The sequence below is a fragment of the Stegodyphus dumicola genome, chromosome X2, assembly GCF_044657685.1.
Source record: "Stegodyphus dumicola isolate Sdum_Otavi_A_Nest chromosome X2, ASM4465768v1".
In the NCBI taxonomy this organism is placed as follows: Eukaryota; Metazoa; Arthropoda; class Arachnida; order Araneae; family Eresidae; genus Stegodyphus; species Stegodyphus dumicola.
In genome coordinates this window covers 126,628,296-126,748,062 of record NC_140781.1, presented here as the reverse complement: position 1 = coordinate 126,748,062, position 119,767 = coordinate 126,628,296, and the positions used below count along the sequence as shown (strand labels likewise).

The following is a 119,767-nucleotide window of genomic DNA, read 5'->3' as shown; positions in this document are numbered from 1 at the left end:
TGTTATTTTTGGTTTTATATGACTTAATTCTGAGTACCAACCTTCCACGATGAACACAATAATCGATTAATATGAATGACATACGATACAGCACTTGGGACCTTGTAACCAAAGCACAACGCTCATCAGGGTATCCAAATATTGCACCGCTGGAACCACAGAAGATTAGAGAACAACACCATGTAAGTTTTTAATCACCGGAAACACATAAAACACCAAAACAGAACACTATATTCACGATTAGCATTGTAGCACATTGCATCCGATATATTCTAAATGATGTATCCAAAATTTTGGTGTCTTCTGGTAGGGCAGAAATTCACAAACAAAATAAGCACAAATTCCGCTTTCTCACAATTTGATTTTCCTCAGTTCAGAGGCTTCTAAACAGGAGCTAACAGCAATGCATCTTCACTCGCTGAAGGCAGTTGAAGTACGTAGATAGGGTCAGAACAAAGAGAAGATTCACAGTGCGTTCTTTGACTGACACTGCATCACATTTACTTTCAATATAAGCAATATTATTTATATCAGTCATTGCTTGATTCAATTTCAAACATGAAGTCAGTCTTTTCAAATGCCTTCCAGATGGCATCTTTACCAAATTATTTGACAGAACTGCTGGAATCTCAAGTAATTACGCATTTAACAACTTGGAATTTGGCAGCTAGCCAAAGCGCGCAAAACCCTGAGATGTTCGTTTATATAAGCATGCAGTAAATAGCGTACATGGAATGTCATCGGTTGAAGAGCAATGCAGTGTAACTTTCAGCGATTTATACGATTGCATTAAACTTTTCGACAGTTCTTCTGATAATTTAACAGAATCTTTCTTAAATGGCCTAGAAGAATTATTTCAACTGAATAGAATTACGAACAATGTTCACAAGATTATAGTATAAAAATATTTATCGGGCTCGCTAAAACATTTGCGATGTCAATGTCGCCAAATCCCGAGTATACCGTATAAGATTAAACCAAGCATTTTTGAATGCATGGAGATGGACAAAAACGTAAAAACATAACAAATAGTTCATCGGAATTTTTATAGGTAATAAAGTTTGTATTTTGTTTCCAATTTCTCTAATTTTTATGTCAACATTTATTAGTAATTTATTAAATCCATTAATTTTGTCGTTTTCCATGAAAAGTGTTAATATTTCTTTGTCTTTTTCCATTAATTTTTCCATTCTGCTTCTCCTGACTGTCGGTGAGTTTTCCGTCATATAAATTGGACAGCCGTTAAATATGCATGGATATGCATCGTCTTTTAACATTGAACGTTTTCTCGGGATTCTTAAAATCGCCTCATTTTTATCCGTGAAAAATCTTCACGCACAATCATATCTTCGCGAAAATTGTACTTTTTGCACTGTATGCGGTAAAATGTTTCAGATTATGTCACCATATTAATTCAAATAAATTCGTCCTTACTTTAAAAATAATAAATAAAGTCATATTTCAGTAGTGAAATAATTTCTAACATGTGATTTGCATTGATTTCGGAAATATTATTTTTTTAAATATATAAAATGCATAACTTAATAACTTACTTTATAGATTAGTTTCATTTTTAAATATTTTGCTATAATATTTATAAAAAAATATTTTAAGTATTAATTATTTTAAACAATAATTTACCACGTATTTTTAATACTAATTAAATTTAATAAATCAAAAGTCTTTATATTAAATTTATATTTCATTAGATGAATCTTCCTTAGATTCATCATTTAGATGAAATAAAGTAATGAAACATTGCAAAGTAAATTTTATGCAGAATTCAGATTCTTGAAAGGGCAAATTTAGTCTCTTTTCATTCTAAAAGTAACGCTGATGAACTCTGAAAAAAATGCTAAAACGACGACGTATAAAAGCGGTCATATCATGACGTTTCAGCGACGTCGACAAATTGCCAAGATGCAACGGCAAATATTTTGCGTCTTTGCAATGTTGTAAAGACGTCGTAAAAGTACCACGACTACTTTGCAACCTCTCGGACCAGTTTGTAACGTCGTCTGTTACTTGGGAAAGTGAGTCTCTCGGACTAAAAAACACGTCACGATCGTGCTCTGCTATAAAATCCCGTACTTTATGGATTTTATTGTACAAGCCTTCCATTGCATGCCATGTACAAGTGGATAAAGATCTTTTGGCAATATAAATTTTGTGAGTTGAATTTTAGGCCGTTGATGATAGGTTCTGCAATGATAACAGGAGACATAGGCAGAAAGATTAGCCGAATTAGTCTGAAAGCTCAATATAACTTTCATAAAGGTAAAAAGCTCTCGTTAAGGTATTTGCTTGCCTAAGCTTAGGCATAGCCTTTTTGAAAGCCAGTAGCAGAATATGCTTGTCTACCGCAGGGTTGCGGGAGATGTCAAGCAACCATTTTAGAGGAGAAAATATTTTCCGAGCCTGCACTCTCTGCTGAGGTGACTGCCGGGATTACAGTTTTTTTTTTTTTTTTTTTTTCTGTGACAGGCAATGTTGGATGTCTGGAATCACATCCGAGCACCTTAGTTTCGTTCCCTACCGCCCTTGCATAATTCAGCGGGTTAACACCACTTAAGGAGAACATGTGTGGGATGCCTTGGAACAGCGTTTGCCGAGGGAGTTAAAGTGACCTGAGTTGGAACTGCAGAGACAGCGGCCCTATCCTTAGATGTGGTTTTCTTGCCCGAGTCCGTTTATTTCCTGGGAAACGAGGACAAGATCTATAGTTGGCTGGATGATCGCCTCCGCAATTGCAGCAAGTAGCAGGAATCTGCTCCTTTTTACCACGTGACACCCAACGCATCTGCAGACATACGGATAGAAGTTGAATATTATTGAACTCCATCCGTACGTCATCCGTCACCGCACATCGACCAGATTGCAGATGTCAATCAAAGTGAATTCGCTCGCTGATTGGAGAAACGCACTGACACCGCAACGCATACGCAGCAGTGGATACGCGCCTCGTTTCTCCTTTGTTTACCTTCTGGTTGCCAGGGGAAACCGAAACTCCAGCGTTGGAATTTGACTCTTTGTCAGAGTTTAACAAAGACTTTTATTGCCTCGAACTTGTTTCTACTAAGGTTTCACCTTTGAACTTTGGCCAGTAGCAGGATTCACCTTTGACCTTTCACTAAATACTTTTGAAGGAGTAGATTTAGCGGCCGTACTGGATACATTTATATTACTAGTATTTGAAGTTACATTTTCACAATCATTTACAAGTTCAATATCTTTACTTAGGTCTATAATCAGAGTTTTACCTAGCTTCCTCGAAGCTGGGGTAATAAATCCCTCATTATCAATTTGCTGGCCTTTGCGCTTTCGCGCGGAATTTGGCTTACCAACAGAAATGCTCTGTTTAAGTCTCTCAAGGCTCGCTGCTTCTTTCTCTTTCAACTGAAGCTCTTTAGTTAATCTTTCTTTCTCGATAACATTTAGAAAATCATCTCTGGTTGGGGGAATGTGAAATATCTGAACATCAAGATCATTTGCAATTTCGTTTATTTTAAAGAAAAGAGTTTTACCAGAACGGTCGAGTTGCTCGTAGCCGGCAGCGTCCAGTGGCGTTGAGGCCCGATTCATCCATCGCTTTTGTCGTTGTATCTCCTCATATCGTTGTTTCAGTTCCTAGAACGTCGCAATTAATCCAGATCTGTCGTCACATTGCACAGCGGGGAACTTCGTCCTGTTTTTGATCATTAATAACATCAATTTTGACCGAAATATCTATTGAAGTTTCGTTCAAATCACAAAATTCCGTCGAATTTGCCTAAGCCGGCAGAAGCGTGTCTGTGACACGTCCGAACTCATTAGTGTCCATCCTCGGAATCCTGAAAAAAAAAAAAAAAAAAACCCTGAAAAACCCCTTTATACTAGCAGAACTATGAGCCCAATAAACGCGCGTGGATTTGACGGTTCCGTTCAACAGCTCAATAACGGATTTTGCTTCATATGCTTCCAAAATATGCAGGAAATGTAGATAAATGCAGGAAATGTAGATATATTCAACATTATCTCAAAAAAGCCTTTAGCGAAGAGTCAAGTTCGCGTACACTTCTTAGGTTCAAAGTTCTCATAGTGTAAATGGGCTTTAAAGGATCTCAAACCGGTTCAAGAGTCCTAAGGCTGGACGCCGTCCAGACGAAAAAAACGGATCATTTTTCCGATCTATTCAACAAAGAGCGAGTCTCGGGTCATCGTTTCGATGATTACAGAGATTGACGCTTCGGGAAATTTCCGTCAGCCGTGTAGCTGAGGCTTAACTTTCTGATTGTCGCTTTTAGAGCTAAATTGAAGGTGGTGGTGGGGGGTCATGCATACTTTTTGGCAAGTTTACTTAATGGATTTTAATATCTCACGATCAATGAATTAAGGCCATACTTTACCGAAGCATCCATATCAAACACAGCAATAACTTCTGAATTAAAGGTAAGGAATAATTCGTTTGTTTTCATATTTGCATGATGTAGACTTCTGGCTATTCATTTATCAGATAAGCAAATCCTTGATTTAATTTTAGTGAAAATAATCTATTTGGGGTTTTCCTCTTTCACATATGAAGTAGGAGTTCATATTTTTAATTTTAAACTAATACCTATATTAATGTTTAATTTCATGGTTTGATGAGTAATTTTTAAATTTTATGTTTTAAATTAAAATGTATTCTTTGCTACTTTTATTTTAATTTATTGTGTATGAAAATGTAATACATTAACAAATGAATTAAAGAATATACAGTATATATACAAATTATTTACATCTTAAATTCAACGTTCATATTAAACTGCTTTGAGTTAAAAAATTATTTAAGTAGTTTAATTTTAGAAAAAAATTATTTAAGTATCGATATAAATGTCAATATCCAGTTGTTTTCAGAATCTACCGTGTAATTCAAGTTAAATTTCTGTATCCTGTATAATATTCAGTTAAATTAAGTTCTTGTAAATTTTTTAAGCATTACTTATAATTAGTTACCAGATTTTTTATATACTTTAAGATAGTACATAGGTTCTGTGTATTTTTTATTCAGATTTAAAAAGCGCATAAATAGGAAAATGTACTGCAATTTCCTTCACTCCATATGCTTATATATTCATATTGCTGTTACAGATATATGATATTTGTTCTGGTCATTTCACCAAATGAATAAAATTTCCAGAAAATAGTTTTCAACAACAGAAAAAAAAATCAATTTAGGATTCAATCGAAAGTTTGAATTTCCTGCTGTCATCGGTGCTGTAGATGGTTAGTTCATTCGGTTATGGCAAAGCGCTCGAGGGGTACCTGCCTAAAGGAAGGAATACCTTCGTGGAGGACTCTCTAAGGGAAACTGACTTGTATACACTTTAATACGAGTAAAACCACGAAAACGTTCATGCAGCCAGCCCGTTCACGGGATTCGAACCTCGGACCGAACTACGAGTGTTCAGCGATTTAACCGTTCGGCCTCGCTGTAGGTGGTACCCACGTGTCTATAATTGCACCTAATGACACGGAAGAATGCCAAAGGTTCATTTATATAAACAGAAAATCCTTTTATTCGCTTAATGTGCAGTTGGTATATGACTTTTCTTTCATATATACGTATATATATATATAGAGAGAGAGAGAGAGATGCGGGTGTGTGTGCGCGCGTGTGCATTTACATGCAAGATGATATGTTTTATGGTTTAACCAACAGTTACAAATTTTTTTAAAATTTTCCTTTCTATTAATTTTGTTAACAATTTGTTACATTTTTACTCACTAGTAAATCTTTTTTAATATATCATTTCAAAAGTTTGCTGCTTAATGATATCTACAATATATAATTTACCTGTAGTTACGTGATAGGGACAATTCATGAATAAATAAAATTATTGATACAATCATCAGTTGCTAAAAATTTAAAAAAATCTTTTTGATTTACATTCATAAGGAATATTAAACACGCTTACACGATGCTATACTTCAATTATTTGATTTATGACATTATTGCATAATCTTTTAAGACCAAAAACTATATTTAATATAAAATTCCTGTTAGCGAATAGTTTAAAAACATGTAACCTGTTAGAAAATTTCCATTTTACAAAAGATCATACGTAAAATTATACAGTACAAAGTCTTTAATCCGGACTCGTCGGGACTTCGGCGATTCCAGATTGGGTTTTTTTCTGGATTATAGATCATCAATTTAAATCTGGTAAGATGGCATTTAGAAATTATAAAATTAAAAATATGAAACCGTAATTTATGAAATAAAGAGCAATTATGATCTAAAGGGTATCAAAATTTACAGAAAGGAAAAAAAAAAAAGCTTGATATATTTATTTGTTTACTTTATTAAACATTTCTTTCAATGTAAGTTGTTTAAGTTGCTTCATTTTATGTGCTAATACTTTCTCTTTAATTCTATAAACAGACATAATTTCTTGTTCACTTACAAAGTTCCGCTGTTCAAGTCCAGTAATTGCTGTGCCGAGAATACCGATAACTTATCAAATGAAATTTTTTCGTTTTCACTAACCTCTCTGTTACCTTCTTCATGCCTTTATCCATTTTTTGCAGCAATTCCACTTTTGTTTGATGGACATCGAAACATGCTTTCGCTTTGTAGATCCTTTGGCAGCTCCAGTATCGGAAACTATTTTTGACATAATCGAAAGTTCAAGCTTACTTTTTATGAAATTGCTCTAACAGTCTGCAAAAAATACTGAGCCGGATCCAACTAGAAGATTAAGGAACGACGCAATCTCCAACATTAACTGAAATAGATAATTAGATAATTTTAGCCTAGCTTATACCATCTGTTATACATTAAACGCGCATGCGTAAACGTATTATGCGCATGCGTAAACGCATATGCGCATATGTAAAGTTATTATGCGCATGCGTAAAAGCTATGCATGCGCAGAAAGTTTATAACTTTGAAGTCCGGTTTATAGATCATTCCGGATTATGGACGTCCGGATTAAAAACTTTGTACTGTATTTACGTTTCTTCACATAGCTGCAGTTTTCCAAAGGATAGTTCTGCCTTTTTAAATATCCATTAACTGTTCCCATTTCTTTTTTCTGTTCTCTTTATTAAATGTGCTGCCGATTTTACCGCTTAACAGGTGCTGGTATTTTTCGGAAAAATTTACCATTAACTAGAAGTGGTTGCTAATTTTTCCGGCTACCGCTATCCTAAGTGATAAGCACGTGCGAAACAGTACTTTGACAACAAACTACCCCCTTCCCCCTTTCCACTTCATTTTCCGCTGACGGAATTTGAAGGGGTCAAACCAACACCTCTCATGTTAGGAGGTGTTGGTCAAACTCGCTCACCCGTCTTCTATTGAGTGGAAAGAGAGTCCCGACTGATTTTCCGACATTGAACTCGACCGGTGTTCAGACTATATTCCCAAATTTGCAGAGAAAGCTGGTAAATCCGTTCGGAATGATATCTTCTGTTTCCTAGTATTCAGATACCAGAAAGGTTCGATGGGAACGGGCCTTGTCATCTCTCGGAAATAAATATCTTAGCTAATAGCACTCCAAATTAGCCTTAGGAATTTAAAGCCTTGTTCACATATCTGTAACTGTTACAGAACCTTCATCAATGCTACATAGTTCCTTGTAACTGCGTGTAGCCATTTATGGCGATTCTATTCCAAACTTTCAACCGTTTCAATGAAATCGGTATCTTTCATGACTAATGGAAAGCAAGCTGCGTGTTCTTCGCTCCTTTCTGATCCAAGCATTTGTAGAATAACACTTTAGGTTATATCTGCCCTGTTCAGTAAATAGCAGACGGTTCCATTCTTCTTGCTCCACTGAAAATGACAAAGTTTCTTGCAGTAAAAGGAGATATCCACTGGAGTTTATCTGGATGTTTCTGAATAATATAATGGGTTGGGTACACGTCATATACAAACACAGTATATAATCAATATCCATTTGTAAGGTATATCCTAATTTTATAACAGTTACTTTTAAGTTAAAGCTCCTTTCCTGTCTCTTCTAGCTTCAGCTTACAATTCCTTACTAGAATGAGGTTTTAGAATAGCTGTTCCGATTTGACTAGAAACTTTCACTATGCCGAAGTTCCGGTTTGATTAGAAACAAACTTTTCTCTGCTTCAGAATGGCAACAATGAGAACTTGACTTTCGATTTGTTATAACGCAGCTAGAACGCTGCTCCTGAGATGTAACATTAGATTCGATTCTAGATTCTAGATTAGATTAATTTTAGTATTTTAATAAATCTCTTAAAACTAGATTGAGTATTTGATCATAGAATTATAGCTGAACCACCGCTTGCAGAAATTTAGATGTGGCATTTAGATACGTCGTTAGATAGTTAGATGCCTAGGCAGCGACATTCGTGATTCGAATAGTGTACATTAGTGCGTACATAAAAATGTTTTGGTGCGTCGGCCGGGAGGCCGGCTAATATTCGTAGTATGGATTGCACGGTGTGAAATGTGCGAAGCCTGCAAACAGGTAGGATAAGTTTTCTATTTTGAAGTTGTAGTTGTTGTATTATATTTATTTTAACTAACATTTATTTTAAGTTTAAACTACCTTTCCTGTCAAGCCTTACTTTCCCCTGGAACTGCCAATGCCAGAGTATGTAAATTTTAGTAGAACGCGCAAGGATTCAAATTATCAGCGGAAGTATTCTGAGTTAAATAGAAAGGAAACGAGTTCGAGGTGTGCTGTTCTTACTTCACGAGCGCAGAGGTAGTTATCCAGAAATTGAAGAACCCCGCGTTTCGGCCTGTGTGCTTGCCTGGAAGAATTGTTAATCGTTCAAGTGATCTTCAAGTTTGCTGAATTAGCAGTGGTATTGTAAAACGCGGTGAGGTTAGTTACTTTTAGAGAGCCTCGAAGTTAGAGTCTTGTCTTTAGTTTCTTTTCAGGTTATTATTTTTATTTTACCGCCGAGTTGGCGTAGTTTGTGAGCGTCAAGAGCATGCACTTATAATTTATTACGTTGAATATAAAGGGAATTAAACCCTTAACAAGACTCAGTCATTTATCCAGTTTCAACAGTCACCTCTTGGTTGCGTGCAAGTTGGAGGCGCGCAACGCTACATTGGCGCCCGAACACTTATCGAACTGAAATGGCCGAAAATCGGATGGAAGCCGCTGGACAACACCAAGAAATGACAAGCCAATTGGAAGAATTTGGATACCTGGTCCAGACTTTGAGAGCTTCAATCAAGCCAAACGTCAATTTCGACGGAAAACATTCGGTGGCGATATTTCTAGAAGGCCTAGAAAATCACTTTCAGCTCTACCCTGTGCCTGAAAGACAAATCGTTGCCATCGCCACATCCGCACTAAGAGGACAGGCCGCGCTATGGTGGAAGAATATAGGCAAATTTTTATTAGGGGAATTTGGAAGCCAGACATATACATTTGAAAATTTCAAAAAATCGTTAGTAAAGGCCTTCCCCATAGCGAAAGATCGAGCAAGGCTGGAAGCCGAACTATATAGTTTTTATCAACGGGATATTGAAGAATTGACGGAGTTTATTCTACGAAAAATTAAGCTGACGGATATGCTGTATGGGAAGAAACCCGATGCGGAGATTATTGAAATAATCTTACCAAGATTGTTACCCGCTGTTCAAGACTACTTCGAAATTAGAAACCCTAGCACATTGCAGGAGCTCTTCAAATTGGCGGTGAAGTTTCAAAATCGCAGAATAGCGGAAAAAGCTAGAGGGGCAACGTATTCCCAAAGTACCCGAAGGAAATCTTCAAATGAGAAAACCAGAAATGGAAATCGCTCTTAGTTTCCTTGGGAAAGAGCTATCAAGCTAACTCATCGAAACTCGAAGGTCAAGACCCAAAAAGAAAATTCGAAAATAAACATCCGCGTACCCAGAAGGCACAAATTGAAAGGAAAGCTTTAAACGAGTAGAGGGGCCTGTGAAAGGGAGGGTCCAGACCCCGGAAGTTTTAAAAAAACCCTCAACAAGACATTTACATACGGTCATCGTAAAAAACTCACATCTACCAATTATACAAGTCCTGGTTGGCGATGTACCAGTAGAAGCCCTCATCGATACAGGAGCAGAAGGAAATTTTATGAGCGAAAATTTCTTCAAAAAGAATTTTTATAGGGTACGATTATTTAAAACCAAAAATACGGAAATTATAGCGGCGCAAGGAAAAACATGTCACTGCATCGGGAAATTATCATTAAACATACAGGTAAAAGAGGAGAGCCTCAAAGTATTAATTTTTGTAGTGAAGAATCCGCAAAATCCTCTTATTTTAGGTATAAAGTTTTTAAGGGCCGCGAGGGCCAAATTCAATTTTCAAGACAGTTCCGTGGTGCTGGAGATGGACCAAAGGGTGGTGGAACCAGTGGAGACACCGCAAGTGGACCTTAGCCATCTGGATGACCATGAAAGGCAAGCAATACAGCAAGTGGTGAGTAATTTTTCTAAATTGTTTTCAGAAAAGCCGGGAAATTGTCAAATAGTTACGCATAAGATGCAATTAACTGCCGAAAAACCGTGTAGGACTAAACCTTATCGGTACGACAAACAAAAAGACGTAATCATCGAAGAACATATTCAGGAGATGTTAAAGAATAAAATAATAACGCCCATAAATAGTGAGTACGCGAGTCCAGTCGTACTATGTAGGAAAAAAACGAGTTTCCTCCTTCGGATAAAAGAGCTTGGAGGTTTGCTATCGATTACAGAAAACTAAATAGTATTACTAAATTTCCAGTTTACCCTTTGCCGGTTATAGAGGAAATTATTAGACAGATCATATCGACAAGATACATGTCTACTTTGGACTTAACGTCTGGCTACTATCAAATAGCTATGAGACCCGAAGACGTACATAAAACCGCGTTTATAACAAAATCGGGCACTTATGCATTTTTACGCATGCCCTTTGGGTTGTGTGGGGCCCCATCAACATTCCAGAGAGCTATGGACATTGTTCTAAAGCCTGTCCTAGGAAAATCAACTTTAATTTATCTAGATGATATAATTATAACGAGTAGTACGTTGGAACAACACATTAATGATCTAGAACAAGATTTTAAATTATTAAAAGAGGCCGGTCTTACAATTAACGCCTCAAAATGCAAGTTCGCAACTAAAGAACTTAAATATCTCGGTTATAAAATTTCGCAAAAGGGTATAGAAACGCAAGATTCAAAAATAAAAGCAATCAAGGATTTCTCACCTCCCAACACCGCCAAGAAACTTTCTTCTTTTCTTGGGTTATGTTCTTACTATCGGTCTTTCATAAAAGATTTCGCTAATATTGTTGAACCACTCTTAGTAATAAAAAAAAGAGATTTAAATTTACGTGGACAGCGGAAGCAAATACAGCTTTTGAAAGATTAAAAGAAGCGCTCATCAATGCCCCTGTTTTAAAATTCCCGGAGGGGGACGAAAACCTGGAAATTGCAGCAGATGCGTCAGACTATGCGGTGGGTGCGATTCTTATGCAAAATAGAAATCCTCTGACATTTTTTAGTAAAACGTTGAATCAGACACAAAGGAATTATACAGCTACAGAAAGAGAAACATTAGCCGTATTAATGGCTGTACACAAATTTCGAGTTTATTTCGGCAAAGCGCCAGTAACAGTCTTTTCGGATCATGCGGTTGTTGGTAGACTTTACTCGGGGAAAAACCTAACGCCCAGGTTAATAAGATGGGCTTTAAAACTCCAAGAATATATTATCAGAATAAAATATAAACCGGGTAAGGAAAACAATGTAGCTGACGCACTTTCTCGTATAAAACTGGACGATGAAGGAAATGAACTTAAATGCGCTGTGTTGACTTCAAAAATTTTAGATTCTAGAGATACGATTATCATTGAACTGAAAGCTGATCCTGAATTTGGAAATATCTATGCATATTTGAAAGACCCCGAAAGCTTTGAGCACACAGATATCGATGCGATAAGAAATAGAGCAGAAAACTATGAAATAATAGATAATTTATTTTTTTATACGAAAACAACAAACGAAAATCTTGAGTACAAACCAGTCATCCCAGCCTCGCTTCGATTAAGCATTTTGAAGGAATTACACGACGCGAAAACAGCGGGTCATTTAGGGGTCAGAAAGACTTTAAGAAGGGTACGCGAGGCGGTATATTTCCCGCAATTATACAAAATAGTAACGGCGTATGTCAGGTCCTGCAATCAATGTCAGTTAATAAATGATATTAATTACAGCCCGGCCGGGTACTTAAATAGCATTCGCGCTACATTTCCGAATGAAATTTTAGGCATAGATCTTCTTGGTCCCTTCTCCTAGAGCGAGTTAAATAAAAATCGTTTTCTTTTAGTAATAGTAGATCATTTTTCAAAATGGACAGAAATTGTTCCACTTAAACGCGCGTCAGCCAAAACAGTGGCAGATGCATTCTTACACAGATACATTTTAAAATACGGTGCACCGATAAAAGTCATTAGCGATAACGGAAAACAATTCATTAGTCAAATATTTGAAAACATATGCAATGGACTTAGCATACGCCATATCAAAATGGTTCCGTATAGACCACAGGCAAACATAGCAGAAAGAGTGAATAAAAACATAGTAAAAATAATTCGCAGTTACGTGAGCACACATCACAAGCGCTGGGATGGCTACATAAATGGATTAGCTTATGCTTTAAGAACGGCAAATCACGATACTACGGGAAAAACCCCAGCAGAATTATTTTTAGGCAGAAAGTTAATTACGCCTTTAGATAAATTATTCTTTGTGCAACAAAGAGAGCAAGAGTTTAAACAGAAAGATGTGCAAAAACTTATTGATCAGGCGCTTAAAAGCTCGGATACTGCAAGAAATAAGCAAAAAGCATATTATGATAGAAAACGCCGTGAAGCAGATTTTAAAGTTGGGGATAAAGTATTGAAGCGGAAATTTTCTTTATCAAGTGCGCCAGACAATTTTACGGCAAAGCTAGCGCCAAAATTTGAAGGCCCCTATGTAATTCAGGAAATCAAAGGAGTCATATTATATCTTAAGAACGAGAGAGGGGAGATCTGTAAAGCAAGTCCCGACCAGGTGAAAAAATACTCTAATCCAAATGATTTTGAAATCCTTAAAAGTTTCTTGCAGGACTCAAGTCTAAACGAAGTAGAAGGTCCAGAAATAACAACAACTGTTCCACCACCCAAGAAGCAGAGAACTGAAGAGAGACCTAGCCCTTCTACAACCCGGACGACGGTACCAAAAAGAAATAATAAAAACTTTCAAACTCCAGCATTTAAGAAAAACAAGAATACAAATGCACCGCGTAAAGAAACCGTGGTAAAGAGCAAAACACCACCTACAACGGAACGCAGGAGAAATTATACATCAAGGAGAACGCGCCCAGGGCCAGAGAGTCAGGTGCCAGCAAGGCCGCCGTTCCGGAAACTGAAACAGCAACAGGAGGAACAAAAATACCAGGAACAACAGAAGAAATTCAAGAAGGACTCCAGGCCGGAGGACGTCAAGACCAGCCGTCCCATGGAAAAACGGAAACGACAACAGCCCGACGATTACTCCGCCAAGAGGCCAGCATGCAGAGGACGCAAAAGAAAAACTAATGTGGACGACACTCGGAGGTCAGTAAGAAGAAGATTGACGTCCATGAAACCTATAACTTTCTGGAACAATATTGCCAGAAAAGAATGACGGAGTTTCAATCATCGAAAACTCAAAGATAAGTTAAAATCTTCTATATATTTTTTTTTCTCTTTTGTTCCGAAATGTTATGCATAAGTACGAAGTTCTATGTTTTGACGAAAGTCAGTATGTCTCGGTTGAGACTTAGTTTTGTTTTACTTTATTTAGCTAAGGCAAAAGTATCATTTTCTTTAAGTATAAAATCTAAGAACAAGCAGTTTCTGTTTGGTCGAAAGACTAATTCTGTTATGTTAAAGCCAAAATTTGGCCGAAGATAAAAATAACTTCGTATTCTTGTATTAATAAGAACTTTAGTTTCAGTGCCGCCAGCTTGGCGAAGAATGAGTAAAGTAAAAATTTATTTTTCTCTTATTCATTTTATGGTAAATTGTAAAAATCATATGTATTAAAATTTTGTAAATGTACGTAAATACTTGAATGTTATGTAAAAGTAGAATTTAGTCTAGAAGCATAAAATTTTAGATGCTAAAAGTAAAATGCTCAAAAGCAATGAATTCAAAATTTAAGTATTAAACTGTAGATAAAGTCATGCTTTAGAGCGAAAGCCTGCATGTTTAAAGATGAATGAGGGGGAAGTTAGAATGAATGTGTTTTGTAGGGTTCTCCACCTACACTTGAAATTTAAGAATGTTAAAGTAGCTCATCGAGTTGTAGAATGTCGAGTAAGGTGTGTCTATTTGGTCGTTGAATTCTAACAAATCATGGTGGTTAGGGGAAGTGTTGTAAGACTAAAACACGAATATTCCCGTTTGACACCACACATGGTGGAGAGCCAGGGTAAAGTTAAATTAATGCTTGAAAAATTGAATGAATGTGAATTAAGCAATAACTAAGGAAAACGAATCGTTTAAAAACAAAAATTTATTGTGTCAAGAAAGTGTAAATTATAATGTATTTAGAAAGATACTGATACTTATTCCTTCCAGATGCTGGAAGGAAAAGACCAAGATTGATTGATGAAGTCCAGGAAAAGTTGCTGTAAGAAGAGAGAGTTATAAGTATACACAGAAATTTAGTATACAATTTGTTACATAAGATTTTTTTTTTGTGTAAACGAGGTTCTCGAGAGTTAGTTCAGAATTATAGAAACTTACAACAGGTCGTTTGTAGGACCTGCTTCCAAGTTTTCCAAATTCTGGCAGCGGCAAATGTAGGGTTTATATTTATTTTAACTAACATTTATTTTAAGTTTAAACTACCTTTCCTGTCAAGCCTTACTTTCCCCTGGAACTGCCAATGCCAGAGTATGTAAATTTTAGTAGAACGCGCAAGGATTCAAATTATCAGCGGAAGTATTCTGAGTTAAATAGAAAGGAAACGAGTTCGAGGTGTGCTGTTCTTACTTCACGAGCGCGGAGGTAGTTATCCAGAAATTGAAGAACCCTGCGTTTCGGCCTGTGTGCTTGCCTGGAAGAATTGTTAATCGTTCAAGTGATCTTCAAGTTTGCTGAATTAGCAGTGGTATTGTAAAACGCGGTGAGGTTAGTTACTTTTAGAGAGCATCGTATTTAGAGTCTTGTCTTTAGTTTCTTTTCAGGTTATTATTTTTATTTTACCGCCGAGTTGGCGTAGTTTGTGAGCGTCAAGAGCACGCACTTATAATTTATTACTTTGAATAAAAAGGGACTTAAACCATTAACAAGACTCTGCCATTTATCCAGTTTCAACAGTCACCTCTTGGTTGCGTGCAAGTTGGAGGCGCGCAACGCTACAAAGTAATTATGGAAGATCCTGTCGCTAAGCTTAAATCGAAACGCAAAGTATTAAGGACCGCAGTGTCCAAGGTACTAAAGAAAATTGAGACAGAATAAAGCAAAGATGACGTTAGTATAAGTGTAATAGAAGAAATTTTAGACATATTAAACGAAAAGGCAAAAGCCTCTGAGTGATTTAAACACTCAAATAGAACAGGATTTGAAGATCCCAGAGGATGAATTTGAACTTGAAGTTTCATCCGCTCTAGAATATGAAGAAAAAATCCAACTGTGGCAATTTAGAGCAAGAAAAAAATTGAGGGAATTACACAAACTCGAAAATTCGGATAAGGAAAGTATGAACATTCCTAATGAAACCGCTATAGATTCCAAACCTGAAAATAATAAAATTATTCGCCTTCCAAAATTGACTATCGCTAAATTTTTTGGTGGTTCTAGCAATTGGCAGGAATTTTGGAGTCAATTCGAGGCAGCTATCCATAAGAATGACTCATTATCGAAAGTAAATAAGTTCAGTTACTTAAAGTCATTACTAGGTGGGGTAGCTTATAATGCCGTTTCCGGACTCTCGCTTACAAATGAGAACTACGATTCAGCTATGGAACTGTTAATTAACAGGTTTGGGAGAAAGGATTTGGTAATAAATGCTCACATGAATAAAGTGTTAAATCTTTCTCCTGTTAGAAATGTAAGGGATATAGAAAATCTTAGGAATTTATATGATCAGTGTGAAACTCAAATTATATGCTTAAAGTCAATGAACGTCGTATCAGAAACGTACGGTAGTTTACTTTCCCCGATATTGCTAAAATTAATTCCATCAGAGCTAACATTAGAATACAGTCGCAGTAGGAACAGTGACCAAACATGGAACGTTAACGAATTAATGGCATTTATTCGTAAAGAAATAGAAAGCCGCGAAAGAGCTACGCAGTTAAATGAGAGTAGAGAAACAAAAACAAAACACCGAGCGGGAATGATTCATAACTGGAGGCATAAATCAAACGATCGTCTCCACTCCGCTCACGATAATGTAAACAACAAGCGCAGTAAACAGTTTGAGAGAAGTTCGCCTAAAACGTATGAATATTAAGACACAATAACACGCCGAATAAATACTAATTCAGAAGTCAAACAACAAAAATCAGCGTTATATTTACAAAAGTTTTCACAGGACTAGTTTCGATGGTTAACCGAACCACCATCCTCAGCTGCAAAACCGCAAATGAACAAGATAGGAAATAATGATTAGATAAGATAAGAAAGCCTGGACAAGAATAAGCAAGTGGCGCAATCTGTTGGTGAAACCAGAACTAAAACATAATTTCTTTAAAGGCCGAAGGCAAATTTGGATTGGAATTAGGATCGTTAACTAGAACAGAAAGATTTTTATGAATGTGAAATGCCTTTAGAAAATCCAGTTCTCCAATGGAAGATGTTTTTTGAATAATTTTGGCAGCAGAAAAACTGAAAGTGTGGTTTTCGGACCAACAATGTTGAGCAACAGAAGACTTCTGTGTTTCCTTTTTTCTAACATATGCCTCATGTTCCTTGACGCGAAACTTCAAGGCTCTCTTAGTTTGGCTAATGTAAATTAAACCACACTGGCGAGGAATCCTATAAATACCCCAGGAATTCATATCCGGAATGGGGTCCTTGAGTATAGAAGTTGGAATTTTATTGATGGGAGAATAAACAACCCAAAAGTTAAATTTCTGCAAAATATGTGCAACTTTGTAGCTAATTGATGGAAAGAAGGAAATGACAACAGAAATTTTATAATCTCCTAAAACAAGAGTGTGCCTTTTAGTGTATTGAGATGAGAATTTTTTAACTGCTTGATTAATAATGTTGGGTGAAAAGCCCCTGTCAATAGCTATTGCTTTTAAATAATTTAGTTCTTCATCAAGGGCTAATTTGGAGGAGAAAACTTGAAGAGCACGGAAAACATAGGAATAAAATGAAGCTAACTTTTGTTTAGTTGGATGACATGATTTAAAATGTGGTGGAAGGCAAACCGATGAAGGTTTACGGTAAACCGTAGTACTGAAGTTGGATGTGTTACGTGTGACCAGAACGTCGAGAAACGGAAGAGAATTGCAAGTCTCAAGTTCAAAAGTGAACTGAATAGCAGGATCAATAGAATTCATTGTTGAAAGAACTTTATTTAAATCATCTTTATTGCCTTCAAACAGGGTAAAAGTATCGTCTACGTAGCGGAACCATTCCGGGAATTTTAAAGTTTCAAACAATTTTGATTCATAATAATGCATGTAGATATCAGCCAGGATGGGACTGAGGGGGCTTCCCATGGCTAATCCCTCAGTTTGCTTGTAATATTTATTTTGGAAAACAAAATGTGTTTGTTTCAAACAGAGTTGAGTGAGAGAAATTAGCTCATCAATTTCGATGCAAGAGAAATGAAATTCGCGAAGTCTGGTTTCTAGACATCTTAATGCACCCTCCACTGGGACATCGGTGAATAATGATTCTACATCAAAAGAAACCATGTGTAAATTACTAGAAGAAATGTTTTTGACCTTTTTAACAAACTCTATTAAATTTTTTATGGTGTAAATGTTATTGTCTAATAGAGTTGAAGATCTAGAAACTAAATATTTAGCTAATGGATACGAGGCAGTACCTAAATTTGATACAATAGGGCGGAAAGGAATACCACTTTTATGAATTTTGGGAAGAGCATATAATCTGGCACAATTCGCAACAGATGGGATAAGCGAATGTTTTAAGTTGCTTGAAATGATTTGCGAAGATTTGATCTCAGTTTTTATTTTTGACAAGTCCGAAGGTGTAGTATCTTTAGGGATCGGATTATATGGTCCTTCGTTTAAGAGTTTAGTGACACCATCGATGTAAGTGTTCTTATCCATGACGACTATCAGGCCACCTTTGTCGGCCTTTGAAATGATAATATCCGGGTTAGAATGAATTTTGCGCATTGTAGCTCTTTCTGTCGCAGTTAGATTTGGTTTCAAAGGTTTGTTATTGAATTTCACATTATGAGCGATAAGATGCCTAATAATTTCTTTCTGTGAATCTGAAACTTTACTGAACTTGAAAGCTTTTTCGATAGGAGCCAAAATCTTTGAAATCGAGGGTTTACAGGTTTGTGAGAAGTTAAAATTATATTTTAGAATTCTCTCTTGTTCTTCTGAAAGACTAACATTAGAACTATTAACTATTGGCTTGATGTTTACAATGGGGAGATTTTTTGAACTACTTAAACTGGAAGACTGTAAAAGAAGTTTTTCGAATTTAACTGCAAGGGTGTTTTTATGACGGTTAACTACATTCTCCGTTCTAGACCAAGACTTTTGTTCAAGGTCAGTGAATTTTGGATATGATTTAGCGAGTTCCAGATGAAGCTTATAGAGTTCATGTTCAATTTTGGACAATTGTTGACGTGTATCCCTTATGACGGACCGAAGTAAGGCAAGCTTGCAATTTAACAGAATTCTTGAAACGCGACTCGAAGGTTTTTGATTTGATTTGATTTGAATAAAATTGGGGATCAATTTTTTACATTTACATTTAAGTAAAAAGTCAAGATGATTCAGGAATTTTTGTCGTTTCAGGCGTAATTTAGTGAAACGATTAACGAATAAAGGCATGATATACAAACTAAATTAACTAAGCAATAATAAAGCACACACAAAACATCAGAAAAAACTGAATAGAAAACAAAACGTTTTGAATGAATAGAAAATTAAATGAATAGAAAACAAAATGTATGTAAGCAAAATGCATGAAAGCAGACAAGCAAAGCACAATATCCAAATATACAAAACATAAATATAACTTGAAAATTGCAAAAAAGTACTTACCGAAACTCATGCAATCACAAAATGGCGGCCACACCACGTGCGAAAAAGAAAGCAAAAAATAAACCTGTTTGGGGCTTCTATAATTAAGACACAATAACTCGCCGAATAAATACTAATTTAGAAGTCAAACAACAAAAATCAGCGTTATATTTACAAAATTTTTAACAGGACTAGTTTCGATGGTTTTACCGAAACACCATCCTCAGCTGCAAAACCGCAAATGAACAAGATAGGAAATAATGATTAGATAAGATAAGAAAGCCTGGACAAGAATAAGCAAGTGGCGCCATCTGTTGGTGAAACCAGAACTAAAACATAATTTCTTTAAAGGCCGAAGGCAAATTTGGATTGGAATTAGGATCGTTAACTAGAACAGAAAGATTTTTATGAATGTGAAATGCCTCTAGAAAATGCAGTTCTCCAATGGAAGATGTATTTTGAATAATATTGGCAGCAGAAAAATTGAAAGTGTGATTTTCGGACCAACAATGTTGAGGAACAGAAGACTTCTGCGTTTCCTTTTTTCTAACATATGCCTCATGTTCCTTGATGCGAAATTTTATGCTCTTCCCAAAATTATTATGCTCTTCCCAAAATTCATAAAAGTGGTATTCCTTTCCGCCCTATTGTATCAAATTTAGGTACTGCCTCGTATCCATTAGCTAAATATTTAGTTTCTAGATCTTCAACTCTATTAGACAATAACATTTACACCATAAAAAATTTAATAGAGTTTGTTAAAAAGGTCAAAAACATTTCTTCTAGTAATTTACACATGGTTTCTTTTGATGTAGAATCATTATTCACCGATGTCCCAGTGGAGGGTGCATTAAGATGTCTAGAAACCAGACTTCGCGAATTTCATTTCTCTTGCATCGAAATTGATGAGCTAATTTCTCTCACTCAACTCTGTTTGAAACAAACACATTTTGTTTTCCAAAATAAATATTACAAGCAAACTGAGGGATTAGCCATGGGAAGCCCCCTCAGTCCCATCCTGGCTGATATCTACATGCATTATTATGAATCAAAATTGTTTGAAACTTTAAAAATCCCGGAATGGTTCCGCTACGTAGACGATACTTTTACCCTGTTTGACGGTAATAAAGATGATTTAAATAAAGTTCTTTCAACAATGAATTCTATTGATCCTGCTATTCAGTTCACTTTTGAACTTGAGACTTGCAATTCTCTTCCGTTTCTCGACGTTCTGGTCACACGTAACACATTCAACTTCAGTACTACGGTTTACCGTAAACCTTCATCGGTTTGCCTTCCACCACACTTTAAATCATGTCATCCAACTAAACAAAAGTTAGCTTCATTTTATTCCTATGTTTTCCGTGCTCTTCAAGTTTTCTCCTCCAAACTAGCCCTTGATGAAGAACTAAAGTATTTAAAAGCGATAGCTATTGACAGGGGCTTTCCACCCAACATTATTAATCAAGCAGTTAAAAAATTCTCATCTCAACACACTAAAAGGCACACTCTTGTTTTAGGAGATTATAAAAATTCTGTTGTCATTCCCTTCTTTCCATCAATTAGCTACAAAGTTGCACATATTTTGCAGAAATTTAACTTTCGGTTTGGTTATTCTCCCATCAATAAAATTCCGAGTTCCATACTCAAGGACCCCATTCCGGATATGAATTCCTGGGGTATTTATAGGATTCCTTGCCAGTGCGGTTTAATTTACATTGGCCAAACTAAGAGAGCCTTAAAATTTCGCGTCAAGGAACATGAGGCATATGTTAAAAAAAGGAAACACAGAAGTCTTCTGTTGCTCAACATTGTTGGTCCGAAAATCACACTTTCAAATTTTCTGCTGCCAAAATTATTCAAAAGCACCTTCCATTGGAGAACTGGATTTTCTAGAGGCATTTCACATTCATAAAAATCTTTCTGTTCTAGTTAACGATCCTAATTCCAATCCAAATTTGCCTTCGGCCTTTAAAGAAATTATGTTTTAGTTCTGGTTTAACCAACAGATGGCGCCACTTGCTTATTCTTGTCCAGGCTTTCTTATCTTATCTAATCATTATTTCCTATCTTGTTCATTTGCGGTTTTGCAGCTGAGGATGGTGGTTCGGTAAAACCATCGAAACTAGTCCTGTGAAAAATTTTGTAAATATAACGCTGATTTTTGTTGTTTGACTTCTGAATTAGTACGTATGAATATGTTGCTCCAGTCGCTAGCAGTAAATGCATATATTGCGACGAACTACACGATTCGGAGCGCTGCGAAATTAAAACCGTGGAGGAGAAAAGAAATATTTTAAAATCTCAAGCCCGATGTTTTTTGTGTCTAAAATCTCAGCATAAAATTAAGCAGTGTAAGGAAAGAAAAATGTGAGAAATATGTAATAAAAAACACAATAGGTCTTTTTGTTTCCAACTCGAAACCAAATCGGAGAAAAACAAGGTCGTCTCGACAATTCCATCGAATAAAGAAGATGTTCAGATTAGTCAATTAAAAACCGAAACTTTCCGCAGTGCATTGCTATAAACGTGTGCTGTGATGATACGTCCATTTTCTGAGAAGGATAATTTAGAACCAATTCGTATTCTATTAGACAATGGATTGATGAAAAGTTTTATAATTCGGGACATTTCAGACAAGTGTAAATTACCTGTTATTCGAAAGGAGACTTTGTCCGTATTTGTCTTTGGGGTTAACCAGGCAACAGAACAAACTTACAATGTTGTTAAAGTTAAACTAGAAAACAGAAGTAATCCATCCCTAAATATAGAAATTGAAGCTTTAGAAACTAACCAAATATGTGCAAGTAATTTGCCTTTCCCTGATATCCCAGTTTCCAAAATTAACAAAGAGTTAATAGGATTAAATTAGCTGATTCTTGTCAATTCAGTGATAAAAATATTGCTGTTTTGATCGGAGCAGATTACTATCATGAAGTATAACTGGTAGACTTAAACGTTTTAAAAATAAACTTATAGCCTCCGAAATAATATTTGGATGGTGCCTTCAAGGCCGTACTGATTCTAACGGTAAATTGTTAAACATGGACATTATCGTTGACGACAAATTGGTCTCAACACAGTTAAAGCAGTTTTGGGAATTAGAAACAATGGGAATAGAACAAGTGAAGGAAATTAGTAAAACAGATAATGACATTTTAGAGAATTTTAACAGAACTATCAAATTTAAAGAAAAGCGATATGAGGTTAAACTCCCTTGGAATGAATATTCGTCTGAATTAAAAACGAATTACGTAAATGCAGAAGTTCGCTTTAATAAACTGGTTAAAAGGTTGAGAAATGATCCATTGCTTCATCAGCAGTATCAGTCAGTTATAGAACAACATTTAAAAATGGGTATAGCTGAGGAAATTGATCCAAGTTCTGAAGAAACAGGAAGAATTTATTACATGCCTCACCAGCCAGTTATTCGACCTGATAAACCCGTGAGAGTTGTATTTGGTGCATCCAGCCATTCGAAAAATGAATATTCTTTAAACGATTGTCTCTATTCCGGTCCTAATTTAAATCCACCATTGTTAGAGATATTAATACAATTTCGTACACATAGCATAGCATTTACTGCCGATATTGAACAAGCCTTTCTCCAGATTTCTCTGTCACCTGAAGATAGGGATGCTGTAAGATTTTTGTGGGCAAATAACCTTACAGATAAGGATGGGAAACCTAACGCAGAAATACTTAGGATGACTCGCGTTTTGTTTGGAGCTACATCCAGCCCATTTTTGCTTGCCGCTACTATCAAACATCACATAAATACCTTTAAAGAAACAAATCAGAAAGCAGTTAAGCTATTGAACGAATGTTTATACGTAGACGATTTAATAGGTGGGGATGAAGACGGAAATGAAGCTAAACTCATATATGAAGATATTAGATATATATTGAAGGCTGCTGGTTTCAACATGCGAAAATGGAAAACAAATTGTGGGAATCTGCAGGAAGTTTTTGACGAATACGAAAATGGTGAAATCCAGAAAGTTCTGGAACAAGAGGTATTGGGATATAAATGGAATTACAAGGAAGACCTTCTGAAGATAGAATCACAAAATCTAACTAATCAAGCTCAAGGGGAAACAAATCTAATGACAAAAAGAGAAGTTCTTAAAACCATTGGAAAGCTTTACGATCCCATTGGATTTAAAAGTCCATTCACTATTAGGGCAACAATACTAATGCAGGAAATTTGGCAATTTGGGGTAGATTGGGATGATCCGTTACCATTGGACTTTGAAAACAGAATGAAAAAAATGGATTAATGAACTGTCAGCGATTCAGGATCTAAAAATTCCGCGACATTACTTCCGAAAGACTAACAAGTCTGAATTCAGAGATATTCAAATGCATTGCTTTACCGACGCAAGTCAGAAGGCATATGGAGCTGTGATATACCTGCGATACGTCACGACGGACAGTGAAATAGGAAGTAGTTTTGTCATTTCCTAAACCAGAGTAACTCCACTGAAGAAGATGTCCCTTCCAAGATTAGAGCTGATGGGGGCGCTCATCGGAGCAAGATTAGCCTCGAATGTCAAAGAACAGTTAGAGAAAAGACTCCAGATGAATGTATATTTTTGGTCAGACTCTTCTGTTACGTTACATTGGATAAAGGGCGATTTAAATAAATGGAAACCATTCATCCAACATCGAGTAATGGAAATACGAGAGAAAACATCACCTGAGTCCTGGAATTATTGCCCTGGAGATGAAAATCCGGCTGATATGCTGACCAGAGGAACAAAGACAAATTCCACGAAAGGAATGACGTTGTCTGAACTACAAAATAGTGACATGTGGTGGCATGGACCTAAGTGGATATTACAGAGCATCCATTCGTGGCCTAAACTTGCAGAATCAGTAAGAGATTTCAAGGATCATGAAGAGCTTGAACTTCGAAGGGGAGCTGTAGTGAACTCAACAGTTACAGGTGAAAATTCCATTGAGAACGAATTCATTAAAAGGTATTCGTCATTTAGCAAATTGATTAGAACTACTGCGTGGTGTTTAAGGTTTGCGAACAACTGTAGAACCAATACACCATTAAGAAAAGAAAGTTTTTTGAGTGCTTCTGAACTACAAAATGCAACAAAGGTGCTAGTCAAATGTGTACAACATTCTGAATTTCAACCTGAAATTAAGTGCCTGCAGTCGAAACGATCAGTTCCAAGTAATAGTAAGGTTTTATCCTTAAATGTATTTCTGGATGAAGATGAAATTTCACGAGTTGGTGGGAGACTACGTTACTCCAATCTTTCAGAAGACCACAAACATCAACTTCTTTTACCCAAAAGACATCATTTCTCTGGATTACTCATAGATTATTATCACAAAAAATCTCTTCATTCGGGCGTTCAAACAACACTTTCTCTTATTAGACAATTATACTGGATACCTTCCGGACAAGATAGAGTTAGACGTGTTATAAGTAAGTGCATGACGTGCTTTCGAACAAGGAACCAAACCATAAACCAAATGATGGGAGACTTACCTAGAGATAGAGTTGTAATAACTAGACCATTCGAAAAATAGGACTGGACTTTGCAGGTCCAGTTATCATCAAGCCTAATTTGAAAAGATCTAGAGTTACGTTTAAATCATACATCGCGATATTTATTTGCTTTAGTACAAAGGCTATTCATCTAGAAGTAGTATCGAATTTGTCTACTGAAGCATTTCTAGCATGTCTTAGAAAGTTTATTGCCAGACGATCTAAACCATCCATTGTTTGGAGTGATAACGCTACTAACTTCAAGGGAACGAAGAATATTCTTGATAAACTCTTTAAAATTTGTAGATCGGATCCTATTCAGCGCTTTAGTTCCGAAGAAGGTATAACATGGAGATTTATTCCTCCTTCTTTCCCCGCATTTTGGCAGGTTATGGGAGGTTAATATAAAATCAATGAAGAGAATTTTGACAAAGGTAGGGAAAACGACAATTTTAAACTTTGAACAGCTGTATACATTAATTACACAAATAGAAGCCTGCTTGAACTCTCGACCTCTGTCACCTATTTCGGCTGATCCAACAGATCTTCAGCCTTTGACTCCAGGTCATTTCCTAATAGGAGCTCCACTTTTGTCGATACCAGAACCGAATGATTCTGTAGATTCTTTGACCCTGTCTTCTAGATGAACTTTAATTCAAAAACTTAGAGCTAATTTCTGGAACCGTTGGAGCGTAAAATATCTTAATCATTTGCAGAACCGCTCAAAATGGAATCAAGTGAGATCCAATCTCAAGGCAGGACAATTAGTCTTGTTAACTTTCTAAAACCGGGCCGAAATTCTCATAATATAGCCTTCAGACCGGCGCGATCCGAAACAGTTTTGTCCCCTCTTTGACATTTTCCTAATGAGAAAAGTCGTTAGTCCCCCTCCATGGATGACGTAAAATTTACATGTTTGTCGGACGCTTACGTCCCACAGTAGAGGGGTTGCTAGATTTGCAATTTTTTCGATGATTATTTTGCTTTCATTTAAATAAAGTTCTAAATAAATAGTGCATAAATAAATATGCAGTACTGGATGCATATCTAGTGCACAATTTATTTAGAACAAAATGTATGCAATGTTTATATTTCACTCACTATTTCTAATCAATCTCGTAAATAATTTGTGAATTTTTTAACTTTTTTTTCACTCTCCATTTATATTCGCGTATTTTCGTATTAGAAATTAGAAAGCGAGAACAAAATTTAACAAAATATAGTAAATACGAACTAGATTTGTAAGTCTGCAGGCTGGAATGCGATTTTTAATAACATATTTTCATTAATAAAATAATGGTAATGACTAATTTAATGAAATAATAATAATAATATTTATTACCATTAGATGATTAGAATGAGATTCAATACAATTTGATTTTGAGATGAACTTACAGCAATAATAAAGCTTTACATAACAATAACAGAGATTTAAATCTGCTTTTTTCGATAATTTTGTTATTATAATATAAAAATCAAAATCCGAGATACATTGGTTGCGTTTAATCATTTAACTTTAACAAATATTACATTGGACTATCAGGCAAAGAAGGTATAGCTTTAACGAGAATTTTTCTTTGTAAAATTGGCTTTTGTTTATGTTAGCAGAGAAAAAAATCCGGGACCTATACATGCAATCATCAAAGGAATTTTGACAACAGTTTTAAACGTTCATGAAGAATTAATTATACGTCAATTTCTTTTCATAGGTAGAAATTTCATCTAAAACCATCGTTATATCCAAAGGTTGAAGTCTATTTCATTTTCAACGAATATTCTATCTGCACATAATATATTTTCTAATTTATTTTAGAAAGAGTAATCTTTCACGTTTTCAAAAGAATAAGGACATACTGGGTGTTGACACAATGTAGTAAATCTGTTTTTCATATTTCTTCCAGTAGTGAAAACGATTACCCTAGAATATTTTCAAAGCAAAATTAAGAAAACCGTTTACGTCAAATTTTGCATAAAGTATCTTCTCGTGTATTTTTTTATTTAAAGTGTGGAATTTTCTCTTTGAAAATATCAAAAATCATGACCGGAGCAAAATTTATTCATGGAAAATAACTTTGGAATGCAATAATTCCATCGTAATATGAAATAGTGGAGAAAAGTGCAATACAGTTTATTTATTCACAAATAATCTCCCTCATATGCGTAATTAATGTACCGGGTGATCAAAAAGTCAGTATAAATTTGAAAACTTAATAAATCACGGAATAATGTAGATAGAGAGGTAAAAATTGACACCCATACTTAGAATAACATGGGGTTTTATTAGAAAAGCAATAATCTGATCAGAAAAGCAATAATTAGCATAACAAATTAAGACAAAGCAAAGATGATGTTCTTTAAAGGAAATGCTCAATATGTTCACCATCATTCCTCAACAATAGCTGTAGTCGAGGAATAATGTTGTGAACAGCACTGTAAAGCATGTCCGGAGTTATGGTGAGGCATTGGCGTCGGATGTTGTCTTTCAGCATCCCTAGACATGTCGGTCGATCACGATACACTTGCGCCTTCAGGTAACCCCAAAGCCAATAATCGCACGGACTGAGGTCTGGGGACCTGGGAGGCCAAGCATGACGAAAGTGGAGGCTGAGCACACGATCATCTCCAAACGACGCGCGCAAGAGATCTTTCACGCGTCTAGCAATATGGGTGGAGCGCCATCCTGCATAAATATCGTACGTTCCACCAGGTGTTTATCAGCCACGCTGGGGACGATGCGATTCTGTAACATATCGGCATACCTCTCACCCGTCACGGTAGCAGTTACAAAACCAGAATCACGCATTTCCTCGACGAAAAAAGGCCCGATAACAACTTTTTTTTTTTTGGTTCTAATAAAAAACCATGTCATTCTAAGTATGTGTGTCAATTTTTACCTCTCTATCTACATTATTCCGTGATTTATTAAGTTTTCAAATTTATACTGACTTTTTGATCACCCGGTACTGTCGATTGAGAAATATAGGTTATTAAATTAAACCGGTTATTTCAATACTTTTCCTTTATCAATATTTTTACGGGCTCTTCAGTAGAGCGGTAAAGGTGGCTGAACACTTGTAGCTCGCTTGGGTTTGAATCCCGGCTAAATAGTTGGATTCACAGTTTTTGTGTAACGTAAATGCAAGCCAGCTTCTCTTAGAAAGTCCTCCGCGAAGGCATAACTCCCCTTATAGAGGTAGTTGTTGTGTGCTTTGATGCAATTCAGTAAGCGAACAAAATTAATCCAATCAAACCCGAAGAACGGGTTGGTTACATGTGGAGTTTTCCACCAGGAACGTAAATGCGAGCAATTTTCTCTTTAAAAGGTTTATACGAAAGCATCCATCCCCTTAAGTAGATAGCGTTCGCGTGCTTTTTCGTAATCCAATCCTAATTTTCATACATTTAATAGTAAGTTGACATTCACCTTATTACAGACAAAATAACAACCTTTTTTAAAGATATTTTTTTTATTAACTTGTCTGAATTACCTTTATCTCTTGAGGAGTATAAGAATTTCAGCAAATAAAACTGGCCGAAATTTTATACAATGTAACTGAAGTTCTGATTCAATTTAGAAGTAACGTGAGCTTTACTGATATTTAAATACTTTTTGGCAGATCTCATCCTAAAAGAGGGTCTAAAGATAAATTGATTTTATTTAATTTACAATCAATGGAAATCATTGAAAGCAATCACTGAATGAATGAAAATCACAAAAACTATTATGCATACAATTGTCTCTTATTTATCTCCTGATAAATCAGACAAAATTGCCTACATAATAGAAGCACTTTGAAAGAGTTAACAGTTCTTAAGGGTTTTATGCACTCTACAAAAAAAATGTCAAAATAAAATCTTATTATTCATAAGTATGAAAAGGAAGTAAACGATAAAAGCGGTTTTACCTATTTTCTAGAAGGGCATTAAATCTAAAATATTAATCTATTCTTATTTGTTATGATTAAAAAACATTGAATATGGTAATGTGGCGTTCCGACAGATACTTCAACTTCTATTCATGAGATGGCGCCACGTGTAAAATCCAGTTCTTAATCGGAGCAGCAAAGCGACATCTTTACTCACTCAGACTTCTCGTGACACAACGGTACGCGAAGGTAGCACGAACTGTGTTCCGAGCTCTGTGTTGATCTCTGCAATGTAATTTAAATTGTAATTTAGTACTTAATATATTCTTTTGTTATAGGAGATTGTCTACTCTTATTTTCTTTAATTATATCATGCATTAAGCACACACGACCACCAAAAGTGGTGACCTTTTGACTGAGCACGCTACTGACAATGGATTTTCAACGACCCTAAGCCACGTGCATCCAAGGCATTCTGAAGAACTGACTAAAAATAACAACGAATATGGACATTAAACGTATGCTACAACGTACCCCTTCAATTATTTCTAGATGTATTGATATATATTGCTTATGTTTTTTCAAAGTCGTGCATATCATCGCAAGGAGCTTCAGCAAATCATCAGTGTGATCTGTTCCGTTCCGCTGACTTCGCCAGTCGTGCAATAATTCTTCGATCATTCAACGACAAATGTGCTACAACAGTGATTTTCGCTAAATGTGCCACATCAGTAACTTTTGTGCAACGTGCTACGGCAAAATTCTTTTCTCAGTGTTCGAAAGTAGTGAAGTGTTTTCCCATGTGCTACAGGAGTGATTTCCTTTTTCCTTCGAAAGTGCCTTAGCAGTGTGAAGTGGTGATTTTGTGCGTGCTCAATACAAAATTAACGCATCATTTTTTTTCTCAAATAAGGGTTTCTTTTCAAATGCATTTCGGTAAAATATTATTTGTGTGTGTAATTGCTGACCCTGTCTTATTTGTGTGTGTATCGTTACGTAAATTTTTTCTGCATGGTTAAAATATTTATTGTTATCATGGTAAAATATCAATAGTGTATCCTCATGCTACAATATTTGTGCTGATAAGTGTTTATTAATTAAAGTGAAAATTATCTATCAGTATGCCCGACGATATTCCACCAGAGCCACAAATCACACGCGTTGCGGTGAAGCCACCGCCTATCTGGAAAAATAATCCTTCATTGTTGTTCGCTCAGATCGAAGCACAATTTTCTATCGCTCGCATTAGTGACGATTCTACAAAATTCAACTACGTAGTTGCAGCAATTGAGTCTGATATTCTGAATTCAGTGCATGACTTAATTCTCAAACCACCTGATTGTGATAAATACTCCAAACTGAAACAGCGGCTCATTGAAATCTATTCAGAAAGTGAATCTTCAAAAATACGTACTTTACTACAAGGACTTGAACTTGGAGATCAGCGACCTTCATACTTGCTGTCACGAATGCGTGATCTGGCAGGAAGCCATTTTAGTGACGACTTGTTGAAGTCACTATGGCTTTCGCGTCTCCCTAATAACATACAAATAATTCTCGCTGCTTCCAATGAAGATCTAACCCGTTTAGCAGCAATGGCTGACAAAATTAATGAACTTGTTACTCCAGCTTATGTCAGTGCTGCTAATGCTGCACCTTCCAGTTCATCCCTCGAACAAAAAGTGGCTGAATTGACCAAAAAAGTATCTGAACTCTCTACAAGTCTTCATGCTTCACGGAGATACAATCGATCAAATCAGGGCCCACGTAATAAATTTCGTGCCCGAAGCAGGTGTCAATCTCGTCACAATACTCGAACGCAGTACAAAGAACCCACAAGTGGCATATGTTTTTATCATGTAAATTTTGGCGCGCAAGCTCGCAAGTGTGCCCCTCCATGCACTTTTGTACAAGCGGGAAACTAAATGGGCGGTCTTCTGCTGGCCAACAGAATGTCCGCCACATCGACAGAATAGTACTGGCTGATCGTTCAACTCAGTTATGTTTTCTAGTAGATACTGGAGCTGACATATCAGTGCTCCCGAGAACTAAAACAAATGCTCACCAACTTAATAAACTTGTACTGTATGCAGCCAATGGTACCCAAATTGCAACCTACGGCATAAAACTATTGACACTTGATTTAAACTTGCGCCGGACTTTCAACTGGCCTTTTATTATTGCGGATGTAACTCAAGCAATTATTGGTGTCGACTTCTTGACACATTTCCACCTTCTAGTAGATGTCAAGAATAATTGCTTAATTGATGCTACAACTCAGCTGACATCACAGGGCCAAGCTGCTCACATATCAAACGTACCTACCAACATAAGTGTTTTATCGGGCAGCACACGGTTTCATCGGTTATTAGCAGAATTCCCTGACATTTTAAACCCATCCAAATCAGGGCAGCATACTCATCAGCCAGAAGTGTATCATCACATTGAAACACATGGCCCACCTGTATTTTCCAAGCCTCGTCGTCTTTCTCCAGAGATGCTAAAAGCTGCTCGCAAAGAATTTGAATTCATGCTAGCACAGGGAACCATTCGCCCATCTAAAAGTCCATGGGCCAGTCCACTTCACATGGTTAAAAAGTCTAATGGTGACTGGCAGCCTTGTGGAGATTATCGTCGACTTAATGCCGTCACAGTCCCTGACAGATATCCAGTCCCACATATCCAAGACTGTACCCATCTTTTTCATGGAACAAACATATTTTCTACCCTCGATCTTGCCAGAGCATATCATCAGATCCCAGTGCATGCTGAAGATGTGCCCAAGACCGCAGTGACTACACCATTTGGTCTCTTTGAGTACTTATATATGCCATTTGGCCTTCGCAATGCTGGCCAAACATTTCAGCGTTTCTTACACCAAGTACTGTCTGGCCTCGATTTCTGCATTCCATATTTTGATGATATCCTGGTTGCATCTACAGATGCGGAAGAACATTTTCAACATCTGCGTCAGATTTTCACTCGCCTTAAAGATCATGGATTAAAACTAAATCCATCCAAATGTGTACTTGGTCAACCCTCAGTTTCCTTTCTTGGATGTCTTATCACCCAGAACGGAGTTAAACCTTTACCGGAAAGAGTCAAAGCAATTAACAACCTACCTCAGCCCAAAACCATCTCTGAACTGAAGCGTTTTCTAGCAATGTTAAATTTCTACCGACTCTTTCTGCCAAATGCCGCAAAAACACAAGCCTGCCTACATGAGTTTCTGAAGAATAGCAAAAAAACGATCAACGAGCTGTCCCTTGGACTGAATCTGCATCTGCAGCATTCGTGCAATGCAAACACAATCTGGCAAATGCAGCCACACTTTCTTATCACTCACCTAGTGATCAGCTCTCTATAATGGTAGATGCATCTGACACGGCCATAGGAGCAGTGCTTCAAACCCATACCACTAAAGGACTTTCGCCAATGGCATTCTTTTCCAGAAAACTTACTACTGCAGAAAGGAAATACAGCACATATGACAGAGAGCTACTTGCTGTGTACTGTGCTGTTAAATACTTCCGGCACAACTTGGAAGGACACGACTTCATCATCTTCACCGATCATCGACCATTAACCTTCGCTTTTAGAAAAAAACTCTGACTCATGTTCTCCTCGTCAGCTTCGACATCTGGATTTCATTGCCCAGTTTAGTACAGATATCAGATATGTCTCTGGTACTGATAATTGTGTCGCTGATGCCTTGTCTCGAGTAAACAATATCAACCTCACTACCCCAGATTTCTCTGAAATTGCAAAAGCTCAATTGCATGATGAGGAACTCAAGAACCTAATCTCAAATCCACAAACCTCCCTTCAGTTACAACCGCTGCACATTGATCCAACGCTTAAAATTTACTGTGACATAGAGAACAATAGAATACGTCCCTATATTCCTGTCAATTTTAGACGTGAAGTGTTTAATGCCTTGCACAATTTGGCACATCCTGGAATCCGTGCCATCAAAAAGCTGATCGCAGACAGATTTGTCTGGCCAGCAATGAATCAAGACATCACAGAATGGACTCGTTCATGTATTAGATGTCAACGGTGTAAAGTATCCCGTCACACTCACAGCCCCATTCAATAATTTAACCTTCCAGCAAGACGCTTTGATCATGTGCACTTAGACTTGGTTGGCCCATTGCCTCCTTCAAATGGTTACACTTACCTCCTCACTTGTATTGATCGGTACACAAGATGGCCTGAAGCCATTCCTATTGAAAATATATCCGCTGAAACTGTAGCTCGAGCATTCATCTCCCAGTGGCTTTCAAGATTTGGCATGCCTACCACCATCACTACTGACCAAGGCCGACAATTTCAATGTCACTTGTTCGCATCCCTCACTTCTCTTCTTGGCATTCGCCATATTCGCACAACACCATACCATCCATCTGGAAATGGGATGGTGGAACGCTTTCACCGATCTCTCAAACAAGGTCTGAAGTGCCACAGTAGCACACACTGGACAGAAGCCTTACCCCTAGTCTTGCTTGGTCTTCGCGCAGCATTCAAAGAAGACATTGGTAGCACTTGTGCTGAAATGTTATATGGTGCAACCCTCCGTCTGCCAGGTGAAATCTTTCACCCGGAATCTACTCCAGTAATCGACCCTCCAACATTCCTTCAACGTTTACGTGAGACCATGAGCAATATCTCGCCAACCCCAGCATCTTCGCATAACCAGCCAAGCTATTTTGTACATCCTGCGCTTGAGACATCTTCGCACGTATTTGTGCGCAGCGATGCAATCAAGCCAACTTTAACACCTTCATACGATGGTCCATTCAAAGTTGTCAAACGAACACCGAAACATTTCACCATCATCTGCAATGGCAAACAATCAGTGATTGGAATCGATCGTCTCAAACCAGCATTTCTAATGCAAGATCCAACAACTTCCTCATCAACATCACTCCCGGAAGAAATCTTACATCCCGTTAAAGAGCAACCTAAAACTACCAGATCTGGAAGAAAGGTTAAATTTAACCCAAAGTACTTATAACGTACCGATGGTACTTGGGGGGGAGTACTGTGGCGTTCCGACAGATACTTCAACTTCTATTCATGAGATGGCGCCACGTGTAAAATCCAGTTCTTAATCGGAGCAGCAAAGCGACATCTTTACTCACTCAGACTTCTCGTGACACAACGGTACGCGAAGGTAGCACGAACTGTGTTCCGAGCTCTGTGTTGATCTCTGCAATGTAATTTAAATTGTAATTTAGTACTTAATATATTCTTTTGTTATAGGAGATTGTCTACTCTTATTTTCTTTAATTATATCATGCATTAAGCACACACGACCACCAAAGTAAGCTTATAGAGCGTGCAAAATCGCTGACGTTTTAATCATAGCTGAGACAGATTGAGAAAGAGATGGCCTCTATTTGATTTTCAAATATATTGGCGCGAGACGAAACCTGTGGTTTTTGCCAAAATGTAGCCAAACTGATAAGAATAGGGAAATAATGCGTAGCCAGCGGCTACTCTGAGCAGCGACAATGGACCACCCAGACATCTACAGATAGGCAATTCTCTAAAATGGGGAGGGCAGGGATGGTACGACAGTTGTACCAATGCCGGCGTCTGAGAAAGTCATTCTTCTGGTACAACTGCTGTACCAGCCGGCTTCAGAAAGTTAAAGGATAAAAACAAGACACTCATGAAGTGGACACTAGCTCGCATCGATGAGATATTTCCTGGTCCAGATGGACCAGTACGAGTCGTAGAGGCCGATGCTATTCGCACCGGTGGTGCGATTAGCCGCACTAACATCAATCACGCATGCGCATTGAGTTGTCGGATCCTTCATTTGAACCCATTCGAAGAGAACAGACAATACGTTTTAGAGTGAATCTTTTTTTTTTAAAGGCGGGTTACTACCTTGGCGTAGTTTATCATTCTTTAAGTGTTGGCGACTTTCAAAAGATTGGAAAGGAAAATAGGTAACTTTTCTTATATATATATATATATATATACAGAAGAAACACATTTCCTTTTATTAAAATATATATATAAAAATAAAAAGGCACATTTTTATGTTCGCAATCTTTATCGTTTTTCTGAACGGTTGGAATAGTGTATATGACTGATTTGGGGGGAAAGGAAAGCTTGTTTACATTTTTTGTACTTCTTAGAATAAATTTAGCTTCAAAGATGCGTTTTGCACAATGAAAACTTCATTCATTCCTCTTTGAAAATTTTCGTCTGAGAAAAGATAATAAAAATTACACAGAGGATTTCTATGTAGAAAATTTAGACATGAAATAAGTTAAAAGCGTTTAAACCAACTATTAAATGAATAATTAATCATATAATACTGGTTATTAACAATATTTTATGCCTGTTTATTTTTTTATGGAAATACTTGGCATTTTCAGGACACAAAAGTATTTCAAAGAACTTTGAAATATTAGTACAAACACATTAATAAATTACATTTAAATAAATAATGGGATGTAATTTAAAAAACAAAAATAATTTAATGAAAGAGATTTAGATTTAAAAATATGCACACACAAATGATTTATCAGATTTTATAAGGTTTTATTTCATAAATAACTTTGATTTTGAAATATGGCATTTGAACCTATAAACATGTGTGGATACTGAAAAAGTGATGAATATATAAGAATATTATAATGTTCAGTAAATTTTCTTACTGAATAATAAATTCTGACACTCCTATGCTATAAGACTAGGGTTTAAGTTTGCATAAAAATTCCTCTCTTAAATACAAGAATTTAAGTAATTTCTGTAGCCTTTTTGTCAATACATTAAAGATTTTTTAACTAATTACACGTCCTCGCTTGCAATTAGAACCATCATTAATTCCTATTTTATCTAATCATTTTCTGAACTTTATTATATATATAGATTGACCTCGTCTATGTAACTGATAATTATTACTTGCAAATTATCCTCATGCTAGTGAACTATTAACAACCCTTTCTATTGCTGAGTTAGGGTTACCAACCTTCGCTCTCGCTACCCGCTGCCTTACGGAAATCGGCGTAAAATGCTAGTACCTGGGCTGATTGTGCGCATGCGCGAACGTAGGTGGTGCGAATAGCCTCTTAGCTCTTGCACTGACGGTGCGATTGGCCACTGCGAGTCGTAGACGTCAGAACTTCAGATGGAATCTGTCGCCGAGCCGTCTCTAATATCAGTCCACTCCCATACCCAAATGATGTTGGACAATTGTCCAAGGGGGGCCGGGATGTTCCGGTTTGACTAGAAACTTTCACTATGCCGAAGTTCCGGTTTGATTAGAAACAAACTTTTCTCTGCCTCAGAATGGCAACAGTGAGAACTTGACTTTCGATTTGTTATGACGCAGCTAGAACGCTGCTCCTGAGATCTAACATTAGATTCGATTCTAGATTCTAGATTAGATTAATTTTAGTATTTTCATAAATCTCTTAAAACTAGATTGAGTATTTGATCATAGAATTATAGCTGAACCACCGCTTGCAGAAATTTAGATGTGGCATTTAGATACGTCGTTAGATAGTTAGATGCGTAGGCAGCGACATTCGTGATTCGAATAGTGTACATTAGTGCGTACATAAACAATAGCGTTAAATGTAAATGAGTAGTAGAAAGTATTTAAGTTGACATTCCACTAACTTCGAGAGAGAGAATTAGGTTTCTTGGATAGGGAGCGTTTGCCTTTTGGCTACGTCTTTCTAAGCTGTTACTACGCTCGGCCGTATTACGTGCCCTTGATAGCTTCGCTGGCTATTTTAATATTAGGTGCCAACTAGTTTAGAAATCGAAATTGTGTTAGCTTCTTCTAAATCTCTTTAGTTATTCATTAGTTAAGTTATTATTTCTTACATTTTTGAGTTTAAGCGCAAGTGGAGGCTTTGTTGTACGTTCTGAGAAAGGGACCATCTGTCAACTTTATTTTGATCAATACAGGGTAATTCTTGAGTTTATGTTTCTATTTTTGGACTTAAGCGATTATTCGCTTAGTAGTTCATTAGGTTCGTCAACATTTAGTTAATAGATAAAAGTGAGGATCCCTAAACATTGAATAACTCCTGTGCATATAATCTTTTAAAGAAAGATTTCACAAAACAATATTTTTGCATGAAATAGGTTGCAATTTTTTTTTTTTTTGTTTCATTATAAAACATGCATTTTCTTTTGAGCAATGAGAAACCAAAAATGTTGATTCAAGAAAAAATGGAGATGTCTGGCAGCTTTACTGATTCATTATTGGTTCTAACCCCAAATCCAGTTTAATCAAAGTAAGCTAAGTTCGGCTATGTGCCCCTAAAGAAGCATTTTTATAGAAGCTGACAGAGCTGTATAGAAATTCCTGTAGCATTTTGTAGAAAAACTTCTCGTAAGGGTTTTCAGCGAAGGCTTTCTGTGGTGAGTGAAACTCTACAGTATTATTGAAAATGACTGTGATGAAGAAGCGAACTGCAGATTTCCTGTCATGATCTTGCGGCTGCTTCTGTGGAGGCTTTTTGTGATATACATGCGATTTTCTTTATTGCTCACTTTATTACTTGCATTTTTTCAGTTATGGTTCTTGAAAGACTCTTCTCTTAGCAGCTTTATTTGCGCTACCAGTGGCCGTACGGTAAATTTGCTGAAGAGTGGTAATTTCATCCCGGTTAGTATCCTGGCAAATGGGCTGGCTGCATAAGAGTTCTTGTGTATTTTCTAATGTGTAACGTGCAGACAAGCCTGCTGGCTTTACAATGTCCTCCACTAAGGCATCTGTACCCTAGGCAGACGGCCCTCGAGTTGCTTAATCAATTAACCGAACTTAGCACCTCCTCCCCTCCTTATGCCCACACAATGCACTTTGGTTATTTGCATATGATTTTGCACTTTGGTATGTATGAATTCTTGCATGCCGCCCAGATGGCGTAGTGGTTAGGGGAGCCAACTACGATACCGAAAGGCCCGGGTTCGAATCCTGGAGAAGGCATGGTTGTAACTGTCTGTTCCTTCTTAGCAGGTAACGGTGTCCGCCTATTAGGTGCCTCCACAATAAAATGGCCACAACTTTTGTCCTTAGGAGTGGCCAATGCCGAAAAAAGGCAAAACAGTGCCTGCTGTTCAGGGAGAAAAATTATTTCTTGCATGCCCGGAAAGTATGTAAGTTTGGTAACTTTGTTTTCTTGGAATAAGATTACACTTTTTCAACTTATAGTAACAAAACTTTTTTTTTTGTTACATCCTTTTTTTTTTTCGCTGTTTCACTGATTTGGACGTTCGACCAGAAAGTCACGTTTTTCGTCGAGTGATGGCGGCCACCTGACTTTAACTTTCCTCTTTTTGTTTTACTGATGTTCTTCACGTGATACAGAGTAAAAGGAGGGACTGCTTTCTGAAAGTCAAATTCACTATATGTTCTTAGTAGTAGTTTTTCGCTGAATATTTAATCGCTAAATATATTTAATCGTAATCATCGCATTTCAACAAATGGCGGTTATCAGACGTTTGACTTTCGTTAAGAATTCGTGGAATAATTTCGTCTCATCGCAGTTTTCCACCTCAGCATTTAGGTGTGGTTTCACGGGTTTTAAAATTTCAGACAAATTACATTCACGGCAACAAGTTCAGGATTTCATATTTAGACTTGGACAAAGGGAAAGAACAATTCTTTTAGAAGAACTACTTAGATTTCGAATGCAAGCAAACGCAATTCAAGGTGTTTGTTTACGTCATAAATTATCAGAGTTTCTAATGTTGCTAGGAAAATGTTTCATTAATGCACAGATATAAAATCTGCTTTTCGTGTCTTGAAGGCGACTATTTAACTACCGAAATGTAGTTTTGTATGGCAATTTACAAGCAGCTTTCTTGTCATGGTACATTTACTTTAGACATTAAAATAAGCTTTTAAGGGTAAAATGACCCCTGTTAGTTATCTGCGAATGTATTTCCTACAATATAAAGGGGAAATGGTTAAAGGGAACTTTTATATAAAAACGATGCCGGGAAGGCTGAAGGGGGGATGGAATCAGAAGTAGTGAGAGAATTTTTAGACTGAAAGCTATGTCTGAAAATTTGAGATAAAAAAAAAAGAAGAAGAAGGAATGTTTATAAGAATTAAATTTATAAGCCGTAATCATTTTGAAGTGGAAACAATATTCCATTGATTTAATAATTATTAGTGCACTTTGAGAATTGGAAACTGATGGTCTTTGGTGTGCATATTATTTTAACGTTAAAAAAAATGTTTTGTTTTAGTTATCATTCAGCTGAAAAATACTTTATTGAAAATAAGTTCTTGTACCTGCTATGAAAAAAAAAAAAAAAAAAAAAAAAAAGGATGGGTTAAATATGCATAAAATATTGTTGCAGTCTTTACAGGACTTTGGGCAAAACATTTTTTATGAGAACACATTCATTAGTTGCTTCTTAAAGGCAGAAAAGAATTTGTAATAATATCTGATATTAGTATAATTATATCTTCTTATTTTATGTTAGTGGTGGGATTTATCAAAGTTATTATGACTAGAACTGGATTGTTACATTAGCTAAAAAGAATATGAACTTGATCAATTATAGTTACATGGGTATTGTTTTCTGTTTTGCAAATGATTATGGAGTGTTAACTTTTAACAGGTTTTTGAGAAAATGGTCTAGAAGAATCTTGTCGCAATAGTTTTAAGTTAGTGGTCTGTAAGTAGGTGTAAATAAAATAGATGTTATTTAACAGGGTAAACAGCAATTATTTTCAGATTTATGCATAAATTCAAAATATCAGTTAAAGCTTTTCAGGTATATGCAAAAGTAATTAGCATCATTAATGGGATATAACATACATATCAACATATTATTTTTAAGTCAAAGAGATTAGACATCAGTATCACTTTCATTGTTGGAATCGCAGCAGTGCTGGTAAAGACAAAAATCAAGGCAGTAAATTTTTGGGTAAAATCCGAGAATATGGTGCAGCCTCGGCACGATTTTGAAAATTATTGTTAACACCAAAAATGACCCAAAGAACGTCTTACTATACACTATATACATAGTACACGCTATGTATAACTATATATATTCTTTGAATGACCCGTTTACTACTTCATCGTATATGTTCTGTTTTTACTGCTCATCATAAAGTAGCCAAATCCCGTGTGCACCGGATACTAGGATTAAACCAATTTTTTTAATTAAAAGGCCAAGATTTTGTTAAATGTCGGAGAACGTAAGTATGGTATACCTAGGCAGAATTCTACTTTATTCAGAAGAAGGTTAATTTAAAAATAATATTTAATTATAGTCTAATGTGTTACAACCAACAAAAGGTTAATAAATGAGAAAAGTAATACAGGTGAAAAGTGGAATTAAAGATGTATAAAATATTTTTTTCTCATTTGGAATTATCTTTACTTCAGATTTTGTAAGACTTTTTTTTTTCAGATCATTTGGCAGATTTTCCTGTAACATGTTTTTTATTTGTAGTTTTTAATGTTTTCCATTTCTTTAAAAAATTAATAATCTATTTAACACTTAACTGTTTTAATTTCCACTTCTGTCATTTCCCCTTCCTGTTTCTACTTCATAATTTTTGTATTATTTCTTGGTTACATGACTATCTATTTTCTTCTTATTACTCTCTGTATTGCATCTCATCCCAAAGCTCAGCTATTCTACCCCCTAAAAAAAGATATAAACTTTTTTTATTAATAAAATAATGGTATTTTTTTATTTTTTATTTTTATTAAAGGTATATCACATAGGGGCGTAGCTAGAGTTTCCAGCGCCCGGGGACAGCTGAAGAATTTGTGCCCCTTTCTGTGTGCCAAGAATGGAAAACATTTCATTAAAACGTTTATTAAAAAGCATCAATTTGTTTGGCGCCCCTTGGATGCTGCGCCCGAGAACAGATGTCTCTCCTTTCCCCATCCTAGCTACGCCATTGATATCACACATTTCCTTTAATGGCCAATTTTAGTTTATTTCTTTCCTTGTGCCTTTTCCTGACTACTAGGTAAAAAAGAATGATCAAGAATAGCAACAAGAAAACATTTTGTAATTTCACAACAGAATTTTCCAAAAATCTAATGTGTGAGAGAGAGCAGGCCTGTGTTATTTTTTATTTATTTATTTTTGTGAATAAGCTTTCAACAGTTCTGTAGCATTTATCAGTTTTACTGTTAAGACAAGATAAAAAGGATTTGGCACATACCTCTTCATTGTAATTTTTTCAAACAACTGTTTTGTTGTAGCTTTAATTTACAAAACTCAACACTTAACTCCTGTTACCATAAGTAAATGAATGATCTGAGAAACCAGGTTTGTGTCTGGATATTCCAGCATAAAGGCTACATAGATATTTTGCTTTTGAATCGCATTTTAATTTCATGAGGTAGTAATTTGAACAAAGACTTTCTTTTTAAAGAATATGTCTTTCTTGAAGAACAGGGTAACTGCTTGTATTAATCACTTGACATATCCCTAGTCGGAGAAAAGATAAAAAATATTAGATGAAAAGCATAGTTGTGTGAGTGATGGTTGAATACATTTATTGCCAGGAAAGAAGCCTACCAAAACTAGTGCTTAAGACATATCCCAATCTTAAGGGGGGGGGGAAATCCTTATTAGAAAAGTATGAAAGAAAGATGACGGTTTTAATGGGCAGTGTCAATTTACATGTTATAACTGCTCATTAGCCATATTCTGCTTTTGCAATTAAGTTCAATTTCAGAATTTTTCCTTTCAGTTTTTACGTAAAAAATTGACCATCTTAACCAGTGATGTTAAATTAGCTTCTTCTGGTAAATATTGTATGTGTTCAAATGTTTATAATTTTTATTACTTCCAGATTTTTTAAGTTGAAAGTTGTAAGTTTTTTGTTCCTTCACCGAGGTAGATTTTTTGTTGCTATCTCGCTATTTCTGCTCAGGAGACTGGATTGCTTTCAGAAAACTATTAACGAATACTCCACATGATTAATAAAATTCTGCTGTAAGTATGGAAGCATTTGGTCTTTGATTTAAAAAATTTGGACAATATTGCATTGTGCTTTATAGGGCAGTCATGTTGATCCCTCTTCTTTTATTTTGAATTCCATCATGCTTTGAATAATATTTCATTATATATTGGAGCTCTTAAATACTGCAACTTTTTAATAGATTTTGCTTTCTAATTGCAAATCAAGAATTTATGCAACTGTCTCACTCTGTATGCTTTCTTGAAGCAGATAAAGTAGCAAAACATTGAAATGATATAAATTCCAAAAAAAACTTTAAGAATTCAAGAAGATTGTTTTTTAGATGTTGCTTATAGTTTAATGCAAAATGATTTCACACAGTTTCGGTTTCCTCTTCTTTATTGGCTCAACAGCCCAGTGTGGGCCCTGGCCTTCTCCATGCATTTCTGTTTTTAGCAATTGTTTTCCATTTTTTAACCTTAAGTATGTTTAGGTCATTTTCAACACAATCCATCCGTCTCACTGGAGGTCTTCCCTGAGATCTGGTTCCCATGGGTATTGCTATACAAATTTTCTTACAACATCATTTCTTTATGCATTCTGTCCAGATGACCAGCCCATTCAAGTCTCTGTTGTTTGAAGAATTTTACTATAGGTTGTCTACATATCATGTATAGCTCTAAATTAGGTCTTGTTCTCCACGATCCATTCACATGGACTCTACAAAGTATGCATCACAATATCCTCTCAAAAATCCCCAAACCTTCCTCATCACATAAAGTCAGCAACCAAGCTTCCGATGTATCAAGAACAGATTTTATAAACTCCACAAGTAATTTATTTCTTATCTTGCGAAAGCTGGATTTTAAATAGCTCTTCGGGCCATGAAAACATCTATTTACAGGAGAGATTCTTTTAAGTATTTCAGAAATTTTTTCATTTTTACAATTCATCTCCACTCCCAGACAGAGGCGTAGCTAGGGTTTTCAGAACTAGAGATCTTGCGCCCCTTTCTATGTGCCAAGAATGAAAACAATTTCATTCTAAAATTTCATAGCATCAATTCGGCACCCCTGCATGCTGCGCCCAGAGACACATGCCCCCCTTGCCCCTCTCTAGCTATGCCACTGCTCCCAGATAAGTAAAACTGTAGACTATTTCGAATCTATAGAGAACTAATTTCTAAATGACTAAGTGGTAAGTCAGATTTTAAACAAGGCATATATTTAGTTTTATTTTCACTAACAGAAATAGTTTCAGTTTAATGCTTGGATTTTTTTTTTTTTTTTTGTTATTTTTGGAAATTAAAAATATCTAGTCGTTTTTATGAAACACTTGCATCTGACATGCACCTATACCTTTAGTGTGCTTTCTCAAATGTTTTTGCAATATTTTGTTTACAAAAGCTGTATGAATAATAAAAGTAATTATGTAATTGATATCTCTTCTTCTTTTGTTTTTGTGGTTTTTCCACTTGTAGCGCGAATATGATTCAGTTTCTCTTAAAATGTCCTCCATGAAAGCACCCCTTCCATTAGATAGTAGACCTTGCCTGCTTTGCCATAATCCGAATATGCCAATCTAATTTTTTTCCCGTGGCTGCTTTGGGAAGGATGGCCTTGTTAGTTAAATACGTCACGAGCACTTAAAATTTTTTTCCATGTTGTATAGTAGCTTTTCAGCAATTATTTTAAATTTTATTTACTGTTTTATGAGTTTTTGCTGGGAAATAATGCATCTCTTTCTAATTGTGAAAAGTAAAATGTTCAGTCTTATAAATAAATATAGTAGAGAGCCGTTAATCTTCTTTTTCACATTGGTTAATATCAAAATACAAGAGTAAGCAAAAAGTAACATTTATAATGTAGTTTATTCATTTCTAATGATGTTTATAATGTTGTGTGTTCTTTTTGTTTTGAGTGTTAATTTAATTCATATAACTGAATTTATTCTCCAGATTAAACTGCTTGAAATTACAGATAAATTGTTGATACTATTTTCGTGTTAATATTAATCTCTGTTATTCCTCTTTCCTGTATTTTTTTAATTGACATTAGTTTAATTATGATTTTTGAGTTAAATGTAGACACCATCCCTTTATTAGCCTGATTAATTAGTTCACTGCTTTTTGTCTTTAAATATGTTATTGGATACTTTTCTTTCATAAGGATTTTATTGACTAGTGCTTGTTTATCATAATGACAAAACTGGAGAACAGGAATATCTTTTGCTCATTTTTCCTGTCCCTTTCCCTATCTAATTTGATTTGTCATTTGCTGTTTTCATTCCTTCTTTTAAATTTATTAAAAAATAATGCATATATTTTCTATATTATTTACTCTCAAATTTAAAAGTGTGAATGGTCAAATATGTCGCTAGCTAAGCCTGCATATCACTAATAAGGTTCAGAGTTGGAAAATACTGCATCAATGAACACGGCTGGTCATTAAAATTGCAGCATCAGGAAGGAATGATCTGACGAACGTCAAAATCACAGCAAAGGAAGAAGAAGTTGGGATATGGAAATGATTAGTATGTGTGCATTTACACGACGCAGGAGGGAGAAACGACATCTGAAGCACTGCATAAAAGAAAAGTTGTGTAGTGGATTTCTCATTCGGAAAGTGCTTTGTAAGATTGGAGTTTGCTCAGAATACCGTGTCTCGAATAATCGTGTATTGAATATCATGTCTCGAATAATAATCATTTGCCTCAAATAAGAAGAGAACATGCTTACCAGCAAGTTTTAAAATTCGATAGAGGCAGTATCGTTACCTATTGAAAGTGTAGATTATCATTCCATGATATTGCTGGTCGCACTGTCATGTGAATGTAGAATAAATGGATTGTTGAGGGTCATACCGAATGGCATGCAGGATCTCAGCGCTGTCCCATGACTAAAGCCAGAGAGAATAGATATATTGTGAGGTCATGCGGGTGACCATTACTTCGGCTTCCATTGACAATACAGCATAGAGAGAAGTGGCAACTCTGTTGTGCCAAGTGACAATGCTGGGTACAGGAGTGGCACAATGTCACCTTTTCAAACAAGTCCTGGTTCTATGTACAGTATTCGGATGGCTGACATCTTACATCCAGTGGTTGTGCTCTATCTTTGAGGTCCCAAACACCATGTTCCAACAAGATAATGCAAGACCACATGTTGCACTTCGTGTTCTGACCTTCCTCGAAGTGCAGGATATTCAATTGCTGCCCTGGCCTGCAGTCTCCAGAACTGTCACCCATTGAAAACATCTGGTCATGAGTTGCTGAGAGTTTGGCCCGCCATATCTTTCCAGCTAATACAGTTGATGAAGTGTGGCATAGATTTGAAGAAGTGTGGAATGAGTTGCCCATTTCTGTCATCCAAGCCCAGTTTGACTCCATGCCTAATGGGGTAAGGGCCGTTGTAGCTGCCAGGGGTTACAGCTGTTTCTACTAATTTTGCACCCCTGTAAACCTCCAAAATGCTTGCAAATTTAATCACTTTGTCTTCGTGCCATACTGTATTCATGCTGTAAATATCTTTTTTGTATTTCCTTCATGGTGTTGCAATTTTAATGGCCATCAGTGTATCTGTATCAGAAATCAATTTTGCCATTAATAATTGTTTTAAAATCATATTTAATTTTTTTTTAATTTTCAGCACATGTACTTCTTTATTAACAGAATGTGTGGTATCAAACTCATTAAATATTTACAAGGTACTTTCTGATTATTTTCATCCTCAGTTTCAACTGCTGGGACAATTGCCTAATTTTTGGCATATTTTCAAGTATGTGCACAACATCCATACATCTGCATTATTTATATTTAACAGTCATTTCACTTAACAGTATAAATATAAAAAATATAAAAATGTAAATATTGACTGTATAGAAATACAATAGGATAGAAAGAATGTTTTAGTCTATGCAAGACACATACTCTTTCATTTAACGGCATTTTATATCAAGCAGTAAAGATAAACCTCGACTTTGTACATTGAGGAAGGCAGACTTAAAAAAAAAATAGGCAGTTGGACCCGATGAATACAATCTATAATTAAATACTGGTCTTCATATTCAGTTTTTAGCACCACAGTTTCTTTTATCTTCCACTAACTAATCTGTGACAGTTCAGCTGAAGTACTATATCCTGCCTCCACCTGTAAGCTTTCTATAGTATTCCTGCTATTGTTTTAGTTTTTTAAGGTGAAATTGTTTTTAGTTCTAGTCATATTGGTCTCATGCCTTTAATATTATAGATTTCATATGGTTTTTGATATGAGTTGATTTTTTGGGGGGGGATGACAAAGAGAAGACTAAGGCAACAGAATATTCTCTGGTGTAAATTTAAGGAAATTTTGTCTTCACCTTTATATAATATCACCTTATGAAAGATTCCAAAGGGAAGCTACTTTTACATAGTAAAAGAAACCCACAAATATGCTGCTCATCAAAACTAAAGATTAATTAGAAAAATGTGCTAATTAAAATATTCAGTTAATCCAGTTGATCCCCAATTTTATTCAAATCAAATCTAATCAAAAACCTTCGAGTCACTTTTCAAGAATTCTGTTAAATTGCAAGCTTGCCTTACTTCGGTCCGTGATAAGGGATACACGTCAACAATTGTCCAAAATTGAACATGAACTCTATAAGCTTCATCTGGAACTCGCTAAATCATATCCAAAATTCACTGCCCTTGAACAAAAGTCTTGGTCTAGAATGGAGAATGCAGTTAACCGTCATAAAAACACCCTTGCAGTTAAATTCGAAAAACTTCTTTTACAGTCTTCCAGTTCAAGTAGTTCAAAAAATCTTCCCATTGTAAACATCAAGCCAATAGTTAATATTTCTAATGTTAGTCTTTCAGAAGAACAAGAGAGAATTCTAAAATATAATTTTAACTTCTCACAAACCTGTAAACCCTCAATTCCAAAGATTTTGGCTCCTATCGAAAAAGCTTTCAAGTTCAGTAAAGTTTCAGATTCACAGAAAGAAATGATTAGGCATCTTATCGCTCATAATGTGAAATTCAATAATAAACCTTTGAAACCAAATCTAACTGCGAGAGAAAGAGCTACAATGCGCGAAATTCATTCTAACCCAGATATTATCATTTCAAAGGCCGACAAAGGTGGCCAGATAGTCGTCATGTATAAGAACACTTACATCGATGGTGTCACTAAATTCTTAAACGAAGGACCATATAATCCGATCCCTAAAGATCCTTCACCTTCGGACTTGTCCAAAATAAAAACTGCGATCAAATCTTCGCATATCATTTCAAGCAACTTAAAACATTCGCTTATCCCATCTGTTGCGAATTGTGCCAGATTATATGCTCTTCCCAAAATTCATAAAAGTGGTATTCCTTTCCGCCCTATTGTATCAAATTTAGGTACTGCCTCGTATCCATTAGCTAAATATTTAGTTTCTAGATCTTCAACTCTATTAGACAATAACATTTACACCATAAAAAATTTAATAGAGTTTGTTAAAAAGGTCAAAAACATTTCTTCTAGTAATTTACACATGGTTTCTTTTGATGTAGAATCATTATTCACCGATGTCCCAGTGGAGGGTGCATTAAGATGTCTAGAAACCAGACTTCGCGAATTTCATTTCTCTTGCATCGAAATTGATGAGCTAATTTCTCTCACTCAACTCTGTTTGAAACAAACACATTTTGTTTTCCAAAATAAATATTACAAGCAAACTGAGGGATTAGCCATGGGAAGCCCCCTCAGTCCCATCCTGGCTGATATCTACATGCATTATTATGAATCAAAATTGTTTGAAACTTTAAAATTCCCGGCATGGTTCCGCTACGTAGACGATACTTTTACCCTGTTTGAAGGTAATAAAGATGATTTAAATAAAGTTCTTTCAACAATGAATTCTATTGATCCTGCTATTCAGTTCACTTTTGAACTTGAGATTTGCAATTCTCTTCCGTTTCTCGACATTCTGGTCACAAGTAACACATCCAACTTCAGTACTACAGTTTACCGTAAACCTTCATCGGTTTGCCTTCCGCCACACTTTAAATCATGTCATCCGACTAAACAAAAGTTAGCTTCATTTTATTCCTATGTTTTCCGTGCTCTTCAAGTTTGCTCCTCCAAACTAGCCCTTGATGAAGAACTAAATTATTTAAAAGCAATAGCTATTGACAAGGGCTTTTCACCCAACATTATTAATCAAGCAGTTAAAAAATTCTCATCTCAACGCACTAAAAGGCACACTCTTGTTTTAGGAGATTATAAAAATTCTGTTGTCATTCCCTTCTTTCCCTCAATTAGCTATAATGTTGCACATATTTTGCAGAACTTTAACTTTCGGGTTGTTTATTCTCCCATCAATAAAATTCGGACTTCTATACTCGAGGACCCCATTCCGGATATGAATTCCTGGGGTATTTATAGGATTCCTTGCCAGTGTGGTTTAATTTACATTGGCCAAACTAAGAGAGCCTTAAAATTTTGCGTCAAAGAACATGAGGCATATGTTAGAAAAAAGGAAACACAGAAGTCTTCTGTTGCTCAACATTGTTGGTCCGAAAATCACACTTTCAATTTTTCTGCTGCTAAAATTATTCAAAAAACATCTTCCATTGGATACCTGGATTTTCTAGAGGCATTTCACATTCATAAAAATCTTTCTGTTCTAGTTAACGATCCTAATTCCAATCCAAATTTGCCTTCGGCTTTTAGAGAAATTATGTTTTAGTTCTGGTTTCACCAACAGATGGCGCCACTTGCTTATTCTTGTCCAGGCTTTCTTATCTTATCTAATCATTATTTCCTATCTTGTTCATTTGCGGTTTTGCAGCTGAAGATGGTGGTTCGAAAAAACCATCGAAACTAGTCCTGTAAAAATTTTGTAAATATAACGCTGATTTTTGTTGTTTGACTTCTGAATTAGTATTCAGTTAATGTCGAGTTGTATAATTATTTATGTTAATTATCTGTTAGTTATTAGACATCTGTGTATAAGTTAGCTGATGAAATATGCAGATTAGGGTTGTCCAAAGGATGGATGTTAGAATTTGAGTAAATATTGTTGTTTAAAGTTAATGTGTTTTCCAAGAGTCATCAGTATTCATTAGTTATGATTTGGAGCACCATTATTTAAATGTAGGGCAAATGTGATGGTCAGTTGATATGCTCAAGGGAAGCGGAAGAAGCAAATGAAAGTTGCACAAGATCTAAATATCTCCTAAAATGGAATATAAAAAACTTGAGCCTGTTTTTGAAACAGTGAATCAGTAAACGCATGGTGAAGGACAGCTAAGAGCAACAGCTGCGTCTGAAGACCAGTTTCTGTCTTTGTCATCTCAAGGAATCCATAAAGTGATGACAAGAGAGTTCGTTTTATACTTTCAGGCTGCTACAGGCACGTGAATTAGCTACCTACTGCTGCACAAAGACTAATTTGAACTATGCAAAGCAGTCGTTGTTTTGTTCCTCACTGTCTCCATCTTCTAAAGGGGTTTGTTTAATATGGTGTCACCATAATGTTCACGTGGGTCCAAGAGGAATGGGATCTTACACATGAGTTCTGATATGTCCTGAACTGTGATTCAAGACATGTTTTGATATGGGGGGTTGAAAAACATGTACATGCTTTCCCTTGTTCATGAAAGACCCCATTTCCAGGGAATCAGTTTCAGGTTTTATGATGGCATCATCAAAAATGGCCACATCATGGTATATGTCTTTGGTGAAGTTTCTACATAGATGAATTGTTGATGCTATTGGCTCAGAGTTTTTGCTCATCAATTAAGTGCTCATTTGCATCAAGAATCTCTGTCAGAATACTTTGGGAACTGAAGATGTCACTCGAATGGATTGGCCAGCTTACTCACTGAATTCAGTTGAGCTTGTGTGGAGTGCCCTAGGCTGATGAATTGCTGCTCATTAAACGCCTCACTTGACACATCATTATCTGAAAAGTGCAATTTTTAAAGAATGGCATGTAATTCTGCAAGACTTGATGAACAGTTTGATGTATTCTATTAAACTGTGATCTAAGATTTCCATTTTTGTCAGAGGCAACTGTATACCATGTTCAAAAAGATTTGTAGCAAAATCGTGATAATTTTGCCATCATGTTTAAATTTCCACAGATCCAAATATTTCGAAATTATTCAAATAGAAAGTATAGCATTTAGTGTTTAATAAAACTCTGTAAAATTATTTGTAATCATTTTTTAGTAACATTTAAGTTTTATGCTGATATCCTTTAATTTTGAGGTTTCCACCAGTGGCCAAGTGGTTAAGACCACTAAGTACTGATAGCTGAAACCTAGGGAAAGGGGCTGGCTGCTTGGTTTGGTTCATGGTTTTTTCCATGTATAACATGAATACAACACCAAAACAAAGAAGGGCAATGGCATAAATAATTTGAATATATAAATATGGTAAAGCTCACAAGGGTCATCTGCGTAAGAAGATGGATGCCTCCAGAAATATTCAAATGATCTTCAGTTTTGATGAGCAGTGTATTTTTAAAGTCATTAGCAGTATGCAGAGTGTTTCATTACTCTGTTAATTCTAATAAATTAATTATTATGAAAATGCAGTTTATAACTTGATTAAACTAGAGCAATATACTAAAAAATGTCACCTAGTGGCATGTTGTTATCTTCCCAGATGGATGACATGATGTCTGATGCATTCAAGAAATGTGGTTCATTCCACTTCCTGAATCTCTCTTTACTTTGGGGAATCCACTTCCTATTTTTTTATGGAAAATACTGAAGGAGACAACATATGCAAACAATCTGCACATACTAGTTGAAGTTCAACAATATAGATCTGTGTTAGTCTTATTGTATTTGCTATACATGCTATGGTCTGTGTCCATGGAAAAGATATTTAGCATTATGTATGGAGCAGAAAGTAATGTATTTACAGTCATTAATGCTAATGCTAGTTACTGAAGTGCAGTTGAATCTTCCTTCAGTACATAGTATAGTAGAATACCAATTATTCGAGTTTTGATTAACTAAGGCTGTGTATTATCTGAGGCCATTGCAATAAACAAACAAAAAAAATTATTAAAATAACCTCGTTGAAAAGGTAAACGATCTGTAGACTTGGGTTAAGCAATAATTTAAACCGCAATTATAAGGGCCCAATCGTTACCACATTTGAGTTTGGTAGCCTTGATTCTTGTGTACTTTGAGTGAAAAATTCATTGGTTTTTAGTTTTCACAGTTACAGAGGCAATGGCAAATGAAGATATGAATGACTGGATGTAAGGTGATGAACAATTCAACTTCTGATGAAGACGTAAATTTAGTCATACGCAATGAAAGTTCTGATGATGTTTGAGAACGTATGTGGGAATTGCTCAAAACAAATGGTCACTCAGATGGCTTGAACATGATTGAAGCGGCAGCATTTTAGGCTAAACAGTGAGATGATGTAATCATGAGTTGACAATATAATGTTGCTATGTCTATACAATATAATGGCAAGAAAATGAGGCAGCATAATGAAACGGGTTATTACTGTTTTTTGTTTAATTTGTGGTATGTTATGTATGCTGTACAGCACCTCATTTATATTGTAGATACATGTTTTCAAGTTTATAGTATGCATCATATTTAGTACTACATGTATATCTGTACATTTGAACATACATGTGTCTTGTATGTGTACGTACTGATATGAATCTTGTGCATTAGCAAATTCTGTATATTATGCATAGTAAGACTGTATTAAAATTTTCTTTGTATCTGTGTTATCTGAGTTTTTGCTTATCCAAGTTAGCCCCAGTCCACATTAGCTCGTATAATTAAGGTTTTACTGGACTTGCATTATAATTAATGTGCTGCATCTATCTTATGGAAAATTTTGGCAAATTTTAAGAAAGCTTATTATTATTACTACATGATATTTTTATTCATATATTGCAATCATATTTTAAAAGTTTATTGAAGAGTTTGTGCTATAACTTTTGCCTTTGTCAAGAGGAAAGAAGCAGCCTTGAGGTTGCCTTTTAACTTGGTTATATAAACATTTATTTAATGCATGCAATTTGTTTCATACAGATGTTAAGCCTGATCCTCCAACTGCTGCTCAGTTACGAGGTCTTGCTGCCCATAGTGCTATGCCATTCATTGGATTTGGATTTCTTGATAACTTGATAATGATTCTTGCGGTAGGTTATTTTAAACATTTATCTGATGTGATTTAATGAGTTTTATAAGCTGGATCTCAAATAAAAATTTCTTTATTAATCAAACTTGATAAATAAGGCTTACAGAATTTGTGCAATTTCATCGTAACTATTTGAAATCAGTATTGTTTAATGTTACACAGGAGAATGCCAGTTATTCAGAACTTTGGTTATCTGGATCACTCCCCCCCCCCCAAGTACTAATTTTGATGTAATTTAAGTCGTCCATTTATTTATTTTATGTTTTAACATTTTTTTTAAAGTTCTACAAAAGAGTATAATATTATTTTATTTTTTATGATGCTTTTGAATTAATTTAGATATATGTGTATGGCATATATATTACCCCACAATAAAAAGTAATTGATTGTAAGCTAATAAATGTGCTTGCACATACATTTCATTTAATTCAATAACATGTCATTGTGTATCATTGGCAACTCGTAATCATTTCTTGAAAAGCAATTATATACTATATATATATATATAGGTTTACTCTTCATTCTGTACTGTATGGATCCTATCTGAAGCATAAATAAATGCTTACTTCCTAAAATCAGACTAAATTAACATGAACAACATTCAGTTGAATTTTTTTTAATTTTATGCAAATGAGATCTCATATCTGTTTAATTTTCATATAAGAATAAAAGCAAAATTTTATATTTAGTTTTAGGACATAAGTAAATAAAAATTCATTTTCTCTTTGCTCAGTCTTACCATAATAAGTAAATTTTTCATTTTGTTCGATGGAAATATATATATATATATATATATATATATATATATATATATATATATATATATATATACGCACATTTTAACTGTGTCATCTTTTTTAAAATAAAAAGGAATGAATGGAAGAATGTAATTCTCGTACTTATTTGAGATTAACTACATATATTGGTACTATAGTAGAATTCCAGAAATCCGCAAAGCTTGGGACCAGAGGTTGTGCGGATTTTAGGATTTTGCGCATTTCAGGACAGAAAAGATAAAGCATAATATTCGGACTAAAAGTGAAAAATGAATAAGCCGTATTATATACATTTAATTTAATTATTATATACATTATTGCAATAATTTATTATATGCATTAAATTACTATTACATATATAAATTGATTATATTATTCATTGTATTATATATGTACACAGCATTGAGGTTTGCCGATTTCGCCCCATGCAAAGATTTCCGGTTTCGGTTTCTGGTGTTAGAATCATTGTTGCTGTAAAATTTCAACGGCTTTTCTTTATTTTTCCATATATCATACACAATCATGTTGCAATTCCATACCATTCTGCTATAATGGCATGGAATTGCGACATGATTGTAGTATGATCGAGGAGTAGCACCTGCTTCCATCTTTTGTAGAATTTGCAGGTTTTGCGTTACCGTCAATGCAACGTGTTTACGTTTTTCAATGTTGCAAGCAGTAAAATCACGAGTGTGTTTCTTATCTGTCATTGTATTAAAAAAAAGCTGAAATTTAAAATATTCTTAATTTATCCACAAAATATCCAGATAAAAAAAAGGGAGCACTAAACAATCTCTTGAAATGAAATAACAAAGCTCAGTAAATACAACAACGGGAATCGTGAACTTGAACAAAGAGTTGAGTGAATCGTCTGCTTTTTTACCTCAATGCAGAAAAAAAACCCTCATTATTATTTGGTAATTATGATATCATTATTCAGTAAGTATTTTTTTCTTCGATATTTCGTACTCAGTGTTGCGGTTTCCGGAACCTATAAACTGATGGTTTATATTCTGAGAGGCAACGCGGATTTCAGGTCGGCGGATTTTCGGTATTTGACTGTATTCGGTTTTGAGGGCCATAAAAATTCGCCAAACTATTGTTGATGCCAGTGATGCCAAAAATAATTGCGGCAACCCTAATGCAAGAAAGGAAGTATAATAGTAAATAACTATTTAAGATTGATGTTTTAATTTAGATGAAAGGTTAATTTCATATAATACTTTTTTATTATTATAATTTGCATAAAAAAGACTAAACATGACTGAATAGAAAGATAAGAGTAAATAACTATTTTAGATCATTATTATAATTTATATAAAAATTTCTAAACATAACTGAATGGATGCCTGCATCGCTATTTCGCTATCGAGTTATCGCTAAAGCATAGTTTCATCTCGTTGGTTGTTCAAACATAATTTTCTATAATGAATAATGCTTTTTCTTTGAAAAAAATTCTCGGTTTAAAGTGCAGAAGTGCCCACTTATTTGTTTGCCGCTTTTTACAAGGGTAAAAACAATTGGATTTTTGTCAATTTTCTTTTACTTTTTTAAGTGAAAATAGGTCGATAAAGTCAAGGGTGTGCGCAGTGCCATTTTTGTGCAGTTCTGGGATTTTTTTTAAAGTGAAAATAGGTCGATGTGTACATGGATACCGAGTATGTGCAATTCTTAAAAATGCGTCAAGCAGTGGTTGATTCTGCACTTTCCCCAAAATTCTATTGCAGACTTTTTGTCATGGGCAATTCCCAAATTGTTTAAATCCATAGGATATCAAAAAAGGATTTAAAAATTGAACTAGTATTTCAGTGGCGTCTTAAGAAATATAGAACTGTATAAACTTACACAATCTGAAATCAGCGCGTACGCTAGATTTGGTGCACTGTTTAAATGGGCGCATTTGCTAGATTTAGCGCTTTTGCACATACATTTTCGCTGCAATTTTTTTACGGTCTTCAAAACGGAATAGTACTCATATATTTGATCTACAAGAAAAAGATGGGTCAATTATCTGGATTTTCCATTTGTACATATGAGCTGTAGCCCCAGTTAATCCAGTTATTTAGTGTCCTGTTGAAGTAACAATTTGTTGTCAGATGTTGTAGCCTGTTTATATCATGTCAGCAATAGCTGTGCAATGATGTCATTGAGAACAAGCGGGAAGAATGAACATAATCTAAGAACTACCGTAGATTTTCAGTTGTTTGTGTTGAAGTGCAGATAGCCATTTGCCACTGAATTTAGACCTTATGCAAAATTTATGAAATTCTCTGATGCTTCTTAAGCGAAAGCAGGTCGCTGTGTATATTGGGATAATTACAATTTATATATATATACAGCATTATGGGTTTCACAGATATTTGGAGTCTTTGCTTAACTAATCATTTTGTGATTTTGTTCATGTTTTTACTGGTTACCTTTTTAACTATCGATTTCTTTGCTTAACTAATCATTATGTGATTTTGTTCATGTTTTTACTGGTTACCTTTTTAACTATCGATTTCTTTGCTTTCTGAAGCTCTTGCTTTTTGTAAGATGTCATTGAAATGTTTTCAAGTTATCATGAATAGTTGAGTTCGGGCAACACAATGCTTTGACACAGAAGGCCAGACAAAACAAGAAAGAAACAGTCTTTTGGTGGGAAATATGCCTGGATGAGAAAGTCCATGGAGTGAATCAAATACTGCTCTCCAGAGTTGGCTGATGTAACAGAGGGGAATATCTTGTCACCACTTATGTCACTATATTTAGCCTAGGAGACAATTCCATCTTTTGTAGTTTTAATCAGCTACTTTCAGTGGACAACAGATGATTCAGTTTGGGATCATTACGTTAAAATTCAGCAGTCTGTGCAAAACTTAATACATACATCTTGTTAATAGCAGTAATTCATGACAATGTATCTGCCACAATATTTTCTGGTCCAGGAAAATACTGCATGTTGGTACTGAATTGGCCAAGGTAATTCATATGCCCAGTGTGCCTGGGTGATGCAGAATCTGATTTTTTTCTAAACAAAATTTTAGACATGAATTTATTAAAAAAAAGTTATCCCTCAAGATTATTTTGAAAATGCATTACTGTGCAGTAGATAGTGAGTAGTTCTCTATCGTATGTGCTATACTTAGTTTCAGCTGAAGTCAATTTTTGGGAAAAAAAAGCCAGTGGTTGAAGGCCATTATTGGGTTGTGAGTGCAAAAGGGTTCCAACAGCCACATCTGAGGCATCAACCATCAATGACAACTGCTGATCATGGGCATGGTAACAAAGTGTCACTGAATTTGTTAGGCAAGTTTTACATTTTTCAAAGGCTGCAGTTGTTTATGCTGTCCAAAAAACAGGATGCTTATCATTCTTCTTAGAATCTTTTAAAAGAGAATGAGTTGGAGCTTGAATAGTAACTGCCTTAGGCAAAAATCATTAATGAAACTTCAACATTGCTAAAAACCTCTTTAATTCAGACATTATTACAGGTTTTGGGAAGTTGATAATTATTGCTGTTTTTTTCAAGAAGAGGCCGGCCCCGGAAGATGTAATTAAACAGCCAAGAAATAATACCAATGGCTTTCCCAGAATATATTTAGAAGTTTTCAGTTTTAACCTCTATTTTTGCAGTCTATAAAAAATCAAACAGAGGTGGCTGTTGTGCTTGTCTTTATTTGCTGAAAGCATGAGCAAATCACTAAAGTAAGGAACACAAAAGTCGAAGCCAGAAAATGCTTGATGAATAAATCTTTGGAATGGTTGGCCTACATTTCACAAACCAGACAGGGTTTTAAGGAACTAGTATAATCCAAAGGGAAAAGTCATAGCTGTTTTAGGCACATCCTCTGGGTTAACAGGAATTTTATGATATGCCGTAGCTAAATCAAGTGTTGAAAAATATTTTTTTCCCCAAAAATATATGGTACGGGATACGGGTCAGGAATAGTCACAGCATTCAAGTTTCAATATTCATCATAAAGATGGCAGTCATCATTAGACTTACAGACCATGTGAAGAAGGGTTGGCCCAAACACTTTTGGACGGCAGAATGATTCCTTGCAACATGAGGTACTCAAACTCCTGTCATACTGCTTAAAGGAGATCCAGCAACAAACGAGAAAGTTTAGGAAGCACAAAGAAGTTTTAGTAGCAATATATAATGGAAAATTATTGAAGACTGATTATTGTTGGTTACATAAGAAGAGATAGTGCACTCAGGATACTCAGCTAGTAATTTATCAAATTGAGTTACCAAGAGGTACCGATATGCCTAAATCAAATTAATTCTTAAAAGTTTGCCACACGATGACAAACTAGTCCTGGAAGTGATAAGGCAATTATTATCAACATCAACAAACAATCCATATTTCTTAAGGAAATCAACACTCAAAATTGGCTGATTTACGGCAACAACAAACAACCAAGTAAAAGGGCAATGTAAATTTAAATCCAAACTAAGACATTTAGTGCCATACATGGGAATCTTAGTTCCATTCAAAGTGAACAAAACCAAATCCTGAAAAAGCCTAGACTACTGGACATGCTTTTTTGTAGTACTGACACATTCCTTCCGGTAGCAGTTAAATATTTGAACTTTGAGAAGAGGTGGTCCAAAAATATTCAGTTCAGCTGGTGATTGCCACCTGGTCAGCAAGCAATTTGACATTACCCATTTTCCAAAAAAATCACGGAGACTGCTCTTTCCTTGCATACTCGCCAAAATTTACATGATAGAAGAAACAAAGGTCATCTGTTTGCTGTTTATAGTGATTAGTGCGTTTGTGTGACCTACTGCAGCGGAATGAATGCTGAAAATTGCACTTAGGACTGTGAGAATTATGTCCCAAGGTAGGGGTTAGCTCACCACCTTGCTTTATCAGTTGCAATACCTGAACTTCCAAGCGAGTTGAAGGAGCTTCATTTGGCTCATAGGTCACGATAGCCATATTCACATAAGAGTGAGACCTGAACTCGGTAATCTTATCAGCAATCGTATCGAATTTATTCAAGTCATCTTCACCAAGAGCAGCCAAAATAGATTGTGTATTATTCGGGAGCCTTGCAAGCAACAAAGATCTTAGCAAGGGTTCATGTGCAATATCACTTGCTAAAGCCCGCATATGAGTCAATAACTGAGAAGGGCACTGGTTGCCAAGCTGAACACCTTGCAACAGAGTGCAAATTTTTGATGCTTTGATGAATGTTTTACAATGAATCTTTGTTTTAGGATATCATATTTTCTGGTAGCAGGAGGTTTTGAAATGATATCGCTAACAGAATTTATATTAGAATCCACAGCAGCAATAATGTGGTTGCAGAGCTTGTTTTCCAAAAAGGCAGTAATTTTACTGAAACATGTGATACCTGCGTAGCTGCTGTACTTTCATATATATTACATGACATGATTGTTAAATTTAGAAAAGGTATATGATTTTAATTGCACACACGAGAAAAATGTCGATACTAAATCATGGATTAAAAGGATAAAAGACCTTACCACACATCTATAACCGTTAGGGATGCATACGAGAATGGGGGGAAAACATGAATATTAACAAAATGTAAAATATTCACAGCATAAAAATTTACATTACACATTATCAGTAAGAAAACACGAACTCCACTGAATGCCAAGAATATACGATAAAAAATATTATCTTTAAAAAATATTTTAGAAAACTTTCAAAAGCCCAGTAAAATCAGTTAAAAATCTTTGAAAAAAAACATTTACTCTTAAATTCAAAAAAAAAAAAAAAAATTTACAAAAAAATTTAATCCTGCCTGCATTTAAAAAACCGATAATTTAAAAACGTAACCCTGTTTCAGCATTGACATACAAATTAATGAAAATCCTTGAACAAAATATTCTTGAGAATCATTTGTACTGACGTAATATCACAGTGAAATCACAAAATCCATTCAGGTTGCTCAGAAACTTCCTCCAGCAGCACATAAAACTGAAGCATCCTTCATTCGGATAACTTCTGGACCACAAGATTTGATAACTGGAGAAGTGTCTTCCGTACAAAGTACATGGGCGAAATGATGACTACTTTCCAAGGCAGGCATAACTGCTATGTATGGTGCACTAATGCAGTTCTTAATTTAGGTTACCAAATATGGCGATGTTTAATTGCCAGTAGACTCCATCAGAAGGCTATTAGAAAGGCCCTAAAATCACAAACTTCAGCTAACGGTTAAAACCAACTTTATTTTACATTTAATAAAGGAAAACATATCTTGTAAGAGGCTAAATATTTAAACATTAATACACACAAGTTGATGCCAGATATAGGTGATGAACAGGCAAAGAAGGTGAGAAGTAAGTAGTAAGTCTCTGTGATAAAGTTCCAAGTTTTTATTCTCCTGTTGTGGTGAGCACATATGCAAATTGTGCAGCAAAGATGAATGTTGCCACTCGCTGCAGTAAGAATTTCTGCCATAAATATCTTGCATTTAGATGAAAAAACAAGTTAGTAGTAAATAATATGCCTTGAAATAGCAGTGTAATCTATTGAAGTCTATTTTTAGTTTGGTATGTTGTCTTACCACTGGCCGAGTAATTAAAAACCTGAGTACTCGTCGTTTAACCCTGGTTCAAAATCTGGCAAACAGGATGTCTGCTTGGTTAGTTTTTATTGTTTTCCCATATGTAAATATGAATATGAGTCAGTTTCCCTTACAAAGTCTAAAGGCAGCCCTTCACTTAGGCAAATAGTCCTTACGAACCTTGTCCTATTCAAATGACCTAACCTGATTTGATATGTTGAAGTAAGTTTATGTTGTAACACTAGAATATTTTATGGGGAAGGCACAGATTTTTTTTAAAGCATCCTTTTTTTTTTTTTTTTTCCCCCGGTATGTGAATTTTAATGAACTTTTAGGTGGCATTAATGATGCCAACATATTATAATTTGAAACTTCTGTAGAATTATGAAGCACATATACAGATAATTCCTTATTCAGAGTTATTTTTTCCCTGTCTAGAAAAATTTCATAATATTGTTAATAGTTCCCAAATGATTCCTTTGTTGTATTTAAAATTTTGAATGTTTGAATGGTTTTCTTCCTGTCTAGAAAATTTTCAAAGTATTGTTACAGTACTTGAATAAATCCTTTTTTGGATTTAAAATTTTGAATGTTTAGAGTAATAGACTAGCAGTTGCTGATGACTTATTCAAATCTGTTTGCAGTCGTAATGCAGGTATAAGATTTTCAAGAAATCAGTCTTGGTGGGGTTTAAATGTTAACATGTATTTTTGTTGTTTTGGATTCATTAGGTAAATTAATTAAGTGTAACTTCCCTAGCTAACTAATTATTCAACATTTGAAATTTGAGTTATAATAAAAAAATACATTCATTCTTCTTTTTCATTAACATTCTTGTGAATTTTATGTGTTACAAGCAATATAGCACTTAATAGTGGAAACTCGTTTTAAGATGCCTTATTACATTCAAAGACAAATTAAAAGTTGACATGCATCAATAAAACTACTTTCTGTATATGAACTTAAAAAAATCGTACATTTTGCTGCTAGGTCTGAAATAAAAGTTTGTGGAATAAAAATAGATGTGAATGGTAAGCTTTCCCTGAAGAAGTATCTTGTCATTTGGAATTTGCAAAAACAAACATTTTTTCAAATTAATTGGACTGAATGTTCGATATTTTAGTTGCGCTCTAAAGTTCCATCTGTTCTAAAAAATTATAATCCTTAAAATTTGTTATGTATTTTTTAAGCTATATCATAGTCATTTTAAGATTTAGGTATAATTTTAATTATTACAGTTTTCATTCAAAATGCTTTTTTCATTTTCCTGCTGCTTAGATGATTTTTCCTAATAAGGCTTTTCTGTTGCCAAGCCTTTATTGTTTTGAAGAGGGGGGGGGTCATAGGTAAGATAATATTTTAATTCATAATGGTCTGTAAAATCTTTTTTAATTTGGTTATTTTTTCTTGCTGTTCTAAAAATTCTAAAATGCTTGTAATAACTCTTTTTGAAATATATCAAAATTAATCTTATGGTATGATTCATATGTAACATTAAGTAATATACATACTTACATAACAGTTAAAGTGAATCATGTCTTTTATCTAGCAGCATTTGAAAAGTTTTGTAAACTTTGAAACTATATCCTTCTTCTGAAAATCACTTGCTAGTTTGTGTTTAAGAAAATCTCAAAGATGTATTAGTTACCTGCTAATATGTACATAGTGCACCTTTTTTTTTTTTTTTTTTTTTTTTTTTTGTCCTTGCAGAATTTTGTAATTGATCATGGCATCTTCTAGAGCAGCATTTTTCAAGTGAGGACCACTTTCATAAATTAGGATGCTCTAAAGAACTACCTTACTCTTGCCCTCTTGGAAAATAATTTTTTACCATAGTTTATTGTCAATATACTTGGCTCTTTTAAATATAATAAATTAAAATTTATTAAATATTATACTTTTATATTAAAATTTATTTAATATTATACTTTTATATTAAAAATTCATTCAGTATTATACTTTTATAGTAAAATTCATTCAATGTTATAAAGTGGCCTCCAAAAGTTAAGGAACAGCATGTTTTTTCTGTTTAATTTGAGAATGAAGCAACATAGAAACAAGAAATTTACTGGACATGCTCACTAAACAGTTCTTTAATTGTGACATAGAATATATCTAAAGTTCAACGCAAACATGAATTACAACAAAAAATTGCACTCTTGGCAGAGAAATCCAGTCTTGGAGAAACAGTATATCACAGTTTTTTGAGGAAAAATGGGGTGGTAACACTACAAAAATGGGTTGTAATACTCAGATCTGAATCCGAAAGAGCATCTTTGGGACTACCTTGAGAGACAGGTTGCTGCTTTAAGTCCTCCTCCAAGGTCATTAGAAGAGCCTGAACAAGGATTTCTCCATGTCTGGTCAATGCTTCCCATTTCACTGACCGGCAACTTAACTGACAACATGGAATGTCACTGCAACCTGTCTCTCAAATCCCAAAGATGCTCTTTCGGATTCAGATTTGATTGAGCTGGCCATTCCAACCGCTCTATACCGTGACCCTCAAAATATTCTTCAGCAACCCGAGCTCAATGCAGTCGCACATTGTGTCCATCAGAAGAAATCCAGGGCCAATAGCAACATCATATGGAAGGACATATTGATCGAGGATTTCGTCTCGATATCTCACACTGGCAAAGTTCCTCAATGGAGCACATGCAGGTCAGTGTGACCACCGAGAGAGATCCCGGCCCAAACCATTATTCCATGACTTCTGTAACTGTGTCTTTCCACAATGTGGGATTGGTTGTATTTGGTGCGTTGTTCCCTCCAGATCAGCTGACAATCTGAATGACTCTCCAGTGTGAACCTGGACTCGTCTGTTAAGAGAACAGACACCTGTTGTTTACTGATCCAGGAGAGGTGTTCACTTGCCTAATTTAAATGGCTATCTCTGTGTCTTTGAGTCAAGGGGGGACAAGCAGCTGGTTGTCTTGCATACAGACCTGTAGTGTGCAGGTATCTGTGCATTTTAGTAGCTGATATTCTTGTTCCTGTTGCCAATAAATGATCTGTCATGACCTGAGGCACAGTAATGTTACTCCTCCTTCGGGGCAAAAGAGCTAAATAATGGTCTTCCACAGGTATTGTAACTCTAGGTCTGCCTGGAACATGTCTTCTGGATGCAGAACCCTCGGATTCAAACTGATTCCATACTTGGTGGACCACACTACGAGAGACATTGAGATATTTAGCAGCATCAGCTTGTGACATCCCCATTTCCATCCATCTTATCGCCCACCACCTCAATAAATTAGGCAAATGACTTCTCTTGGATATTGTCCACTAAACTTGTAATAACAGCTAAAAATCAACTCGGGAACAAAAATCGCAAATTTTGCATTTTTGCTCCAACTCCTATATAAGTATTCATTTCTGTAAAATGAAAGTGGTACCTATTGTTTTTGTATAAATTTTCTTAAACTTCATTACTGTTTTAAGCGTTACTGACATTTTTGTAATGGTGAGCTTTGAAAAACATGCTGTTCCTTAACTTTTGGAGGGCAATTAAAATTCATTATTCTGAACAATATATTTGTTGATTCATTATTATGAACAATTTATTTGTTTTTAATACTTCAAGGCTATTAGAATTTAGATAATCTTTATCTGATTAACTAAAAATTAAATAAATGTAGGTATTCACATTTATGGCATGGATGAATCTGCCAGTTCTCTCACAGTTGTTCCATGTCTGGATATGCTGGTAAACTTGAGTCTGAAATCTGTTCACATATCAAGTTGATTTCAGTACCTTTTTTTTTTTTTTTAGTTAACCTTCTAAAGCCGGGCTTAAATTCTCATAATATAACCTTTAGGACGGCGCGATCCAAAAAACTGTTTCCCCCTCCTTTACTGTTCCCTAATGAGAAAAGTCATTAGGGTGGTCATTTGTCCCCTCCATAGATGCAGTAAAATTTACATGTTTGTCGCACGCTGGACAATAGTCTGGAATAGGTTACTATATTTGCGACTTTTTTGAGGTTTATTTTGATTTAATTTAAACTAAACTGCATTTATTTATTAAGAACAAAATGTGTACAATGTTTATATAGCATTTACTAATTCTGATCAATCTCGGTAATAATTTGTGAATTTTATGTTAATTCTTTGTTTTTACTAGAAATTAAGAAAAGAGAACAGAACATGACAAAATATAACAAATATGAACTAGCTTTGTATGCCTGCAGGTCGGAATGCAATATTTGATAATTTATTTTCATTAATAAAATAACAGTAATGAATAATTTAATGAAATAATAATAATGAATTCATTAATAATATTCATTACTGTTAGATGTTTAGAATATGATTCATTACTATTAGATTTTGAGATGAACTTATACCAATAATAAAGCATTAAAACTTTTTTTTCATAATTACGTTATTGTAATATAAAAAAGAAAATCAGAGATATATTAGTTGCGTTTGATTATATAATTTTAACAAATATTACTTCGGACTATCGGGCAAAAGAGATCTGTACAGAGAATTTTCTTTATAAAACTGGATTTTGTTTACGTTAGCAGTTAAAAAGTTCTCCGAATACCCATATATGCAATCCATTTTATAGCTGCAATGTGAAGTCTGATGAGATAATTTCTTAAATCTTTGCATTTTCGTGGTATCCATAGAAAGAGAGAGAGAAAGCACTTTTAGGCTTCTTTTTAATACTTGTTAAGTAGAATTTTAATGTATAATTTAAAATTTTAGAAAATATAAATTTATCAAAAATATTTTTCAGAACAGTTTTAAATGTCTATAAAGAATTCTACGTCAATTTTCTTTAGTAGGCGGATTTCGTTCAAAACCATCGTTATATCCAAAGCTTGATTTTTCCTTGATTTTAAATGAAATGGATATACATATACATAATAAAATAATAAATACAAAATAAATAAACATAATAAATTTTCTAATTTATTTTAAAAAGATTAATCTTTCATATTGTTAAAAGAATAAGGGCATGCAGGGTATTGACATTTACAGTGTAGGAAATATGTTTTTCATATTTCTTTCAATGATCGAAATGATTACCCATGAATATTTTCAAAGCAAAATTAAGAAAGTTGTTTCCGACAAATTTTTCATAAAGTATCCTCTTGTGTGTCTTTTAGTTGAAATGCGAAATCTTCTCTTTGGCCGAATAAAGAATCGGAATGATGAACGGAGCGAAATAAATGCATGAGAAATAATTCCATAGTGCTGCAATTCCATGTAAAATCGTAAAATGAAACATTGAAAAATCCATGTAAAACTGAAATATGAAACATTGGAGAAAACTGCTATATAGTTTATGCACAATCACCTAAAATTTTTAATTTATGTATTGCCGAATGATAAACATAGGTTAGAAAATTAAATCGGTTATTTCGATCATTTTTCTTGGTCTATTTTTTATGGGCCCTCCAGCGGAGAGCGTTAAAGTGGCTGAACACTGGTAGTTTTCTCGGGTTCGAATCACAGGCTTCATGGGCGCTTTCATGGTTCGTAACGTCGCTATAAGCCAGCTTTACTGAGCAAGTCCTTGATGAAGGCATCCCTCCCCTTATATAGATAACTGTTGAGTGCTTCAGTGTAATCCAGTGAACAAACCAAATCAGGCCAATCAAATCCCAGAGAACAGGTTGGTTACATGTGGATTTTTCCATTTTATTTACTTAAGAATGAATGAAAATCACAAAAGGATAAATGAGAGAATGTTGCATGCATAATAGTAGAAGTTCGAACGAAGTTAACATTACGGAACAGTTTTAATGACTTTGGCAGCAAGAAAGGCCAAAGTAACATCTTATTAGATTTAAGCCTCAAGTGTAAAGCAGGCCCTAAAAAAGTAGTTTTGCCTACTTTGTAAAAGGAGCTTTAGAAACATTAAATCTCGAACAGAGTGCAAGATCGCTGAAATTTGAAACATAATATAAAAATATATGCATCTTTAGCAAATGTTAGCCAAGTGAGAAACCTTTTTATTTATTTTATGGAGTTTATCATAACAAAGAAATGCTTATTGCTTACTCGAGGTTGACAAAGCAAGCTAAGATTAATTTTTAGAGTCATTAGGTTATTTTGATACTGGAGACGTAAAAAATTAGCAATGCCCTCCTCAGGTCTCGAACTTGGACCTCTCGAAATATGCGCCGAGTGTGCTAATCATTACACCGCGAAGGCATGCTGGAAGGAGGGAGAAAATACCTTATATACTTGCCCTTTTAAAGGGTGACAGGGGATTAGGAGACCCAATAGCTAAATCGTGGTGGTGAGGAATCACCATCCATCACCTTTTAGTTCGTGCACCACTATAGAGTCATTAGGCTATTTTTTGAAGCAGAAGACATGAAAAAATTGTGCAATGCCTTCATCAGGACAGGAATCTGGATCTCTCGAAATACTCGCCAAGTCTGCTAACCGTTACACCACGAAGGCATGCAGAAAGGAGGGAGAAAATATCTTATAAGTTGACTCAAAATATGAATGCCTTCGTGGAGAAATCCACCAGATGAAAGAGCAGTAAAATCACTAAACACTGGTAGTTCGACCTGGATTAAAATCTAGACGAACATGAGAGATTTTGTGGCTTTCTTAATATATAATTTGAATGCGAGAGAGTTTCCCTTAGAAAGTCTTCCACGATAACATCTCTACCCATAGAGAGATAGCCCTTGAGTTGCTTTTCTTAATTAATTAACCCCTTGGGTACAGATTTATTTGATAATTATATAATATCAAATATGAAATTATATAATATTTTCATGTGGAATGGATATTAGGTAATCCACTATATTTCTAATATTTCTTATTCTGTCGATCTTTATTTTCCTTTTCATTATCCGTAAAATGTAGAAAGCTTGAAATATCAAAAAACCTATCGCATGGCATAGTGCTGCCAAAAATTGGAGTACTTATTGCATACCTTTTTGACCAATACATATGCATTTTTGGCTTCTTCATTTGCAACATCAAGATGCATAATGCAATATAAGCTTTCATTTCATCAGAACTTACAGAAAACCACCTTTTTTTTTTTTTTTTTTTTACTCAACCTTTCTTTTTCTATCACTTGTCTGGCATATCTATTCGTCTCTTCTACTGTAGTGTCCCAAAAATCTTCATTCAAGACTTCTTTCAAAACCTCTAAAGGCGTAGGATTACCCCCTAGCCTACGCAGGCTCAAAGGATTAATTCCAGATATTTCAGAAAATTTTTTTATATCGGCTACATTTTCTTCTTCCCAAATCCATTCTTCTGATACTGGTCATGAGAAGATTCACTATCACTGCTCGATAGACGTCTTGTGCGTCTTCAAATCTTATATTACAATTATATTATATTATATTACAATTATATTACAATTGTCATCGTTTTCTAGTTCAATATCATCTTCATCACCTTCGCTTTGTATTTCATTGTAATTGTCAATTTCAGGATCACTAAACAATTCTTTAGATTTCTCAAAGTCACTTTCGCTATCACTATCATACAATATATTCCTTGTTTTTGACATAATGGGGCAGTGTATTGCAAATAATGTTCACCGAAATACTGTAATTGCTTCTTCTATTATGACTGATACAAGCTACAATGAAATGAACAGAATTGTGCCTAACCTCAAATAACGTTTTAGACACGTCATCCGCTCCTAGGGGGGGGGAAGTGAATGACGTGTCTGAGACATCAAATGTACCCAAGGGGTTAATGTAACCTTAATCGAGGACATTTGGAGAGAAAGCGGTTTATAATCACGTTACACATGGGGGGGATCCTATGGAGCCTGTTTATTCGCTTGTATTGAACCTATATTGAACTATCTGTTACCAAACGAAATTGTCAAAACGAAATCTACATAACAACCGAGTGTAGCGATGTAACTAAATCCCATATTTACTGGTGTAAGGGAAGAAGCTTAAACGTCAGACGGATTATTTAATTTAGTATAATAGTACTATTTGCTGAAAAGTGATGTTTTGTGAAAGACTGACAGAACTGGCTCACATTCATGTTTTTAACGGGAAAACTACGAAAAGGATCATACAGATAGCTCATTCACCGGTATCTAAACCAAGTTGTTTTCACATGAAAAATTCAGAGTTATATATTCAATGTTACGTTCGTTGTGATCATCTGAGTGTAGTTTCTTTTTCTTTTTTTTCTTTTTTTGGCCCTTATAAAAAGGCCTTTAATAGAGACATGCTCTATTAAATTCTGATTTTGTTTTCTGATGTAAGATTAGTAATTTTTGTTTTGTTTTTGCTATTATAGGAAGGTTCTTTCATTTAATTAACTATTTTTTTTTTTTTTTGAGTTAACTGTTTTTCTGAAATGACGTGTGATAAGCTTCAAAACAGTTTATGCAGAATGCTACATCACATGCTTTACATATGACAGTTGATCTCCACTGTAAACCATTTGCAGAACAAACATCACATCTTCGTCTTTTCTTTGCATCAAAAGGGAAATGGGAGCATAGATACTTGCATTGTTTTTTTCAACTTGATGGAGACAGTGTATGAGCTTGAAGATCAGAATAATGAATCAGCTCTCTAATCAAATTCATGCGAAAAACTTTGTGATTCTTTTCAATATTGCTTATTTTGCTTAGAATGCAGATGTTTAGCACTGTTAGGTCAAGTAGATGAAAAAATAGTGTTTTCATCCACTTCAAAGTTCTTCTGCCAAAAGTATAACTATTGGCCATGCAATCGCTTGAATCAACATAGCCCATATTTTTGTTGTAACATGTTATGATCTCGGGTTTTGTCTGCTCATCGGCTACAACCATTGGATTGTGCATATTTGACAGCATGAAAACGTCACACTTATCTTTCCAGCGTAGAGCTGGCATCCCATTTGTGAAACGCGCAGTGGTTTCTCCTCTATTCAATTTTCCTTTGCTTACATCTTTGGGGAAATGCTTCCTATTCGGACGAATAGTTCCACATGAATTTATTTTATTTTCATTTAATAAATAAACGAAAGGTTCTGGCGAGGAAAAGAAATTGTCCATAAATAATTTATGACCTTTGTCTCTAATAGTGCCCACTCATTTCTTTAACGACATTATAAGACGCTGAGAAGTTGGGATCCTTAGATTTATCTTTCCCAAGGTAAACTTCGATATCATAGGTGTACCCTTCCTTATCACCGATCTTGTGTAATTTTATACCCCACTGCTTGCGTTTCTTTGGGATATACTGTCTAAATATTACTTGCCCTTTAAGTTTGACGATAATTTCATCTGTCGCGAGTTCTTCTGTGGGGCTGTAAATCTGTTTATAAGCTGTTTTTAAATGATAAAAAACTTTTTGAATTTTCCAGTCTGTCATAATTCATAATTTTATCAGGTTTTTCTTTATTGTTTTCAATGCAAAAATTTTTAAATCATTAAAAATCTGTCTCTTGACATTAATTACCTTACGAAAAATTGGTGTGTCAATTAAATCATCCGTGGGAAAAATAATCTCGAATGCTGTCTTTTTCAACATGTCCCATGAGTAAGACTAATCCAAAAAATTTCTGAAGCTCATCAGATGTAATTGCCGTCCAGTTGGTGTCATGCTTTCTTTTTCCGCTTATATCTGGGTGAAACTCTAAGATTTTAGAAGCATATCGATTAGTTTCTATGGTTAACATTTTAAACAATTCATCTGAAAAGTATAACTTAAAAAAAATCGACAGCAAGATGAATTCCTGAAAATTCAGTTTTTATGCCAGGTTCACCAATAAAGGTCAATATGTTTGCTTTGTCATGATCACTTGGCTGTCTCCATTCAAATAAATTATTAGCGTTGCTTTTGAAGTTATCGGCAACTTTATCTTCCTTAAAAGATTGATTAAAACATATTTCTTCTGTATCTGAACAGTCCGAATCTGTATCAGCAAAAGTTTCCTCTTCTAAATCTCTTAGCAACTTATTAATTTCGTCTTGACTGAGACCTTTAAATCGAGGTGCCATTATAAGAAGTGAATAAGAGCGCAAGTTACACAGAAATTACGAGAAAAAGCTCCAATGATTGAAAGAGAGATAGCATCTGTTATATTGTCAAGCACATTGGCGCGAGACGAAACCTACGGTCTTCGCCAAAACCTAGCCAAAGAGATAAGAAGTGGGAAACATTACATAGCCAGAGGCTGCTCTGAAGAGAAAACTAAACCACCTAGAGAATCTAAAGATAGGCAATTACTCTAAGGGGGAAGGGAAAGCTTGGTATAGCAGTTGTACCATAGCCGGCTTAAGAGCAAGTAAATTTTGCGGTACTACAGTTCTACCGCTGTCTTAAGAAAGTTAATGATGAAAATCCTTTCTTACACAGATACTAAGAGGAAATTGAATTAAAAAAAATTGAATTTTTAAAGCATCGTTTTTAGTTCATTATAATCTGGTTTTATTCAGAATAAAGTCCAAAAATTAGCATTAAAATCTGCATTTTAAGTTTAGTGTCATTCATGAGTTTAGTTATCCTTTATCATTCAATGATAGTTTGTTATTTTCAAAATTGCAGTGGAAAGGATCAAGAGCCTAGGAAAATTTCATTATATTTACCATTTGTAAATAAATTTTGAATTGCGATCTCAAAGTTTTGTGATGCAAGCATATATCACTTGAATTTTTTTTTTTTTTTTTTTTTTTTTTTTTTTTTGAATAAAGATGCAATTTTCCGCACTAAAAAAGATTCTAAGGTTGGAAATGATAAAAAAATTTTCTGCTTTACACTACTAATCCACAAAGTTTCTTTTAAAATTTCTTTAATTTCCCTTAAGCATGAGAATAGTCTAAGAATTACTTTATCGACAGAGATTTATTTAACTTAATTTTGAGAATACATTGAGTTTTGAAAAAAATATGCTAGTGTACATAACCACATGACATGGCTAAGAAATGGTGAATATCTCATCGATTGTATTTGCTGATAACAGGACATTTTTGCATATCCAGGCAGACCATAAGGGAGGACACTGAGGTCCACAGTTTGAGAAATGCTGCTGTAAAGGATAACCATGATGAGACATAAGATTTTGGTCAATGGAATACTTACAAGGATTTCCTGTCAGAGTAAATGTCATAACATAATGGGAATATAACACTGTTTCTGATGAAGAGATGTTTAGTTTATTTATTGCTTTTTATTTGTACTAAGACTAATAAATATTTAATGAAAACCTTTTAAAGAGTATTTTGATATCTGATATCATAAATTGTACTGTGTTTTATGCTTTATTAATATGGTGTGCTATGATAAGTAAGTGAGGCCACTTCAGATGGTATAATATTTAGTGGAATGTCATTGAAAATCATTTTATGCTTCATGAAGCTTGAATCTTATACAAGGTATATGAATACAATGTCATAGCAGAATAAGAGCATTTAAAATCTCGCAATAAAAGTGCTTTTGAGATGTTAATGGTAGAAAAACAGGACTTCAAGTTTGTTGAGTTTCATCCCTCTAGATGCTTTTAGTCAAAATGAGATATAGCTTAGGAAGCTAACCTTGTGTGCATTTTAATTAAATGATCTAGCTCAAGATTGTCAGAAAACTTGATTTAATTTTAGGCTACTTTTCTGTTTGGTTACTTTGAAAATTTAGGCACATTTGTAAAATTAAAATGTATCTTGTATTTTAATTACATTCAGAAAAGCATGCATTTTATGTTTTTTACTAGGTAACATTAATTGTGCAAAATGTTTTAGGGCGACTACATTGATGCTACAATTGGAGTTACCTTAGGGATTTCAACTATGGCTGGTATGTCTTTCTTCTACGGATATCTGTATTTTATTTGCAGTAAATTATACAGTTTATTTTAGTACAATTTAAATTTACCTTTTTCTAATAAATTTTTAGAAACATGAATTAAATTTAAAATGGATTGAAATTATAACAGTATGCTTAGTTTTTTTTTTTTTTTTTTTTTAATTGGCTTTTCTGAATTATTAGCAATGGAAAGGAAATAGATTAGTTATACTTATATTCATGAGCAGTCTTTAGGATTTTTTTTCAGGTTGAAAACAAAAACTTTTAATGATATGAAATAAGCTTTGCTTAGTATAATGGAAGATTGATATTAGATATTGTTTTCAATATCCAAGTGAATAAATATATAATGATACCAAATCTTCACCGTATATTTCATGTACAAAAGGTGAATATTTATTGCTGAATGTTACTGAGAAATAGTTATTAACTTGTTATCTTGTTTCAAGATTTGGTTTTGAAACTGTATGCAAGGTTGAATAGATTTAATGTTTGGTAATTCATAGTATTTGTTCGAGAATAAACATACTCATGAAACACAAACACCAAGATTTAATGGACTGTAGCTTTATTTCTTTTAACTTCTGTTTGGATGGACACTCTTGCCATCGCATAGGTGCACCTCTCAGCACGCAATCAAGCACACTAATAATGGCCGCTAGCTAACCACGTTGTCGTTTTCTCCCATCGTGGTTGCCAGATCACTTCTGCCTTAACATACCGCCTGGGTTGGGCATTTGTTACATAGTTAACAATGACCAAAATTAAACAGTTTTAAATCACCATACAGTCCAAATCATATATCACAAAATTTAAATTGATACACATGAACAAAAGCAATAAGCATAATTAACCACAGAACATGAAATGCACAACATCTAAATTAAAATACAATGCATATATATAACAATTTTTTGAACTCAGGAAATATACATGAAATTATGTAACATCTACTGGTAGTACAGCTAATTTAGTTATTGGTCTTTTTAAAAAACCTGACTTGGTTCTTACAATACAAACTCTAACCTTTTTATCCTTACCATAAATTACCTCTTCTATTTTACCCAATAACCAAGTCGAAGTGGGCATGTTGTCTTCCTTTATTAAAATTATAGTGCCCTTTTTAACGTTATCCTTAGAGAAATACCACTTAAATCGTTGCTGTAAATGACTGATGTAATCATTTTGCCATCTTTTCCACAAATATTGCGTTACTTTAGTAGTGCGCTGCCAGCGCTTTAAAGAACTATCAGAAAAATCAGTTAAATCAGGCTCTGTTATTGAAGTTAAAGGTCGCCTGACTAGAAAGTGTGCGGGCGTAAGAGCTTCTAAATCATTGGTGTCATTTGACAAAGGGGATATTGGACGTGAATTTAAAATTCCTTCAATCTGGTTCAAAATTGTAAGAAACTCCTCAAATGTAAAAATCAATCTATCAACTGCACGCTTAAGATAAAACCTAAACGACTTAACACCTGCCTCCCAGATACCTCCAAAGTGAGGAGCCTTGGGAGGGATAAACTTCCAAAGAATTCTTTCAGATGTCAGATATTTGGTTAAGAATTCATCAGGGTATTTGTCAGGGTAACAAATTGTAGAGTCGCTTCAATTCATTGCTAGCCCCAACAAAATTTCGAGCGTTATCGCTAAATAAGGTTGCGCATTTACCCCTTCTAGAAATAAATCGCCTCAAAGCAGCAATAAATGATTCTGTAGACAAATTTGAAATGATCTCGAGGTGGACTGCACGAGTCAAGAGGCAAACAAAAATTGCAACATAAATCTTGTGCACTACGCTCTTCTTTTGAGTTGTATACTTTATACCAAAAGGACCACAAAAGTCAACACCAGTATGGTTAAAGGGAAAGGATGGGTTTAGTCTCTCTAATGGTAAATTTCCCATCTTTTGATCCAGCAATACTGGTTTTACTTTGGCACACGTAACACATTCTCTTACTATCTTTCTAGCAAGATTACGCCCACTTATCGGCCAAAATTTTTGTCTCACACTATGCAAGAGCGCTTGTGCTCCAGTATGAAAGTTTCGAATATGGTAGTGTAACATAATTAAATGAGTCAGTTTATGAATTTTTGGCAGGACAGCAGGGTGCTTTGTGTTAAAGGATAAGTTAGCTTCCTGCAGTCTACCACCTACTCTAATAACTTGAGATTCATCTAAAAAGGGACATAAAAATTTTAACTGACTATTTTTACATACTTTCTTTCTCTTACTTAAGTTCTTGAATTCTTCAGGAAAGTTTTGACATTGGACTAAGGAAAGTAATTTATTTTCGCTTAACGAAACCTCATTTACTGTCAGATGACCTACTTGTTTTTCCTTGGATCTACAATTTCTTATAAATCTTAAAACATAAGCAAAAACATTAATTAATTTAGCATAACAATTAGTAATACTAAAAACATAATCCAAAAAAAGAATTTTTAACAGTTACGGTCAAATTTACATTAGAAATAAGTTTCAGTTCGCGCACATAGTTCTCATTTGAATTTTCAAAGTTATTATTAACACTATAATTAATGACCTGTTGATGCAGAAAATTTGGTCCTTGAAACCACAAAGAGTTGTCAGCAATAATTTCCGGTCTCAGACCGCGAGAAATTAGGTCAGCGGGATTGTCTGCTGTTCTGACATGTTGCCAGCAGAAATCCTTAGTTAGCTCTTGGATACGAGCTACTCTATTTGACACAAACACTTTTAGAAGATGAGGAGATGTAGCAATCCAAGCTAACACAATTGTTGAATCTGTGTACAGAATAACTTTGTCAACATATAAACTCAAAGATGTTATTACCTTACACACAAGTTTGGAAAGGAGCTCTGCTGCACACAACTCCAGACGAGGAATGGTTATTACCTTGATAGGCGATACTCGAGATTTGCTGCAAAGTAAAGTCACTTTAACTTCGCCAATTTTAGAGACACAGCGCAAGTAAATTACTCCACCATATCCAAACTTTGAAGCATCAGCAAAACAGTGGAGCTCAATTTCTTTAATTGATTCTATTAGAGTGCAACGAGGGACTTTGATTTGTTTCAACTCTGGTAGGGCCTTTTGAAATGTCTCCCATTCTTGTCGCTCTTTGAAAGGAAGTGGATCATCCCACTCTAGATGTAAAAGCCACAGCCTTTGCAGGAATATCTTAACACGCATGATTACAGGCCCTAGGAAACCTAAAGGATCAAACAGTTTAGCAATATCTGCCAAAACCGTGCGTTTTGTACAGATTTTTGACGAACTAGACACAGTAAAATTAAAAGAGTCTTCTTCTGGATTCCATCTTAAACCCAGAGTCTTTACGGTGCTTTGTGAAGATTCTCCAAAACGATACTCTTGTTTTTCGAATGGAACTTGTTCTAAAAGAATTTTTTCGTTTGAGCACCACTTGTGCAATTCCATTTTCGCAGATTGTAGCATGTCTATTAACTGCCGCTGCAATTCTACAGCAGAGGTGTAATCTTCTGCACCAGACAAAATGTCATCAACATAAAAATCGTTGAGTGTCGTTTTAGAAGCCAATGGATACTTATCTTTTTCATCTAAGGCTAACTGCCTCAAAACTCTTGTTGCTAAAAAAGGCACTGATTTTGTTCCATATGTTACCGTAAGTAATTGATAAAGTTTAGGTGCATCATTCAACGTATTTTTCCAAAGTATGCATTGAAGTTTTCGTTGCTCAGGATCTATACGAATCTGCCGATACATCTTGCATATATCAGCAGTGAAAGCCACCTTGTGTTTTCTAAATCGTAGCAAGATAGCAAACAGGTCATCTTGAACTACACCTCCATTCATCAAACAGTCATTTAATGAAAAACCAGACGATGAAGGAGCCGATGCGTCGAATACCACTCGTAACTTAGTTGTACTGCTGTCTGCCTTATAAACACCATGATAAGGCATTATGTATTTAGGAGTTTCCGTCACACTCTGCATTTTTTGCATATGCCCTAACGCTTCATATGCACTCATGAACTCACAATACATCCTAGACATGTCAGGGGTTTTGTCTAGTCTCTTCCACAAATTATTTAACCGCTGTGTGGCTAATTGCGAAGAATCACCTAAATGAACATCTTGCCTTAATGGTAGCGTCACTACATATCTACCCTCAATATCCCTCTGATGGGTTTTTCTAAAATGTTCCTCACATTCTACTTCTTTATTTTTTATTTTGAGTGATTCTGTAACAGCCTCAATTTCCCAAAAGGACTTGATTAGTGAATTTAAGTCTTCTTCGACTTTCATAAATCCGCACTGAATCGTATTGCCTGAATTTGAACCAACATTTACACCGGTAGCAATGTATCCAAATACGGAATTCTGAAGAGTTAAATTAGAATTTCGTGGATGAATTTGATCAGCCTTCAATAGTTCATAAAAGCATTCTGCACCTAACAAGGCATCTATTTTCTGGGGCTTGTTAAAATGAGGATCCGCTAGTTTGATCTTTTGCGGAAGCTGTGAAAATGAAAATTTAAAATAATTCACTGGTACCAAATCATTAATTTTAGGTACAACAAAGAATTCGAGAGCACGGTGGTAATCACGCTTGTTTGATATCACAGCAGTAAGCTTGGATTTTACCGATAGAGCTTTTCCATTTAAACATGAAATTGATATGTTAATTTTACTCCCTTTTATTCCAAGCCTATTAGCGAAATCATAGGTGAAACACGAACACTGACTTCCGCAGTCAAGTAAAGCTCGACAAGCAATAAAATTCCCGCAAGAATCTTTAACATAAGTAATAGCAGTAGATAGTAATACCTCCTTCGAAATCACTTGTGAAGCAGTTACAGACGAACCACTAAATTCCGAATTGTTTATTTGGCTGCAATTAGATAACATTTCAAAACATCTGGCATCAGGGTTTAGATTCGAGTTGTCTACTAAAGGAGGGTCAGAATTATTAGCCGGTGCTTCCTCCTTCCCCACACAACTCGCTATAGTAGCAGGTGAATGCGAAATGTCTTGATTGGGAAAATGCAGTAAACTATGGTGTTTTTTCATGCATTTTGAACAACTGAATTCTGAACGACAGTTCTTTGCAGTATGAGTCGGATTAAAACCCAAGCAATTAAAGCATAATTTATGTTTCTTAACAAATTCAAGACGTTCACTTACAGTCATTTTCAAGAAAGAATTACATTTATATAACTTGTGAAAATGGATACTTTTACAACAAATACATTTAAAATCTCGACCTTTAACATTTGACACTAAGGCAGTCACCTTTTGAATAGGTTGACCCTTTTTTGCATTAAACACATTAGATGACTTTGACGACTGCAAAGTTCTAGCATGATTTTTTAGAAATGTAATAAGCTCAGATAATTTAGGTAACTCACTTGTTTTTGAATCTCTTTCCCACCAAAGACGAGTGGAAACATCCAATTTTTGCAGCAAAATATATGCAAGAAATGTTTCTGCGAATCCCTCTATTTTTTGGTCTAATATTTCCAGAGACCTTACACTTTCATTCACTGTGTCTACTAATTTCAAAATAGAAGACGGGCTTTCATTTTGTATGGGAGAAATTGACATGAATCGCTTTATCTGGGCGAAAACCTGATCACGTTTATTGGAGTATCTCTCTTCTAAAAAATCCCAAGCAATTTTATAGTTATTGTCACAAATTGTGACTGATTGAATAATCCTAGCTGCTTCGCCATGAAGCGATAACTTCAAATACGAGAGCTTTTGGGAATCCGATAATACATTATTATTATGAATGCTTGAAATGAAAAGATCCCGAAAGCTTAACCAATCTTGAATATTTCCACTAAAAGACGGCAAGTTTAATTTAGGTAATTTCATACCTTGTGCAATGGTATTTTCAATCTTTACATTACTTGCATCTTTAGCACTAAATTTTGACATTTGTCGTTTAACCTTAACCCACAAAGTATCAATACTGTCTTGAACAGTTTGTTGTTCAGTTACATATTTGTCAAACTCTTTTTCATCAACTATTACAAATAATTTATCAAAAATATCTGAACATTCATTATTAAATTTTGCACATTTATTTTCAAAAAGTTGTAACTGAAATTCATCACAAGTATATTTTTCGAAGTCTGATGTCGCTTTCATTATATTTGACTTTAAAATTCTTTTCTTAATTAAAAATGCTTCCATAATTAACATTAATTAATAATACCGAACATATGAGCAAATTCACTTACCTCCGTTTGAGGTAATCCAAATGAACCCGAAATTTGTAAATCCAAACACACACTAATTTTTATGTCGAATGCGAAGTAACATATCACACTTTTTTATCAATTTAACTCTTCACCTTTAAGCTTTTTAACCAGCACTTTATCCATAGGCACTAATCTTCCTACCGGGTTGCACGGACCACAAAATTTATGTTTGAGAATAAACATACTCATGAAACACAAACACCAAGATTTAATGGACTGTAGCTTTATTTCTTTTAACTTCTGTTTGGATAGACACTCTTGCCATCGCATAGGTGCACCTCTCAGCACGCAATCAAGCACACTAATAATGGCCGCTAGCTAACCACGTTGTCGTTTTCTCCCATCGTGGTTGCCAGATCACTTCTGCCTTAACAGTATTGACTACCTTCTCTTTTTAAAGCTTATCGATTAGGGAATGCCGAAGACTGCAAAATATTAGTACAGTCAAAAGTCGTTAATTCGGACACCCATAATCCGGAATGATCTATAATCCGGACCTCAAAGCTACAAACTTTCTGCGCATGCGTCGCATTCACGCATGCGCACAGGCGTTTACGAGAGCGCGTAAGACCCTTACGGCTGCGAATATGTTTGTGCGCATGCGCGTTTATTGTGTAACGGAGTTATACGCTAAGCTAAAGTTATCTAATTCAGTTAATGTTGCAGATTGCGCTGTTCCTTAATCTTCGAATTGGATCCAGCTTATTATTTTTGCAGACTATTAGAGCAGTTTTATAAAAGTAAGCTTGAACTTTCGATTATGTCAAATAGAATTTCCGATGTATATTTACTACAAAGTGAAAGTATGTTTTGAAATCCGAAATCTGTTTATCAATTTCACGCTGCTCTGCGGCAGAGGGGGGGGGCAGAAACGTCATTATTAGATTATGATAGATTAGAAAGATTATGTCAAATAAAATTTCCGATATATATTTACCAATATGTAATTTGTATCTACAAAGCGAAAGTATGTTTTGAAACCTGAAATCTGTTTATCAATTTCACGCGGCAGATTGGAAGTTAATCTGTCAGCACTATCCTTATCTTCAGGGCAGATGTTTTTATTTTATTTGGTTTATAATTCCGTACTAAGTGTAGTATTTTATCTCGATGTACTCCGTCTTTGATATGATTTAAATCAAGTTCCTCGTCATTATAATTCGCTTCCGATAGGGAAGAAAGTGACCCAGAGGTTATTGAAAACAAAAACATTTCGATTGACAAATTAGTCGGTATTCTCAACACAGCAATTATAGGACTTGAACAGCGGAACTTTGAACAGCGAACTAAACAAGAAATTATGTCTGTTTAATAGAATTAAAGAGAAAGTATTATCACATGAAACGAAGCAACTTACATTGAAGGAAATGTTTAATAAAGTAAACAAATAAATATTAAGCTTTTTCTTTTTGTAAATTTTGATACCCTTTAGATCATAATTGTTCTTTATTTCATAAATTACGGTTTCATATTTTTAATTTTGTAATTTTTGCATGCCATCTTACCAGATTTAAACTGATGATCTATAATCCGGAAAAATCGATAATCCGGAATCGCCGAAGTCCCGAGGAGTCCGGATTAACGACTTTTGACTGTATTATATAAATTGGTGACTATACAGGCTGACTAAGTAGGGTTTTAATGATTTTTCATCATGTGATGTAAATACGACACGGTTTCCTTGAAGTCTACCATTAAGGCATCCCTTTCCTTAGATAATTCTTGTGCATTTTGCACTGTGCATGTTTTCCTTTACGTCCTTTAATTCTTTCAGCCTGCAGTGATATAGGAAAACTTAGCAAAATGGTCTTGATACGTATTTGGTTGAATTTGATGTAGTCCAGTATGTCAGCCAAAAAACCACACCAGTTTCGCTTTTGATATTTTAATTGCTCTCATAGTTCATGAAGACATATGAAGTACAGATAGTACAGTACTTCCTCATACTCTTGCATGAATAATTTATATTCCCATTGAAATTCCAGATTATTCTCAAATTTCCTTTCCATTGCTAATAATCGAGAAATACGCAGTTTTTCTCCCTTATAATTGTTATAATTTTCAATGTCTTTATAAGTTGGTTGTTTTAATTACAAACCTTTCTCATCATTATTTTGTAATGTTCAATATGATTTTCACAAACTTCTGTTTTGTAAAATATTCCTTTTTAGTAGGCATTTCTGCTAGTTCCCAAAATTTTTATAAAACAATCAGTATTTGAATTATTCTCCAATTTAATAAAGTGTCAGTTAGCTGTTTTTGGACCTTCTCCATTAGTTTTAATTTTTACTATAACCATCAAACAGAAAATTGTATTTTGAGCCAGCATTTTATTTTTCAAGCCAAATATCTGAGCATACATCAGGACAGTAAGGAAATAATCAACTCTTAAAAAATCAAATCAATTTCTCAAAGTGCACAAAATTTAAATTGGAAAAGGGGAGAAATTTTTATGTAATCTGTGCTTTACATCAATAAATTCCTCTGGTAATGGCAATATTAACTTACCTAAAATATTTGTATTAACACATGATCAAATTTTAAACAAACCAAGCCTCATATTTGGTCTGTTGATAACATTACAGTCCACATACTAGTAATATATAAATACAGTAGAAATCCAGAAATCTGCAATGCTTAGGAGCAGAGATCATAATATTCAGACTAAAAATGCAAAATAAATAAGGCATATTAGATACATTTAATTAAATTATTATATACATTATTACATTAATTTATATGTGTTAAATTATTATATATATTATTATTATTCATTTATATTAGTGATTACAGGGACATTTAAATGCATTAAGGACATACAATAAAGATATATAAAAATAAGGAATATTAATAAAGCATAAAATATTTAATTTTTTTTTACATGTTTCAAACATTTTTATGATAGAGGTTTGTTTTAAAACTCTAACGTGCTCCAGAGGCAGTTTTTTTTTTAATTATATAGAATCATAATGTCTTGCTCTGTGACATAATTCTATCGTTCTAAAATGTTGAGGTATTTTTCACTATGTTCCAAACCCTCATTAAAAAATATTTTCTCACTTCTATCAAATTCACTGTTTCAGACTAAAAATGCAAAATAAATAAGGCATATTAGATACATTTAATTAAATTATTATATACATTATTACATTAATTTATATGTGTTAAATTATTATATATATTATTATTATTCATTTATATTAGTGATTACAGGGACATTTAAATGCATTAAGGACATACAATAAAGATATATAAAAATAAGGAATATTAATAAAGCATAAAATATTTAATTTTTTTTACATGTTTCAAACATTTTTATGATAGAGGTTTGTTTTAAAACTCTAACGTGCTCCAGAGGCAGTTTTTTTTTTAATTATATAGAATCATAATGTCTTGCTCTGTGACATAATTCTATCGTTCTAAAATGTTGAGGTATTTTTCACTATGTTCCAAACCCTCATTAAAAAATATTTTCTCACTTCTATCAAATTCACTGTCTGTGTTGGAATTATTTTCTTACTGTAGCAAGTTCAAAAGTAAGCCAATGATTTCTTAATCAGTCATCTGATATGCCAGTGTTGGCTCATCTGAACTCATCATCCATTCAGTGATATCTTCCTCTTCCAAAGCCTCCTAATTTATTCGTTCGTTTGAATATGAAAAGCACTTCTCTTGCTTTAAGCCTTGCTGCACTGACCCTAAAACCATAAAATTCATTGTCATCACACTGCTTCAGTAAACAGAGAAGGTGGCTATACGTTATGCCAGGCATTAACTAATGCTGTTTGGGAAACAGAATTCCATGATTCAGCTAACAAATATATGCAGCCTTTAATGAGAAATTTTTTTATAACCACTAAGTGAAATAGAATGGTTACTTGAAAGATTGTTTTTCAGGAACTCTGATTTATAGTGGTATTTAATATTGTGTTTTATGTCCTGGTCCATTGGTTAGATCAGTGATGTAGTATTTGGGGGTAACAAAAGGCCATGACATTATCATATATTAAAATGGTGGCATCTGGATGTGCAGAGCAGTTGTTTAACAGTAGTGAAATCTTGCAGTTTGATGGTAATCCCACACTGTTACAATGCCTTTTAACCTCTTTAACGAAATGCTCCATGAACCATTTGGTCAAAGGTTGTTTTGTGAACCAAGAATTATTTATTTTTATTATTCTTGTAAATTGCAGGTAAGGATTTTACTCCTTTCAGAACTCTGGGATTGGTGTTCTTACCCACTGCCACTGGTTTACATTTGTAATTTCCAGCTGGGTTGCTGCATTCTAAAATAGTAATCTTTTTAGCTTCTTTCACCCCTGACGGTGCACTTTTTTCAATTGTCCCAAATGTCTTTCTTGGCAAACATAGCCAAAAACGTTCAGTCTTGTCCATATTGAAAACTTTCGGGCTAAGATTTTCTTCTGCCACTAACAAAGAAAATTCATCAATAAATTCCTTTTCACCATCTTTATTTGCTGAAAATCCCCCCCCAACATACTTTCAGATAATGTATACCATGCCTCTAAAATCTGTTCAGCCAACCGCTGTTGAAGTTGCATGGCTCCTCTATTTTTAAATCAGCATGAATCTGTTTTCCCTTTTCTTTCAGGAGCAGTCCTGAAATTGGTACCCCATCATTTCGCCGCTGCAGGAACCACTCGTACAAGACAGATGTGATGTTTGCCGATTTCGCCTCATGCAAAGATTACCGGTTTCAGATTCCTATGTTAGAATCACTGTTGCTGTGAAATTTCAACAGCTTTTCTTTATTTTTCCGTATATCATACGTGGTCTGTGCTGCAATTGCATATGATTCTGCTATAAACTGAGGAGTAGTACCTGTCCCCATCTTCAGGACCAAATTTAGATTTGATGAGATGCTAAGCTGTTTGAGATATGGGGCCCGTTATGAGAGATATAAGTCAATGTTTTTATATGGAATATGGTACAATTTTGGGGGGTGGCCTCAAGAAAGTGGGAGTCCTAAGCTATAGCTTGTGTAGCTTATATGTAAATCTGACACTTATGCAATCCATCTATTGCATGCTTGTCCATCTTCTGCAAAATTTCCACTTTTATATTACTGTCAAGCAACATGTTAATGTTTTTCAACGCTATAAGCAGTAAAATCATGAATGCATTTCTTATCTGTCATTGTATTAAAAAGTGCTGAAATTTAAAATATTTTAAATTTATCCACAAAATATCCAGATAAAAAAGGGAGCATTAAACAATCTCGTGAAGTAACAAAGCTCAGAAAATACAATATGAATAGTGAACTTGAAAGAAAAGTTGAGTGAATCATCTACTTTTTTATCTCTATGCAGATTGAAGGGGGGAAAAAGACTTTTACTGATATCTCAATAATTTGGTATTTCCGGCAGTTGTATTTCTGTTGTGACTCATTATTATTCGGAAAGTATTTTTTCTTCGGTATTTCGTTCTCCATGTTGTGGTTTCCGGATTTTTGAGAGGCAGTGCGGATTTCAGGTCGGTGGATTTTCAATATTTGACTGTATATGTGTAATAAGATGACTTGTAATAAGATGCAGTGGACTGACAATGGTTCTCTGTGTTATAATCCTGGGAAGACTACTGCATAGTTAGAAAGATGGCACTTGAAGGAGAGACTTGCAGTCTGATGGGGCTGAAGTGAATATAGTTTTTATTGCTCAATACGAACTAATTACTGAAAACACATTTTTCGTTACACATGATCATTATGCACCCCATGATTTTATACAGAGTATCACATTTTAGATAACAGCATAGTTAGCTGCATGACAGCAAAGGGAGCAAAGTAGTGTTTTGACTGCAAAAGAGCTGAAACTAAAAGTGTGCAGTTATAGAGGCTTGCGAAGAGAAGAATTAGGTTAGAAAGGTTTTAGTTCTCAAAATTTTGAGTTCAGGTTCTGAATTAGCTACGTCATCAGTGTTATGCAAGCCATGCAAGATAAATTGATCTAGAAATGACACAGAAAAGTTGTGATTTTTAGAATAGAGGGAGAATTAAGGACTATTGCTAATTAAACTTATAATTTTGATTTATGTATTTTTATGTTACATATAGATAGATTTTCGAACCCTGGTATTTAAACAGTTCGTTCAGAATAAACAAAGATTCATTTCCACAGTCTGTTGATATTTTAATGTCAATTGCTTTACAGCATCGTGCAGTGGAACTTCTCACTGTAAAACTTGATAACATGACCATTATCCTTACATGATTCACTTGAAATCTGATATGAAATGCTTTCATTTTCAGCAAATGAATTTAAAAGTGTTATTGGCTTTTAACATGTCCATGTAACAAACTAGATGCCAACATAGAAAAATTTTCGTGACTGTCTTTCACATCCATAAATTTTGAGTTTTCAAATCTTTTTTTTTTTTTTTTTTTTTGAGAAGTGTAAAAATTAACCATGGATTCATAGATGTTACTTGTTCATTAAAAGCCTTTATGCTTCTAATAATTTTATCTGAAGTATCAGATGAACTGCTGTAAATTATCGTTATCTGCTTGTAAATTGCATATTTAATCTAGAATATTTTTATTAATGACTGTATGATTTGTTTATTTTTATTATACTTAGCACCCAGTTTCGCCCATGCTTCTTAAGAATGATAGAAAATGTCTCATCAGGAAGTTATGCAGTCAAATACTGAAATTTTTTAATATTTGGTGAAGACGTCTTATGCACTGTTGCATCAGACAGTTCTTTAAAATTCATCCAGTCATTAAAGTTACCTGAAAAATAGGAATATTTAATTTCAGTAGCTTAAAATTAATAACACTAAAAGTTTCTGGAACATTTATTGTATTGGCCGTATTCAATGAATCTGACAAATTTTGATGTTGAAGTTTCATATTAAAATACTTGAATTCAGATTCTTCAGTTATTGATTGCTCATCTGGTACCTGGGTTTTATATTTATCAAAATCGAAATAAATCCTTTCCTAGGATTCCAAATTAATTTTGTTTTTGGACAAATTCAAGTAAAGCTATTCTGAAGCTATGTAACCACTGCATTTGCTGTATTTTTTTTAATTCATATTTCTTATTCACTTATTAGCAGCCAAAGAAGATGAAGTTAAAGCTTTAAAATATATATTGCTGTTGTACAATTAATACTGTCTTAAAATCATACTTTTGATTTTTAAAAGTATAAGTAGTACTGATGTTTTAAAAGCATAATTTTGATTGTTAAAAGTACTTCCTATGCAAAAAATAAATTATTGCTTTTTTCCCTTTGAACTTTTATGACTGAAAACTGAAATAACTGTAGAGGGAATGAAAATAAAACTGAAGAAATTTGACTGTGAGCATGTTGTATGGAAAATGTTTTACATTTAATATAAAATTATTTTTCTGCTGATTCTATGGCTGTATATAAAATATGTACTGTGACATGTATCACAAAACTGACTTTGTAATCATGTAAAAAAGAAGGATGCATATTATCATCCATTCAGGTGTAACATCCACTAATCATGTACAGTACAAAGTCCCAAATTTAGACCTGCAATATCCAGAATTGTCTAATATTTAGACCTCCACACCACTAGCACAATAAATAAATAAAAATATCCCCTTATAAAATCTAGGAATGGAGAATGTAATACAGTCAAAAGTCGTTAATCCAGACACCCATAATTAGGAGTAATCTATAATCCGGACCTCAAAGCTACAAACTTTCTGCGCATAATGCTTTCACGCATGCACACAATACGTTTGGATGCTGGAGCTGCCAAAGGATCTACAAAGCGAAAGTATGTTTCAATGTCCATCAAACAAAAAGTGGAGTTGCTGCAAAAAATGGATAAAGGCATATCCTTTGTTTCTCTAACCATTCCGAAATCTGTTTATCAATTTCACGCTGTTCTGCCGAGGGGGGGGGACGTCGCGGTGCGCAATTAACAGGAAGTTGATCTGTCAGCACTATCCTTATCTTCAGGGCAGATGTTTTTATTTTATTCAGCTTATAATTCCTTACTAAATGTAGTATTTCATCTTGATGTATTCCATCTTTGATATGATTTAAATCAAATTCCTCGTCATTATAAATATCACGAGTACACATCAAATAGTTTTCTGGTTTCAATTTTCTAATTTTGACTATGCTTAATGTATGCTTTATGCATGCGCACATTGAAAGAAATATTTAATAAAGTAAACAAATAAATATTAAGCTTTTTTTTTTGTAAATTTTGATACCCTTTATATCATAATTGCTCTTTTATTTCATAAATTACGGTTTCATATTTTTAATTTTATAATTTCTGCATACCATCTTAACAGATTTAAACTGATGAGCTATAATCCGGAAAAATCGATAATCCGGAATTGCTGAAGTCCCGACGAGTCTGGATTAAAGACTTTTGACTGTACAGTCATGCGTAAACATATTATGCGTATTAAACATATGCGCATATGACGCATGCGCAGGAAGTTTGTAGCTTTGAGGTCCGGATTGTAGATCATTCCGGATTAAAGACTTTTGACTGTACTTTAAAAAAAGAAGCAGGTGTGTCATAAATGTGATTTTTCTCTTGACTAATTGAAATTCTTACATATTTCTCTCTTGCATCTGCTGGTTAGGGAATCACACTGTGGCAAATGACAACAGAATGATTGGCATATTGATATAGGCCAAAATCACATTTTCTGCATTTGAGTGGTTAGCATTTTTCTGTCTGACCTAAACAGTAAGGGAAACCCCAATGTTGACATGTCTACGTGTCATCTTACTAGATTTAAACTTTTATCTAAAATTAAAAAATTTCCAGAATTGCCAAAGTCCTGACAATTCCAAATCTCGGACTTCGTACTGTATTAACAAAATTTTTATTTTTAAAGCTTGTTAAATATCAGTACTTACTTTGAGCATCAATTATTCAGTTGCATATATTTTGCAAATCAGTGTTTAATAAAATAACTTTTTTGTTTATAATAATCATAAACTCTTTTTATTTAGCTGCTGGAATGGGGAATACTTTGTCTGATGTAGCAGGAATTGGGTATGTCTTCCCCTTATCATATTATAACTAGGTCATTTTATTAATTCTTGAAGCACTGAGAAATTTCATCTGGACCTGCACCATACTGAAAATTGCTTAATTAGAGTTTTATTATCTCTCCTTCAGAAAGTAAGAATTACTTTTCCATTCAAAATGTGACTTTTTGTATATTTATAGTTGTTGTGCATAGATTGTTGGTAGTGCAGGAGGAAAGTAACTGTAGAGTAATTTTTTTCACAATGGTCAAGACACTTTTAAGGAAGGGTTGAGAATGGCCAAATCAATGAATCATTCAGCTATCTTATCACCAAGAGTGTTTCATGGGGGGATAGGCTAATAATAAATCCTCAAGAAAGGGAAATGCACAAACATCCTTGCCTTTGATTTTGGCCTGAACACTATTGCAGCTGCCACTGTCATGACCTAGTATTTATGTTAATAATTTAATTAAAATTAAGGAATTTCACTCAGCTTAGAGTGTTAATGTAATACAGAGCAGTAATTAATATTACAAAGCATGTTTCTTATTTCGATACTTAATGGACTTATCAAGATTCTCTCATTATCATCTCTGCAATTATATGGGATTAAGTTTTGTATTTGTGTGGACAGTATTTTGGTAACACACATATTTTTCTATTTAAAAGTAGTGTGTGTTGTCCTTTGACTCATTTTAAATTCAGGATACGATTGTTAGACATTGTTCCTGTTTGCGTGTACTGACTGCTGCTAGATAGCTTTGTGTTACTTAAGAAAGCAAGCATTTATTTCATTGCAGAAGTCTAGCAAACTTTGCTTAACATGGAATTTTTTCACTCTTTTTTGTATTACAATATTATACTCATGTTTATTAATATTGAACATATTACATGTTTTGAAATAATTGGTGCTTGGCTGGCATCTGCACCACTTTTGAGTTTAAAACAAAAGTGTTAATTTTTTCGCAGTGAGACAGAACTCATTTAGTAGTTCTAGCTGAATGTCAGTGATTCAGGTTTCAGTGGTTCTGTCTGAATTTTGGAGTAAGTTTCTTTGCAATGTAATTTTTTTAATTTCTAAGGAAGTATTCTTATAAATTCAATTAACATAAATATGTAGAATGATGTAAGTAATATTCTAGATAATGGAAATTACCATGAAACAAAATGAAAAATAATGGTGAAACAAACTGGTGCAGAATCTGATGAAACTCTAAAACATTCAATAAATTCTTTTCAGAAATAAGTGCCACAATTAAATTAGCATAATTATTAGTATTTTATCATCTGTAACAAAATTTTTCATATGTAACTTTCAGGTTCCTTTCAATCCTAATTTACAGGTAGTTTTCAATTAAGTTTTTTTAAAAAAAAATCAGTTGATAAATCTCCCAAAAATAAGATGTAAAATTACTAATTTAAGTGGCAAGTTGTTGCCATTCCAATACTGCAATCAATGGAAAGTTTTCTTAAAAAATCTGACAATGAGAGTTTGTTATATGTTAGCCTGTTTAATAGGTCTTTGAGTCAAAATTTATGCAAATGCAGTTTGTATAGTTAAGATTATTGTTATAGCTATCTGACTCTGTCAAAACAAAGATGGAGCAAGTAAACATTTTGCTCAAAATCAGTGAGAAAATCAACATTTGTTTCTTTTTATAGTGTTGAAAATTTCAAAACTGCTACATATACGGAAAACTTGATATTATGTAATAAATCTATAACATCTAGCAGATTTTTACTGTATATTTTTACTGTCTTTGTCTGGACTATAGAAATATGAGAACATACAGTCAGCAGTTGCATACTTGTTTGCAGGGCATGAGCACGTGTAACTTATACCTGTGGTATGCTATATTGTTTGTTTGACAGGATTTATGTCACTACTACCCTTCAGTTGAATTGCAGCAGCTTGCTATTTCACACTTTTGTTATCAATGATCAGCATTTGCTACTTGGGGTCTGAAAATCCATTAAATAATATGATAAAAGCTTGACTGTCTAGAAAGCTCAGGATATGCTGAAATTCTGTAAACTTTTGCATTAAAAAAATGCAATTCTTGGTAGAAAAGTCAGGTGAACAGAAGAAATTTCCAGTCTAAAGTTATTAAAACTGTCATTCTGTTTGTTATCACCTTGAAAATCAAAATCCTATATTTATATAAGATCTATTAAAAAATGCATTTCGAACATATAACCCAACGTACCCAACTACATTAAAAACTTTTTTCAATCCAATGTAATTATTAATTTCTAGTTTTATTTTGAAAGCCAAAATAGTAATATTATTAATAATGATATATTGGTATAAATTTCTTTTTCAGAATAAAGCTATTTTTTCATTTTGATATTTTTTTAAAACTTGCGTACCTTTCTGAATAGTCTAGGTATTAGAACAGTTAGAACAATTTCTGAATAGTTAAATATTTCCTATATATTTTCTTTAATTTACTCTGCATTGATGAATCAAGTTAATTTTTATATTGCTGTTATGCTTCTATTGTATTTTGTACTTTGCATATGAAATTGTTCACATACTTGGATATAATTAAATAACTAGTTTAGTAAACTTTTCCATAAGGATCCTAAAAGCTGAATTCATTGGAAACCCTGATTTTATAATTCATGTTTTTGTTGGATTTCGGATGACATGTAGTTTGTATTGTGTATGTACTTCCTTCTCCTTTTTCTTTTTTTTCTTCTTCTTCCTTTTTTTTTTTTTTTTTTTTTTTTTTTTTTTTTTTTTTTTTTGTTAATGTGCTCTATGTTTTTCTGCCATTAATAATTGTAGTTTTGTTTCATGGAAGTGGCTACAAAAGAATCAGCTAAAGATATATGTCTTTAGTAGGCTTATTAAAAATATCTTTTGTGTACAAGGGAAATGTTTTATTTAAGATTCAAATGCATTTTCGAATATAAATGATACTTTGGAATATGTTTATTAGTTTCTAGAATCTATGATACACTTCTAGCATAATAGTTTATTTTGACATGTTAGCAAATGGTTTTATTTAATTTATAATGCCTTGTTCTAGGCTAAGTGCAGTTATGCTTTTAAGATGGCACTTCCTGAAAAACCTAGTTTTGTTAGTTTAGTTGAATGCAACAAAACATGAGAGGGTTGTGTGTCTTAGGTGGGAAAAGCCTTCACAGAGGACTTTCTAATATTTATGTTAAAGGGAAAAAGGAAAAAAAATAAAAAAACTATGCATCCAACTCATTTGCTAAGATTACAACTGTGTCAAACTACTAGAGTTCACATCTTCTCAAATCTTCTCAGCCAGTATCGGATGTGAAAGCTTGAATACTGGAAGGTTGGCAGTAATAGTTGACGGAAGACTATTTTCAGTGCTGTTTTTAGATGGAAATGTGAAAATAATATACAGTTTTCTCATTTCTTGAAAGAAAAATTCATTTCCTTTTCTGTGTAATTTAACCATTGTACTTTAACATTTATGTAGATATCAGCAGAAAGTTAAAAAATTTTCAAAGCATTTAGAATCATAATGCATATCAAACTAAGTAAAATGAATTTTAAAAGCTGTTCTGATAGCATATTTTTTATTCTCTGCCTTATTTTATTAAAATATCATCAGTGTCAAAAATAGATTAAAGGGCATTTATATGTCTCTTCAAAGTATTAATATTTTCAGATATATATATGTAATGATAATTTAATAATCATTACATATATAAAGTCAAACAACAAAAATCGGTGTTATATTTGCAAATTTTCATAGGACTAGTTTTGATTGTTTTACTGAACCATCATCCTCAGCTGCCAATGAGCTCGAAAGAGCATCTAAATTGATGAGCTCATTTCCCTTAAACTCTGTTTGAAACAAATGCATTTTGTTTTCCAAAATAAGTATTACAAGCGAATTGAGGAATTAGCCATGGGAGGCCCTCTTAGTCCTATCCTGGATGATATCTACATGCATTATTATGAATCAAAATTATTTGAAACTAAACTTTCCGGTGGGGTTCTGCTACTTAGACTATACTTTTACCCTGTTTGACAGTAATAAAGATAATTTAAATTAAAGTTCTATCAGTAATAAATTCCATTGATAATATTCAGTTCACTTTTGAACTTGAGACATGCAATTCTCTTCTGTTCTTCGAAATTTTGGTCACACCTAACACTTCCAACTTCACTACAACTGTTTACTGTAAACCTTCATCGGTTTGCCTTTCACCACATTTCAAATCATGTCATCCAACCAAACAAAAGTTAGCTTCAATTTATTCCTTTGTTTTCCGTCTACTACAAGTTTGCTCCTTCAAACTGGCTCTTGATCAAGAACTAAATAATTTTAAAGCAGTAGGTATTGATAGGGGCTTTTCACCCAAGCAGTTAAGAAATTCTCGTCTCAAGACAACAAAAAGCACACTCTTGTGTTAGAAGATTATAAGAATTCTGTTTTCATTCCTTTCTTTCCATCCATTTGCTATAAAATTGCACGTATTTTACAGAAATTTAACTCTTGGGTCGTTTATTCTCCTATCAATAAAATTCCGAGTTCCATACTTAAGGAAATCATATTTGCATCCCATTGCAGATATGATTTCCTGTCGTATTTACAGGATTTCTTGCCAGTGTGGTTTAATTAACATTGATCAAACTAAAAGAGCCTTAAAATTTTGCATTAAAGAATATGAGGCATATGTTAGGAAAAAGGAAATACAGAAGTCTTTTATTGCCCAGCATTGTGGGCCTAAAAATTACACTTTCCATTTTTCTGCAACCAAAATTATTCAAGAAACATCTTCCATTGTTGAATTAGATTTTCTAAAGGCATTTAACATTAAAAAAAAAAAAATCTCTCTATTCTTGTTAACGAGCATAATTCCAATCCATCTTTATCTTCAGCCTTTAAGGAAAATATGCTTTAGTTTTCTTGTTTCATCAATAGATGGTGCCAGTAGCTTAACTCCTGTCCAGCCATTCTTATAATATCTTATCAATATATTTTATTCTGTTCATTTGCTATTTGGCAGCTGAGGATGATGGTTCAGTAATAGCACCGAAACTAGTCCTGGGAAAATTTGCAAATATAACGCTGATTTGTGTTGTTTGACTTCTAAATCAATATTTGTTCAGTGTGTTTCTTTTACCTAAATTATATATATTATTATTAAAAATTCATGTTTAGAATGAATTTATTTTTACTAAGTCTCCAAAATAAAATATTTTGCGTTTATTTTAAATGCTTGTACATATTTTTCTTCTCCGTCTTCAAAGCTCAGCTTGGTATGTTGAAATAATAGCTTCAAAAATTGGAGTAAAGGCTCCTTCTTTAACTCCAGCTCAAGCAGGGATGTCCAGGTCAAGATGGTGCATAAATCTAGTAAGTAAAAAAAGCACTTTTTTATCTTAATTGCTCACTCTCAGATTTGTATGATAATACTTTTATAACTTTTTTATGGATTCCTTTCTTGCATTTTATCAATCTATTGAATTTAATTACAATTTATTCATTAATTTCAGGGTCGTGCCTTTGGAGTGACAATTGGTTGTTTACTGGGCATGTTTCCCCTTCTTTTCCAGTCAAAAAAAGAAGCAACTCCTGAGAATAAAAGTACTTCTACTACATAGTTTAAGGGATTTAATTATTAGTTTTATAAATCTATTTCTTTTGAAATAGTAACACTTGTAGCATATTATTGATTGATAACATTAGATCTTATTTTTTCTTCATGTAATATTTTTTGTCCTCTTAAAAAGCAGTTTCATCTTTAATTTGACAAGTTTTTTTTTTTTTTTTTTTTCTTTTTTTTCCATTTGAGTGATATTTTTCCCTGAAATTTTACTTGTTAATTTGTGTATTGTATTTTCTCTTGCTAACACGTGTTTACAATGTTGGATTCTCATTATACTTAATATGTAATTGTACATTTGTAAAGTTATGATGATATATGTACTTGAATTACTGAATATTCTCCGAGTTTTTAGTTCAGGATAGCTTATTATATATTTGTGCAAAAAGTTATTTATTAGTATATTTATGCAAAAGGGAATTTAGAGGGGCATAATGCTCAAACATTTTTCCATTTTTTAATAATGAGAATTTAGAGCCACTACAGGTATCCATTTAACCCCTTCGCACCGGTTGGCGCAAACGCGCTAATTGCAGAGGCTGGCAGTGTCTTACGCGAGCGTCTGTCCAGGGCCAGGGGCATTTTTGCTATTAAGCCTAAATCCATGAAATTTCCGAAGTATCAACACATTGTTTAATAATGCTTTATAGAGTATTTAAACGGCTTATGCATTATAGATATTTTTATATATACTTTAATTACCTTATTTCTTGTTTAAATGCAAATTTTACACATTTTATTATCATTACTCACCATTTTATGACTTTTAACATTATACATCTGAAAACTAAATATATTACTTAAAATTCTCTTTTCGTATGAATAATTTGAAAACAGGGATCTACACACAGTCCTATGTTACATTCCTTGCACTTGTAATAACTCATTTGCCGTTTTGGAGGATTTTTCCTGGAATGTGAACAAAAGAAGTATCGTCGTCTCATTTTCTTATCAGTATCATCTGAACAAAGTTTTGGAAAATGTCTTTCAGTTAATCTGAGCGGATTTAATGATTCTGCTGATCTTGGTGTGATATATTTAGAATCAATATCTGAAATATTTTACATCATTTCTGCTATTTCATGCTCTATTAAACATTTTCGACGCTTCGACATTGCAACGGCAAAAACAGAAAGAATTCACATCTAACAAGATCTAACTATTTTCTAAAAACTGAACTGCAAACCGAAATACCCAACCCTTTAGCGAAAATAAAACTTCTCTACTTACAATAAACAACTACCACGTGCGAATTTAAAGAGACGTCATAAATCACGCCATTCGCAAACATTTATTCCCCCTTCTGTTTATATAATCAAAAACATGTGTATGTGAGTCATGCTTCTCTCATTTCGAGTAGAAGGTCTAATGTACATGTATCTGAAATCATATGGACATACAGTGCCACCTTGTGGCAGAAATTATAGTTTTTAAAACGTTTCAGGACACTGGCACAAATACGTGACAGTCGGGGCTGAATGGGAAAACGCTTTGGCATGCCTGCGTGCTGGCTGGGAAGTGAGTGTGTTCGTTGCTGGCACATAGACGTGACAGTCGGCGCAAAGGGGTTAAGATCTGACTCATATTTCCCATTGTCCTGTTATAAATATCTGGAAATTTGTCTTTTGTTATACTATCAAAATGCTATGAATTACAGTTAGGGGTTTTTGGAATTTTATTTTTATTTGTTGTCAGGCAGCTACAGTGAAAAATGTCTACTTCTTAAGTATTGAGTAGGGATTCGGAAATTGACATATATGGGTTCAGCATATTGTTGTTAACTTAGCAGAGAGGAAATGATAAGAAAATTTGTTCCTTGAATTATGTAAAAATGCATAGTGGTGTTTTATTATGGAGAATAATCCAGAGGAACTAAAATGCAATGTGTGTCCAGAAAACAAGTGATGAAAAAGAAGGACTCATATAATCAAAATCAGTGTTTATTGCTTTGTGGTTTACACTGCTGAGAAAAAGAACTAAAAAATTTTGTTCCCTAAGAAGATTGGGGTGGAGGCAGACGTTTGAACCCTTTATATTTCTTTCTCTGGTGTTCGCCAGACCTTGATTTTTTTTCCCCCTTCTGTTCAGATGTGTAAAGGGAAGTGTTTATCAATTATAGCCAATATAGCAAATCTGCATGCCCGAATTATGGAAGCAATTGGGCTGCTCACACCAGTGATGCTTTCAAATATGTGAAATGAGCTAAAGTATTACCTAGACATAACCCAACCTACAAATGGTGTTCGCATACATGTGTTTTAAAACTGTCCAAGTAATTATTTCCAGCTTTGTAAACCACATTGCAATAAATGCATTCATTTCAGAAAGAGGTGTCATTCTTTTTATCACTTCTATTTGTGACACCCTGTATTTTCTTGCTGATGACCTGCATTATGTAGTTTGAAATGTGAATGGATGCATTTTCACTCTTTTTCTATATGGAAATAGTCTGTGTAGTGCAAAGAAGGCAATATAGTAACTACACATAAACCTGTGGATTATTTCTTATAGTAGCAAAATTAGTACATAAAAATTCCTTGGTATGTCTTACTCAGTTACAGTCTGGGCATAAAAAACCTGGCCAGACTATTACTGAATGAATGTCTCCCAATTCTACCTCCCATTAGATGCTTTTGGATGGACTCAAGTCTTAGTATGAAAGAAAACCATATGGCCCACATAAATTTTTTTTCTCTTATCGGGTAAATTACTTTTTTGCAAGTCTGGTAAAATGACATTGTTTTAGTTAAAGTTAAATGAACTTATATAGTAATGTCAGTGGCAGTTTTTCCTTCAATTTATGAATATAAATTATAATTCGAATGTCTGAAAACTACTCATTTGAACATGCTAATATCAAATTGTTTTTTATCATTGCAATTGACAGCTGGTTGTGTGTAACTAGTTTTTATATATGATGCTTCATCCTTGCATAAAAAACACTATGGCCATCTTGGAAGTCTTTTCACTAATACTTGTATTTCATGTTTTATAACATTTTAAATTGTATAAATTGTATTGTAATTTAAAACAGTACATGATTGTAAAGTAATGTATTGTTTTAAATTGTATCCTATATTTCTAATAACAGTACTGATTAAGGTTTCAGTGCATTAACATCTCCAAATTTCGTGAAATTTACTAGTTAGAAGCTTTATTCTACATTTTTTTTACTGTTCAACAGAATTTTTTCAATTAGAAATTCATTTGCTTTATTCATTAATGATATTATACAGAGTTTGAAACTAATTAACATACATAAAATAAGCTTTTAAGAAAATAAAGCTTGGCTTATATTTTTGTGTATGTTTTTAAATGTGATTGTTAAAAATGCTTTAAATTTTTTAAAAAAATTATAGAAGTAGAGCCAAAAATTACTAGAATAATATGTATGATTTTGGACAGTGGTAGTTCTCCCCCCCCCCCAGATTTTCACAAAATATTACTGGCTATCTTGTAATAACGCTCTAAGCCAACCGTTCTCAACCTTTTGACTAGCATGTACCATCTAAAAAAAATTTGGAAAACTTGAGTACCACCACTACATTTTACAATGATTATTTTTCAAATTCTCAATAGAAATATTAAAAAGTATATATATTTTGCCATTTGCACAACTTATTGGCTATATTAAATGTGCACACATAAAAAATATGAAATTAAAAATTGGTTACCCTTTTAATTATCAAAATTTAAGTTATTATACCTTCATTCTATACGTCTAGTGTTATTTCACTTAACTTTAACCGTAAATTAGGATTCACTTTTAATTTTGTTCTGCATTAAATGTGGAAGAAAATAATTGTTCACACAAATAGGTTCTTTAAAAAGGCAATAAAATTTTAATAGCTTTATGTGAAACGCCTTTAAATTCTTTTTTGGGGGGTTCAGACAAAAGTTAACAAGTGTGTTATTTTTGAAATCTTCAGTTAGAGTTCAATGACAGGAAATTTCTATCAATTTTTCTTTTTTTTCTCGAGATTTTTTAATTTAATAGTTAAATATACTTTGTTTCTTTGCATACCACCTATTTTTCTGTTGTGTACCACCGTTTGAGAATCACTGCACTAATCTGTATTCCTGTGTAAATTAAAATATTTCTATCATAAAAGGAGACATGCCAGGTATCAATCCATTTATCATCAATAAAAACATTTAAAAGTAATAATTGAGAATTTTAGATTAGAGATTGGCTAGAACTTAGAAAAAAAGTAGACCTTAAGAAGACTGACTGTTTACATAGTCATCCAACAGAAGAATATATCATGAGAATCTTGATGTTTTGAAGTTATGATTTTGTTTAGTTTTATAACTGCTGATCTGAGTGCAAGACAGCAATGTAGAGGAAATTTTTAATTTAATATGTGTTATGTTTTAGTTCTATTAACAGTAAAAATTTACTGTTGAGGAAATTCTTCTTTAAATGTTGGATGTCTCTTTCATTGACTTTTGTGCCTATATTATAATGCTGCTGGTTGAATGATCAGTTATGAAATAAAGCAGTCTTTTTTTTAATGCGGATTAGCTATATATATTTTATGCTAATGAGCAGAGCTGTTCTGAAATTGAACAAAATTCATTCATAGTAATACAAGAATACCTGAGCAAACTTACAGAATAAAATATAACAGTTCACACATATAGTAAATAGGTAAGCATAACTGTTGATTACCTGATCTTTCTTTTAAAGTTTAAAGTCTGAAAAGAATTTGTAATAGAAAATGTTGAATTATTTGCTTGAAGCAAAGCTATCCAATCTACGAATACTTAAAGATGCAGTGTTTTAATTTCTTTATGAAATATTCTGCACCACATTGTAGTAAAATGTTGAAATGCCAGTATTGTTGTTGTTGAACCAAAATACGGGCTGAATATATATCTGTGCAAGGAATGAAATATTACCTATTTTTCACAAAACAACAGAGTCAGAGCTAAAAATAAGTCTTGAGCTAAAAATTCATAAAGAAATAGAGTATTTATGCATATTCTATAGTGAACTAAAATGCATAAATTCCCATTGTTTTTATTGAAGTTGTGTGCCAAAATGAACAACTACTATCAGTTTTCAGAAATGTAATGTGAACAAGGGAACTGTGGTGGTAATGACAAACAGTGCTTAAAAAACTTGAAATAGTTTTAAAGTAATAACTAATAGTTTAAAGTAGTTAAGAATTATATATATATATATATATATATATATATTTAATTCTTAATATATTTAATTCTTAACTACTATATACAGGGTGATTATAATTAAAGTTTAAGTTTCAAAACGCTACAAAAAAAGAACCACTGATGAAAATGATGTGAAATTTGAAAGGAATGTTATTGAAGAAGGCGGAAAGCGTATGGCAGAAGAAAAAATTTAGTTTCAAAAGTTAGCAACAGATGGCGCTGTAAGCGGCAGAATCACGACGAGAAACGAGAAGCGATTCTTAAAACAATGGCTAAGGTGGAAGTTACACATTAAAACGCATTGACAAATTAGAATTGTTGAATAATTTTATTTGCATGACTGTACATATCACATCGAAAGGGACAAATCGGTTTCAAGAGTTTTGCGGCGACATACCGCATAAGAACCATTCATCAAAGAAGTTCGGAACTGTCGCGAGACTGGCACAAAACATGTTCAATATGGTGTTGTGTGCAACAAGTTGAAAGCGACAAACAGCATGTTCCACAACGGATCGCAGTGTCTCCGGGGTGATGTTCAGAATGTGTTGCGAAATGCGTGCCTTTAATTCTGCTAAATTTGCAATTGGAGCACGAAACACAGCATCCTTCAGATATCCCCACACCCAGAAATCACACGGAGTAAGATCAGGCGATCGGGACGGCCAGGCTGTAGGGAAATGACGGCTGATAATTCGAGCATTTCCGAAATGGCGCCTCAGCAGCTGCTTCACGGGATGTGCAATGTGCGGAGGAGCGCCATCTTGCATAAAAATGATTTCATCCACACATCCACGCTGTTGCAGAGCTGGAATCACGTGGTTGCGCAAAAGAGACGCATACCTCTGACCAGTGACGGTTGCAGGACCGGAAGCACCCGTCTGTTCGAAAAAATATGGTTTTAGGATGAATGATGCCGTAAAGCCACACCATACCGTGACCTTTTCAGGATGAAGTGGTACGGGGTGCGTTGCCAGTGGATTTTCTGTTGCCCATATTCGACAATTCTGGGTATTCACGTATCCTGTCAGATGGAAATGGGCTTCGTCTCTCCATAAAATTTTCCACGGCCATTCATTATCCACTTCCATGCGAGCCAGGAATTCTAACGCAAACGTCTCCCTAGCTGTCAGGTCAGGCGGAAGCAACTCCTGCACATGGCCAATTTTGTACGGATAGCATTGCAGGATGTTTCGTACAATTTTCAGCACCGTGCTCGTAGGCCTGTCCAATGTTCGGGCAATTCCTCGTGCACTGCACGGTTGCACACCACCGGCCGACCCCTCCTGTAATGCTGTGGCCACTTCTTCAACTACCGTCGAATGCACTCGTTTTCTCCCTCTACCAGATTGCACATCAAACGAACCTGTCGTTTCGAATTTTTGCATCATTTTCTTTAGACCTACGACACTCATTGGACCAACGCTTTCTTTTATACCCTTCAGTGTCCTGAATTTTTGCAGAGCTACTCTTGCACAATCATCATTCTTGTAATACAGCTTTACCAGCAGAGCGCGGTCCTGCAGTGAAACACCCATGGCGAACGTCTGAGACGCGAAATGAGGAACAGCCTGGTACCTGACGGCTTTATAACACTGAAATTTAACTAACATTTTAATTTGTCTTCTTCCGCTTGCAGCGTCATCTGTTGCTAACTTTTGAAACTAAATTTTTTCTTCTGCCATACGCTTTCCGCCTTCTTCAATAACATTCCTTTCAAATTTGGCGTCATTTTCATGAGTGGTTCTTTTTCTACAGCGTTTTGAAACTTAAACTTTAATTATAATCACCCTGTATATATATACATAACATTTGAGCTAAATCTCAGGTCATAAATTTTTAAATATTAACTCAAATAATAAGTCCCCCCCTACCATTCAATGTTTTGACATGCTAAATTTTATTCATTTTGATCTGTTCTTTACTGTGTATAAAAGAGTTGCTTTTTTTTACTTTTCCTTTTCAAAGACAGTATTCGCCCTTCCCTCCCAGAGGTCTAGAAATGAGTCTGACTAAGAAAGTAGTTTTTTTTTTTTTTTTTTTTTTTTTTTTCTTCCATCATCATCAAGACATCAGTTCCACATGTTTTGTAATAGATTCTAAACTAATCCTAAAAAAATACTCGCAGTTTCAGATTTTGTATACATTTATCTGATATAGATAAATTTGAATATATTTATCTGCATTTGAATACGTTTGCCTGATATACTGGAATGCCGCTAAAAGTTATGTTTTTTAAAACTTGCTGCTCTGATAATTGAACTAAAATTAGGTCATTAGAATGGCTATGAGAAACTTAATTCAGTAATAATAAAAAATGGACTTATTGATTATTTTTACTTCAAAAATTCAGAAATATATTTGATAGGCATCTGGAGTTCAGTTAAGCTTAGCTATTTTTTTTAGTCTTAATATTAAGTATTTTAGTAATTTTTCTCCTGTCTTATGAAGGTATTACTTTTTCTTCAAAACTGATTTTAGTAAAAGAGGCCTAATAATACAAAAATGTGTGTTTGAAATTCTCTTAAAAATCTAGGGTAGTCTCAAATTAATAAACTGCATATAAATGAAGGCGGTTTATTAATTTAAAATAATTAATTAAAATTGAAAAGAATTTTTTTACAGCAAAAATATATAAGTATTATAGGAATTTCATCTTTTATTTCAAATATATTTTTTAATTCTTTGAAACTGATTTTGGTCTGCATAGTATTATGAAAAAGGAAAAGGTTAACATTACTCGTGTTAATATTTTGCACTTAGCTTAAAATTCTAGCTTGTAAATTTTCTGCATTCTGTGTTTCCGCAAAATAATATTGGTTTCGTGCATGTCTGTGCTTTGTAAAAATTAAATATTGTGCTCACTCAGGAACTTTGTTATTTAATTATCTAATTTTTGCTACTTAAGTATTTTATTACTTAAATGTGTGTAACTGAAAAGTCTAGCTAAGATGTTTTGAACCTTTTCACATATCTACACCTTTCCGTATTTGCTGATATAATATATCAGAAAGAAGAAAATTTTTCGACTTTTAGTGTGCATTAGGCTTACTTAGAGGGGGAAAAAAAAACTCATTTTGCAGCTGCTATGAAACTGAATTTCTAAATAAATGCACATTATTTCATTATGAATCTGATACATGTATTTATCGCATTTCAGCTGATATTTAAAAGTATTTATTTTTAATGCTTTGTAACTAATATTACAGGGAACAGTTATAAATTCCTTTTAGTATTTATTGTTGTGTTAATGTGGCAGGTTTTATATATACACGAAAGCTTTATTCATATGTATTTTTCAAACGTTTCTTTATTTAAATTTGAATTCCATCAAAGGATATAATTGCTTGCTTTTTATATCCATAATTCTTTATATTAGAAATACTTTCTGTGTCTGTATGAGAGTCATGTATTCCTTAAATGACGCTTACTAAACTGCAAAATGCTGATTTATGTTTTTAAAGTTTTATTCTTGTTAATTGCACTTGTAAAAATAAAACTTTTGATGTCATTCTTAATTATCTATAAGACATTTACAATCTGAAAGTACTGTATACTTATACATATAAAACACTGTTTTTTAAATGATATTTCATGGAATGTATTTGATGAACTCTTTCTAAAATCTGATGTTGAGCACCATATCTGTATGGAGAAAATAAATTTACATCAGTTTTATGTCAAAAAGTGAACTAACATAATATCTGTCTATGCACATATCACACTTTGTCATTAATGGAAAGTTGTTTGTATAACACATCATATAAATATCAGCAAGGAAAGCATCTTAATAATATGATATATTTTAAAAAGGTTATTGAAGTGCAGCTCTAATTAGCTGAAAATTTTATTTCATTAAAAAATTTATTCTACTTATTTTACTTTATATTGTTCCCCCAAAGTGATTATTATTTTTTTATCTTCAAATATTTGAAAGTGGAACATTTGTGGATGTAATAAAATTATATAACTTATAATTTATGTATATTTGTAAAATTTTTGCCAACAAACTAATTTTTATTGTAAAGATAGTGTTTTGTATTTTTAGCATGAAATCATTCAATTTGCATTTTACAAAAATATTTATTTTTGTTACTTTTGAGGTGATGAAATGTAATGCATGTCTTAGAAGAGCAATGTAGTTTCCAGTTTTTTTTTTAGAGAAGAAATAGCATTTAATTTATTTTAGATATTAAATGAAATCTTAAGTGATATAAATAGAAGGTTCTATTATCAGTCATTTTCTAGAGCTTGTGCTTTATATAACTCAATTCAGTTAGGATAGTGTATTTTTACTCTTTAAGGTATGTTCTCAAAGAAGAATGTTACATTTAAAAGAACAAAATGTGCTTGTTGAATTTTATTGGTTGTAGAAACATCTATTATAATAAAATGCTAATTTGTATCCTTTTTGTGTTGCGAGTAACTTTATTTCATAACATTATTTTGGTTTTCCATTGTAACTAACACACTGATTTGAGAATGTTTTTTGTAAGCCTATACAAATATGAAAGATTCATGATTAATATATTGTTTTGCTGCAGATCCACCTGTGACTGGGTGGATGAAACTGCTGAACAGTGGTAGATCAACTCTGTGAGTACAGGTGTGACAATCCTGAGATACCCTAGCCCTTCAAGAGAATGCCATCTTGGTCTTGGTGAGATGGAAGTCACTGTCCTGGAGCTCTAGTGATCTTTTCTCCTTTCCTTTTCAAATGTTCCTTTTCTGTTTCTTCCTCCCATGTGGTTTTCCTTTCTGGAGGTTGGGGCTCAAAGTGAGATGCTGTTACATCCCTTTGTTTCTAGTTTCTCATGGAGAGAAAACTGCATATGCATTTGCTGTGCATTGCAACCCATAATGCTGGAAAGCAGGATCCTGATAGTTGAGGGATGGGGTACTGTCCCCCACCTATTGCTTTGGCCTTTGCTTCATATTAGAATAGGAGGCACCTAGCTATCCCCACTAGTGTCAATCAGCTGGTCACTTGCTCTTAGGTGGCTTGGGGACAAGCTTTTGCGAGTTCCTCCTTTCACAAAGCTGACCGTGGGGTATCAGATTGCATATAAACCTGGTTAACCCTGGCGTAGGAATCTGTTTTCCCTTGTTGGACTGCAGTATCTTTCTTAATCTTCAAATGTGAACATTTTGAACATCAAAAGTTCTATAAGTAATATTGCAAATAAAAAAGTCAAATCGTGTGAATGCAAGTATAATATAAAAGCACCTAAATTTCTGGTTATTAACAACTCAATGGGCGATCTGCTAAAAATATCATCTTTCCGTATTCAGAACAGTTTATAGTCTTGTATAGGTGAACCTAACTGTTAACTGTATATCTATGGGTCTCTGCAACTCGATGCAATATCACTGACAGGGTCCCAACTGAGCAACCCCGATATTCGCCACGGGGCTGGGCAATCCAGTGAAAAAGCCACCTTGGAGGTGGTGCAAACACATTGCTGAAGACAAGAGTCCAATCTCTTGAATCAGGGAACGAAAAAATGCACTCCTTACCTACTGCTGAACTACACAACTGGGGTGGTGACCTGAAGCCTGACTGAATTTGCCTGAAGCTCTGACTGATCGTTAGAGATGCTGCCTGCCAGTACTACATGGGCTGCCCCTCCCTCCAGGCTCTACACAGAATACAGATGACAGTATTGGCTGGACGCTGAATGGTACAAGTGCTCTTCTGCTACTGATACCCCTAGTTAACAAGGACGTACGTCATTTCATCCGCAAAAGATCAGAATAAACCCTTCCCCACAAATCATTGGGAACTGCTAGGTTCAAAATTTTTATACCCCCGTGGCCCGTGGCTGCCTAGATACAGATCCTAGCCAGTAACTTTGTAGAGTGTTCTGCATCGACCCCGGGGGTAGGGGTGTCATGCAGCTGAGGTCTGATGATTTTGTTAAAGCTTCTCCATATCAATCCATAACACTCCTTGGATTAAAAAAGTTTACACTTATTTGAAGTAAGTGTCTAAGAGCATAAAACTTTAACTTTTCCTCAACACATTATTTCGGAGATTGGCCTGTTTACATCCTAGGAGGAAATTATCTCTGAGCTGTCCGAATAGAATGTCTGAGCAGCTACCCGTAACAAAAGGCGCAGAGAAGGTCAATTGATAAATATGAAGTATGTTATCCAGAGGTAAGAAAGGAAGGAGTGGCCAACCGGCTTTAGAAATGAAGCACTGCTTCGAAGCTTTGGTCACTAGATGGGGTGTTCTTTGTTTATATTCAGAAGCTCGCTTGACAGTGTTCTGATAGTATTTCGACATACGACAGTTCCGTACAAATCGAAAGAGGGACACTTTCACATGAGAGAAACATTCATAGTGTGATAGATAATAGCAATTTGTATAGTTTAGTGACATTTACGCAAAAATCACATCTTGGTTATTTTTTGATAACTAACAACAGCGATTTTGATTATGAATTTGTTTTATAAAATTCTAAGCTGTTGAACTACAAAAATACAGCATTAATTATAAAAATGTTATGCTTACAGACTGAAAAATACCTTACGGTACCTTTATAATTGTATACGTCTTTCGATAACCTTGATAGAGTATTCGCTACTTTTATTTTATGTTTCAAACGACAAAATGTTTTTAATAAAATAAATTTTTTTCACATTATATTATTGTAACATGTACCTTTTAAAATTTTTTTGAGGACAGGCTTTACTGCTGCCCATTTTAATTTTATATATCTGAAAAATAATCCCTTTGGGCTTGCACGTTTTCCTTATTTGGGTTAATTAAAAATAAAATATAGTGAATGCACAGAAATTAAAGATTTGCACATGCCGGAAATGAAAAATATGAAATATATGTGGGTATTTATGCATGTGCTTGCAAAAAGCATGTATCTGCCTTTAACAAAATACATAAATATTCATTAAATTATTTATAAATGTATTTGAAATGAAGAATTTATTCATTTATAAACAACTGTGAAGAAATCTAATTATTAAATGTATCTAATTTATAATGATTATAAATGTTATCTAAATATATAATAACCTTAATATTGAATTGTAAACATAAATTGAAATTCTGTTGACAAATACGTTATAAAACTATTTAAGCAAGAATTGTTCGTACTGGAAAGCAATCTGTTAAAGGCATTGTAAAGCAAATGCTACGAGATGCGCATTTAAGAAAGTAATAAAGAAGAATTTTGGAATATGCATTGTTGAAATTAAGGGTAAAAAAAAATCTGGTAAATATAATTAAAAGAATTATTTTCCTTACATTTTATAATAAGTCAGTTATAAGTTTTAAATAATATTTAAAAAAAAATCCTTATTTTATTCCCTTTCAGAAATGTTCAGAGAAAGTTAAGTACTATTTAAAGTACTTCGCTAATTTCTAATAATTCTCTAATTTAAAACGAACCGAATAGAGCATTAATTATAAATTGACTTATATTTTTCGATTTAAAAGATGCCTCAGAAGCCAAAATATCATGTCATATTTAAGAAAGTATTTTAGGAAGAAGCTCTATAAATAGAAAAGAAATAATGCATAATTTTAATATTAATAATACAATAAACTTTGATCTTAATTTTTGTACCTTAACCGAATAAAATCGAATTACCTTAAATTTTTTTTCTAATGTAATTAACAAAAACTTGTGAAAATATTTCATTCAAATTAAACCATTCTGAGAAAACTGTTCTGCGAAAAGTATAGCATTTAATTCCAATCAGAATGAAATGTTGTTTAAAAATATGTTGTTTTCATATACTTAGGACTCTGAAGTGTTGTAGAAAAAGAAAATATATACATTTTATGTGTTTTCGACTTGTCTGCACTACATCCCAGTATCGGTCGGCGCCAATTAATATCCCCCATGTTGTAATTCTTCATTGTTGTTTACGTCAAGAACTTTTGGATTCAGATTTGGGCCGGTTTCGAAACATTCATTTAAAGTTTTGAATTTTCCAGTCTTCGAAGAAGCATCAAAAACTACACGGACACTAGTAGTCTCAGAGTCGCGATTTACAGCACGGTGCGGCATATAATACTGTGTATGTCTGATTTCATTAGGGCATTCTTCAACTATTTTTCCCCCTTAACTGCTCTTCAATAATTTCCTTATATTTTTGCAATATTTGTGAAGTTTTATGTAATTTTTGTTTTAAAAATTCAGACCTACCTTTTGCAATATCAAAATTATTTCCTAGTTCTTCCGTAGTAGATTTCCTGAGCAATTTATATTTGTATTGCCCGTTTTCAAACCGTATATCTCTTTCAGAACGGCTAATTAGGTCATTATCAGTTTGATTAAATACATTTATCCTTCATTTATTATTCTCGTTCAATCAAGCTGCCAAAACACGCTTAAATCATCTGACACCGAGGCACTCCCGACCACTACTGCTAAGTGCTTCGAATCATTACCTTACTTTCATTTGTTTTTTTTCATTTCCCATTAACAGCAATCCAAAAATGAATTTTCGCTTAGAGATGTTAATTTATGTGTTTTCGACTTGTCTGCACTACATCCCAGTATCGGTCGGCGCCAATTAATATCCCCCCATGTTGTAATTCTTCATCGTTGTTCATTGTATATTTACGACGTAATTACACAATATTTACATCCGATCGCGTCAAAACCCATTGAACTTAATGGTAAATGACTCAATGTTTTGGTCACCACGTAGGGATCGCCGGTGCTTCAGAGCAGGGTACGGGAGAAACCTGTTTAGGGCTACTCCATCTTACTTCCTACCTCCATGATGTTATCCTGAACTTTAGTTAGCCTGATTTGCTGAAAGTATTAAAGCCGGGTATTTACACTGCTTCATAAGACCTTACATACCAAATCCCTTTCAGTGTCAGCGTTTCGACCATGGAGGTAAGAAAGTGTAGTGTATTTAATTATGGCAAAGCACACGAGGGCTATCTGCCTAAAGGGAGGGATGCCTTTCGTGGAGGACTTTCTAAGGGAAACTGGCTCGTATACACGTTACACATGGGGAAAACCACGAAAACGCCCATGCAGCCAGCCCGTTCGCGGGATTCGAACCTCAGACCGAACTACCAGTGTTCAGCGTCTTTACCGCTCGGCCGCTGGTGGGCGGAGGTAAGAAAGGAAAGAGTGGCTAAACGGCATTAGAAGTGAAGCACTGCTCCGAAGCTTCGGTCACCAGATGGGGTGTTTTTTGTTTACATTCAGTAGCTTGCTTGACAGCACTCTCATAGTATTTCGACACACAACAGTTCAATACAAATCGAAAAACGGGACACTTCCTCATAAAAGAAACATTCCTAGTATGATGGATAATAGCAATTTGTATAGTTTAGCGACATTTACGCAAAAATCACATCTTGGTTATTTTTCGATAACTAACAACAGCGATTTTGATTATGAATTTGTTTTATGAAATTTTAAGCTGTTGAACTACAAAAATATAGATTTAAGCAAAAGCGTTATGCTTAAAGAAAGAAAAATACCTCACCGTACCTTTAAAATTGTGTACTACATTTTTCGATACCCTTGATATAGTATTCGCTACTTTTATTTTATGTTCCAAACGCCAAAATGTTTTAAATAAAATTATTTTTTTTCACATCCACATATTATTGTAACATGTACTTTTTAAAACTAATGTAAATTACTTTACTCGAAAGGTATAGTGAATGCACAGAAATTAAAGATTTCCACATGCCGGAAATAAAAAATATGAAATATATATGGGTATTTATGCATGTGCTTCCAAAAAGCATATATCTGCCTTTTACAAATTACGTAAATATTTATTAAATTATTTATAAATGTATTTGAAATGAAGGATTTATTCGTTCATAAATAACTGTGAAAATTACTGTGAAGAAATCTAAATATTAAATTTATTTAAATTTATAATGATTATAAATATTTTCTAAATATATAATAGCTTTAACATTGAATTCTATACATAAATTGACATCCTGTTGACAAATACGTCATAAAACCATTTAAGCAAGAATTGTTCGTACTGGAAAGCAATCTGTTAAAAGGTATTATAAAGCAATTTCTATGAGATGCATACTTAAGAAAGTAATAAAGAAGAATTTTGGAATATGCATTGTTGAAATTAAGGGTAAAAAAATCTAATAAGTATAAGTAAAAGAATTATTTTCCTTACATTTTATAATAAGTCAGTTATAAGTTTTAAATAATATTTAAAAAATAATCTTTATTTTATTCCCTTTCAGAAATATTCAGGGAAAGTTAAGTACTATTTAAAGTATTTCGCTGTTAAATTAAAAGGTACTGTAACAGACCTATTTAAGTGTAATTGAACTATTTTATTCACGCCATGAACTCACGAACTGTAACCGAACTATTTTATTTAAACGCCATCTCGTGGCGATATGAAAAAACGTCAGTCGACCTCCAGCCGCCATGATGATAGCTTACTATGTTATGTTATTCTCAATGTTTGATGTTCCATTTCGTTTATGTTTCATTTTATATATATTTCTTTTGTTTGTAACCGTTCCTGTGTGCTCTGTTAATAAATCCTTTTAAAGCTAGCCGGCATTAGTGTCTATTGAGGAACGGCTACATCACATTGGCGCCCAACTAAATTTGAATCCGAAATGGCGCAACAAAATGTTTAGAATTTCTGTTTGGCTTTAACAAGCTCTTACTCCCGAATTTAACTTTTAGTTGCTGGAGATCGGCTCAGTTTCTTTTCAGGTGTGGACTACTGGTCAAATATTCTGGAAACCAATTCTGGAATTAAAATTGTCATACCGTGCTGCTAGCACATCGAATCATCAACTGGACAATTTCAACGGAAAAGATAAGTTTCGTTTACATTATCGTTTAATCTGAGTTTAAAGTTCTTTTAAACTGATTATTTATTATAAGCTGCTTCTTAAAGCAAATGTAAATTCTTTACTGAAATCTCATTTATTGATACTACATAAGAGTATTAAACGAAAGCAAACGGCTTTCTGTTAACCAAACATTATTTCTTGAATTGTAATTTGTTATTTTAAAATGTTAATGCGCATAGTAAATTAATTTGTGAATAATATTGTTTCACTGAATACATGTTTTGATGTTAAAGTTTGAATATATTCATGGACGTTTGTTCATTAGAATTTATTAGTTTCGATTCTGACATACAGCAGCAAATGTTTCCCCCCCGCGGAAATGTTTAGACTAGCGATGATTTATGATGTGTTTACGTCAAATCTTTTATTATTTTTATTTCCTTTGAGTGCTGTTGTTCCTTATTAAATGTTTTATTCTACATAAAATAAAATATTGTACTTGTTGATTTATCTTTCGACGAACATTTTGAGAAAATGATTATAGTATAATATTTTAAGAAAATACGATTGTTTTCCTTTAATGAATGCATGTCTTGAAAATATTTCTTGAAGCGAAAAAAAATAATTATGAATAAAATCGAATGACTATTTAAATAAACGAAAAGAGTTACTAAGTGTGTGTTGCTTAATCAGCTTAATATTTTGTTAAGATTAAAATTTCGAAGAATTCAGCTTAAATATAAAAGCTTATGGTAAGACATTTATGTATGTTTTATATGTTTTGCTAAGTAGTAAACAATTTTTGAGCAATTTATAATATGTTATTTTCTTGTTACAAGTTGAATTTATGAGGGCATTTTATGATATTTTTACGACTTCGAAATAATAAACTTTGTGAGTATTATTGTTTACATTTATAAATACTGTTTAATAGTGGTATATAAATGTACGAGTAACATTGTTTACATTCATACGTGCTGTTTAATAGAGGTATATACATTTTACTTAAAGGTATAATTATTAATTCTAAAATACTGTATTGTGAATAAAATCGAAATAACAACAAATTCAACTTCATCTTTTCCCTCCCCCCTGACCTCTCATATAATTATGGCTTACCTTGCCAAAGCACGAAAAGAGGATTTAAAAACTCTCGCTGCAGAACTGGGTTTCACTGTAAACGACACTATGCGAGTAATAGATCTTAAAGATCTTATTGTCAATTCTGACACTTATGATGAGGCTTTTACCAGGAATCTTCTGGAAACTTTAATCGAAACTAGACAACAAAAACAACGTGAAAGCAACGATCTGGAGACACGTCAAAGAAAAGAACAAGAACTTTTATTAGAATTGGAACGTTTAAAATTAAACCTGGCAGCTGCTAGCTCAAACCCTAACTATGCCGCCTTTGCTTCAAATGCAGCTATTGGAACAAATATTCAACACCTAATCCCTAAATTTACAGGAACTTCTGACATTGCAACCTACCTGAAAATTTTTGAAAGACAATGTGAGAAAGTTAATATAAAACAAATAGATTACATCACTCATCTCCTACCTCTTCTGCCTATAGACATTTCGCAAATTATTTTAAGAGAACCAAAAGACAAATTAGAAGATTATTCTTACATCAAGAAGATTCTGCTACAAAGATTCAAATTAAATGCTGAATCATTTCGAATTAAACTTACTACACACCAAAAACACCCTGGGTCTTTATGGAAAGATTTTACTTACGAATTAAACAATTATCTCGAAGAGTGGCTTCATAGTCTCGATGTTACAGACTTTGAATCACTGAAAGACTTGGTCCTGACGGATCAGCTTAAAAGAAGAGTCAGTAGTGACGTTAAGGAGCATTTTATTGATACTTGGGGAAAAATAAAGAGTTCATCTGAATTAGTACAGAAATTGGATGATTATGAAGCTGTACGTGTTAAAAATACGAACTATAAAACTCAGCTTCCTGGCAGGCGAAACTATTCTTACAAACCGACTAATCCATCCAAACACAAAGTAGAAAATCGAACAAGTGACATACAGGAAACTCATAAAACCTTTTCAAATCGTGTTCAGCAACAAACAGAGGAAAAGCGACCTCCTTTAACGTGCTATGGGTGCGGAAAAACTAGTTTTATCAAGTCTAAATGTCCAGACTGTAACCCCCCAAAGACTTCAAATTCATCAAATTTTGGCACTATCCAAATCCGATCCTGTTTATCTTCCACTCGGACTGCTGTATTTCCAATTAGTATTGGTGGTGTTTCCGGTACAGCTTTCGCCGACAGTGGTGCTAGTCACTCAATTGCAAGTGAATCCCTCTATCATATTCTGCAAAAACAAGATGCAGTATTTGAAAAGACAACACTACAGGTGTCTTTCGCTGATGGTTTGGTATCTGAAAAAGAGGTACTTCGCACCGAACAAATCATTCTTCTCGAAGGCAGAGAGTTCAAAACTCCGCTCCTTGTGTTGCCTGATGCCAAAAATAACTCGACTCTGTTAGGAACTGACTTTCTTCAAAAAGCTAAAATTGTTTTAAATCTTGCTGAAAATAAGTGGAACTTTTCTGATGAACCTCGAAGAAAATATAGCTTCGTGAAACCTCATCAATCCCAAGTACTGGAAGAAACCCCAGTTGTTGTAAACAACTGCCAACTACGAGAAAATGAAGGACAACAATTAACTACAGCCCAACGGCTTGCAACTGATGCATTGCTTAACAAATATCACACTGTCTTCAAAGTAGGGGGAGAAGCCACTAATCAAAAGCCATCTGGCTTACTTCAAATTCCAGTCTATGCTCAACGTTTTGAAACCTTGTCAATTGATCTTTTCGGTCCCCTTCCTGAAACACCGTCTGGTGAAAAATGGATTTTTATTGTGCAGGACTGTGCTACGAAGTGGACAGAACTATTTGCTTTAAAGGAAGCCACGGCCAGAGAATGTGCCACTATTCTTTTGGAGGAAGTCGCCCTTCGATTTGGGTTACCCAGGAAAATAATAAGTGATAATGGTACCCAGTTTACTAGTGCTGTTATGCAACAACTATGCTATATCTTGAACATTGATCAAAGTCTTACTCCTGTCTATCACCCACAATCTAACCCAGTTGAAATGAAGAATAGAGATCTGAAACCACGTTTAGCAATACTTGTTGGTAACGACCATCAATCATGGAAGGATAAACTGCCATTAATAAGGTTTGCTTTGAATACAGCCAAATGTGATTCAACTGGACATTCTGCTGCTTTTCTTCAATTTGCACGAGAGTTACGAACCTTAGATGATGTAAAGCATGATATAAGAGCCGTAATTGAGAACGATAATTTTGTTCCCGAAATTACTCCATATTTGAAACGTTTTGCAAGAAATGTACAACAGGTACGAGAAAGAGTCGAAATGCATCAAGATAAGCAGAAACGATATGCTGACAAAAAACGAAGAGAAACACCGAAATTCGTTCCTGGAGATAAAGTTTGGGTCACCCTCCATCCAATCAGCAAAGGTCCACTGAAGAAAACTGCTAAATTCATGCCCAACAGAGATGGTCCTTATGTGATAGTGACTACAAGATCTCCAACCACTTATGATATTGCCGATCCTCATGAACCAGACAAAATTCTCGGCAAGTATCATGTTTCAGCCTTGAATCCATATCAAGATCGAAAGAAGTTTCAAAACTCAGCTCGTGTAATTCCAGTGGTTCCCTTAAAGAAAAGAGGACGCCCGAAACGTGTAATACCGCCCGAATCTGCACCTGTTGCACAAGGTGCTGGTGACGCAAAATCTACTGCTCGTCAAACTGGAGCCCATTCATCTGATTCTCCGCCCGCTGCACAAAGTAGACAAATGTCAGTTCCTGACTTCTTGCCGAGACGTCTACGAAGTCAGAGGGGGAGGATGTAACAGACCTATTTAAGTGTAATTGAACTATTTTATTCACGCCATGAACTCACGAACTGTAACCGAACTATTTTATTTAAACGCCATCTCGTGGCGATATGAAAAAACGTCAGTCGACCTCCAGCCGCCATGATGATAGCTTACTATGTTATGTTATTCTCAATGTTTGATGTTCCATTTCGTTTATGTTTCATTTTATATATATTTCTTTTGTTTGTAACCGTTCCTGTGTGCTCTGTTAATAAATCCTTTTAAAGCTAGCCGGCATTAGTGTCTATTGAGGAACGGCTACATCACAGTACTCTAATTTGAAATGGACCGAATAGAGCATTAATTATAAATTGACTTATACTTTTTCATTTAAAAGATGCCTCAGAAGCTAAAAAATCATGTCATATTTGAGAAAGTATTTTAGGAAGAAGCTCTATAAATAGAAAAGAAATAATACATAATTTTAATATTAATAATACAATAAACTTTTACCTTAATTTTTGTAATCCTTAACCGAATAAAATCGAATTACCTTAAAATGTTTTTCTAATGTAATTAACGAAAACTTATGAAAATATTTCATTCAAATTAAACCATTCTGAGCAAACTGTTCTGTGAAAAGTATAGCATTTAATTCCGTTCAGAATGAAATGCTGTTTAAAAATGTATTCTTTTCATATACTTAGGACTTTGAAGTATTGTAGAAAAAGAAAATATATACATTTATATGCATATTTACGACGTAATTACAAAATATTTACATCCGAGCGTGTCAAAACCTATTGAACTCAATGGTAAATTAGCCAATGCTTTGGTCACCAAAGAAGGGATCGCCAGTGCTTCAAATCAGGGTATGGGAAAACCGGTTTAGGGCCACTTCATTTAACTTCCTACCTCCATGGTCTCGACCACTCAAAAATGTTCTGTTGTGGCAAACTCACATGTGCTCGTTGCTCTGTGGAAGGACATGACAACGATAGTTGCAGTGCCAACTACTGTATGGTAACTGCAAAGGTGAGCACACAGCCCCACATAGCACAAAAACATCCTTGGGATATCCCGAGGATGTTGCTCGCGGGATATGCGCACATCCTCAGGACATCCCGGAATATCCCGCGAACCTCCTAAACACCTCCTCCCGAGTGCTTAATGTCACATCCCGGGATATCCTCAGGACATCCTAAGTCCCATTGACAGCGTGCGGGATGTCATTAGGATATGAACTCCTACTTACTACATCCTCAGGACATCCCGGGATATCCCACTAACCTCCTAAACACATCCCATTATATCCTAAAAACATCCTATCTATGTCCCATCGACAGGGTATGGGATGTTATTAGGATTTAAAGTCCTACTTACTACATCCTCAGGACATCCCGTAATAACCCAGTTTCCTCCTAAACTCATCCTCCCTAGTGCTTAATGTCACATCCCAGTATATCCATAGGACATCCTATCTAGGTCCCACCGACAGCGTATGGGATGTTATCAGGATTTGAAATACTAGTTACAATATCCCTTTAACCTCTTAAATACATACTCTCAACTGCTTAATGTTACATCCCAGTATATCCCCAGAAATCTTCTTTATATTCCAGTGAAAGTGTGTGAAGGTGTTGTGATAACCTGAAACTTGCTTATTTTTCACAGACAGTCTCAGGTCCTCCATCTGTGGTTACTATGGAAAAATAAGAAATGTTAAGAATATTTATACAATTTATTTTCTAATTTAAATTTCAATTTATTTAATAATTTGTAAATATATCTAAAACTGAGCAAGAGACTTGAAATGAATTATTAATACAAAATATTATAAGAGAAAATTTTGCTTTAAAGTATTAAAAATCTTTCGATCATTTTTAACCATTTACTAGCCCAAAACTGAATTCTTCGATATATTCATAATTAAATTATTCTACAAATTCAGTTCTGACTTCAGTTAATTTGTATTCAAAATTCAATAATAAAATTAAGCATTTAATAACCTTTAAGTAGTGGACCAGATGTGTGTAAATTTTGAAATTCTGAACTTAAGTCGGTTATGTTGATTGAATCATTATTCATGGCTACAATATGATTAAACAGTTCATGAGTTCGTCTTGCTATTTGCTGTAATGGAGCGGAAGATTTTCTAATCAATTTTTTTAATAGAAGATATATAGCTTTCATATTTAAATGCACTGTAATTATCTAACGGCCCAAACATTTTTACATCTTCGCAAATATGCAGTAGGCCGTGAACATTATGAGCAATATACTGTTTTTCATAATAAAGCCCAAAATTTACTACGAAGAGAAACGGGCCTTAACTAAAGGCCGAAAAGAAACGGGCCTCCACTGCTGCGTATGCGTTGCGGTGCGTATGCGTTTCTCCAATCAGCGAGCGAATTCACTTTGATTGACATCTGCAATCCGGTCGGTGTGTGGTGACGGGTGACATACGGATGGAGTTCAACAATGTTCAACTTCTATCCGTATGTCTGCAGATGCGTTGGGGTCACGTGGTAAAAAAGGAGCAATCAGGTGCAGGCACTAAAAATTAATGGCGGCAGAAGTAGCGATGAACGCTCGCTAATGGGAAAAAATGTTTTGCTAAAAAATACTTATTTCTGAATTAACATTATAGCGAGAAATCTGCGTGCTGAAAAAGACAGCAATCAGGACAATTTAGTTAAAAAAAGATAAGAAAAACAAGATAACTGCAACTACAGTACTTGTTCGTTCAAGAAATTCAGTTCAAGAAAATCAGCGGCAAAAATTATAATTCCAAGTCCATGAAATAGCAAAATTTGTTCTGATAATCATATTTTAATTCTGCATACTCATTTAGCTTTAATGAAAATGAATGTCTGATTATATCAAACTGCTATAGCAAATTAGATATGATTAAAAGATTTGCTATTTTTTTCTTTTGAAACAGGTAAAAACTAAAAACTTTAATTATAAATTAAATTTGATAGCCTTTTAAATACTCCAGTTCATTGAAGAGTATGTTAAATTTGTATTTCCCTTTATAAATATATCTTTTTGGATAACATATATTTGTAAGCACATGAAATATACTTTTAGCAGCCCGTTTAACTTCAATCGGAACGCCACTTTAAAAGATAATGATTTTTGTAAAAAATGTACTAGAAACTGTCAGTACATTTTGTAAAAAATGTACTGAAAACTTTATTTAAAATGTTAGAAGCTGAAGAACAAACTCTGGTAAATTTTTCAGACGATAGCACGCTGAAATAGGACCAAAAGACTAAAGTTTTAAGAATTGACTTAGTTGATGATGTATATAAGCCAAAATATGCATGCAACTCACGTACGATCCTAGCTTAGTGGTAAAGCTGATGGTAAGGATGTTCATATTTTTTTTTTTTTTTTTTTTTTTGAGTCGTGAGTTCGAATCCCATACGCTTTTTGCACCCTGTCTGCAACTTTCTTACCTTTTTATTCCAATTTGATTCTATATTCGTGTTTTATAATTTATTTCTATTATTATATGCATTAAATATATTGTTTTATTTATGCTCTTATTTGTTTAAATTTTTCCTGCAAAAAAGTTTGAAAATTATATAATACTAATTTAAAGCATATCCTGTACATATATATTTGAATTTAACAAGCATTCTCTATTCGTAAAAAGCAAATTTAAAGTGAAGTAAATTTAAATGAAATTTAATGCAAACAAAGAAATGATTAATTATTGCTGCGAACTAATCTACAATATCATTTAAATTCTGAGAGCATATGTAAATCAAGTGCAAGTGTCAAAATCCATGAATAAATATATAATTCCAAAAATGTATTAATCCTAAAAAAATTATAAAAATGCATAAGTGAATAATGGGATAGATTATTAATCCTAAAAAAATTATAAAAATGCATAAGTGAATAATAGGATAGATTATTAATCCTAAAAAAATTATAAAAATGCATAAATGAATAACAGGATAAATAAATTTTTGGAATTATATATTTATTCATGGATTTTGATACTTGCACTTGATTTACATATGCTCTCAGAATTTAAATGATATTGTATATTAGTTCGCAGTAATAATTAATCCTTTATTTGTTTGCATTAAATTTCATTTAAATTTAATTAACTTTTAATTGCTTTTTACGAATAGAAAATGTTTGTTAAATTCAAATTTCATTCCTTGCAGCAATGGCGCAAGAGAATTATTTAAATTAAATTTATTTTGAAACCCTGCAGATATATATATATATATATATTTTCGTTTCACTTTTATGTGAATGTATATACATGTGCTCAGACTTTGGGATATTTACGACTCTAAACTTTCATTTCAATTAACATGAGACAGTATTAATGCCCTAAACATTTTTTTAACAAAAAATTACTATAATAATTGCTTTTAAATTCAGTCCTCTCCAGCAGAAGCACAGGAATTAATTAATTAAATATTTCCATTTTCTTTACCTAATGTGTATATATATATAAAGAGAAAAATCTTATTTTTACAACTTCTATAAAAAGAGATATGAATTTAAAATGTTTAAATTAAAAATAACATTTTATGGATTATGCATAAAATATAACTGCCCATAGTGCATTTTAAAACAAACGAGATTTCTAATAAATTATCCAGCTATGACCCTGAAGTCAGCGGTATACAAGCATAGCAAATTTTGCGTAAATATCGTGAACCTTTCTTTACAGTTGCTGTGTACTTTTAAAGTACCAACTATTTTTTAATCCCTTTAACTTTTTTATTTTATTTATTTATTTGTTTACTTTTCACTAACAGTACATTTTAGTTTTAATAATATATATATTATTTCATAATATTTAAGGCTTCTAGAAACACAATTTTTTTTTTTTTAATTTACTTAAGCTTCTATGGAATTAGTGATGTTCATAATATGCATTATAACCTTACTTATGTAAAAATTGCTAGCGTACTTTACTTTCGCAGTTCATAAGCAGAAATAAAAATTTCCAATAACATGGAATTTAGTAAACAAAACTTTTCTGAGTTTTACGTCAGGATCCATATCAAATCCAAAACAAACAATACTCGCTTAAGCTGGGAAAAATTCAGATGTTCAGCGTCTTAACTCGCGAACTGCTTGTTTGGCGCTAAAATATTACAGTGACACCTAGCGGTGGAAAATGAAAATATTTTACGGATACGCAGCAGTGGAAACGCTTGTACGGATGCCGTAGGCGTGTCTTCAATTGACGCAACGCGTTCTTACGCAGTAGTGGAAACGAGCCTTTACGCTTATCTCTCTTGACGGAGGTTCTGACTTTACGATTTGTATGTACGCAAGGCTCATGAATTGACTATCGTACGGAATTGCTTATCTTTACCTATGCCATGATACAACAACCACTGAAATCTCTTGAGGAAAAATCATTCTTCCTCTGTTATACTCTCTAATATGTTATGCCAGGAAAGATATGCCTACCTACAATGAATTCTGCACAGGATATGGCTGTCCCAGCCTAGGAGCCTGCTGAAGTGCCCAGCACCTGAGCCTTCGGATGGGTTCTAATTTTAAAGATCTCGCTAAGGTATCTTTAATAAACGATCTTTCCATACCTTGATCAAGAAGAATATGAATTACAATACTTTAGTTTCGTTTTTGTCGTAAGCCAAAACAGTACGTGTTTGTAATAAAGTAATTATCGAAACTGGAATATTACACTGAGAAAAACCAAACTGTTAGTATTAACATACGAAACTAAAGGTTCCTTCTTCGAACTCGAGGCAATTGATTCATTTCCAGAAAAATTACACAATTCGACAAATAGATTCATAGTGATTTTTGCCGTTACATTTACTACATATATTTTTATCCCTGCAAAATGATTCAAATGAAATTTCTTAAAGCATTTTTAAAATATAGATTATGTATGCGCTTTCAGAATGTTTATTTTCTGAATTAACCCCTTTACAACATTTATAAGAATCGTGATGTTTCTGTCAGAAGATGTATACTGTGTTAAATACTGTAGTATCGCTGCAGAGGCGTAGCTAGGATTTTCAGCGCCCCTTTCTCTCTGAAAAACATTTCATTCTAAAATTTCGCAATATCAATTTGGCGGCCCCTGAAAGCTGCACTCGGGGACAAATGTCCCCCCTTGCCCCACCCTAGCTACGCCACTGTGTCGCTGGTATTGTTAAATGCACCAGACATGCGTGTATTTCTATTGTCTTTTATTTACAGTTTACTGACTATGATAATTAGCAAACGTTTTATTTTCACCGCAAGCCAATAAAGTACTTTCACGACATTAGACTTCCTTCTTTAAGAATGAAATGAATTTAGAAATGCCAACGTCACCTTCGACGTTTTTATGTTAGATTCTAAAATTAGATCGTGGGGGCAAGATCTTTTGCAAAACAGGTACTAACAAATGTCTGAAAGAGCCTAATGTAACATTTATTGATTCTAAATTTCGAATAGATATCTCAAGTTCGTCATATATTCTGCGTAGCGCTGGAAACATTAGAAGATATTTTTGCTTCTCCTAAATTTAGTACTGTATTCATAGAGAAATTTAAAATGATATCTCGTTTCCCAAACCTATCTTCCAGAATTTTTATTCAATTTTCATAATTAACGTTAGATAATTCGAATCTTGAAACAACATTGGCAGCTTGACCAGTTGAAGAGGTTTTAAAGATACGCAAATTTTTCAGCTTTCGAAATGCTTTCTTTTTTATATATCACACTTTCGAAACTATTCCAAAAATTTTGCCAATGTTTTGGATCTCCGGAAAGTTTCTCAGTTACTAACTTTAGTAATTTAACTGAACATTGGTTTCTTAAATTTTCACTTAAAGAGACATTCATACATTGATTACGCGAATCACTTGAAGCTGCCTCAATTCTAGATTTGCTTTCAAAATAACGTTGTAGGGTTTATATTTATTTTAACTAACATTTATTTTAAGTTTAAACTAACTTTCCTGTCAAGCCTTACTTTCCCCTGGAATTGCCAATGCCAGAGTATGTAAATTTTAGTAGAACGCGCAAGGATTCAAATTGTCAGCGGAAGCAATCTGAGTTAAATAGAAGGGAAACGAGTTCGAAAGTGTGCTTTCTTGCTTCACGAGCGTGGAGGTTACCTAGTTAGAAATTGAAGAACCACGCGTTTCGGCCTGTGTGCTTGCCTCGGCAGTTTGTTAATCTTTCAACGTAATATTCAGAAGTTTGCTGAATTATCAGCGGTATCTTAGAACGCGGTGAGGTTAGTTACGTTTAGAGAGCCTCGTAGTTAGTCACTTGTTATTATCTCTTTTCAGTTTCTTTTTTTATTTTACCGCCGGGTCGGCGTAGTTTGTGAGCGTCAAGAGCACGCATTTGTAATTTCTAAAGTTGAATAAAAAGGGATTTAAACCCTTCTCAAGACTTTGTCTACTTTCCAGTTCTCAGCAGTCACCACTACTGTTGCGTGCAGGTTGGAAGCGCGCAACATTACATTGGCGCCCGAACACTTGTCGAACTGAAATGGCCGAAAATTGGATGGAAGTTGCTGGACAACAACAAGAAATGGCAAGCCAATTGAAAGGATTTGGATACCTGGTCCAGATGATGAGAGCGTCAATTAAGCCAAACGTCAATTTCGACGGAAAAAATTCGGTGGCGATATTTCTAGAAAGCCTCGACAATCACTTCCAGCTCTACCCTGTGCCTGAAAGACAAAAAGTTGCCATCGCCACATCTGCACTAAGAGGACAGGCCGCGCTATGGATTGGATTGGATTATTGTAATTTGGCAACAAACCTGTCAAGGTTATCTGTGCCAGACCAATGGTAACAATGCAATTTGTCATTTGTAAAAACTTCCAGCTTAGGTAAGAAGAAACAGATTACAGTCTATGATAAGAGCTGATATCTTTTAAAAAACAGGTTAAAGTCTATTATAAAAGCCAATATCTTTTAAAAACAGAAACAAATTACGATGATGTGTTTTTCCAATTAAATTTCCTAAGTCCAGTTCTGAACAATTAAAATGTTTTTGGCGAAAATAATTAAAACTCTGGCATTCCACCAAGATATGATGGACTGTCAGATCTGCATTGCAGTTTAGGCAGCTGGGAATCTCTTCTCCCTTCAGAAGATACTCATGGGTCAGGCGACAATGGCCAATTCTCAGTCGAGTCAAGAGGACATCTTCATTTCTATTAGCCATACATGGCCAGTAGCCAATGGTGGGTTTTACATTTCTCAGCTTGTTATATACTTTGTCATCCCATTGTTTCTGCCATTTGCTGAGGATTTTGCTTTTGACAAACCCTTTGATGTCTGCTAGTGGAATCTGAAGATTGTACATTGTGATTGCAGTTTTAGCTGCAATATCCGCCAATTCATTGACCTTAATG

At 34.1% G+C, this 119,767-nt stretch overlaps 1 protein-coding gene across 1 annotated transcript; it reads left to right on the top strand.

The window, feature by feature from the left end:
- Nucleotides 1-37,852: 37,852 nt before the first annotated feature.
- LOC118201382 (transmembrane protein 65) lies at nucleotides 37,853-96,821 on the top strand. The gene is made up of 6 exons (XM_035373476.2): nucleotides 37,853-38,267; nucleotides 51,546-51,655; nucleotides 70,651-70,705; nucleotides 85,923-85,965; nucleotides 91,189-91,294; nucleotides 91,435-96,821. Exons 1-6 carry the CDS (start codon nucleotides 38,039-38,041, stop codon nucleotides 91,540-91,542), a joined length of 651 nt encoding a protein of 216 aa, XP_035229367.1. The 5' UTR covers nucleotides 37,853-38,038; the 3' UTR covers nucleotides 91,543-96,821.
- Nucleotides 96,822-119,767: the final 22,946 nt, after the last annotated feature.

Excerpts from the sequence above, each read along its gene's own strand:
- LOC118201382 (XM_035373476.2), top strand. The coding sequence starts at position 38,039 with ATGGCGGTTATCAGACGTTTGACTTTCGTTAAGAATTCGTGGAATAAT. Across the intron at positions 38,268-51,545 it reads GCAAGCAAACGCAATTCAAG|ATGTTAAGCCTGATCCTCCA; the intron begins GTGTTTGTTTAC and ends TGTTTCATACAG. Across the intron at positions 85,966-91,188 it reads TCTGATGTAGCAGGAATTGG|CTCAGCTTGGTATGTTGAAA; the intron begins GTATGTCTTCCC and ends CCGTCTTCAAAG.